This window comes from Notamacropus eugenii, chromosome 3 (assembly GCF_028372415.1).
Source record: "Notamacropus eugenii isolate mMacEug1 chromosome 3, mMacEug1.pri_v2, whole genome shotgun sequence".
Taxonomy (NCBI): domain Eukaryota; kingdom Metazoa; phylum Chordata; class Mammalia; order Diprotodontia; family Macropodidae; genus Notamacropus; species Notamacropus eugenii.
Genome location: NC_092874.1, coordinates 95,455,838 through 95,600,016, shown reverse-complemented (window position 1 = coordinate 95,600,016; position 144,179 = coordinate 95,455,838). Strand labels below are relative to the sequence as shown.

At 37.2% G+C, this 144,179-nt stretch overlaps 1 long non-coding RNA gene and 4 pseudogenes across 1 annotated transcript; 3 read left to right on the top strand and 2 right to left on the bottom strand.

The window, feature by feature from the left end:
- Window positions 1–15,494: 15,494 nt before the first annotated feature.
- LOC140533003 (GTPase IMAP family member 4-like) lies at window positions 15,495–22,617 on the top strand (annotated as a pseudogene).
- A 15,319-nt stretch (window positions 22,618–37,936) lies between these two features.
- On the top strand, window positions 37,937–92,170 carry LOC140531829 (GTPase IMAP family member 8-like; annotated as a pseudogene).
- Window positions 92,171–93,145: 975 nt separating this feature from the next.
- On the bottom strand, window positions 93,146–103,521 carry LOC140533002 (uncharacterized). The gene is made up of 2 exons (XR_011976757.1): window positions 98,421–103,521; window positions 93,146–93,488 (listed from the first exon to the last, which is right to left on the bottom strand). It is a non-coding gene; the product is annotated as an uncharacterized lncRNA (long non-coding RNA).
- An 11,080-nt stretch (window positions 103,522–114,601) lies between these two features.
- LOC140533001 (GTPase IMAP family member 8-like) lies at window positions 114,602–125,152 on the top strand (annotated as a pseudogene).
- Window positions 125,153–133,587: 8,435 nt separating this feature from the next.
- LOC140531828 (thioredoxin domain-containing protein 5 pseudogene) lies at window positions 133,588–142,272 on the bottom strand (annotated as a pseudogene).
- Window positions 142,273–144,179: the final 1,907 nt, after the last annotated feature.

The following is a 144,179-nucleotide window of genomic DNA, read 5'->3' as shown; positions in this document are numbered from 1 at the left end:
GGAGAAAATACTACAGGCAACCAGAAAGAAACCATTCAAATGTCGAGGAGCAACAGGATCACACAGGACACTGCAGCTTCTACATTAAAAGATTGGAGGAACTGAACTATGATATTCCATAAGGCAAAGGTCCTGGGACTGCAACCAAGGATCAATTACCCAGTAAAGTTGAGCATAACATTTTAGGCAAGGAGATGAACATTCAATGAAATAAAGGATTTCTAGACCTTCCTTACGACAAGGCCAGAACTCAATAGAAAATTCGATTTTCAAATGCACGTCTCAAGAGAGGCATAAAAAGGTAAACGGAGAAAATAGATTTGTTACTCAACATTGGCAAACTGTTTACATTCCTATAAGGAAGATGATAATTATTCATCTTGGGAACTGTATATTTATTATGAAATATAAAATGGGTAGATAGATAGATAGATACATAGATACATAGATACATAGATACATAGATAGATGGATGGATGGATGGATGGATGGATGGATGGATGGATGGATGGATGGATGGATGGGTGGATGGATGGATGGATGGAGGGAGGGAGGGAGGGAAGGAAGGAGGGAGGGAGTAGGTACAAAATAAATGATGTGATGATAAAAATGTGATTTAAGCATGAGAAGAGATTATAACAGGAGATGTGAAAAGGAAGAGGCAGAAAATGATAAATTAGATCACAGGCAGAGGAACAAAATTAAATTACAGCAGAAGGAAAGAGGGGAGGGAGACAAGCATTGTTTGATATTTACTCTCATCTGATTTGCTTCAAGGAGGTAACAACAAACTTAATTAGGTATATAAATCTAACTAGCTCTATAGACAGTAGGAGGGGAGGGGGGAAAAGGGAGGGGAGGGAAAAAAGGGATGAAAGGGAGGAAAGAAGTACTAAGGGTAAAGGGGAGTAAAAGGGATGGGAGGTGAAAGAAGGAAGGGAAGACTGTGGAAGATGGTGGTCAAAAATTAACACTATTGTGGAGGGGAAGGGAGAAGAGAGAACAAAAAATACAAACGGCGTGAAAGAGGATGGAGGGAAAGACACAAAGAATAATCATAACTGTGAATGTGAATGACATGAACTCTGCCATAAAATGGAGACAGATAGCAGAATGGATTAAAAATCATAATCCAAAAAAATGTTGTTTACAAGAAACACATTTGAAACGAGGGGATACACACAGGGTAAAGGTAAAAGATTGGAGCAGAATATATTGTGCTTCATCTGATGTAAAAAAAGCAGGGGTAGCAATCTGAATCTCAGATAAAGCAAAAGCAGAAACAGATCTAATCAAAAGATATAAGGAAGGAAAGTATATCCTGCTAAAAAGCATAACAGACAATGAAGCAATATCATTACAAATCATATATACTCCAAGTGGTATAGCATCCAGACTCTTAGAAGAGAAGTTAAGGGGGTTACAGGAAGAAATAGACAGAAAAACTATACCAGTGAGGGACCTCAACCTCCCCCTATCTGGACTTGATATCTAACCTCAAATAAATCTAACCTCAAAATAAACAGGAAAGAAGTTAAGGAGGTGAATAAAACTCTGCATAAGGTAGATATGATAGATCTCTGGAAAAACTGAATGGGGACAGAAAGGAATATACCTTTTTCTCTGTGGTACATGGCAAATATACAAAAATTGACTATATACTAGGCTATAAAAAACTTACAATCCAGTGCAGAAAGGCAGAGATACTGAATACATCCTTCTCAAATCATAATGCAATAAAAATTATATGTAATGAAAGGCCATGGAAAGATAGAACAAAAATTAATTGGAAACTAAATAATCTAATCCTAAAGAATGAGTGGGTTAAACAACAAATCATAGGTACAATCAACAACTTCATTCAAGAGAGTGACAATAATGAGACAACCTACCAAATCCAATGGGATAGTGCAAAAGCAGTTCTTAGGAGAAGTTTTATATCTTTGAATGACTACATTAATAAAAACAGAAAGAGGATGTCAATGAATTGGATATGCAGCTGAAAAAGATAGAAAAAGAACAAATGGAAATCCCCAAGTAAATATCAAATTAGAAATACTTAAAACCAAAGTAGAGATCAATAATACTGAAATTAAGAAAACTATTGAACTAATAAATAAAGCTAAGAGTTGGTTTTATGAAAAAACCAATAAAATTTTTAAACCTTTGGTCAATTTGACTAAAAGAAAAAAATAAGAAAAGCAAATTACCAATATCAAAAATAAAAAGGGTGAACTCACCTCTGAAGAGGGGGAAATTAAAGGAATAATTAGAAATTACTTTGTCCAACTGTATGCCCATAAACTCAACAATCTAAGTGAAATGGATGATTATTTTAAAAATATAAATTGCCCATATTAACAGAAGAGGAAGTTGTAAACTTAAATAACCCCACCTCAGAAAAAGTAATTGAACAAGCCATCAATGAACTCCCTAGGAAAAATTCTCTAGGGCTGGATGAATTTATAAGTGAATTATATCAAACATTTAAAGAACAGTTAATTCCAATTCTATACAGACAGTTTTGGAAAATTGGGGAAAGAGTCCTCCCAAATTCTTTTTATGATACAATCATGGTTTTGCTACCTAAACCAGAAAGAGCCAAAACAGAGAAAGAAAATTATAAAACAATTTCTCTAAATAATACAGATGCAAAAATTTTAAATAAGAGTTTAGCAAAAAGAATACAGCAACTTATCACAAGAATAATACGTTATGATCAGCTAGAATTTATACCAGGAATGGAGGGTTGGTTCAATATTAGGAGAACTATTAGCATTATTGGCCATATCAACAACAAAACTAACAGGAACCACATGATTATCTCAATAGATGCAGAAAAAGCTTTTGACAAAATACAATATCCATTCCTATTAAAAACACTGGAGAGCACCGGAATAAATGGAACTTTCCAAAAAATAATAAGCATTATCTACCTAAAATCTTCAGGGTATCTTACATGCAATAGAGATGATCTGGATGCATTTCCTATACTATCAGAGGTGAAACAAGGATGTCTATTATCACCACTGTTATTCAATATAGTACTAGAAACGTTAGCTATAGCAATAAGAGAAGATAAAGAAATTGAAGGGATTAGAATAGACAAAGAAGATCCTGAGTTATCACTTTTTGCAGATGATATGATATACTTAGAGTATCCCAGAGAATCAAGTAAGAAACTACTTGAAATAATAAACAATTTTGGTAAAGTTACAAGTTACAAAGTAAACCCACACAAATCTTCTGCATTTCTAAATATTACTAACAAAGCCCAACAGCAAAAGATAAAAAGTGAAATTCTATTTAAAGCTATGGTAGACACTATAAAATATTTCGGTGTCTATCTGCCAAAATAAACCCAGGCACTACATGAACACAATTACAAAACACTTTTTGCACAAATAAAGTCAGATCTAAATAAGTGGATAAACGTCAGTTGTTCGTGGGTAGGCCAAGTCATTATAATAAAAATAATAATTCTGTCGTAATTACTTTACTTATTTAGTGCAATACCAATCAAACTATCAGATAATTATTTTCTAGAGCTAGAAAAAATAATATCAGAATTTATTAGGAAGAACAAAATGTCCAGAATATCATGGGAACTGATGAAAAGAAATGCTAGGGAAAGTGGCCTAGCTCTATCAGATCTCAAATTGTATTATAAAGCAGCATTTATGAAGACTACTTGGTACTGGCTAAGAAACAGAGGGGTAGACCAGTGGAATAGGTTAGGTACTGAAGACACAGTAGTCAATGATAGCAATCTACTGTTTGCCAAACCCAAGCACTTCAGCTTTTGTTTGACAAAAATTGCTGGGAAAATTGGATAACATTGTGGCTGAAACTAGGCGTAGACCAGTGTCTGTCACTGTACACAAGAATAAAGTCCAAATGAGTACTTGATCTAGGTATAAAGATTGATACTATAAATAAATCAGTGGAGCAAAGGATAGTTAATCTATCATATTTATGGAGATTTGAAGAATTTTTGACTACACGAGATAGAAAACATTAGGAAGTGCAAAATAGATAATTTTGATTACAATAAACTGAAAAGTTTTTGCACAACCAAATCCAATGCAGCCAAGATTAGGAGGGAAACAGAAAACTGGATAGACTTTTGCATCTAGTTTCTGTGGTAAAGGCCTCGTTTCTAAAACGTATAAAGAATTGAGTCAAATGTACAAGAATACAAGTCATTCACCAATTGATAAATGGTCAAAAGATATGAACAGGCAGTTTTCAGAGGAAGAAATTAAAGCTCTCTAGAGTCATATGAAAAAATGCTCTAAATCACTGTTGGTTAGAGAGATGCAAATCAAAACAACTCTGAGATGTCACATCACACCTATCAGATTGGCTAACATGACAAAACAGGAAGATGATAAATGTTGGAGAAGATGTGGGAGAGTTGGAACACTAATTCATTGCTGGTGGAGCTGTGAGTTGATACAACCATTCTGGAGAGAATGGTTTGAACTATGACCAAAGAGCTAGAAAAATGTGCATACCCTTTGACCCAGGAGTACTGTTTCTACAACTGTATCTGCAAGAGATCAAAAAAATTGGAAAGGGTCCCACATGTACTAAAATATTTATAGCACCTCTCTTTGTGGTGCCCAAAACCTGGAAATCAAGGGGATGTCCATCAGTTGGGGAATGGCTGAAAATATTGTGGTATATGAATGTAATGGAATGCTTTTGTTCTATAAGAAATGATGAACAAGAAGATTTCAGAGAGGCCTGTAAAGACTCATATGAATTGATGCTTAGTGAAAGGAGCAGAACCAGGAGAATTTTGTACACAGCAACAACTACAGTATGTGAGGATGTTTTCTGGTTGACTTAGCACTTCATTGCAAGGCAAGGACTTAAAAAATTCCCAGTGATCTCTTAAGGCAAAATGCCTTCTACATTCAGAGAAAGAACTATGGAATTCAATCACAGAATGAAGCTGGCCATTTTCTTTTATATTATGTTTTGTTTTCTACTTCCTCCCATTCATTTTAATTCTTCTATGCAACATGACTATGGTGAGGGTGTGTTTGATAGAAATGTGTGTGTAGAACCTATATGAAGTTGTATGCCATGTCAGGGAGGGAGTGGGGAGATAGAGGTGAGGAAGGAGAGAGAGGGGGAAAAAATCTAAGATATATGGAAGTAGTTGTAGAGCACTGAAAATAAGCAAAATAATAATTTAAAAAAATAAAGAAGTAAAAGATTTCATTAAAAAAAGTCACATGAACAGTCTGGATTTATAAAACTAGAGTTGGAAATCTGCAGTTCTGTAATGACCAGGATATGTTTTCTCTTACTAGTTTAAGAGCACTGTGTTGGGAGAACAAATTGTTGTCTGCAGAGAAAAGTTTGATTTGAAAGTATTGCTATCCAGTGGACACATCGTTTTATGTCTCAAAGTTGACTGTATAAAGCAGTAGTTAGAAAAGCAAAAAGACAGCTGCAAATTTTACACCTTTGATGTAGCGTATACCACGCTATTTTCTTTTGGAAGCAAATAATATGCTATTGTCACTTAACAATTTCAGCATTGTACAAAACTGTTTTCATGAACAAATGGTTGGACTATGCTAAGTGGCTGATTTGAAATAGTGTTTTCCTTATTCATCCTGAGTCTATATTCTTCTCTTTTTGTTTTCAGTTTCATGTCCAATGTCATCTGGAAATTTCTATTTAAGTCATTTTCATTAATTTTGATGTTAGGAGAAGTGCAGAAACAGTTTGGTTGAAATAGTTTATCCCTTATTTTTAATATTCCTTGGCAAGTTTACACATGCTGAAATGATTCTTCAGGGATTAGAGAGGGACTGTGCACTTAGAGATGTCCTGAAGATCAGAAGTCGTTCACAACTTTTCAGTACAAGTATTTGCTCCTTCCATTCAAAGAAGATCACCTTACCCATTACCACAAGCCCCAGGAATCTGGGTTGTTAAATAGCAGCAAGAACAGATGACAAATTTAGAGGAGTCAACAGCAGGGGGGGGGGTGGTGCCATAAGAAATTCCAACTGCTTTGTGTGCAAAATTCATAAAAATTATAATACTGTGTAATTTCTGTGTGTTTATTTTTCAATTTTTAAAATTTTATTTATTTTCAGTATTTTACAATCACTACCACGTAACTTAGATTTTTTCACCTCTCTCCCCCTCCTTCCCTCATCCATATCCCCTCCCTCCCTGAGAGGGCACACAATTTTATGTTGTTTCTACACATACATTCCTATTAAATACATTTTCACCATAGTCATGTTGCATAGAAGAATTAAAATGAATGGGAGAAATCAGAAAACAAACCAGAACGTAATACAAAAGAAAATGATCTGCTACATTCTGCGATTGAATTCTGTAGTTTTATTTTGTTTGGTTTTTTTTCCGGGTTTGGAAGACATTTTGCCTTAAAAGACCATTGGGAATTTTTTAAGTCCTTGCCTTGCAATGAAGCGCTAAGTCAACCAGAAAAAAATCCTCACACACTGTAGCAGTTGCTGTGTACAAAGTTCTCCTGGCTCTGCTCCTTTCACTAAGCATAAGTTCATATAAGTCTTTCTAGGCTTCTCTGAAATCTTCCGTTTCATCATTTCTTATAGCACAATAGCATTCCAAATTGGTTGAACTTTAACAGGGACAAATGTACAATCTTACTTCTGGGTTCAAACAATCAGTTTCACAAATCTTACATGGGAAAAAGCATGATTACATAGAAGTTCACCTGAAAAAGATTTGGGGTAAGTAATAAATTGCAAATTTAATATGTCAACATTGTCAATTAGCTAACATCTTCTTACACTTCATTAAGAGAAAAATAGATCTAAGGTATATGGATGCAATAGTTGTCTGTCTCTGTATTTTGTTGGTTTAAGCCATGATAATCATGGTTTTATCAAAAGCAAATGAAATCTTTTTCATACTTGCATTTCTTATGGGATAATATGTCCTTAAGACATGAGGAAATGCTACTGTGGAGTAGAGCAGTGCTGTCAAACTCAAATAGAAACAGATCTTTCATCCCTGTGGACTGCTTAATGACTTAGAGAACCACAAATTTACACTATGTATGTGGTATTGTATTTTTGTTTATTTTGTTAATTTTCCCAGTCATATTATAATCTGTTTTAGGCTACACTTGGTAGTTTGGGGCCATGAATTTGACACCTCTGGAGAAGATTAGAAGTGGGAACATTCATAATACTGATTTGTGAGTCATTGAAAAAAAATTTAAAGTCTTTGCTAACTCTACCTGCCTTCTAGGTGGTAGATATATATGGCATGTTTTAAGTTTTGCCTTTTTGTTTAAGTTTCTCTTCCCTAGTGTTTTCCTCCTTTAGTCTCCACGTTTCTGACCAAAGATAGAGATGGTATGTACTACCTTTCCTGACCTTCTAATTCTCCCTTATTTATAGTTTGCTCTAAGCATCCTTGAGAAGGTTTTATTTTAAACTAGTGATAAAGTCCTACGTTCTGAGTAACAGACTGGGCTTCCCTCTTTTACTCTATGGGAACTACCCTTGAGGGGGAAAAACCTGTATTTCAGCACTTTTACACTAAACCCTCCAGGGTATAAGAAGCTATGCCCTGAGGGATAACCTTTGAATCACTCAGAGATACTAGACTCTAGTGGTTCTGACTGCCAAAGTACATTCCTAAGAGCCTACAAAACTCCTAAGAATCAGGAGTCTAGGGTTGAAGGTGACTGTTTGTACTCTTGCTCAGTGGCCTGCGGTAAATTGGATTCTCGGCTTATCGGTTAATACCTGTACTTATTTATGTTGGAATTCAACCTTCGTTTGCTCTATAATTATAAGTGATTAATAGAAGTACATTCTACATGTCTTTATTCAAACTGAAATGCTGATTGGCTTGTCCATCAGGCCACAATAACAAAGGTTTTGTGTTGCGGTGAAAGAAAAATATACTTTTTGATGTTCCTATTAAATAATTGTGATAGATATATCAAATTTGGGGTTGTTCAACATTGTTCAGATCTATATTTCCTTTTCTTTTTGTTGGATTTACCAAGTCCTGAAAGAGGAATGTTAAAAATCACCTATAATTATTGTTTCCCTGTCAAGGTCTTTTTGCATCTTAGGTAGTTTTTTTCCTTGAAGTACTTAAATTCCATATCATTTAGTACATAGATATTTAACAATAATGTTGTTCCACTAATTATGATGATTTAAGCATAATATTGTTTTCCTATTTCTAGTTGCCTTATTTGGAATCATAATTACAATGCCAATTATTGCATATTTATCTGATACAAAATGCATTTTATGCCAGTTCTTCATTCTGATGCTGTCTGTATAGTATTTATGTGTTAAATGTTTTTCTTGTATGTAGCAAATTGCTGAGTTTCTGCTTTCTAATGTATTCACACTTTTTCTTTCATGTTATGGCAAAGTAATCTATTAATATTCAAAGTTATTAAGTTCATGTTCTCCTTCACCATCAAATTCTATTATATTCTTTAATTTTCCTTCAGACCAGCACTAGGTCCCCAAGGTTTATTATGCTTATGTTAAATTTCCCATTCTGTTCAGACTATGCAAAGCCCAGTTTCCTGTTTTACTTTTAATCATGACTGCATTGTTTTTGTCTGTGCAAAAAGTTTTGAATTTAATGTAATCAAAATGATACATTTTACATTTTGTAATATGTTTCATCTCTGGTCCAAAATTCTCCCCTTATCCATAAATTTGACAGGTAAACTATCTCATGCTCCCCTGATTTGTTCATGGTATGACCTTTTATGTCTAAATCATGTATTCATTTTGATCTTATCTTAGCATATTGTGTGAGATATTGGCCTATATCAAGTTTTGACCCAACTGCTTTCCAGGTTTCCCAGAAATTTTTTGTCAGGTCATGAGTTCTTGTCCCCAAAGCTGGTATCTTAGCTTTTGTCAAATACTATATTACTATGGTCTTTACCTGTTGTATATTATGTACCTAATGTATTCCACTGATGCACCACAATTTCTTAGCCAGTACCAGATTGTTTTGATGATTATCAGTTTGTAATATAGACCTGGTATGGCTAGACCACCGTTATTTACATTTTTTCTTTAATTCCCTTGAGAGCTTTTACCTTTTGTTCTTCCAGATGAATTTTGTTATCATTTTTTCTAGTTAGGTAATATAATTTTTCATACTTTGATTGGTATGGCACTGAGTAGGTAAATTGATTTAGGAAGGATTGTCATTTTTGGTTATATTGACTTGGTCTACTCATGAGCAATTAATATTTTTCCAGTTGTTCAGATCTGACTTTATTAGTGTGAAAAAGAGTTTTCTAACTGTGTCCATATAGTTTCTATTTTATTGTCTATAGTTATCTTAAATGGAATTTCTTTTTCTGTCTCTTGCTACTGGAATTTACTGGTAATATATAGAAATGCTGACAATTTATGTGAGCTTATTTCATATCCTACAGCTTTGCTAAAGTTATTAAGTATTTCAATTAGGTTTTTTAGTAGATTCTCTAAGATCCTCAAAGTATACCATCATATCATCTGCAAAAACTGATAGTTTTGTTTTCTCATTGCATATTCTAATTCTTTCAATTTACTCCTGATCTTTTCATCCCAAGTTAGAAGGCTTCATTATAGTAGAATTAATTGATTAAGACAACTTGTGAACTTTCTGAAGTGACAACAACTTTGAGGTTTTGAAGCAAAAGTGAAAGAAACACTTCAGATTGCTTTGTCACCTCAGTGAAGAAAACAGTCTCTACTTCTCTAGCAGAAGGTGTGCCTGTTTAGGGGCTGGGAAATAGCAGATTTAATGGGTTAGAGGAGTTGGGGGACTGAACACAGGAAGAAAAGGAGCAGGGCTTTCAGGTCTTGAGATTGTGAGAAAGTGGGAGTCAGTTTAATGCACGTATTTAGCTAATTTCTCTTCCCTTTAAGGGATTGTCAGTATGCTTGTCTTCCATTTAATAACTTTCTTTCACACAGAACACTAAGAAAGAAATGGTCCTTATTGTAACAATTTTTAGAAAAAAAATATTCTTCCCCCATGATTATCCCACCCCTGAATGATGATCTGAGACTGCATGTATTCACTGGTTCCCTGTACAGATGACAAATATGGATAGAATTTTGGAGTAGGAGGAGGTGGATTCAGATTCTATCCCAGGTATTCACAAGTTGTATGAACTCTTGGTCTCAGTTTCCTCATTTTTAAAACAAAGAATTTGGATTTGATTATCCCCCCAGGCTCCCCACCTTAAATCTATGCTTCCTAGATGCATAATACAGATGAGTAGCATATGAATTCTGGCTTGCCAGCTCTATCTCAGCTACTAAACGGCAGCTTTGTGCACAGAGGAGCCATGAAGCCAGCCTGGGTTGGCCAGGAGAGCAAGCTTGCCTTCTTCTCCATGGGTCAACTTTGCCCCAACCACCTGAGTGCTTCAGGAAGAAGAGCATTAAAAGGAGAAAGGCTCACTGGCTGCCTGACTTTTTAGACTGAGCCTCATAGGGTGCCTAAATGTTGATGGAGTGATAGCTGATTCAGAGCCTGGGGAAAAGCTCAACTTTCCATGTTAAAAACCTGAATTTTATCCATATAAATGAGATGTAATTGGGCCTGGGTATGGGAGTGGAGACTGGTTCTACAAACCAAACTTATAATAGACTAATTGCTAAATTAGAATGATGAAAAATAAGAAATAGAAATCCTCAGAGCCAACAATTCCAGTGAGCAGTCTCACTCAAAAGAGGAAATTATAGCGCAGAACGTGTTTGGTGAGTACAGAATTAAGTGAAAGGAAGCAGGAGATTCTTTTTAAAAAGATGTTTGTATTGATATCTTTGGTGTTTTCGTCACCTAGATTTCTCCTCACCTGCAAGTCTACTTTCTCCTCTTCCCTTCCAGGGAACAAATCCTTAAATTAAATACATTAAAAAAGAAAGAAACAGAGGAAGGAGGAATGAAAATCATCAAAACCAATCGACACATTGGGGAAAAAATGATATGTGTATTCTGACGTCTTTTTTTAAGGCCAAAATTGTTAGTCGATATTTCATATCATTCAGTTTTAATTGCTTTGTGGCAGTTGTTATTTCTATTTATTTTGATGTTGTTTTTATATATATGTTTGATGTGGTCTTTATTCCTATGTATTTTGATGTTGTTTCCCTTTGTGCGTATTTCCTGTTTGTGGCAGCTTGTGTATTTTCATGCTACTCTGGATTCATTATGACCATTGCTTTGTTGTTTTTTTTTTTTAATGAAGTTGAAGTCTAAGCAATTATAAGGAGTTATTTTGCATAATTATATGCTAATACATTTAACAATTTAAGTGAAATAAAAAAATATTTACAGAAATATACATTGCTTAGATCAACAGAAGAGAGACTATCTAAACACACTCATTTTAGAAATCAAATTTGAACAGGCTGTAAATGAGCTTCCTAAGAAAAAAGTGCCAGGACCAGACAGATTTACAAGTGAATTCTATCAAATATTTAAAGATCAGCTAATTCCAATATTAAATACATTATTTGTAATAATAGGCAAAGAAGGGATCCTACCAAACTCCTTGTATGAAAGAAATATAATGCCAGTACCTAACCCAGGAAAGGTAAAAAAAAGAGAAAGAAAATTGTAGGCCAATTTCATTAATGAATATGGATGCAAAAATCCTAAATAAAATACCATCTAAAAGATTATAATAATATATTACAAAGATTATATATTGTGACCTGGTGCGATTTATACCACGATTGCAGGAGATGGTTTAGCATAAGGAAAACTATTAACATAATTGATTATACCAATAATAAAAGAAAAATAAATGGTGATTATATCAATAGATATAGAAAATTGATAGAGTACACTTCTCATTTCTATTAAAAACACTTGAAAGTATTGGTATATATGAATTTTTCCCTTAAATTGATAAAAAGCATTTATCTAAAAATTTCAGCAAGCATTATTTGTAGTGGAGATAAGCTAGAAACCTTCTTAGTAAGATCAGATGTGAAAATAAGATGCCGACTATCACCAGTATTATTCAGTATTGTAATGGACATCCTAGCAAAAGCACTGGGTGAAGAAAAAGAAATTCAAGGAATCAGAATAGGGAATGAGGTAATAAAACTATCTCTTTTTGTTTATGATATGATGACATGTTTGGAAAATCCTAAAGACTGAACTAAAAAGTTAGTTGAAATAATTAATACTTTTAGCAGAGTAACAGGATATAAAATAAATCATCAACATTCCTATATATCACAAACAAAATCCAGCAAGAAGAAATAGTAAGAGATACTCTATTTAAAATAACTTTAGACATTATAAAATACCTGGGACTACATCTGTCAAAACAAACCCAAGAGCTATATGAACAAAATTGTTTTTAAAAATTTATAAAAATATAATCAGATTTAAATAACTCAAAATATTAATTATTCATGCATTGGCAGGGAGAATATAATAAAAATTACAATTTCGCCAAAATTAGTTTACAAATTCAATGCCATATCATTTAAATGACCAAAAAATCATTTCATTGAGTTAGAAAAAAATAACAAAATTCATTTGGAAGAACAGAAAGTCAAGATTTTCAAAGGAAATAAAGAAAAAATTTAAAGGAAGGAGGTTTAGGATTACAAGATTTTAAACTATAAGGCAGTAAATATCCAACTGGTTCTGACTAAGAAATAGAAAGGTAGATCAATGGAAGAGAGTGAAAATGAAATTTATAGTAGCAAATAAATATACTAATCTTGTATTTGACAAATATAAAGACAAGAGTTGGGGATAAGAACTCATTATTTGATTTAAAAATTGGTGGTAAAACTGGAAAGCAGTATGGTGGAAATTGGGCACATACTGATTTCTTATACCATTTATCAAAGTAATGTCAGAATGGATACATAACCATTGCTTTTGAAAGTATAGTTTTATTTCCTTATATTCATGTGCTACAATTTGTTTAGCCATTCCTCAATTAATGGGAATCTCTTTTATTTCTAGTTTTTACTACTGCAAAAAGTAGCAGAATGTTCATTAGGGAAATTTCCCTTTCTGATTGCTGGAGGAATTGTCCTTTGGTCTATGGATATTTCTGTCTAGTAATTGGTATTATTCATTACAATATTAGGTTCATAGAATTTAGAGCTTAGCTCAGGGTCATAAAGCACGTATGCAGTATGCCTGGTTGAACCCAGTTTGCTTGGTTACAAATTCAACTCTTTTCCAATTCTAGCACTTGACATTATGGAACAATAATGAAGAAACAATATATTCTTCTCTTTAGTTTCTCTCTTTTTTTAGATTCCATGTAAACCATCAACTTGCCTTTGATTGTGTTTGTTATTTACAAGTTTCAGTTCCTTTCATTAGTGTAGTAATAGCCCTCAGAACCTGCCCATTTAAATATAATTTCAGGTGAAGTAAGCTAAAGTCACTCAGGCTAACTGCAGAACTAAATTGTTAACTAACTTACAAGTTCTTTGAGGGCAGGAACTGTTTCATTTTGGCATTTGTATCCTCAGCACATAAAGCTTTCTCCTGGACACTCTACATCATCAAGCTGCTTGACACCTTCTCCAAATCTAGCTGTTCATTGTCTCATGTCCCAATAGACTTGGCAGAGCAGAGCAGTGATATTTCCCTGGCTCCTCAGTCATACTTTCAGAGATTTTTTCTGTCGTTATCACTTAGCAAACACCTTTCCTCCATGGTAGTTCCCTTCATCCTCATCTAGCTCTTTGTGGTTGTACTCCATAGACCCTGAATCTTTCCACCACCACCCCTTGTCTCCTTAATACACTCAGTGCCAGACAGGCTTCTTCCCCTACTCAACCTTCAATCCCTTCAAATTCACTGCTCTGCTGGATCCCGAATCCCCTAAGCTCCCATAACTTCTGCTTCCAGTCTACTAAAAACTTTAAGATCACCCCTTTCTCTGCTCTCCACTCCTTCCCCACTCCATTTAACTAAATTGATCCCATGTACCAGAAGTCCTAGTTAGGACTAATGAAATACTTTCATCACTGGAAGAACGCAAAGGCCATCTTACTATTTGGCCCTCCTTTGTCTAGATTCTATGCAAACCATTCAGTAATTATTAAAATGCACTTTACAAATAAATGTAAAAGGTACCTTTTCTTAATGTAGTGGATAAAGATATCATATACCTAGAAAAGGAAAATATCTGAGTCATAGAGCAGTCAGTGATACAAGCAGGTAGGCTTGGGCACTTACTAGCTGTGTGACCCTGGGCAAGTCACTTACCTCTGCCTCAGTTATTCATATATAAAATGAGATGGAGAAGAAAACGGCAAACCACTCTAGTATCTTTGCCAAGAAAATCCCAAATAGGGTCACAAAGAGTCAGATATGACTGAATAAGGCAACTTAAGATGTATATGTGCATGAATGTATTTATGTATCTGTATATTCTGTATTATACATGTGTGTACGTATGTATGTAAATCCCAAAGAAGGTAATGAGAGGCAATGTGCAATAGTGGATGGAGGACTGGCCTCAGAGATAGAGAGACTTGGGACAAGAATTTTAAGACCTGTCTCTGACACACACTGGCTGGGTGATCTTGGGCAACTCACTTAACCTCCCAATGCTCCAGGTAGCTTTCTAAGGCTACAGGTTGAAGAGCAGGTACTGACCTGCATTGGTAGAGGCAACTTTTGCTAGATGATTTTTAATATGAGAGTGAATAACATTTAGAATCTGTTGTAATTTATGTCAAATAGGGAATTTTTCCTGTTTAATTTTTGTTTACTGATTTATCCAACCCTGGAATGTTAAGTCTCATTGTTTCTGAATCTCCCTTATCTAGTCTATTTGATTTTTAAAAATCTGAGAAAACTGGAAAGTAGTCTGGCAGAAATGAGGCATAGTAGTTCCCTACCCCCAGTGAAAGTCATGAATCCTGTTCAAAACTTAGGTTGCTTTTCATATACAAAGACAGTAAGAGTTGTGTCTTCAGTAGTGGGAATGGGTTTGCATTGAAATGTTCATGCTATCACTCAAAACTGATGGCAAAGTGTATAAAATAGCTGGTCTAGATAAAGTGATTCAACCTATGACCACAAACAGGTGCTTTCTTCATTCCCTCTACACCCCCTCCCACTGGGAATGAGCCCATGAATTTGGCCTCAGTTCTAAACACTGGGCAACTTGGCATGAAAAAGGAAACCATAGGTTCCAATAAAATGAGAAGGCTATGTCTGAGTTTCAGGGAATTGAGATCTTTCTGGCTCCTTTCTCATCTCTCCTCTTCCTGTCCCCACAAATCATCCAAAGATACCAATAAACATTCCCCTAGAGAAGCAGGGTGAAGGACCATTCTTCTGTTTATTTATGAAGTCCTAGAACCAGAGGATGTTATAATGACCAGAAAGGAACTCTAGAGTTTCTCTAATCTAAACTCCCCATTTTACAGATGAGGATATAAGCCAAGGAACGGGCAATGTCTTGGCCAGGGTCATAAACAGCAGTTTAAGACAAACCTGGCACCAGAACCCAAATCTTCTGATTCTGAGTTGGAGTCTCTTTTTCACTTCACCACAATTAGCAATGACTTCAGAAATTCTTTGTCTACAGAAGTTGCACAGAAAGGCAGCAGAATATTGTGGAAAGATTCTCAACAAGATGAGCGATGGGTCAAGCCATGATGAGCAGCAGCCCAGGACTCCCGAGGACAGCACTGGAATAGAAGGTGATTGAAGTAGGATAGGGTTCCCATTGCTTTTTTGGCAACTGAGATCGTGTTCCCCTTCTAATGAGACAAAAGCTGCTCTGAATGGCATCTTCCATTTTCCATTGTTCCCTCAGTTTGACATCTTTTCCTTTCCCTCTGGGACAGACAGGGCTTTTCCCTCCATGACAGCATCAAGGAGTACCCTTCTTTCCTGTGGTGATCTGAATAACTTTATGTCAATGCCTCACATCTTGCATTTTTCTATTAGTTCTCATTCCTATGAGAAGACAAAAACCCTGGGAGGTGTATAAAAACTCAGACTGTAAGCCGAAAGAGGTTAGGGGAGAAAGGGAAGGGGATCATCCATTTTCTCCACCCAATCTGACTGCTCTGTGTTCTGCTCTGACATTAACTTCTTTTGCCCTAGAAGAAAAAAGTAATTATATCTGTGTTGGCAACACAGGAAGAGTGTAGCTTACAGGGCAAGAAATATAGACCCCTTCTGAAATTCAAACAACTTTTCATTCCTAGCTGAATTCTTTTTTTAATATTTTATATTCCCAATTATGTATAAAAACAATTTTAATATTATTTTTTTTGTTTTGGGTTGTAAATATTTTGCCTTCCTCCCTGCCCTCCTCCTTTTCTAAGAGGGTGAGCAATATAATGTAGGTTATTCATGTGAAATCATGTAAAAATGTAAAACATTTTGATGTTAGTTATTTTGTACAAGAAGATTTAAAAGGAAGGAAGAAAGAAGAAAGAAAGGATAGAAGATACAGAATGCTTTAGTCTGTATTCAGACAACATTGATTCTGTCTCTGGAGGTGAACAGCATTTTTCGGCATGAATCCCTTGGGATTGTCTTGGATCATTCTATTGGTGAGAACAGCTAAGTCATTCAGAGTTATTCATCATACAATATTGCTGTTACTGTTTACAGTTTTCTCCTGGTTCTGTTCACTTCACTTTGTATCATTTCTTGTAATTCATTCCATGTTTTTCTGAAATCATGCTGCTTGTCATTCTTATAGCACAATAATATTCTATTAAAATCACATAGCATAACTTGTTCAGTCATTCCCCAATTGATGGACATCCTCTCAATTTCCAATTCTTAACTACCACAAAAAGAGCTGCTATAAATATTTTTGTACAAATAGATCCCCGCACACCTTTTAATCCCTTTGGGATATAGACCTAGCAGTGATATTGGTGTATCAAAGGTCATGGCCATTTTTATAGCCTTTGGGGCATAGTTCAAATTGCTCTCCAAAATTGTTGGATCAGTTCACAATCCCACCCACGTTGCATTAATGTTGCAGTTTTCCCACATCCATTTCAACATTTATCATTTTCCTTTTTTTGTCATATTAGCCAATCTGATAGGTGTGGTAGGTGTATATAGTACCTTATAGTTGTTTTAATGTGCATTTCTCTAATCAATGGTGATTTACAGCATTATTATATGACTATAGATAGCTTTGATTTCTTTGTCTGAAAACTGCCAGTTTATATCTTTTGACCATTTATCAATTGAATGACTTGTGTTTTTATAAATTTGACTCAAGTTTCTGTGCATATGAGAAATGAGGTCTTTATCAGAGATCCTTGCTGTAATTTTTTTTCTTCTAGTTTTCTACTTTCCTTCTAATTTCTCTTGCATTGAATTTGCACAAGAACTTCTAAATTTTATGCAATAAAAATTATCCATTTTACATTTTATAATGCTCTCTATATTTTTTGGTCTCAAATTTTTCTCCTGCCCATATATCTGATAGGTAACCAAGTGAATTTTCTCCTAATTTGTTTATATCACTCTTTAAGTATAATTTGGACCCATTATGTTCTGATCTTGGGTCATAGTATGGAAATATTTTTTCCTTTTTTATATGAAATAATTTACCCCATTCTACCTCTTTCTTTCCCTTTCTCCCAGTGCATTCTTTTTTCTCATTCCTTAATTATATTTTTTTAAATATCACCCCATCATATTCAGTTCAGACCTATGCCCTTTGTCTTTATATACTCCTAACTGCTCTAATACTGAGTAAGTTCTTATGAGTTATAAGTATCATCTTCCCATGTAGGAATGTAAACAAGTTTAACCTTATCAAGTCCCTTAAGATTTTTTCTTCCTATTTATCTTTATATGCTTCTCTTGAGCCTGATATTTGAAAATCAAATATTCTATTAAGCTCTGGTCTTCTCATCAGGAACACTTGAAAGTCTTCTATTAAATTGAATGTCCATATTTTCCCCTGGAGGATTATTTTCAGTCTTATTGGGTAGATTACTTTGTCATCCTAGCCCCTTTGGCCTCTGGAACATCATATTCCAAGCCCTCTGGTCTTTTAATGCAGAAGTTGCTAAGTTTTATGCTTTCTTAACTGTGGCTAATTTATATTTTTCTTGAAGGTTTTGGATACAGGAACTTTGACTTAGTTGTCTTCTTCTGGTATGTGTTTCAGTCTTTCCTGTCACCATAGTAACTTTCCATAATCAGGATACTTTTCTGTTGTTTTCTCACTTTCTTGCCTATTTTTTGACTTTTAAACTTTGCTAAAGTGGGGTTCTCCTTCCAGCTTGGAGGGCACACTTTCCCAAGATTCAGGGATTTTGTGCAACTGTTTTCAGAAATACTTCTAGAAAGCTGTAAGTTTTCTGTTTTTCCAAGGTGGTATGATCTAAGGAAAGGTGTACTTACTTCTCCCCTGGCCAGTATGCATCATAAGCATTTTTTTCTGCTTTGGAATTGTGACTAGGGTCCCCATTCCCTGGCAGCAGCAAGCTCTTATGTGCCAGGGCTCCTCCTCATCCTAGGATTGCCACCCAGGACTGTAATCTGGATCTGAGTATGACCAAAGAAACAAAATCCTAGCCCCACTGCCAGCAAAGAGACCCTTGTAATCTTCTAACCAGCTATTCTACCCCCCTACCATCTCTGGGTTGAGAACTCCAGAAACAGCTGCTGGCTTTGCTGATTCACTCACTCCCAGCAACTACTCCTGGTTTGCTGGGGCCTGGACTGCACAGGCACAGCCTACACTGGACTGTACTCCATCTGCAACAGATCTTTCCTGATGACCTTCTAAATTATCTTGGGCTGGAAAATTATTTTACCGTGACCTTTTGCGGGTTCTATTACTCCAGAATTTGATTTCAGGCATTATTTAAAGATGTTCAGAGGGGTTTTAGAGAGAGTTTAGGCAAACTCCTGCCTTTAAGAGACCATTATGATTCAGCCTCCCCCAATTGTAATTATTAAAGATTTTCTGCAGTGAGCTTTCAAACCTCTTTTTCTGTTTGGCCAGTTCTATTTTTTAAGGAGTTATTTTCTTCACTGAATTTTTGGTTAGCTGGATCATAACGTTCCAGAACATATCCAAACCAAGACATACTATGTATATGTGAATGAATGGATAAATGAATGCATGAATACATTATGTAATTGGTCAAGTCTTTGGTGGTAAAGATGTTATATCAGAGCAATAAATGAGAATTAAAAAACATCTAAAATAGCTAACCCCTGAAGATTACACTTATGCTTTGTGATTGATTAGTTTGCTAAGAAGTGGGGCAAATATAATGGAGTAGGAGGGAAAAACACAGCCACCTCCTTGTCACCCACAATTCCTCCATGAAGATCTACAAAGTCTGTTAGACTGTATCCAAATAACACATTCTGGTAATATGCACTGATTCAGGAGAAACCACCTAGGCTTTGTTGTTAGGGCCTTGTGGTCCTGTTATATACAAAATTAAGAGAAGCTCCAGAAGTCTGGTATAAGGGCAACATAACATCAAATTTTGATGATGTTGAGATGATGTAGATGTGTTAACTTTAAAGTTTTACTGACAACTTTGGAATGATCTGGATGTGTTAATGTAAAAGCAAGGACCCCAACATACAGAGGAGGGCCTGCTATCACAGGTTTTTTTATCTGCTTTTCTAAAAGGAAAGCAACTTGAGAGGTCAACAATCACTTTAGTCAAGCATAGAGACCATGCAGTATAGGCTGAAGCAGAGTGCTAGCACCAGATCTTGGAGGCAGTTCACAGCAGCAATAACAATAACTTTAAGAGTTCTCAACCTACAGGTGGTAAGAGGGTTGGACAACTCATCAGGAGATTATAAGGAATCCTTTGTTGGCACTGAGTGCAGGACTCTGTTGCGTTTTGCATACACAGTAGTCAGTTATAGTCCTAGAGCTAAGGGCAGCACTAGCTCACTAGAACTTGTAATCAAAGAATACAAAAGTCCTGGTCACAATTCTAAGATAAAGAAGAGTGCTTGTGGTTGCTCAAAGACCAGAGCACAGGGCAGTAGAAGTTAAAATCCTGCCTCTGACAATTACAAGCTGTGTGACCCTAGGTAAATCATTTAACCCTATTTGGCTCAGTTTCCTCATTTGTAAAGTAAGCTGGAGAAGAAATGGAAAGCCACTCCAGTATCATGCCAACAAAATTCCAAATGGGGTCACAAAGTATGACATAACTGAAAATTGACTGAATAATAACAACATGATAAAAAAAGTAGCTCAACATCTCATTTCAAAAAATCATTGAAGAAAACTGCCTGATATGACAAATGTTAGAGGGAATGTGGAAAAATTGGGCCACTAATGTACTGCTGGTAGAGTTGTGAATTGATCCAACTTATTCTGGAGAGCAATTTGGAACTATGCCCCAAAGGCTATAAAACTGTATATACCCTTTCACACAACAATGTCACTCCTAGTAACCCAAAGATATATAAAAAAGAAATATATATATAAATATTTATAGCAGCTCTTTTTGTGGTGTCAAAGAATTAGAAATTGAGGGGATGCCCATCAGTTGGGGAATGGCTAAACAACTTGTGATACATAATTGTGATGGAATATAATTGTACTATAAGAAATGATAAGCAAGATGCTCTCCTAAAAACCTGGTAATACGTGTAAATGTGCAAAATGAAGTGAGCAGAATAAGAACACTGTACACAGTAACAGCATTGTTATAAGATCATCAACTGTGAATGACTTAGCTTTTCTCAGTAATATGATGATCCAAGAAAATAGTAAAGAACACATAATTTAAAATGCTTCACCTTCAGAGAAAGAACTGTTGGATATAGATTGAATGCAGATTGAATCATACTTTTAAATTTTATTTTTCTTGTATTTTTAACCTGTGTCTTCTTTCATAATGCAGCTAATATGGGAATGTTTTGCAAAATGACACATGTTTTATCTGTATTAAGTTGCTTGCCTTCTCAAGCAGGAAGAATGGGAGGGAGACAGAGAAAGAAACTGGAACTCAAAAATTTTAAAAAACAGTTGAATTGAAATTGAAAACAGTTTTAAAAATTAGAAAACAAACAGATTGGGTCTTTCTTTTAAGTCAAACTAAGAATTTCAGACTTAAATATTGTTAAAAGATTATTTCTTAATATCCCCAGAGGCACAGTTCTATGTATTTTCAAAAGTAATGGGAGGGTATATGGAATAATAACCCCCAAAATAAAAATAATAACTGAAATTTATAGACTACTTTAAGGCTGGTGACATGCTTTATATACAATACCTCATTTATTCCTTATAACTCTGTGAATTAAATTATTAAATGGAAACATGTGAGGTATGCAGGATGGGTAGATCAGCAAAAGACCCAATACTATATGTCCCCAGAAAATTGTAAGGTGAACCTATTGCTGAGCCAGAGTTTTAGCATGCTTCTTGCTAGAGAAGGACCTAAGGTCAGAATGCATGTGATTCTGAGGCTGAAGCTAAGAGCGGATACATGGCTATGAGTGGGAAGAGAGACTGCAAGGATAGCAATTGAAGGTAGAACTTAACCCTCTCACTCTCATTACTCACATCTCAGGTTATGGAATCCAAGACCCCAGCAAAAACCAACTGAGACTTGTCCTGGTGGGTAAAACAGGAGCTGGGAAAAGTTCAACAGGGAACAGCATCCTGGGACAAAGGGTATTTGAGTCAAGAGTAGCAGCAAAGTCAGTGACCAAGAACTGTGAGAAAAGAAGCAGACTGTGGAAGGAGAGAGAAATTGTAGTTGTGGATACTCCTGGGATTTTTGATACGCATCTGATGTGGATACATCAAAGGAGATTAACCACTGCCTCATTACGTCCTCACCTGGGCCTCATGCTATCATCCTGGTGGTGCCACTCAGTCGTTATACTAAGGAGGAGCAAGATGCAGTAAAGAAGATCTTGGAAATTTTTGGTTCCAAAGCCAAGGAACATATGATCCTCTTATTGACCCGGAAGGATGATTTGGAAGATACTGACTTGACACAATACTTATGTGAAACTAGGAATGAAGTGTTGAAAGATCTGATAGGCCAGTTTGATTGCAGATACTGTGCTTTCAACAACCGGACAACTGGAAATGAGCAAGAGGCCCAGCTAACAGAGCTTCTGAGCTTAGTGGACCAAGTAACACAGAAGAATGGAGGCTCTTGCTACACAAACCAGATGTATCAACTGGCAGAAAAGGAGATTCAGAAACAAGTTGAAGCACTGAAAAGATCCCACATGCAAGAGCTGGAAAGAGTGAAAAATAAAATAAGAAAGGAATATGAAGAGGAAATCAAAAACTTAAAAGAGGAACTCGAGAAAAAAGAAAGAAAAGAAAAAATGGATAGAGAACTTGCAGAAAAAGATCAATTCTATGCAAATAAGCAAAGAGCTGCCAGAGAGGAGGTTGTGAGTCAAAATAAATTCATCGAAAGAATCGTGGATATCTTGAAATCAGCAGTTTCTACCATTCAAGACTTATTTGATTTTTAAGGAACTTAGTGAAAACCATCTTATACTCTATACTCTAACTTCTATTAATCCTCATTTAATACTCAGCTATCCTGAATCAGTTGTACAACTCAAGTCTTCAAGAATAAAGATAATTGTCAATCATTTATTGTGAGAAATGACCAGGTTGATCTGAAAATGAAGGAATCGGTCCTCTTTTGTATGAAAATAGAGAAAAACAGTTCTGTTACTGCATTGGGAACTCTTCTACCAAGATTATGAGGAAAGGAAGGAGTACAGAGCAAAGCTTGTACTGGAAATTCAGCATCACTCCCCATTACTTTTCTTTAAAAACTGTGTATCAAAATGGACAATATTGCTTACCTAAAATTTTAAAGTTTTTGTGTAAGCAGAAACAGGGCAACTGACAGAAAAAAAACAGTAAATTAGGGAAAAAATCTTTGCACCACATTTCTCCACTAGAGGTCTCATTTCTAAGATAGTGAACTAATTAAAATATATAAGAATAAGAACAATTTTCCAAGTAATGTATTCAAAGGAAATGGGAATTGCCAGAGGAAAAAAGTCCAAGCTATTAATAACCATTGTTGTGGTGGTGGTAGTGGAGGTGGTGCTTTGGTTATCCTTCATTCTTGAGGAGGACCATGACAACAAGATGACGACATGATTTGCACTTAACTTTGTTTTGAGTGAGGGAAGGCTATGCAAGGTCACCAACCTCACTTTCTTCTCCTGAACCATCTGGATTCAGTTACCCAGTATTCATCAGGATGGCTGGAGATGGCCCAGGATAGGACCCAGGTCCTTTCAGGTTAAGGTCCTAGAGCATTCTCACTTTAAGTGAGATACACATGCCCTAATAATTTTAGAAGTCCAAATTGAAACAACTCTGAAGTTCCATTTCATACCTATCAGACTGCAAAACTGACAAAAAAAGAATGAAAAATGCTGGAAGGACTGTGGGAGAACACGTACATGAATGCACTCTTGAGGAAATTCAGGTCATTCTAGAAAGCAAATTGGAATTATGCCACCAAGCTATGAAAATGTTGATATTCTTTGACTCAGCAATATCATTGCTATATTTATACCCCCAAAGAGATTTATAAAAAGGAGAAAGACCCGGATTTACTAAAAACATTATAGCAGTTCTTTTTGTGGTGCCAGGGAATTAGAAACTGAGAAAGTTCACATCATTTAGGAAATGACTAAGGAAATTATTGTATATGAATATGAAGGAATACTATTGTACATGGTACTATAAGAAATTATGAAGGGGATAGTTTCCTAGAAAACTGGGAAGACTTGTAGGAATTGCTTCAAACTGAAATGATTAGTCCTAGGAGAACAATTTATACAATGGCAGCACTATTGTAAAAAGCAAACATCTCTGAAAGATTTAAGAACTCTAAACAACACAATGATTAACCACACTTCAAAAAGTGATAAAGCATGTTGCGCACCTCCTAATCACAGATGTGATAAATTCAGAGCACACATTGAGATGAGTCTCACTTTTTAAAATTTGGGCAATGTGCAAATAAGTTTCACTTAACTATGTATGATTATAATAGGATTTGTTTTTCTTTATTTCTCAGTGGAGATGAAAAGGAGAAGAGGTGGGAAAGAGATTCCATTGAAAGGAATAAGTTTTCTAATTAAAGAGAATAAGATTCCAAATGGATGCTGGACCTCTTTCACATTTCTATTACTGTTGACATCAAAAAACATCCATATTAGCTATTCTCATTCACTTTTGACATTTATATCCTTGTCTTAACAAAGTGATATTCAAAGGGTGAGGAGATGAAATAATATTCACTTATATTCATAATGAGCCAGCCTAAGATTGGAGTTGCTCAGAGAGTTCCTGCATTATAATGAGATGACGCGTCTTATTATTCCTTTTCTGAAGTTTACACAATCTCTCATTGTTTGTTAATGATACTAAGAATAACAACAATGATGATGATAACTCATTTATATAGCTTTTTAAAATTTACAAAGTATTTCCTCCCAGAAATCTTTTGAGAATATGGCAGGTGTCATTCTCATTTCAATGAGGAAACTGAGGCTCAGAAGACTAAATGAGCTACTCATTATCATGTGGTTAGTAAGTACACCAATTGGTATTGAAATATGCATCTCTTCTCACTACAAGTCCAACACTTTTTCTATTATAGTGTCACCTTTCCTGCTAAATTACTGTTGGCTAAATGACTCAGAATTCGATCTACTTAGTACAGATGATTTTCAATATATAATGATGGGATAAATGGAGTAACCAAACTGCAATGACCAGAGATGGTAAAAGAAAGACATTGACTCAGAAGATAAGACAATGTAGATCAATGTATTAATTCTCATGCTACTACATTATGTGCATTAAAATAATAAAAGTTCGCATTTCTTATTTTCCAGGGGTTATTTCTGTGGGGTGTTGGCATGAGAAGAATTAGGGAAAAGAACATTGTCATATTATCTAGCCAAATGTAGAAAGATCCCTTCCAGGTAAAATTTCAGGTTTTCTTATGGGCAAGAGTTGGTTTATTCCTCATGGTAATGAACATTGCTTTGCAGTTCTTCATGGTCAGTGCCCATGGACCTTCTTTGGAACCATTCTCTGCTGACCATACCCATTCCCAAGGGTTCTTCTCTCTGGTTTCAGGAGGTTGATTTTTTTAAAAGGTATTTATTAATTTTCACTCACACTGCTTAGGTCCTTGCTTTGGATCAGAGCTCCAGTTATCTGCAATATCATGGTCTCCTGATGTCACATCATCATATTTGAAGGACAGAACCTCTTAATTCAGAACAACATCCTGGAGAAAATTTCCTCAGATCCTTTTGTCCTCCCAAGATCATTTTCCCAACTTCTACTTGATATCAAGATTTAGGGATCTGATAGCATGTCTCTTTACAAATCCTAAAAATACTTCAGATCAAAACCTTGGTCATTATAACATGCATTTATAGAAACATGGTGCCTGTATGATGATGGGAAATTATCCTCACTCTTTCATCTACAATTCTTCTCATTCTGGCAAGTATATATTATGTTTGCCAACCAGTGGAATTCTGATTTGCATTGGGCCTGAACTTCATGTTTCTCCCTCCCCTTCACCTTGTTTTGGTGCTTCCATAGCCCAATAACCATATAAGTAACAATTTGGGATAAACTAGATGATCTCAAAGCCTTGCCTGCTGGTTTTTCAAGCCAACTGTTGATGGCATGATTGTGAATGACTTCAAGATCATGCTATAAGATGATCATCAGTTGGTGGACCAGAGGTTATTTGGTCTGAAGAACAAAAGGTTTGGGGTTGGATTGGATTGGACCTAATAAGTATCTCCAGGTTTTTGAAGGTCTATAATATGGAAGACAGATTAGACATGTAGTTGTTCTTGGCACCAGATGGCAGAATTAGAAATAATGAGCGCATGTTCCAGAAGTAGATTCTGGTTCAATGTAAAGAAATGTTAAAAATTCGTTCTAAGAGTAGAATGGGCTGCCTCTGGAGCTGACAGGCTTCTCTTCATTTGAGGCCTTCTAAATGACTACTGGAGAAGTATTTTGATGGGATGATATAAAGATATTGTTGGTCAGGCATGGATAAGTTGTGCCCCCTCCCTGCATCCCTAGGAGCTCAAAACCACATCCCAAGAAGAATCCTTGAAGTCAAAACTTATTTTCATAACAATTCTGACATTTTCATTGCCAATATGTTAAATATTGCTAGATAAAACCAACAAAAACAAAAGCTTATTGAAGTCTTCAATAATCTTTAGAATGTAAAGCAGTCCTGAGGCCCAAACGTTTGACAACTCCAGTTATGTTACATTATAAACCATAGCCACAGCTGGCACCAAGTTGGATGTCTCCTCCCCTTGTCACACTTCCAGGAACTACCTAGAACACTCCAGCAAGATCTGGTGCCCAGGATATGGAGCCAAGATGACTGAGTAAAATCAGGGACTCACATGTACTCATCCACAAGTTCCTTCAGACACCTCTAAGAAGTGAATCTGAATGAATTTTAGAGTGGCAGAAAATCCACTGGAGGCAGACTGTGGTAGATATCCAGCCCAGAACAGCCCAAAAGATCAGTGATAAAGATCTGTTACACTGGGCTAAGGAAACACAGAGATACAGGAAGTACCAGCACAGATGTGGCCTAGAGGAGTAGGATTGGCCCCAGGTATGCTGAATCACCAGCAACAGTTTGGGTTCTCAAACCACTCAGTATGGGATGGGAGTGCAGCAGAACTGGATAAGAGAGAAGTGCAGGGCCCATAGCAACTGCAGCAGCTATTCCTGGTGCTATCACTCCACAGACTAAATGTTTGAAAGTCATCCACTTGAACTTCTAGTAGGGAAAATGTGAAATAAGCTGTAAATGTGCTCACCCTACTTGGTTAACCTTGAAAAACCCAGAGAATATTGAACCAGGAAAAATCTTGGAATAGTGGAGCCAGAAAAATGGGTACAACAGTTTTTTAGCTTGCCAGGCTACAGAGACCACCAGGAAGAGTCCCTCTTGCTGTGGCTGAAGGGGACCAGTGCAGGAAGGGAAACATCCCAGAAAGATGAACCTCAGAAGATGAGTAGGAGATCCTAAGTCCAAGGGGTGTGGAGCAGGTAAGCACCAACATCAGGATCCCAGGTGTGCCTTAGCACAGGAAGGGGAATTGGACAGACACCAGTGCAGATGGGGTCAGTGCAGTTCTAGGAGAGGGGGAGACCTCCAGTGGTCAGACTACCCCTCCCCAACACTTCATGCCATGAGTTTAAGTGCAATGCCAGGGAAACTCAGATTTCACCTTGTCTCAATCTTGGCACACACCAGCCAGCTCAGCACAAATAAGATGCAGCATTATATAGATATTAGCTGAAAGAACCAGAGGTCACAGAACAGAAAGTCATTAACCATGACTCAAGCTCACAGCACAAGAAATGTAGGACAGAGCCCCCTGTGTCCCAGAAGGAGAGCTCCACTCTAAAAGCCAGGAAAAAGGCAATAACCATTAGCAGGAAGCAAATTAGAAAACCAAAGACCATAGAATCTTACTACAGGGACAGAGAAGAACGAAATATTGATTCAAACGAGGACAGCATTGACATTGTACCCACATCTGCAACCTCAAAAAGGAATATAAACTGTGCTCAAACCCAAGGAGCATTCTTGGAAGAGCTCAAGAAGGATTTTAAAAGTCAAATTAAAAGAGGTAGAAGGGAAAATGATCAATTATTTTAAAAATACAATCAATTCCTTAAAAGTAAAATTGGTCAAATGGATAAGGAGATATAAAAGCTAAATGGAGAAAATAGCTCTTTAAAAAAGGAGGTACAAAAGTTAATTGAAGAAAGCAATTCATCAAATATTAGAATTGAGCAAGTAGAAACTAATCACCCTATGAGGCATCAAGAGTCAGTCAAACAAAATGTATAGAATGAAAAAACAAAAGAAAATGTAAAATACCACATTGGAAAAACAACTGACCTGGAAAAGAGATCCAGGACAGAAAATATAAGAATTATTGGTTTACTGGAAAGCCGTGATGAAAAAAAGAGCCTAGATATTATCTTCCAAAAAATCATACAGGAAAACTGCCAGGAGGTTGTAGATCCAGAGGGCAGAATAGTCATCAAACAATCCACCAATTACCTCCTGAAAGAGATCACAAATTGAAAACACCAAGGAATATTGTTGTCAAATTCCAGAATTATCAGGTCACAGAGAAAATACTGCAGGCAGCTGGAAAGAAATAATTCAAATATCAAAGAACTACAGTCAGGATCACACAGAACCTTGTAGCTTCTACATTAAAAGAAGGGAGGAATTGGAATATGATATTCCATAAGGCAAAGGAACTTGGACTACAACCAAGGATGAACTACCTGGTGACATTGAGGATAATCTTTCAGCAAGGACATGGACATTCAGTGAAATAAGGGATTTCCAGACTTTCCTGATGAAAAGGCCAGAACTCAAAAGAAAATTTGATAATCAAATACAAGACCCACGAGAGGCATAAAACAGTAAACTGGGGGAAAAAAAGAAACTTGTTATTCATTATGGGCAAACTGTTTATATCTCTATATGAGAGGATGATATTTGTTAATTTTGAGAATTGTATATTTATTACAACATTTAAAAGGGATGTGCATATATCTATGCATATGGAGAGTGTGAGTATAAATTAATTGATGTGATTATAAAAAATGCAATTAGGGGAGCAGCCAAGATGGAGGAGTAGAAAGATACACATATGCTACCTCCTACTCCACAGCCCAAAAAATACCTGTAAAGAAGAACTCTCAACAAATTCTGGAGCAGCAGAAGCCACAGAACAACGAAGTGGAGGAGATTTCTATCCCAGAGAGATCTAAAAGACCAACGGGAAAGGTCTGTCACTCAGGGGATGTGGAGCAGAGCCCAGCCCTGCCTTGGTGAAGCAGCACTGAGAGGAGCAGATCCGAGCAGGCTTCAGAGACAGAATCTCTAGCAGCAGCGCAGATCCCTCAACCCACAGGCACCAAAGGTCAGTGAGAGGGTCTTTTTGGCTGGCCGAGAGGGGAGTTGGGTGTCCCCCTAACTCAGACCTCCTCAGGAGGCAGCAGTAGAGACAGCAGCAGACAAGGCTCCCAAAGCAGGCAGTAGTCCGCATCCATTGTTGAAGGTCTCATCAGAAAGTCCCTGGGGGAACTGAGCCCTGTGTGTCAGCCCTGCCCCAACCTCAGCAGCTGAACTTAATCTCACACTGAATAGCAGCCCTGCCCCTGCCAAAAGCCCCTGAGGCATAGGAGCAGCTCATTTGAATCTCAGTCCCCAGTGCTGATTTGGTGGAACTGGAGGCCAGGGGGTTGTGGAGAGGAAACTCTGAAGTCAAGCAACTGGTTGGGAAAATGCCCAAAAAAGGGGAAAAAAGATAAAATCTTAGAAGGTTACTTTCTTGGGTAACAAGTGTCTCCCCTCATCCTTTCAGATGAGGAAGAACAAGGCATACTGTCAGAGGAAGTCAAGGCCTCTGCCTCCAAAGGGAATTTAAACTGGGTTCAGGCAATAGAAGACCTTAAAAAACAAGTTAGCAGCTTACTAAAGGAGAACCAAAAAAATGCTGAGGAAAATAACAGCTTTAAAAAGAGGTTAACTCAATTGGAAAAGGAGGTCCAAAAAGCCAACAAGGAGAAAGAGGTTTTAAAAAGCAGAATTACCCACATGGAGGAGAAGGTTAAAAAGCTCACTAAACAAAATAATAGGTTGAAAGAGAGAATTCAGTTCAAGAAAATGAATGACTATGAGTTAAACCCAACAGTTAGTAAACAAAACCAAAAATTTGAAAAAATAGAAGATCATGTGAAACAACTCATTGGAAAAACAACTGACCTGGAAAATAGATCCAGGAGAAATAATTTAAAAATTATTGGACTACCTGAAAGCCATGATCAAAAAAAGAGCCTAGACATTCTCTTCCATGAAATTATCAAAGAAAATTGCCCTGATATTATAGAAGCAGAGGGCAAAATGGATATTGAAAGACTTCACTGATCACCTTCTGAAAGAAACTCGAAGAAAGAAACTCCTAGGAATATTGTGGCCAAATTTCAGAGTTCCCAGATCAAGGAGAAAATACTGCAAGCAGTTAGAAAGAAACAATTTGAGTACTATGGAAATACAATCAGGATAACACAGGATCTGGCAGCTTCAACATTAAGGAATCAAAGAGCTTGGACAGGGATATTTTGGAAGTCAAAGGAATTGGGACTGAAACCAAGAATCATCTACCCAGCAAATCTGAATATAATATTTCAAGGAAAAAAATGGTCATTCAATGATATGGATGACTTTCAAGAATTTTTCTTGAGGAAAAGACCAGATCTGTATTTAAAAATTTGACTTCCTAAGACAAGAATCCAGAGAAGCATGAAAAGGTAAACAGAAAAGAAAAATCATAAAAGACTCTCTAAAGCTGAACTGTTTAGATTACTACATGGAAAGAAAATATTTTTATCTCTTGAATCTTTTCTCAGTATTTGGGTAGTTGGAGAGATTGTACATACACACACACACGCATCACACATACACATAGGTAGATAGAGAGTACAGGGTGTGTTATATCAGAAGAGATGAAATCCACACGCAACAAATAAAATAAAATAAAAATTAAGGGATGAAGGAGGAAAATTCTGGGAAGAGAAAGGGAGTAAAGGAACAGGGCAGGCTATAACTCATGAAAGAGATAAGAAAAATATTATTCAATGGAGGACATAAGGGAGAAGGGGAGAGGGGGAAAAAATAAAGCTACTCTCCCCACATGTGGCTGAAGGAGAGAATAACATACTCACTAAATTTGATATCAAAATTTATACCACACCACAGAAAAGTAGGAGAGGAGACGACAAGTGGAGCAAGGGGAATGTTAGAAAGGAGGGCAAATGGGAGAAGAGAGTCACTAGAAATAAACACTTTTGAGAAGGGACAAGGTCAATTGTAGGAGGGAAAAATAAGGGGGGGATAGGGTAGGACAGAGGGCAATATAATTAGTATTACACAACATAATTATTATGGAAGTCTTTTACAAAAGAACACATATTTAGTCTCTACTGAATTGCTTCCCTTCTCAGTGGGGCTGGGGAGGGGGAGAGGAGGGAGAGAAGCTGGAATTCAAAGTATTAGAAACAAATACTGAGAATTGTTATTCCATATAATTGGGAAACAAGAACTACAGGGAATGGGGTATGGAAATTTATCTTGCCCTGCAAGAAAAAAGAGAAGATGGGGATAGCAGAGGGATGGGGTGTGATGGAGGGGAGGGTATATTGAGGGAAGGAGTAATCAGAATGCAAGGTATTAGGAAGCTGGGGGAGGGGAGTGATGGGGAGAAAAATTGGACATGTTACAAAGTGAGGTAACAGCAATTAGTATTAAAACAATAGACTGAATTGATTACTGAGAATAAATCAATGACATCTTTAGTTTGGAGAAAAGAATTTCAGTCTAAATTTCCTAGAGGAAGGTAACCTCGGGTAAAATTTGGCATTGATGGAAAAGTCAAGGTTTTAATGGTAAATTTTATTTTATGATTGCCATTAAATCAGGAACTAGAACATATATAGAAAGGCATGTAAGCCACTTAAGCCTTGCCTCAAAAGATGTTCCTTAGCCAAAGTGCAACTATAATCATATTTGAAACCTGGTTATTGAAACTTGCTATTTTTAGATGCTATGGGACTATTAAGTGACTGTTCTTCTGAGTCTAACTCCAGGTATGGGTAGCAAAAAAGGGGATCTGAGCCTCCAATCCATAATGCCAATAAGCTGATGAGATGCTAGTACGAACTGCATAAGGTGATCTCAAGGGAACGGTGGGAGAGTGGCTGTTCAGCATGGCCTGAGGTGGGATTCTCCTGACTCAATTTCCCCACTGACACATGGCAGACTTTAAGCCTGACTGAATGCAAGTGGATAACCTAATCCTGCCTGGAATTGACATGAAACTGGGGAGCTATTGTATCCCTGTAATGTCTCTACTCTTGATGGCAATTTCCTATGGTCAAAAGGTTTGTAAGCTTAATACCAGATCTATTCAATTATAGATTATTGGTAGGGGAACATCCAAGGTTGTCTAAAATTAAGCTATTAGGCATAGGACTATAGACCAACAACAAGTTAGGGTCCTTTAATTCTTAGTAATGCTGTGGAGACAATTAGGTCAAGAGCTTGTGCAGTTAACAACATAGATATTATTTCTGTCTCAGTTGGTTAATGTTTAAAAAAAAAAATTTGTGCTCCATATTATAAATGCTTTAAAAAGAAGTATCACATGACCAAAACTTTGAATTACTTTATCTGTTATAAACTGTATTAAAAATAAATAATAAAAAAGATAATTAAAGGGTTTAAAGGGAGAAGAGGAAAGGAGTAGGAAAAAAGGATAAAGTACATCACATAAAGAGACACAAAAGCATATTGTAGTAGAGGGCCAGAAGGGAGGGAGATGAGAATTGTTTGAGCTTTACTCTCATCACATTTGATTCAAGGAGGGAATAACATTCTAAGTTAAGTACAGAAATCTAACTTGCCCTGCAGGAAGTAGGAGGGGAAAGAGGTGGTTAGAGGGAAGAAGGTTGGGGCATGGGTGGGGGAGGGGAGGTTTGAAGAGATAGAAGATGTGGTAAGGAAAAAGGGAAAGTAAAAGAAAAGGGAAGGGGCTGAGAGAAGGGAGAGAAGAATGAGGGAGGTGGTGGTTAAAAGTAAAACCCTTTTGAGGACGGGAAGGGAGAAGGGAGAAATGCAAGCATGAACAGGGATGGGGTTAGAATAGGATGGAGAAAAAGACACAGATAGTAATAACTATGAGTGTGAATGGGATGAACTCCCCCCATAAAATGGTGGGGGATAGAAGAATGGTTTAAAAACCATAATCCTACAATACATTGTTTACAAGAAACGTATTTTAAAAAGGTGATACACACAGAGTAAAGGTAAAAGATTGGAGCAGAATATATTATGCTTCAGCTGAAGTTAAAATAAAAACAGGGGTAGCAATCCTAATCTCAGACAAAGCAAGAGCAAAAATAAATCTAATTAAAAGAGACCAGGAAGGAAACTATATCCTGCTAAAAGACACCACCAAAAATGAAATAACATCATGACTAAACATATTTGCACCAAGTGGTATAGCATCCAAATTTTTAGAGGAGAAGTTAATGAAATTGTAGGAAGAAATAGAGAGCAAAACTATACTAGTGAAGGGTCTCATCATCCCCCTCTCTGAATTTGATAAATCTAACCTCAAAATAAACAAGAAAGAAGTTAAGGGGTGAATAGAATTCTGGAAAAGGCAGATATGATGCACTCTGGAGAAAACTGAATGGGATAGAAAGGAATACATCTTTTTCTCAATGGCACATGGCTCGTACAGAAACACTGACCATGTACTATGGCATAAAAACCTCATAATCCAGTGTAGAAAGGCAGAAATAGTCAATGCATCCCTTTCAGTTCATGATGAAATAAAAATTATGTGTAATAAAGGGTCATGGAAAGATAGACCAAAAATTAATTGGAAATTATATAATCTAATCCTAAAGAATGAGTGGATCAAAAAACAAACAAATCATAGTAACAATCTATAGCTTCATTCAGGAGAATGACAATAATGAGAAAAGCTACCAAAACTTATGGGATGCAGCAAAGGGGAACTTAGATAGATAGATAGATAGATAGATAGATAGATAGATAGATAGATAGATAGATAAATAGATAGATAGATATAGATATACATGAATACTCACATGAATAAAATAGAGAAAGAGGAGATCAATGAATTGGGCAGGCAACTGAAGAAATCTAGAAAAAGAACAAATTTTAAATCCTCAATTAAATACCAAATTAGAAATATTGAAAGCCAAAGAAGAGATTTATAAAATTGAAATTAAGAAAACTATTGAACTAATGAATATAACTAAGAATTGTTTTATGAAAAAAAACAATAAAATTGATAGACCCTTGGTCAATCTGATTTTTAAAAAGAAAGAAGAAAACCAAATAACCAATACCAAAAATGAAAAGGGTCAATTCACCTCCAATGAAGAGAAAATTGAAACAATAATTAGAAATTATTTTGCCCACCTGTATGACCATAACTTTGACAATCTTAGTGAAATGGATGAATATTTATGTAAATATAGATTGACCAGATAACAGAAGAGGAAGCAAAATCCTTAAATAACCCCATCTCAGAAAAAGAAAATGAACAAGTCAGCAATGAATTCCCTAGGAAAAAGTCTCCAGGGCCAGATGGAATTGCAAGCGAATTCTATCAAACATTCAAAGAACACTTAACTCCAATGCTGTATAGATTTTTGGGGAAAATTGTCAAAAAAGGAGTCTTGCCAAATTCTTTTTATGACACAAATATGGTGCTGATAACTAAACTGGGAAGAGCTAAAAAAGAAAGCTGTAGATCAATTTCCCTAATGAATATAAATGCAAAAATTTTAAATAAGATATTATCAGAAAGATTACAGCAACTTATCACACCAATAATATACTTTGATCAGGTGGGATTTGTATAAGGAATGCAGAGCTGATTCAATATTAGGAAAACTACCAGCATAATTGATCATATCCACAACAAAACTCATAGAAACCATATGATCATCTCAATAGATTCAGAAAAAGCTTTTGACAATATACAACATCCATTCCTATGAAAACACTGGAGAGCAGAGGAATAAATCTAGTCTTCCTAAAAATAAGAAGTAGCATCGACCTAAAACCATCATCAGCATTATGTGTAATGGAGATAAGCTAGATGTATTTCCAATAACATCTGTGATGAAACAAGGATTCCATTATCACCACTGTTACTTAATATGATACTGGAAATGCCAGCTTTAGTAATAAGAGAAGAAAAAGAAATAGAAGAAATTAGAATAGGCAAAGAAGAAACTAAGTCTTCACTCCTTGCAGATGATATGATGATATATTTAAAGAATACCGGAGAATCAAGAAAAAAAAGAACTTGAAATAATACATGACTTTAGCAAAGTTGCAGGATACAAAATAAACTTACATAAATCATCTTCATTTCTATGTATTACTAACAAAGCCCAACCACAAGCTATAGAAAGAGATATTCCTTTTAAAGCTACTGCAGAAACTATAAAATATTTGGGTGTCTACACGCCAAAACAAACCCAAGGAGTATACGAACACAATTACAAAACACTTTTCACACAAATAGAGATCTAAGTACCTGGAAAAATATCAGTTGCTTGTGGGTAGGTTGAGCTAATATAATAAAAATGGCAATTCTACCTAAGTGAATTTACTTATTCTGTCATACCAATGAAACTACCAAAGAATTATTTTATAGAGCTAGAAAAAATAATATCAAAATTCATCTGGAGGAACAAAAGGTCCAGAATATCAAGGGAATTAATGCAAAGAAATGCTGGGGCGTGTGACCTAGGCATACTAGATCTTAAATTGTATTATAAAGCAGTAATCATCAATATCACTTGGTACTGGCTAAGAAATAGAGGGGTATATCAGTGGAATAGGTTGGGTACACATGATACCATCCACTGTTTGATAAACACAGGGACTCCAGCTTCTGGAATAAGAACTCACTGTTTAACAAAATCTACTGGGAAAACTGAAAAATAGTGTGGCAGAAACAGCATAGACCAACATCTGACACCATATACCAGAATAAAATACAAATGGGTACACAATGGAGGCATAAAAGCTGATACTGAAAACAAACTGAGGGAGCACGGAATAGTTCCTTTGTCAGATTTGTGGAGAACAGAGGAATTTATGACCAAACAAAAGATAGAGAACATTATGAAATGCAAAATGGATAATTTCAATTACATTAAATGGAAAAGGGCTTGCACAAACAAAGCAAATGCAACGAAGATTAGGAAGGAAGCAGAAAACTGAGAAAGAATTTTTATGACTAGTGTCTCTGAAAAAGGCCTCATTTCTAAAATATATAGAGAAGTGAGTCAAATTTACAAAAAGTACAAGTCATTCCTCAATTGACAAATGGTCAAAGGATATGAACAGGCAGTTTTCAGAGGAAGAAAGTAAAGTTCTCTCTAATCATATTAAAAAAATGCTCTAAATCACTATTCAACAGAAAGATGCACATTAAAATAACCCTGAGGTAACCACATCACATCTATCAGATTAGCCAACATGACAAAACAGAAAAATGATCAACACTGGAGAAGATGCGGGAGAGTTGGAACGCTAAGTCATTGTTGGTGAAGCTGTGAGCTTCATTCTGGAGAGCAATTTGGAACTATACTCAAAGAATTATAAAAATGTGCATTCCCTTTGATCCAGCAATACCACTTCTAAGGTTGTATACCAAAGAGATAATAAAAATTGGAAAAGGACCCACATGTACAAAATTATTTATAGCAGCTCTTTTAGTGGTAGCCAAGAACAGGAAATCAAGGGAATACCCATCAACTGGGGAATGGCTGAGCAAACTGTGGTATATGAATGTAATGGAATACTACTGTTCTATAAGGAATAATGAACAGGTGGACTTCAGAAATACCTGGATAGACTTATGTGAACTGATACTGAGTGAGATGTGCAGAACGCAGGAGAATATCATACACAATAACAGCTACATTATTTGACAATACTTTGTGATAGACTTAGTCCTTCACAGCAATGCAAGAACCTAAAAGATTTCCAAAGGACTCATGATGCAAAATGCCATCCACATCCAGAGAAAGAACTATGGAGTCAGAATGCAGAATGAAACAGACTATTTTGTCTTTTGTTATATTTGTTTTTGTTTAATTTTACTCATGCTTTCTCCCATTCATTTTAATTCTTCTCTGCAACATGACTAATGTGAAAATGTGTTTAATAAAAGTGCATGTGTAGAGCCCATATAAGATTATAGCCATCTTGGGAAGGCAAAGGAGAGGAAGGGGAACAAAATGTAAAACTTATGAAAGTGATTGTTGAAAATTGAAAACAAATAAATAAATTTAGAGGAAAAAAACAAAAGAAACAGTGCCCAGAAAAACTGCCCTGCCCGTTATCTACTCCTACCTCCCATCTTCCTTCCAATGCCTCCCTTTCCTCTTCTGGTGATATATTGACATACCATAAATGCTTCAGTACATTGTACAATTTTCAATGGTGGTAGGTCAATTATGGAATTGCCCTGAAATGTTAGTTAAAAAGAGGCAGCAGTGTGGCTTCGTGGATATGGAGCTGGCCTTGGAAGCAGGAAGATCTAGTTTCAATACCTACTTCTGTCACATCTTATCTAGTTTAAGTAAGTTCCCAATGCTATAGGCAACTCAGTAAGACTGTGCATTGCAGAGAAAATGATAACCACACAATTCAAATCTAAGGGCAGCACCAATGTAGCACTTGGAGAACAACAGACAGATCCATCAATACCCCAGCTGGAGTCTTCAAAACAGCCTGGAGGAGAAATGCATCTGCCTCTGCAACCCAGCCCTCCTTTTTTTAGGGTAAGATGAACATGTTAAATACTGAGAGATGCGGATGTTGGAACTAATGCCAGAACAAGAATGTCCATGAATCCTGCCTCCATGCCAGCCACCCCAGAACTCCCTGATCCACCACACCTCTCTGAAAAAGATCTGGATTATCAGACAGAAAACTAGTATGTGCCCACACTTAGGTCTTCGTTGACCGACCCTCATACTGGAGTGAAGGCTGCTTCATTGCATCTCCTTGCTCAACATTGGACCCAGGATGATCCCAAGGTGAGAATGAATATGGATAATTAAGCAAGCAACACTTATTTTCCAAGTTGAGACTACAAGGATTATTTTGAATCCTCTTCTTTCACTTATGTTACTGATGATTTAGGAAGTGGATATGTTCCAGCCCTAGAAAAATGAAACTTCGTTACAAATTCAGATATACAGTCTTTGGAGACCTACAGTTTGACTTCATCTCATTCTAGAAGCTGTTTCAACTGCCTGTCTTTTCAGAGTTCTTCTCCAGCTTGGTAACTGGGTTTGGAGAAGATTATCTCAACACTGCTTCTGTTGTTTAGTGGAGGTAAGAACCATAGATTTGAGCATAGTCATAGCCTAATTGCATTCTGGCCAATAGCAGTGACCCTGGCATGGGGCCTGACAACACTCATTCTTTACCAGTCAAGATACACAACTCCAACTCTGGGGGCAATCTGCAGGAAAGACAAATGGGCTCTGCCCTTCTGTACAGACAGATTTAGTCTTCCCTGTCCAGGGCCTTGGCTATTCCCAAGGGCACAAGGGACACATTAGCACATTTACCAGCAGATGGTGAGGAAGAGGGTTGCCCTACTGAGAAGCTATTTTTCCTCAGGCATATCATTTTTTTATCTGGAAATAAAAAGCTTTTCTTAGCTGCAGTGTTAGGCAACAGTACAACAGCCTTAAATAATGTTAATTCAACAAGAGCTTTATTTTTTATGTGGAAAAGGGTCTTATATAGGATAGTTTAAAAAAAACAAAACAACCTCACACACACACAAAAAAACCCACCTTGGCTTAAATTCATGCTGTTCTGAAAACTAGATCTCCTGACTCAATAACTTCAGATTCTGAACAGTTTTATTTTGCATTTTTGCAGTTATTTATTTAAACTTGGGGACAAAAACATTTTATGACCATAGTGCAGATCTTCTGAACTATGAACATTTATATTTTTATTTTGTAAGTTTGGACCAACTTGTACATAAAAGCAAAGTTTGCCCAGAATAAGAAAGGGCACTTACTTATTGGCAAGCTTTCTTTTTATAAAACTGCATTTACCCCAATGTGTCTGTCAGTCTTTGCTCCTTTTTTCAGTGTGATTGTGAAGGGTGGATTTTGTACTCATTTCATAAAATAGAACACAATCTTTCTCTTGATGCAACAATTTTGTAAAAAAAAAAAAAAAAAGTCCATGCTCTTTTTCTTTTGAATTTCCACATTACTGCATAACCTAGCAAAATGTTAAAATGACACAATGAGCTTTATATACAAACTATGCTGGAGCGGGGAGGAAAGTAAGTGCCTTAACAGGTAAGCTTAAAGTTTGAAAAAATAGTCTTTACAACCCATTTTTTTAAAAGGAGATCTGTGCACTGAATGAAGAGAGCACAGTCTCAATTCACCTAATTCCCACCCTCTCCTGCCTATCACCTCTCATTCTTCTCTCCATTCTCCACCTACCTACTTCCCCTTGGGTTGGGTCACTAGTCATTATCACCTTTATTAACAAAGGGTGTGACTAAGAACAGAGAGGAGAATTGAAGCTCCTCTCAGTACATTTTGCTGCTTGTCAGATATTTTGCTCAAAGGGTTTTGTGAGGGATCTGCTAAAAGTTTTAAGGAGAATTTTTGTTTTATTTCTCCATTCCCATGGATAATTCAGAGTTGACCATAAAAACCAACATCAATAACGGAATGGTAACAGTCCTGTTAGAACAGATAAGGGATAGAAAGAGCACTGTGAATTTATCTTATTGCCATTTATTCATTCCCTATCAGCCTGCTGCATGTATTTCATTGGTTGAATGAGATCCGTTGCCCAGAATGATTGCAGAGGTGGCAAAAGAGGGAAACATTATGAAAACATTCCATTGACTTCCACTTCTTCTAGATAAATTTGATATGATGTCCTGAATTCTTCTGTCAAGTGTTTATAAAGTTTTAGTTCATTTTAACATTTTTCATTTGTGAATAGAAGAGAATGATGGAATAATCCTTATTTAAGCTGAACGTGCTGTCAGTTTTAACTCTTTGCTCACAAATAATCATTTAAAAGGGTAGCTAAAGGAAAATAGCTAAGTGTTCAATTATAACTAAATAGAAGATGTCATCCCTGGACATTAGAATGGTGCCATTTACATATTCTGGTGATAATTCAGCGCTTGATATGGAGTTTTCAATTGGAAAGATTATTGAATCCAAACCACTCCTGGTGTACATTAATTTCCATTTCCAAATATATTTTCTTCACTCTTATAATTTTAGGACTTTTCCCTCAGGAAAAATCTTTCATTTCATGGAAAAGGATTTCAGAGTAATATGTGGAAATTATCTGATAAATTAATATAACTGTTAAATTGCCCAGATTAACAGAAGAGGAAGTAAAACATCTATATAACCCCATCTCAGAAAAGGAAATTGAACAAGCCATCAATGAACCCCCCAGGACAAATATCTCCAGGGGCAGGTGGATTTACAAGTGAAATCTATCAAACTTTTAAAGAACAATTAAATACAATACTATATAGACTATTTGGGAAAATTGACAAAGAAGGAATCCTACCAAATTCTTTTTATGACAAAAATACGGTGCTGATACCTAAACCAGGAGGAGCCCAGACAGAGAAAGAAAATTATGGACCAATTTCTCTAATGAATATAGATGCAAAAAATTTAAACAAAATATTAGGAAAAAGATTACAGTAACTTATCATGAGAGTAATACACTTTAATCAGTTAGGATTTATACTAGGAATGCAGGGCTGGCTCAATATTAGGAAAACTATGAACATAATTGATCATATCGACAAAAAAACTAAAAGAAACCATATGACTATATCAATAGATGCAGAAAAAGCTTTTGGCAAAATACAATACCCACTCCTATTAAAAAAAAAACTAATAGAGAACACGAGATGCTAGGTAGTGCAGTGAATAGAGCACCAGTGCAGGAGTCAGGAGGACCTGAGTTCAAATCTCACCTCAGACACTTGACATTCACTAGCTGTGTGACCTTGGGCAAGGCATTTAACCCCAATTGGCTCATCCTGGGTCATCTCCAGTCATCCTGATGAATATCTAGTCACTGGATTCAGATGGCTCTAGAGGAGAAGTGAGGCTGGTGACCTGCGCAGCCCTCCTTCACTCAAAACAAAGTCAAGTGCAAGTCATGTCATCATTTCTCTGATAGTATGGCCTTCTTCAGCAATGAAGGACTAACACACACTAGTGAGCACAGGAATAAGTGGAGGCTTCCTTAAAATGATAAGTAGCATCTACTAAAACCTGCAGCAAGCATTATATGTAATGGGGATAAGCTAAATGCATTTCCAGTAAGACCGGAGTGAAACAAGGATGTCCATTATCAGCACTGTTATTCAATATGGTACTAGAAATGTTAGCTTTAGCAATAAGAAAAGAAAAAGAAATTGAAGACATTAAAATAGGTAAGGAAGAAACAAAGCTATATCACTCTTTGCAGAGGACATGATGATATACTTAGAGAATCCTACAGAATCGAGTGAAAACTACTTGAAATAATAAATAACTTTAGTAAAGTTGCAGTGCGTGTGTAAAATATGCCCATTAAATGCCATCACTGGCATTTCTGTATCACTAACAAAGCCCAACCACATATATAGAGAGAGCAATCTCTTTTAAAGTTACTGTAGACCTTATAAAATATTTGGGAGTCTACCTACCAAAACAAACTCAGGAACTATACGAGTACAATTACAAAACACTTTTCACACAAATAATTGGAAAGATATCAGTTGCCCATGGGTAGGCTAAGCTAATATAATAAAAATGACAATTCTATCTAAATTAATTTACTTATTCATTGCCATACTAATCAATCTACCTGTTGAGAGCCAGGATGCAGTGCAATTGACAAGTTCAGGATAGACCTTCAGGGAAACTGTTCTTTGAGACTATGTTCATTATCATCCAGAATGGCTCTCCATGGCCCCCAGATGTTGCTGTCTCCATGAGATAGACAAGAGAACTACAGAATACAAGGGATATGCAAAATAGATGCTCTCTAGGTTTTAAGACAATAAGACTGGCCAGATCACTAGGACAGGAGACAAGCAGTATGTCATGTAGACTTGCAGTTTCTGTCTATAAATACTCTGACCCTCAGATCAATAAACAGAGTTGGCCTATCTACACTCGCCTGCCCGTGTATCTTTCTTCTTCACTGCTGTCACTGAGCCATGTGGGGACACAGGCTGTCCACCACATCTACCAAAAAATTATTTTATAGAGCTAGCAAAAACAATATCAAAATTCATCTGGAAGATTAAAAGATCCAAAATATCAAGGGAATTAATTTTTGATATGTTAGGGAGTATGGCCTAGCCATATCAGACCTTAAATTTTATTATAAAGCAGCAATCATTAAACCTACTTGGTAATGAGTAAGAACTAGAGTACTGGGTCAGTGGAATAGGTTAGGTACAGAAGACATAGTAGTTTGTGATTATAGCAATCTACTGTTTGATAAACCCAGAGACCCCAGCTTCTGGGATAAGAACTCACTATTTGGCAAAAATTGCTGAGAAAACTGGAAAATAGTGTGGCAGAAACTGGGCATACATTGTCTGACACTACGTATCAAAATAAAGTCCAAGTAAGTACATGATTTTGTTTAAAAGGTTGATGTTATAAGCAATTTAGGGGAACAAGAAATAGTTTGTCTGTCAGATTTATGGAGAATGGAGGAATTTATGACCAAACAAGAGATAAAGAACATTATGAAATAAAAGATGGATAATCTGGTTACATTATATTGAAAAGGTTTTGCACAAACAAAGTCAATGCAACCGAGAATAGGAAGGAAGCAGAAAACTGAGAATTTTTATAACTAATATCTCTGGAAAAAGCCTCATTTCTAAAACCTATAGAGAATTGAGTCAAATTTACAAGAATACAAGTCATTCCCCAATTGATAAATGGTCAAAGGATATGAACAGATAGTTTTCAGAGGAATCCTTAACCCTTCTCAGCAATGCAAGCACCTAAAATAATTCCAAAGGATTCATGATGGAAAATTCAATCCACATCCAGAGAAAGAGCTATGGAGTCTGAATGCTGAGTGAAGCAGACTCTTTTCTTTTGTTGTTGCTCTTGTTTTTGTTCTTTCTCATGATTTCATTATTCCTTCTTTATAATTCTTCCATGGAACATGACTAATGTGAAAATGTGTTTAATAGGAATGAATGTGTAGAGAGTATATCAGATTGCATGCCATCTTGGGGAAGGAGGAAGGAGGGTGGGAAAGAAAATTTAAAACTTATGGAAGTGAATCTTGAAAACTATAAATAAATTAACTAATACAAAAAGCTGTGATCTGTTGGAAACAGAAAAGCAAATCTTTTGTAGTGGGGCCACTGAGGGTATCATATTTCCAGACTGCCCCAAGAAAGATGCATCCAGGAACCAGACAAGTGCATGGAAACCTAGGGCTCAAGATGAAATATGCTTCTTAACTGAGCATTGGGAGTGGGTTACTGGGTAACATTGTTATTTGATCATTATTATATTGCCTTGGTCTTTGTTTCAGGCTATTTTGTCATATGTGCATCTCCCCCTTGCTTATGTTTCTTCTTCTCTTCCTGAGAAGAGACCCTGTTCCTCCCTGACTTTATGTCCCATAGTCTTACAGCCACCAAACTTTTTGTTGTGTCCCTGGTGCCTTTAGGATACCAGCCCACAAACAGGAATGCTTTTATTTGTCTTCAGGTGAGTCTAATGACCCCTTGGGCCAAAAGGAGAGATTGTTAACAAGGACTCTGTAATAATAATATGTATCAGAAATTCCCTTTTTCACAGGGGAGAAAGACAATGGAGTTACACAACAACTAGCCAATCAGAAAGGCTTCAGAAGCCCAGAGTGCTTGACATACCATGGATTCTTTGCAAGTGAATTTTAGCCAACTATTTAGAGACACCTGTAACTGTCAGAAACCACAAAACCAGCCTTGATCAGCTCAGGGACAACTTTGAGTAGCAGCTGCAGATCCAAAATATTTCTTGAGACTTTGTAAACACCCTGGTTTATTGTGTGTACAGACTTCCCCTTCCCCTTAAACTCTGATTTATATTTGAAAGCCTATAGAAACTATATCAGTCTTTTCCAGTCCCCTTTGAGCAGCTGAGAACTCTCTCGCTCTCTGCCCTCTTATAGAATCTTCTCTTCCCTGCTAGCCTTTCCTCAGAAAATAAATGCTTCATAATATGTGCTCAGTTTGTCTCATAATGATTTCCTGTTTTTATTTTGTCCTCTCCTTCACCCCAACCACACAGCCAGTTTCACTTTTCATTCTGATTTTGAATAGTTCTTAGGAGAAGAAGTTTAGTTTCCATTATGGGCCACACCTAGTAAAAAAATACAATCCTTTCCTACTCATAAGGAAGGCAGAAAAAAGGCAAGAAAATATTTCAGTTAGGACTGATGGTGACCTTAAGTGGGAGTATACAACTATCTCTGTTATATGACCAGAACCAGCACACGCAAACTTCCTTGCCTGCTTAAAGACATCTCTCTCACTGCCTGGCCATGAACCACCCTTTTCTCATACAGAAAATCTCAAAGATTAAATTTTTAGATTTGTCTCAAGTAAACCATATAAAAATGGATTCTGTCCTATGTCTTCTCTTCTTACACTCTGTTTCTATTAATGATATATCAGGCTCTCCTGGGTTCAACTGTCATCCCTGTGCAGATGACTCAACAAGATACATAGCCAACTTTCATTGCTCTCCTGAGCAAATGCCCTTTACCTCCACCTACCTGGAGTACATCTCCATTTGGACATTCCAGAGGTACTTCAAACCCAACAAAGTCCTGAACATGAATTTAGATCAGTAACAGAGATCATCATCTTAAAACATGTCCCTCTTCCTACCTTCCCGATTTCTGTCAAGGGTACTACCATCTTTCTAGTTACCCAAGTCTGCAACCTTGAAGTAATGCTCACTTTGACACTCACCCTCCCCAAACCATATAATCTTTTGCCAAGTCTTGATAACTCTACCTGGACAACATCTCTGCATTTTTTCCTTATCTTCACTCATGTAGCAAGTGACCTTAACTCAGTCTCTCATCACCTCTTGCTTGGACTTTTCTCATATTCTACTAAGTCAACTGCCAACTTCCACACCCTCTCTCTTCTCTCATCTACACAGCTTCCAAATAGATATTTCTGAAAGCACAATTCTGATCATGTCACTCTCTTCCTCAAAAAGTATAGTGGATACCTATTGTATCCAGATTTACTATGAACTCCTCCATTTGCCTTTTAAAGGCCTTCCAAGTCTGGCTCCAACTTATCTTTTCAGGTTTTCCAAACTGTCTTTTTTTTTCACATACTCTACTTGCTGATCCTATATCTATGTCTTTACACAGGTTGTCCCTCATGTCTGGAATGCCTGACTTCTGCCTCTTGAAATTTCTAGCTTCATCTAAGTTTCAGCTAAAATGACCCTCATTTTCCATCTCACCTCAAATGCCACACAAGACCTTTTCTGATTCAACCAGATGCCAGTCTTCCTAACCTTGGAAATTAATTTACCTCTGCTTTAAAACACTACTAGCAAACACATACAATATTTGCTACCTTACAAAGTGCTTTAAAATTATTCCAATATTTGATATTCACAACATTCCTGTAAATTAGGTGCTATTGTTATGTCCATTTTAATGATGAAGAAATTAAATCTCCACTGTTATTTACCGAGGGTTACCCATCTAGTGTCAAAGGTAGAATTCATACTCAAATCCTTTTAACCCTTTCCATTCATACGCTATCTTTGTATGAATTTTAGATTTACTTATTTGTGCGATGTTTTTAGAAATTAAGAGCCTTGAAGGTATGGGCTGCTTTCATTCATGTTCTCATATGCACAACACCAAGTACATTTCCTGGCATACAGAATGTAGAACACAAGTGCCTGTCAAATTTAACATAGCCAAATACTGACCTTCTCTTATTAACTATCTGTTTTAACTTTTGCATTTGAATAATGTCAATATCCCTTTCTTTTTATAAAACTAACATGAATTTGTTATCATATTATCTGATTACCACTTTGTTGATCTGTCTTGTTGTTTGTTTATTTTTTTTGAGCCAGATGTGCTTTTAAGTGGCAATTAGCTGAAAGCAAAATGAGCAAACAATACAAATCCAGAAGAAGACAATAAAATCAAAACTGCTACATTCAAGGTCTCAAATAAAACAATGTGATGTTCTCAGGCCCAAAAATAATTTCTAGAAAAGTCCAGAAAGGTTTTTAAAAAGTAAACACGAGGGGTAGAAGTAAAATTTGGAAAATGAATGACAGTGATGTAAGAAAATAATGAAAAATGGGTCAGCAGCTTCGCCAAGGAGGCACACACAACAACTGAAGAAAACAATTCCTTAAAAAGACTGAATAGGTCAAATGGTAAAAGATGCACAAAAATCATATAAAGAAAAGAATACCTTAGAGAAAAACAGAATTGGCCAAATGGAAGAGGAAGTACAAAGGCTTACTAGAGAAAATAATACTTTAATAATTGAAAATGGGCAAGTGGAAGCCAGTAACTCCATGGGACAACAAGAAGCAGTAAAATAAAATTTAAAAAATGAAAAAAATGGAAGAAAACATAAAATATCTCTTTGAAAAAAGACCTAAACTGGAAAATAGATCAAGCAGAGTTAATCTAAGATGTATTGGACTAACTGAAAGCCATGTTCAAAAATAGAGACTAGACATCATCTTTCAAGAAACTGTCAAGGAAAGTGACAGCTAGGTGGTTCAGTGGATAGAGCACTGAACCTGCAGTGTGACGTGAGTTCAAATTTGTCCTCAGACACTTACTAGCTGTGTGACCCTGGGCATTCACTTTACCTTAATTCCCTTTAAAAATAAATAAAATAAACTATTAAGGAAAACTTCTCTGATATTTTAGAGCCATTGAAATAGAAAGACTCTACCTATCATCTCTAGAAAGAGATCCCAAAATCAAAACTCCTAGGGATATTATAACCAAACTCCAGAGCTCCCAGGACAAGGAGAAAAAAACATTGTAAGCTGCCAGAAGAAGCAATTCAAATCCATGGAAACACAATCTGGATGACACAAAATTTAGCAGCTTCTACTTTATAAAATTATAGAGCTTAAAATATGATATTGATGCCTACAACCAAGAATTACCTATCTAACAAAACTAGTATAAATCTTCCATGGAAACCATGGAAAATGTGAACATTCAATAAAATGGAGGACTTTCATGAAAAGTTCCTGATGAAAAGACAAGAAAATTAGATATGAAAGTAGAAGACTCAAAAGAAGCAATAAAAGGTAACCAGAAAAGAGAAATCATAAGGGATCTGAAGCAGTTAAAGTGTTTACATTCTTGCATAAGAAGAAGATACTTGTAACTTTTAAAAATCTTCTCATAATTAAGGTAAGTAGAAGGAATATACATAACAAAGGTGTAAGTTGAATAAAATTAAAGGGATAGAAAGAGAGATGCACTGGGAGAAGGAGGCAGAAAGAGCTAGAAGATGATAAATTATCTAGATAAACAAGGCATGAAAGAGCCTCTACAGTTCAGGGATAAGTGGGGTAGGTAGCGGTGAGGGACAGAGCATGAACCTGACTCTCATTGCGAATTATTCCAAGAGAAAGTAATATAAAACTCAGTTGGGTATAGAACTACAAGAAAGCAGGAGGAGAGGAGATAAGATAAAAGGTGAACTGATAGAAGGGAGGGCAGATTAGTGGAGGGAATAGTCAGAAGCAAAATCCTTTTGAGGATGGACAGGGTGAAAGGTAAGAGAAAGAGTAGGATAAATGTGGAGGAGGTGAATAGGATGGAGGAAAGTAGTAATCATAACTGTGAAAAAATGACAGCAAGTTTCTCTGGTAAAGGTCTCATTTCTCAAATATATAGAGAACTAAATCAAGTTTATAAAAATAAAAGTCATTCTGCAGTTGATAAATGGTCAAGGGATATGAATAAGCAGTTGTCACATAAAGTGATCAAAGCTATCTATAGTCACATAGAAATGCTCTAAATAACTATTGATTAGAGAAATGCAAATTAAAATAACTGTACAATACCACCCTACTCCTCTTAGATCAGCTAATATTAGAGAAATAACAAAATTTGGAGGGGATTTGGAAAAATGAGATACTAATGCACTGTTGGTGGAGTTGTGAATTGATTCAACCATTCTGAAGAGAAATTCGGAATTATACCCAAAGGCGTATAAAGCTAGGCATGTCCTTTAATATAGCACTACCAGTACTAGCTCTATATACCAAAAACATAAAAAACAAAAAAGGAAGATGACCCATATTTACAAAAATATAAATTGAGGACATGCCCATCCAGTGTGGAATGACTGAACAAGTTGTGGAATATGATTGTGAATGGAATACTATGTGATATAAGAAATGATAAAAATGCTGTCAGAAAACCTTGGAAAGCCTTACATGAACTGATGCAAAATGAAATGAGTGAGACCAGGAGAACATTATACATTAACAGCAATGTTGCACAAAGATCAACTGTGAATGATGTAGATGGAAAGCAAGCAGCTAGGGACAACAAGAAAGGCCTCCTGCAGAAAATGATATGCAAGCTTGGTCTAGAAGGAAAGTAAGAGTCAGAGATAAGGAAAGGTTCTGTAAATGGGGAGAGTAGCCAAGTATGGGGCACAGACAGTACAAAGACCTGTAGATGGGAAGTGGAATATTTTGTTTAGGGAATAGCATGTACTCCAGTGCAGTTGGATCTTTGAGTGCATGGAGTGGAATAAAGCATGAGAAGATTCAAAAAAGTAGGAATGGGGTGAGGTGATGAGGAGTAGAGTTTAGTAGAGTTCCCAATAGAGTTTAGATTTGATTCTAGAGGTAGCAGGGAGCCCTTGAGTTCATTGAGAGGTCAAGATCTGGGGAGCAGTGATATGATCAGATTTACTATTGAGAACAATTGCCTTGGAAGCTGAATGGAGGGTGCATTGAAATGAGGAGAAAGTTTAGACAGAGACTCCAGTCAGATGGCTGTAGTCCAAGGAAAAGATGATGAGTGCCTTAACTTGAGTGGTGGCTATGAGAGTAGGGAGTAGGGTATATATACAAGAGAGAAATTTTGAAGGTAGAAACGGCAGCATTTGGAAAAAGATTGGATATACGAGGTGAGGGAAAGGGAGGAGCCCAGAAAAACGCTAAGGTGTGAGTCTGGGTGACCAGAGCAATGGTGGTGCCTTCAAGAGTATTAGGGAAGTTCATGAGAGAGGAGAGTTGGGGTAGTGGTGAAGGAATAGAACGAGTTATTTTCACCATGTTAAATCTGTAATGTTTACAAGATGTCCAGTTTGAGAAGATGAAGAGGCAGTAGGTGATTCATGACTAGAGGTCAGGAGAGAAACTAGAGCTGAATATATGACTCTTGGTATAATCTACATAGAGATGATAATTGACCAATAATTAAACACCAGGTGAGATAGTATAAAGTAAAAAGAGATGAGGACCTAAGAGCCTTAGTGGACACTCATAGTTATTGGATATGACATAAAATGCTTGTTCAGTCATTTCAGACTCTCCATGACTCCATTTGGAGTTTTCTTGGCAAAGATTTTGGAGGGTTTTGTCATTTCCTTCTCCAGCTCAATTTACAGATGATGCAACTGAGGCAAGCCAGGATAAGTGATTTGCTCAAGGTCACAGAGTTAGTAAGTATCTGAGGCCAGATTTTAACTCACAAAGATGAGTCTTCTTGACTCTAGACTGGACACTCTATCTACTGTGCTACCTAGCTGCCCAATGATGTAAATGAAGAACTAACAAAGGAAATTAAAAAGAAGCGGGGAGGGGGGCAGAGCCAAGATGGCAGAGTAACAGCACAGACTTTCTAGAGCATTCTCCCCAAGCCCAACCAAATACCTGTAAAAAAAAAAAATCCATCTGAACAAATGCACAGACTGACGGAGTGAAACAAATATTCAGCCTAAGACACCCTGGAAGGTTGCTGAGAAATGTCTATCACACATGCTGGAAGCAGATCACAGTCCAGCGTGGGCCACGCCAACACAGACAGGACCTGAGCAGGCTTGGGAGGGAATGAATCTCTGGCACCTGTGGCAGTTTCCAGGCTTCCTGACACCAAAGCACAGAGGACAAATAGGAAGGTCAGTGGAAAAAGCCTGTGGGACCACTGTGAGAGAGTAGAGTGGTCCAGCTCCAGGCACAGCGTGGCAAAGGGAGGAGGAGGTAGAGGTACCTGCCACAGCCACAGCAGCAGCAAGGCAGCAGCAGCCACTGTTTCTGGAGCTCCAGGCCCACAGATTGTGGAGGCATCAAGTGGAAGATAGTACACTCCTCACCCCCACTGGAAGCAGAAAACTACCTTAACAAAGAGTTTAAAAGTCAAGTAAATGGCTGGGGAAATGAGGAAAAACTGGAAAAAGAATCAGACTGTAGAATCTTACTTTGGTGACAAGGAAGACCAAAATATGCAAACAGAAGTCAACAAAGTCAAAGCTCCTCCATCCAAAATCTCCAAGAAAAATATGAATTGGTCTCAGGCCATGGAAGAGCTCAAAAAGGATGTTGAAAATTAAGTAAGAGAAGTAGAGCAAAAATTGGGAAGAGAAATGAGAGTGATGCAAGAAAATCATGAAAAATGAGTCAACTGCTTGCTAGAGGAGACCCCAAAAATGCTAAAGAAAATAGCACAGTTATGGTTTCTTTTAGCAAGATGTAGTTTATTTCCTTATTTCTTTTATTTAAGTCTATTTTTGCTTTTACTTTGTCTAAGATCAGGATTGCTACCCCCACTTTTTTTTTTACTTTACCTAAAGCATAATAGATTTTGCTACAGCCCCTTACCTTTCCTCCGTCTGTGTGTGTGTGTCTCTATTTTAAATGCATTTCTAATAAGCAACATATTGTAGGATTCTGGGTTTTTTATCCACTCTGCTATGTGCTTCCATTTTTATGGGAGAGTTCATCCTATTCACAGTTGTGATTACTACCCGTATATTTATCTCCATACTGTTCTTCCTCCTATTTGTCCTCTCTCTCTCTCTGTCCTTTTTTTTACCCTTTCCTACTGTACCAGTGTTTTCCTTCTCTCTGCTGCCTCCCCTGATCTGCCTTCCCTTCTGTCAGTCCCTGATGGGGCACCTGGGTACATGTACTTGGGCCCCAATTCTAAAATCACATTTCCCTTTAAAAATTACATTTTTCCTAGCCTCAAATACTGTCTCAGGCAGTTTCTCCTGAGCCCAAGGACACAGGCTGCCCTAGCAACAATAGTTATCTCCCTTCCTGCCATAGTAGCCAGCTGCACCTATAGAACTCATTAGGCTTAACCAGCTGTGTACTGGCTTAATGGGCTGTGCACTGAGTCATAATGACATTTACTACTCACTGACCAATCATATGTATCCTAGACTTATACATACCTATACTCCCTTATGTTAATCTTGTCTAACAAGACACTGAGGAGAGAAGCCTGGTTTTTCCTGGTCAGCCCTGACCGTTGGTTGACTTAGTGATATTTCAGGCCTAAAATCACACCTCCAGGTAGCCCCCCTTGGGTTATTTCCCGATAAATTAGGGTAAAATATCCGCACAGTAGATACCAAAAGTGCATGTTCCTTTAAGAACTGACCACTCCTTAACCGCTCCCTAATTCCATCCCAAAATACCAAGTTAGCATATTTGGCACAAGTGATACTATAGAATACCCTATATAAACTTTCCCTGTACCCCTTTAACTTTGCAGATTCTCTAAGAACTCTTGCCCACTGAAAAGCATAATAATCTTTATCTTGACTTTAATAATGCTTGAGTTGTGAATTCTTCTCCAGACAACCTGCCCCTAGTACCCTGGTCTTTGTGAGGGTCTTGCACCCCCTTTCCAGCCCTCATTCTACCACCCACCTTTCTTTAATGTTCTCCCCTCCTAATTCCCTGTCAAGTAAAATTGATTTCTGTATCCAACTGACTATATTATTCCCTCTTTGAGCCCATGCTGATGAGAGTAAGGTTCAAGCAATGCCCATCTGCCCCACTCCCATCTTTCCCTCCACTCCAATTGGTCTTTCTCATCTCTTTATGTGAGACAATTTAGCCCATTCTATCTCTGCAATCCTTCTGTATCCATTGTACTCCTCTTTCTTATCCATTATTTTTTTTAATGTCATTCTCTAAAATTCACCTTATACCCTTGCCCTCTGTCTATGTATGTACTCCTTCTATGTATGCTGTTAGTGATACAATATTTAAGTTACAGGTATCATCTTCCCATGTAAGGATGTAAACAGTTTAGCTCTATTGAATGCCTTGTTTTCTTTTCCCTTTTTACCTGTTTATGCCTTTCTTGGATCTTGATATTGGAGGTTAATCTTTTGCTTTACTTCTGGTCTTCTCCTTATGAAGACTTGCAATCCTTCTATTTCACTGAATGACCATTTTTTCCTTTTATGTACTATGCTTAATTTTTCCAGTAAGTGAACCTTGGATCCATTTCCTCTGGAATATCAGGATACATGACCTCCAATCCTTTAACACTGCAGCTGTTAAGTCCCATCTGATCCCACTTGTGACTCCCCATATTTGAATTATTTCTTTCTGGCTACTTGCAGTATTTTTTCCTTGACCTGATAGTTCTGAAATTTGGCTATAATATTCTTTGGGGTTTTTATTTTCCAATGTCTTTGAGGTGATTGGTGGATTTTTTCAATGCCTATTTTTGTCCTCTCATTCCAGGATGTCAGGCCAATTTGCCTTGATAACTTCTTGAAAGATGCTGTCCAGTTCCTCCTTCTGATTATGACTTTCAAGGAGTCCTATGATTCTGATGATATCTCCTGGATCTATTTTTCAGGTCAGTTATTTTTCCCATGAGGCATTTTACATTTTCTTCATTTTTTTCATTCTTTTGAATTTGATTGATTGATTCATGATGTCCCATAGAGGCATTAGCTTCCACATATCCAATTATTCCTTTTAAAGATTGTTTTCCTCAATTAGCTTTTGTACTTTCTTTTCCATTTTGCCAATTTTACTCTTTAAGGAGTTTTCTTCAATGGATTTCTGTATCTCCATTTGGTCAATCTTACTTTTTAGCAGTTTTCCAAGTTGTTGAGCCTTGAGCTGTTGATTTATAATTCTCTTGCATCACCCCCATTTCTTTTCCAAATTTTTCTTCTACCTCTTATATGATATTTAAGCTGCTTTTTGAGCTCTTACATTTCTGAGCTTGAGATTACTTCCCAGTTTTCTTTGGGGGGTTTTCCATACGTATTTTGACATTGTTGTTCTCTTCCTAGTTTGTTCCTAGATTTTCCCTGTCACTATAAGAAGTTTCTATGGTCAGATTCTCTTTCTTTTGTTGGTTTTTTTTTTTTTTTTGTCTCTTTTCCTTCTTTTAAATTTGATCTGTGTTCCCTGGGTGGAAGGGACTCTGTCTAAGGTTTCTTGTGCCAGCGGCTACAGGCCCTGATTATTTACCTGGTGGTGTGCTGATGTTGCCTTGAGGACCATGGGGGATCCTTATGTCTGATGTTGCAATGAAGGAGTGTGACAGGGGTAGTGCCTGATTCTGGAGGAGGCCATAGGGGCCTGACAGCTTACCCAGTGCTAAGCTGGAGTGTCAGTGGTGGTCTCTGATATTTGCTGAGGCCACATGGGGTTTTTCTGTATTTTTCTGGGACTGTGCTGAATCAAGTGGAGGTCTGACTGGGGCAGGAAGCCTGCCTGCCTGGGGCTAGACTGAAGTGCATGGTGTATCTGGGTGCTAAGGCAAGTGGAGGGAGGAGGGCATCCCGATGTTAGCATTTGCCTGCTGCACCAAACTGGAACTCGGGATCTCCTGCTGGTTTGTTGAGGTTGTGTGGGATGGCTCAGGTCCCTACATAAATCAATTACTCAGAGGCCTCTCAAAGTGATGACAGAAAAGTGATTTATTCGATTCTCGAGAAGCAGGGCTTACCTGTAGGAGTTGGAAAGCCGAAGACAAAGAAAAGGGCAGTGATTTATATAGACCCTAACACAAGTCCCTCCTCCCCCCACTGACCATTATCCTCATTAGCTGAGAATATGGTCTTACGTTCTAGACATGAAATCTAACCAATCCCTTTTGAAATGAAGACATCGAGGAATTATGTAAGTTTTGTCCAGTCATTGAGATCCTAATACACTACACAGTTTTATATCCTTATATGGAACTATTCTATTCTAAAAATATTGTAACCTTGAGCCTTTAGGCCTTACCTCACCCCTGGGAGAAAAATTACAATCTGAGGAGTCTTCACTAAGTCTATCCCACTCAGTCCCTCCTCTTATTTATCAACCTGAAGACTTCTCACGGATGTTTCAACCAAAGTTCTGTAACATGATCTCACACTGTCTATTAATCTCCTCATCCCAATCAGGATCATTCCTGTCTCTTGTCTCCACAGGTGCCCAACCTTTCTTCTTTAATATCATCAGTCAAATGGCTCCTTAGGTCCTTTCTTCCACTCTAGCAAGTTTTAGTAAAGAATTTCTAACTATTTTAGTAATTAGTGAAATCAAACAAGGTAAACAAATAGGAAGTAATATAATACCACTAATTGCTATGATGCCAAACCACAGTAATCTCTTCCACCAGCTCCCTTCAAACCAGGACCGCCAAGACGTATTGAAAAGGGAGTTCCAAGTTTGTACAGGAACATGAGCAACCTTCCTGATATTTTTGGTGAGCTCTTTCACTATTCTCCCATTATCATCAAGTTTTCAAGCAACGTGTGGACAAATTGAGCTTTCCACAAACTCCCCCTTCTTCTGCAAGTAAATAATCTAAGATCAACCTATGTTGCAGTACTGCTTCCCCAGTTTGCATGGCTTGATTGGCCAATAAGTCCAAATCTTCTGCTGTTTGATTGGTAATACTTTCAACTACTGCTTGGAGTCTGATTAATCTATTTAATAGATATATCCAGGCCTAATAGTCCCCCTTTCATGATCTCTGACTTACCCTTCCATAGTTGTTGTTTCCTCTTCCATATACAATGTTGGTAATTCTCCCCAGTTCTATTGATTACACTCCAGAAAGTATCAAACATCATCCTATGTGTTCCATTTTCCCACTTCCATACCCATTCTTTATATTCTGTGTTATTCTTAGTACTATTCATACATATATATATATATATATATAACTCCACAAATAGTCATGATCGTGACCCCCTTTGCATGGTTTTCTGGGATCAGAGGGGTTGTAAAATTTATACCCACAACTTTTGTGATGTTCCCCTTTTGCTCTCTTCGTATGAAGAGGATGGGAAAAATGAATGGGTACAGGGAATCACCCTACCATCAGAACAGGTAATACCATTCTGATCCCATCTGTTTGCATACTGGGCACAATCAATACGAGCCAGGGTTTCTGGCCTTCGTGTGAATGTCCATTTACAATTACTTCCTCCCAGCCATGTCTCCTGCAATTCAGGTCCTGTTTGGTTTAAACAATTTTCACCTGGAACTGATTCGGACAAAGACCATTGATGTTTCTCTTGGCTTGTCCAGAATCTTGTTCCGTCATGTACTACAGATCTGTTACTTAAAATCCAGACTGGACTCAGCGGTACTGTTACCCATGGCCATTGGCTTAACTGCTGAGGTCCCCCCACAAATTCAACAGTCGGATACCTCAAAGGTGTCCTCAACGGTCTGGATTAGGGCCAGGAAACTATTTTCAAGAGTGGGGTTGATAACTGGGGCCTGGTGTCCCAGCAGTGGGAACAGGATCATGCCTAAAAGGGACATTCCCAGGGTATTATATTTTGGTTGCATTGTTCCCACGGTTTGTCAAGTCCACACGGTCTTAATAGAAGAGTCCTGTTTAGATATTGTGATTAATGGCTTAGGACAATTGCTGAACAGAGAATCCTGTTAAGAACAAACAATAATAATCCTAGTACAGTTCCCCAAATAACAAAACTTATAATGAATATATATATATATATATATATATATATATATATATCATTGGCTATCCCTTTCCAAATTCTGTGTGTTCTCACACACGCTTCAAACGGAGCTTTTAATACCGACAAAGTGTGTCTCCAAGCTTGAAGCCTGAGAGTTTAATAACTAATAGCAATAATTATAAATGACAGTAAACAACTTTAAAATTTTTAAATGCAATAACCTTCCATAACTTTGTCTATTGGCTTCCCAATCATGCTAAACATTTTCTGAAGTGGGATGGGGGAATAGATAGTTCAAGGTTCAGTCTTACCCATATTCTTCCCCTCCTCTTATTTATTCCTGTTTCCACACCTAAATCCAATCAATAAATACCTCTTCACATTCTTTCCCTTATGAATCCTTCCTTTCATCTATCTTCCTTTCATATGAATATGGGAAGGAAGCAAAGTTGACTGACACATTAGCAAATTACAGGGGGCAGTCCCCTTTTCATAAGTACAGATACAGAGATTTAAATTAATGAACTGTCCATTTAGAGGTTCCATCTCATACAGCAGTCTGGGGAAAAATATTATCTTATGCAATTTTCTGATCTGGATGCTCCTTCAAACAATCTTCAGCACAGCATCTCAGCATCTTCTTCTCTTCATCTTCTTGTAGAAATCCAGATGTCCACTCTCCTACAGAACTGAACTTAATACCATCTTAGATTACCACTCCTATTATTCTTACAAAAATCAAAATTGAAACTTTGACAAATTGTCATCTTTTAAAAAAAAAAAAAAAGAAAATTCACATTAAAATGCAGCTTCTACATTTCAGAGTAAGTCATCATTCATTCCCTCATTAGGAAGCTGAGATTTCACTAAGGAGTCAATACCAGGCTCCAGTACTTATATAAATACAATAAATAATCATTTTTAACACAGTGCATATCACATCATAAAACAATCCCAACTTCTGATCATGCGATGCTTCTTTTAAAGCATTTACAATATAGTCCACAAACCATTTTTCATTTAGCATTAACCAGCTAGGACAAAATAATAACTATGCATGCTAGCCTCACAAGTCCTTGACCTGATTGTCTTCACACTATTACTAAGAATTAAAGGACCCTAACTTATTGTTGTTGAACTAAAGTCCTAAACCTATTAGCTTAATTTTAGACTTAACCTCAGATGTTCCCCTACCAACAATCTATTATTCGATAGATCTGGTATTATTACTTACAAAACTTCTGATTTTAGGAATTTGCCACTAAGAGTAGGGACATTGCAGGGAAACAACATCTCCCTCACTTCATGTCAATTCCAGGCAGGAGTAGATTGTCAACTGGCTTTCAGCCAGGCTTCAAGTCTGCCAGGTGTCAGTGGGGAAATTGAGTCAGAAGAATCCTACCTCAGCTCAGACTGAACAGCCGCTCTCCCTACCTTCCCATGAGATCACCTTTTTGCAGTTCATACCAGCATCTCACAGGCTTACTGGCATCATGGATCAGTGGCTCAGACTGCCTCTCTTGCTATCCACACCTGGAGTTAGACTCAGAAGAACAGTCAGTTAATAGTCCCACAAAAATCTTAAAACAGCAAGCTCCAATAATCAGTTTCAGACATGACTAATTTCACATTGGCCAAGGAACATCTTTGAAGCAGGTCTAAGTAGCCTACATGCCTTTCTATACATGTTCTAATTCCTGATTGAATAACAATCATAAGTCATTGCTCTAATAGATTTATATGTTTCCCAAACTACTTTATCCCTTTCTAATCCTGCTCAATCTAAAAGAATGAGCTACACATGTGATAAGTTCAAACACTAACTTGAATTTTTATGTTCATGTAATGAATTCAAATCAAAACAATCATTTAACTTTCAATGCCAAATATTACCAAAGGCTACCTACCTCTAAGAAAATTAGACTGAAATTCTTCTTCCCAAACTGAAGATGTCTCTGATTTAGTCTCAGTAATTAATTCAGTTAATTGTTTTAATACTAATTGCTTTTACATCATTTTGTAACATGTAAAGATCTCATTCCAAGTTGGGACCTTTGTCCATTACCCCAAAAGAATTTTAGTCCCATTTGTCTAAAGGCCTTGGAAAACCTCACCTTGAAAACTCCTTGTTGTTTTTTTTTTCCCACGTGAACCAGCTCTCCTAAGGTCCACTCTATCACTGTGCCCAAGTCTATTCTACTTCCCACTCTTAATTCTATCAGTCCAAATCTCCAGTTTACTGGCCACTCCCATCAAGACCATTCCTGGAGCTCCCAGACCACCTGGGCCCCCCCCCTTTTTTTGTAAGGGATTCCTTTCCCTGAATCCCCCTGTAAATAAAATACAATTACAATTAACTTTAAATCCCAGTCTTGTTCTATGTAACAATGATACAATATCTACTTATTCCCATTAGATTGAGAAAGAATGTTCCCAGAGATTTTATTTACCTCTTAGATCTTAAATTTGCCCTAAAGAGCCAATCACCGAAGATCATTTCTTGTACATTTTCAAATTCTCACCAGCCGCTGAGGCTGTACTTGTTACTAGCCTGAGGACTGCTTCTTTTCCCACATATACACACAGTGTACCAACTTTAGGTTTTAGCATTAGAATTACAAATGGCAAACATAATTTTCATAAGTGATAACAAATTGTTTTAGCTATGAACCCGAACAATAAATTTCAGATGACATCAATTGCATTTTCATATCCTATTAGAGAAACTAAATTCTTCCCACTTTTGTAACTTACCAATACAAATTGGATAGGTAGGCCTTCCAAAAACCCATATGAAAGATTTTACAAAGTATTTCTTAATACAGCAAATATTTGCTCTCTTACGAACAGTTTACAATTTATCACAATCTCCTTGAAACTAATTGACAGAAATCACAAGAAAAGACCTAAACCCTTTTTACATTTGCCCATAAACTTTCTTTTACAAAAATAACTTTAGAGTAAATGCTTGATTCATGGCAAAAACAATTTTAGCTAAAATTTCCTTTTCAACAACAGAAATAAACTTTTAACATAATACATGCTCAGATGAAACAGGCTTGAAAAATCACACCTATATATATATATATATATGTACATATATATATATATACATGTACATTTTTAAAGCGTTCTCATTTTCTTAATAAGAATGCTACAAGGAAACTCATAAAAAAATTCATAACAGCTCTTTTTAACCAATTCATTAATTAGCTTAACAATGCAATTTCTAATGCAATATTTAGATGGACTACCTAAAAATTTAAACTTATTTAAGTTTACTTAAAACTTAAAAGAAGCCATTAACCTATTCAGCTCTTTTTTATAACCAAATGTAAGTTTCAAATTATCAAATTTCTATCACATCTTTTTAAAATCCCAATCTATATGTAATAAATTACAAAATTTAAAATCAGGTAACAGTTACATTAGATTAATGTTGCATCTAACAAATACCTATCCTTTTGTTAATGGATCTAACATTTTTGGCAGAAATGCTCCTGGGTGTCTCTGCCCTCCTCTTATTTGTGCCAGGATTCCCAAGGCCACCCCTTTCTGGCCCTCCCACTCTGCAAAGAAAAAAGAAAAACCTAAACTTATTATCTTTTTACTTTAAATACATTGTCTGGCATCAAATATATATTGATCTAATTAAACCTAAATCCAAAACTCTCAGCTCTAAGTTGCTTACTTGAGATTTTTTTACTTTCTAATCTTCTGCTTACTTCCACCAAACTTTAATAAATTCTAACCTATCTGAAACATTAAATTAAGAATGACACATTTCACCTATTCACAATTCCAAATACGACCAGAATGAATTCACTTAACTTTCTGTTATTTCCCATTACACTAAAATTTCTTCTTTTGGGTGAGGCAGGAAATGGTTAAATGGTTGCCAGCATGCCTCTTAGGTCTGAGGGAAAAAGATTTTTTTTCTTTTTTTTTTTCCTTTCTCTCCCTCCTTGTCCCTCCGCCCCTCTGAAACTAGTTTGGAGGGGTTAAAGAAAGGGAGTAACAGGAATTTCAAGGACAGTTCAGCTCAGCCTTTCTACTCCTGCTGGCTGGCTGGCTGGCTAAATTTACAACCTTATCAGATGAAAACAGAGACACACAGACTTTCATACACACAGAAATACCAACACAACATATACAGACAAAACATTTAACAGAATAGGATAGTACATATAGGTTTAAATTTTTGGCAAACCCAGTCCTCGGAGGAACCATATTTGGGCCAAATTGTGCCTCCTCCTCCGATGTCTTTTCACCCCATACGAAACAACAGTACTTAATCATCTTCTTCTACATTCTTTTCTCTATAATTTTGGTAATTCATGCCAATTTTGTAATCAGTTTCCCAAGGGACTATTTATCGGTATTTCTTCCTGACTCCACTCCTAAGCTCTATTCTTGGACTGCTTCTGTCCCATTTTGGTCGAGGGTTGTCACCAACACCTCCGAGTCTGAGACTCAACGAATTGTGCTAGCTCTCTTGCCAGCTCTCAAATGAGGGTCTCCCGTCACCAGCAATCACCCAGCAAACGTTTTTGGGGGGGGCCCTTCACCCTGGGGTCCCACAGTCCACTAATTTGGTTGGGAGTCATCACCTTCTCCCCGAGTCAGTCTAAGACTCAACGAATTGACCCCCAGGCTCCCCCCTCCCCCCCCCCACCCCCGCCGCGCTTACCGCTGGGTTGTACGTGTACAATTTGCCTGACTGCAAACTTCAACACCAACCGGTTGGCATTTTCACACACTTCACAGCTTCAGAGTCTTTGGAGTCCCTATCTCTATTCTTTTCTGTCTTCACTGAGTTCCTCTGCTTCGGGTCATTACCTTGCAGAGAGGGAGGCCCGGCAGCTCTTTTCAAGGACATGGGGAAATCTCCCCATGGGCGCCCAGTCTTTGAACTGAGCTGTCAGCCGTCTCTCAGAAAGGTCACAGATCCCGGACAAGCCCCCAAACTGTGTGGGATGCCTCGGGTCCCTACATAAATCAATTACTCAGAGGCCTCTCAAAGTGATGACAGAAAAGTGATTTATCCGATTCTCGAGAAGCAGGGCTTACCTGTAGGAGTTGGAAAGCCGAAGACAAAGAACAGGGCAGTGATTTATATAGACCCTAACGCAAGTCCCTCCTCCCCCCACTGACCATATTATCCTCATTAGCTGAGAATATGGTCTTACATTCTAGACACGAAATCTAACCAATCCCTTTTGAAATGAAGACATCGAGGAATTATGTAAGTTTTGTCCAATCATTGAGACCCTAATACACTACACAGTTTTATATCCTTATATGGAACTATTCTATTCTAAAAATATTGTAACCTTGAGCCTTTAGGCCTTACCTCACCCCTGGGAGAAAAATTACAATCTGAGGAGTCTTCACTAAGTCTATCCCACTCAATGTGAGGCTTGCTGCTGGCTTACTGGGGTGCTTCCAGTCCTGGAATGCATTCCTTTTTTACCTAAGTGATATGGACCTTTCTTGTGGATCTTCCAAGTCTCTGGGCTAAAACACTGCTCTACCCCTTCTTTGCACTAGCTCCCCTGTGCTAGCATTTATTCTAGGGTGCTATTTTATGACTGTTTGGATGTGGATATGGGAGAGCTGCAGTGATTTACTGCTCACTCCACCATCTTGGCTCCCAGAAGTCCCAAGGGAGGATTTGCAGTCTTTGTATTTATGCCCTAATTCATTTTTTGTCCAAAGCTGTTCAAATTCCATCTGAAAGCTATGTTCCTTTGTATGTATTCAATGAAGGACTGGTCAATAAGGCCAGCTCCTATGAGCCTTAACAGAATCCACCTGAGGCAGTTCCTCATGTGGAAGAGGCAGGGGGGTCTGCTTTGGGAAAGTTGTGATTTTGTGTAATGGAAATGCCTTGGAAAGACTTTGGAGTGTGCATAGGCATTCTTTCACTCATTCCCCAGTCTATTAATCACGGTCAATAGCAGTTTTTTAAATGACTGCATTTGGACATGAATTTGGTGGAAATTTTGTTTCTAGAAATTTTATTAGGTGTGTGAACCTACTGTCTCCCCAGAGGCTAAGGAATTATAAGGTAGAGTATGTCTCTGAGGTGATGGGGAATGTGTTTCTATTTATTCTTTTCATATCTTCAAAGTAAATATTCCCTTGTTTAAACTTCATTTCCTTGAGAAGTTCAATAGAACTGTGGCTCCAGTCACCAGAGAAAGGACACCCCAGCCCTGAGGGTTACCACTAGGGAGGTACAGAAGCCCAGTGCTGAGAAAGTGGGCCTAGAATACTTGTTACCTATCTATTTTACTAGTTTCTGTTTTTGTAGTCAGACGTCCTTTTCTTACCCATTTTAGAAATCCAAAAGTGTGTTTGCAACAATGCCAAAATCTTACATCCCTAAGTTGTTTTAAATCTTTTCTTTCTACAAAAATACCTTTTTTCACCTTTTCTTCGCAAAACTGTTCCTTGTGAAGAAGGCCTTAAAAGGACTGTTGAAAGGTACATGGCTCACAGCCCTGATTATCAATCTGGGTTGGAGGAGGCTCTCGTAGGGAAGGAGACACTAAGTCTGTAGCTTTTTGTATCACTTACCATTTGTTGCATACCCCTTCCTGCAAATTGTCCAGTTCTTCCTGTCCTGGGGAGGAGCTGAGATGCAAAGGCCCAATCTCTTCTGCTGAGGTGGACTTACCTGATTTGCCTTAAAGTTACCTATAAAAGCCCTTGCAGATGTTCAGTGATCAATGGCTTCAAATGGCTGTTACCTTGACATACTAATAATATAATCCATTTAATTCTCTTTATCCTGAGTTTTGCCTTATTAATCAGGATGAAAGCCCAAAAGATTTTTTTCCCTTTCAACAAGACAGTATGGCTTACAGGACAAGAGAAGGACAAAGCTCACTTATCAGAAGATTTTAATAGGAGGGGAAGGAGGAGCTTGAAAACAATTGGCAGGTGAGCAAGCAGGAAAATGTTTCAAACTTACCAAAGGAAAGAGAGAAGGAGAGGGAGTGAGCAAGGGTTTAGTTAATGCAGAGATCAAATAATTAAGAGTTGGTTACATGTTGGTCCAAAGGAGTGTTTTGTGCCCATCTCATTCTCCTGGTTCCTCAGTTCAGGGACCATTTTGCCTCAAGCAAATGGGGCTCAGCACACCAAATAAGAATAATTTTTCAAGTCTCTTTCTCTTTATCTCTTCATTTCCAGGAAATGGGAGGTCCTTATGTAAGAAAGGTTTCATTTTCCATTTGCTTTCTACTGCTCACACACACCCAGCTTCCAGGCACAATCTACACCAATACCAATCCCAAAGCTCAGCTCTGTGAGGAGGAGGGAGAAGGCTGTTCAATTCGATAAAGCCACAGTGCCCGGACTGGTCAGGTGAGGAACTGATGGTACCTCGTCCTGGAGGGTAGGGGCCCTGCTCTATCTATGGGGCAGACCTGCCACTTTTCTGTAGCCTGCTTTGTTTCTCTAATTGCTTAAAACCTTAGCTTTGACTCCTACTGAGTCTGGGCACAATACATGTGTGTTACCTGAATCCCCACTCCCTCCAAGTGCCCCAGGGTTGGCTCCTAGAGGACCATGCTTTCTCAGGTCAATGATTGTCCTTTCACATTTTGCTAATTGGTGAAAGAGGGTTTTTCTTGAGGGGAAGTGGGTGAGAGAAGATGAAATCAGAACTGGATCAGCAAATCTCAAGGAAGGAACAAAGCAATCTCCTGCCTAAAGAGTGAGGTCAGGGTCAGATTGAGATTTGTGTCACTAATAAGGGAACAGGGACCCAAAGGCAGTCATGATGCCAAAATGGGAAGCCAGCATCACTCTTAGTATGAGAAGGGGTGTCCTGAGTGTTGCAGCTGAAAGACAAATTTCACTTTCCCAAAAATGTCCCCCTGTCTTTTCCATGTCTCATACGCCTATTCTGAATAGCTGTTTCATACTTTGACATTAATTTCTTTGGGATAAGCATTGCTTTCTCCAGGTTCTCTGGTTACATTCTCTTCCTAGAGGGAGATTTACTTTAGCTAAGTAACTAAGGGAAGGGAAGAAAGCCAGCTGAGGCTACCCTTCCTTCTCTGAACTTCCTGGTAGATGCTTTGTCCATTCCTTTCCTTTCCTGGATATTTGCAGCAGTGCCTTGGAAAAAAAGAAAGGAGGAGAAAAAGGATCTACAATATCTGCACCTTTTCAACTCCCTAGTACTTTGGACCTACAATGGTGCCCAGAAATGAAATTCCTTTGCCTAGTTTTTGATACTCTGGTATTCCTTTCTATTTTATTTATTTTTATTTCAAGTTTTTTTTTACTTATTAGTTTATTTATGTATTATTTTCATATTTTATTATTATTTTGCATATTTTATTATTATCATTACTATTAAGTTTATTTCAAGTTGACAGGAAAACCCTCGGTTTGGGCCTTGCCCTGGTGAATAAGGCAAGCTTGGGAAATAAGGCAAAAGCCACTTATTGACAAACTGCAATAACTTCTACAGGAGTAAACAACTACTGTATAAGGGCAAAAAAATGCTGATTGATGGAGGAAATGGGTTTTATGTCATGTCATCTTTTCCCCATGTCTATGCATGCATGCCCAAGACTTATTTCCAGACTGCCATTTCCCATAGACTGGTTGCCCAAATAACCAATGGGCAAGCAAGGTTCAATATGGAGTCACTTAGGGTAACTTGGCATCCTCCTAAAACTTTACTCCCCCAAAAGTCAAAGTAAAAATACGGGAATTGCAAGACTACTCTTAAATTCCCAAAGTTATAATAGGATTTTTATGTGTTATGGGAGAATTATCTCCTCTTTCAGCTCCCATTGTGGGTTACTTCTGCCAAATATATATTTACCGCATTGCAGAAATTATAGAGATAAAAATCTCAGTTTTATTATTATGTTCAAGCCTAGGTTCAGTCCTCAAAGAAGACATGAAAACCAGTCAGGATTCTGAGAAGGCTTCTTGTATAAATGCAGTTATGTTAGAGTGACAGAGAAAAAATTCTTTCATGTATTGTAATTCTGCACATTCATCGTAGGTCAGAAAAGTTAAAGAGAAGATCGATTCCTAGTCCTATACTTCTTTCAGTGTTATGAAAGTTGTATAAACTTAGTCACTTGTCACAAATTTGTGTTTTGGCCTTAGAACACTGCATTGTCTATAAGCAATGATTGTCATTTTATAGTTAGCCTTACCCAAAAGAGGGAAATGAAAGGCAGTTTAGAATATTAGTTAGAGAGCTGGCCTCAGAGATAGGATACATGAAAACAAGGAGATGAGGAATTCTGGCAGGACACAAGAGCCATCTCTGACACATACTGATCATGTGACCCTGGGCAAGTCACTTAACTTCTCAGGGCCTCAGAAAAATATCTAAAGCTTGCACCTTGCAGAGCAGGTAAAAGGAGTTTCCTCACCAGGAAACCTAACCCCATGAAACCTAACCCCATGAAAATCACTAATTCTGTTCCAAAAAATAAAGGGAAGGTGCCAAACAAATTAAAACCAGAACTCTTTCCTCTGACAGAGAGTTCAACAAAGAGTTAAAGTACTGGGGGTTTTAAAATCTCAGTTAACCCCTTTAATATTTGCAGCAGGATGAACCAGAGACCGGGCACTCAGGGCTGGCTAGAGGTTCAGAAGTAACTCTGGGTAGGCAAACTCTGACTCTTAGGCAGGTAAAGATGAGAGAAGTGGATAAGGCCAGGACATGGCCATGAGGAAGTGGCTAAATGTCAGCTGGTAGCTACATCCCACTATGCCATAAAGGACGAGACCAGATAGGTCATGACTAGTGAAGAAGTTATGGTCATTTTTAGAAATGGCTGCCCTTGGTTGGCATCATCAGAACAGTGATGAGAAAAAGCAAGAAGCAAGTGATTCCCCTGGAAATACTTGGACCCACACCTCCAAACTCTGCATCTACTCTGCGACTTGGTCTCCCTTCTTTTAGTCTCTCTCTCTTCTCCACACCATCCTCCACACAGTTGTCAAATTGGTTTTTCTGAAGCACAGTTTGAGCAGGTCACTCCCTTACTCAGTAATCTCTGTTGGCTCCCTACTGACTCTGCAATCAAATATAAAAGCATCTATTTGACATAGAAAGCCCTTTGCCCCCTGGTCCCAAGCAATCTCTCCTATGACATATATAGAACTCCCCTTAATGCATTTTCCAGTTCAGTCAAACTTGTCTTATTGCTATTCATCACCCATGCTACACTGTCTCCAGTTGACAATCCCAGGAAGGCAAGTAATTTAGCCAAGTCCACCAAGCCAGTTAAAGGCAGAGATGTGGACCAGAACCTAGGTCTCCTGACCCTGGTCAGAGTCTCTTTTCATTTCAGCACAATTGACAATGACTTCAGTCCTCATTCTTTTTCTACAGAAGTTGCACCCTGTAATGGCAGAAGGCTATCCTGACAACATGAGGGAGGAGACAAGGAATGGTGAGTACACACATGAGACCCCTGGATGGGGTTGGAGTGGGAGGTGATTGAGATCACATAAGGTTCTCATACTTTTTTTGACAACTAGGATTTTGGCCCTGTTCTAAGGTGGCCAAAGCTTCTCTGAGCAGCATTCTCCTTTTGCTGAGCCTTCACTCAGTTTCTCTTCTTTCTTCATTTTCCTCTTTCCTTTATATTCTCTCATTCTTTGTTTAATTCATTCCCTCTTCTTTCATCCTGTATGTTTGACTAGTCCCCTAGATGTCACAATAAACACAGTCGGGGGAAAAGTGGGTAAGAATCTGTTGATTTCCGCCATCACTAAAATGGGCTCTACTAGATACAGGACATGTGCAGGTTACCACTCTGTGTCTAACCTATCCATTCATTCTGATAGGATGTTGTGCTTGCGTAGTGTGAAATGGGGAGAAGAAATGAAAAGGTGGCTGATACAGTGATTAATATATCCTTTTTGGGAAAATGATCCCTGTTGTTTGAAGGCATGGTTATAACTGTACTGGGGCAGCTGCTAACATTCAGGGGACACCCTTCCTTCTTTCGTATAACTCCATGCCTCAGTCCTTCACTAGTTTCCATCCCTGAGGGGAAAGAAGGGCAATGGAAATGTCAACAGTGTTAGACTGAGAGCTAACAGAGAGAGAGAGAGAGAAGGGGACAATGGGGTCAGTTATCCCCTCCACCTAATTAGAATGTCCACACTCCAATTTTCAACTATCACCCATTAGCTGTTTTTGTCCTATGGGGGAAATTTCTAATTTTTTCTTTTCTGATGGCTGAATTATTTAATTTTCAAAACATTGAGAGGTTTACCAATAAAGGTTACTATTATGTGTAAATTTTACACTCCTCTGCCAACTGCAGCAGCCCTTCATCCCTGGCTCTATCCTTTGAATATTCACTGCTCACTGACCCTAACCCTCTCTTCTTTCTTTTCTTCCATTTTTCTCCTGATATTAACCAACTAATCAAAGCACTCATTAATACCTGGTCATTGAACCAATGTCGGGTGTGACATTATAGTATTTGACTTTTTCATATTTTTGTTATGGTTACTCAGATACGCTTAGATATGTCTTCTCTATGAAAGTCTATTTTTCAATCATGCATCCAACTATTCATGCATACATACATAATTGTTAACATTTATACAAGGGGTTTGGGGTTTACAAAGCACTTTTTGTAGGTTTTCTCAGTTGGCCACACAACTCCTATGTGGTAGGTAATTGTATTATTGCCATTTGACCAAGGAAACCGAGATCAAAGAGGTCTAGGACCACATCTGAGGAAAGATTCAGATTTTGGTGTCTCCAGGTGTAGAATTCTATCTATCATGTCACCTAGCTGCCCCTCTATACAAACTATTTCTGCATCTAGATCTGTTCCAATTAACAATGCATTCGCATATGTATAAAATTATAACTGCTGGCATAAAGCAGGTAAGATAAAAATCTAAAGAATGGCAGAGAGAAAGAGCACTATATAAGTTTTGAGTATGAAAAGTTTACCATGGACTGAGGTCATTAGGGAAAATTTCAAGAAAAGGTTAAGCCCTGAAAGAGGTCTAGGTTCTAGAGGAGTAAAGAATAATCTGAGTTTCCTTACGTGGAGAATGGAGTGAACAGAGTCTTAGCAATAAGAATTTTGGCAGTGAGTCTTAGAAACAGTAAAGAGAGGCTGATATACAAAGGAGTGGATTATTAGATTAGAGAAGCAGACCAGGGCTCTATTGTGGAGAGCTTGGAATGTCATCCTGAAATACTGAGGTTTTTATCCCATATAATAAAGTACCACAAGAAGCCACTAAATGTTGTAGAAGATGAAAGTGACATAATGAAAATGGTATTTTAGAAAGATGAATCTGATTCTAGTATACGGAAACACAGATTAGAGCTAGAAGAGGTCCAAGCTATCTAATACAACCTCTTCATTTTACATGTGAGGGAACTAGTGCATTCCCAGGTAAGGTGACTTCCTCAAGATCCCACAGGTAATAAGCAAAGCCAGCATTAGAACTCAGGTCTTCTGATTCTGAATCCAGAACTTTTTCCATGGCACCATTCTGCCTCTATGGATTGAGGAGGAGAGATTAGACACCATTGATTGGAATGCTGTGGTAATCCTGATCTGAAGTAGGGTGTTAGGAATAGGAATAAAAAATTAAGGACAGAAGAAACATGTAAATTCATTGACAACACAGTCTGTAGATTATTTACTTTTATAACTCCAGGCTCAGCACAGTGCCTTGCACATAGCAATCACTCAATAAATGTTTTGTTAAATTGAATTAAAAACAAAAAGTTTTGTGAAGATAAATAAGGTTAGTTCTAGAAGTATTTCAAGGCTACAGGATGGGCACACCAACGAAAGGGTCAATATTTGGTGCCAGCCTTCAGTAAGGTGAACCTGTTTCTGAGCCAGAGTTACATGCTTCTTACTACGGAAGGGTAGTGTGCATGTGACTCCAAGTCTGAAGCTAAAAGCAGAGGCATGGCTGTCCTGGGTGGGAAGAGGGACTGAAAGGATGACAGTTCAGGATGGAGCTTAACCTTGTCACTCTCATTATCCACATCTCAGGTTATGGAAATCAAAGCTCCAGCAAAAAGCAACTGAGACTTGTCCTGGTGGGTAAAACAGGAGCTGGGAAAAGTGCAACAGGGAACAGCATCCTGGGACAAAGAGTATTTGAGTCAAAAGTAGCAGCAAAGTCAGTGACCAAGAAATGTGTGAAAAGAAGCAGATTGTGGAATGAGAGAGAAATTGTAGTTGTGGATACTCCTGGGATTTTTGACACTAATGTGTCTGATGTGGATACATCAAAAGAGATAAGTCGCTGCCTCATTATGTCATCCCCTGGACCTCATGCTATCATCCTGGTGGTGCCACTCAGTCGTTATACCAAGGAGGAGCAAGAAGCAGTAAACAAGATTTTGGGAATTTTTGGTTCCAAAGCCAAGAAATATACGATCCTTTTATTGACCCGAAAGGATGATTTAGAAGATACTGATTTAAAGCAATACTTAGATGAAACTGGGAATGAAGTTTTGAAAGACCTGGTTGGCCAGTTTGATAGAAGATACTGTGCTTTCAACAACCGGGCAACTGAAAATGAGCAAGAGGCCCAGCTAACAGAGCTTCTGAGCTTGGTTGAGCAAGTAGTACAGAAGAATGGAGGCTCTTGCTACACAAACCAGATGTATCAACTGGCAGAAAAGAATATTCGGAAAGAAACTGAAGTATTGCAAAGATCCTACATGCAGGATCTGGAAAGAGTAAAACAGAAAATAAGGCAGGAATATGAAGAGGAAATCAGAAACTTAAAGGATGAACTGGACCAAAAAGAAAGAGAAAAAATCATGTATAAGAAACTTGCAGAAAAAGAGGCTCTCTATGAAAATAAGCAAAGAGATGCTAGATCTGAAGTTGTGAGCCAAAATATGTTCTTGGAAAGCATCATGACAATCTTGGGAATAGCTCTTGACATCATTAAAATATTTAAGGATTAAGGAACTTAGCAAAATTATTTTATGCTTCTTTCTATTTTTCCAACTTCTTCTTTCTCTGTTAGTTATTGATGAATACTCAGGCATCACAAGGCACTTGTCTCTTCAAGAATAAAGACACTTGCAAACCTTTGATCGTTAAAAACTACCCTGATATTTAATATATAACATTTTGGTCTGAAAATAAAGGGGAACAATATTTTCCTGTGAAAATTCAGAAAAGAAAATTCTAACTCATTCTGAACTGGATATTTTTCATCCAAGATCCAGAGGAGGATGAAAGGAACAAGACCCCTGCTTGTAGTAGAATTTCTCCATCCCATCCTCTCTAGAAATGGAATGGATTCTCTGTGTGGTGACTCTTACATTTCAATTGTGTCATTATCAAGGAACATATGTAACTAATATTTGAGGAGGAATCTAAGGTTTACAGAACATTTTACATAATGTTTACTTACAAACACATAGTTACATACAATTCAAGTGTTATTTGATTTGATCATCACAACAACTCTATAACAATACTATTGTTATCCACATTTTATCAGTAAGGAAATTAAATCTCAGAATCCAAGTGACTTGCTCATGACAACAGAGTAAGTTCCTAAGGCAGAATTTAAATTCAAGACTTTCTTTTTCTAAGTCCAACACTCTACCCACAACACCACCTATTTGACAGTTTCTCATTGGCCATTGTGTCCTTGATATTCATATCAGCCAAATAGTATTTGTAGAGGGAAGAGAAAAAATCCTGTTATATTCATGGTTCTTAACACTAAACTAGAATTGCCCAGAGCTTTTCTCCTTCAAAATGATCCATTCTCTCTCATTACTTAGTCATTAAAATTGCCAGAATTCTATATCGACTGTCAAGTTACTAGTCATTGTGATAACAGTTCATTGATGTAGCTTTTAAGATTTACAGAAGCTTTCATCATAACAAACCTCTGAAATAATATTGCAAATACTGCTCTTATTTTACAGGTAAGAAAGCTGCAACTCAGAAAAGAACTAGTTTTTCCCATTGTCATAAAAGTTGTTAGTGTTAGAACAGAAGCCTAAATCTCTTTTGATTTTAAATACAGTGCCCTTTTTACTATATCACATCACCTCTTTCATTAAGCAACTGTTTACCGAACATCTCAGAACTCAATCTCTCCTGTGCCAGTTATATTCAGAGTATAATTATGGGGCAAGTGGTACTTTAATCCCTATAAATTCATCAGTGAAATACTCTGACCCAACAGATGAGACAATGTGGTTTAATGTGTTAATTTCACTCTGCTAGCTGAACTGCATGATTTTAATAAAATTTGATATTTTTGATTTTTTCTGTTCTGTATTCACATGGGGAAAGGAAGAGGGAACCTGCAGCACCATAATACCTGAGCAAATAAAGACAGCTTTCTTTCTTTTGCAAAAAAAAATTAGGCGTGTCCCTGTGTTTGTGTGCATTGGTTTCTGCTCCACTGTAGACACTGGTTCAATGAAGTTCTTCACAATTTGTTCTCAGATCTTCTTTAGATCCATTCTCAACTGATCACTTCACATCTCAAGCACTCTACTCTCTCATATCAGGATAACCCAGATACTTTGCCAAATAAGTAGCTGGATATGTGCAGATTGAGGCCAAAGGGGTCACCTTTGCAATTCCCCGCCTTGCTCCACATAGACACTCCTTTCTTGTCCTTGAATCAGCAATACACATGAGTATAGAAATAGCTGGGCTTGTTTGTATAATGATATTTATCACTTTCATAAAATCAATCAAGTTAGTCCTTGCCTCACAAAAGTGCTTTGTTTGTCTGCAAAAGTCTCTGTAGTTGAGAAAGAAAACTTTTAAGATCAGAGATAATGCTCTGCAAATTTTTCTCAAAGCCTTGATGTCTCTTCAAGTTCTCAACTGACCTCTGTGGGACATTGCTAACTTCTACTGATGATAAGAAGTTTTAGGGATCTGATAATGTAGCCCCTTACACCTCCTAAAATGTGTTGAACCAAGTACTTGGTGTTACTTAGAAAATGCTACCCATGTTATAATTATAGACGATTCCCTCTTTGGGTGAGCTACATACAACTCTTGGCTCAATATAGTCACAATATGTATGCCTATCCACTATATCGTGCTGCAGACATGAAGAGCATGTCCCTCAAAGACACCACCAACACTTTAGGTTACTCCTAGGTGGTGAGAGGATAAGTAGCAGCCTTGCTCCAGGATCCCATTTTACTAGCACCAGTAAGAGGGTTGGGAGAATAGCTCCAGATTCTATATGTGTACTACATATGCCACCATGTCTTAGGTTAACATGGGGCCCTTTGACTTTGTGGGGACCAGCAAAAAAGACTCTTTACTCAGGACTTATTATTGTACACCCTCCTTTCTAGGATTTTCCCCCTCTCTTCTTTTGGACCATAATTGCACAGATGAGTTTATAGTGTTTTCTTATATAAGACTAATTTCTTTGTCATGACTTTTGCTTGTTTGAACACTTATTAGCAATATATATGTATATGTATATAAGGATCATAACTAATATAAGTAGAATGAATTTAAATCTCTAAAATACTAATGCCTAGAAGTTCACCTCAACCATGCTATGATAGCTCACAAATGCTTATATTTTTCTAAGTTTTATGGTAGTGATTGTAGAACATTAAAAATAAATAAAATTAATAAAATAATCTTTATACAAATAAAGTCAGATTTAAATAATTGGGAAAATAATTTTAAAAAAAGAACATATTATAGGATTCTAATTTTTTTGATCCACACTGCTGCCTGCTTCCATGTTATGGGAGAGTTCAATCCATTCACATTCACAGTTATGATTCTAACTGTGTATTTGTCTCCATCCTATTTTTCCTCTTGTTTTTCATCTCTTTTCACACTTTTTCTCCTCACCAGTTTTTTGCTTCAGTCTACCACTTCATCCAAACTGCTGTCTCTTCTGTCAGGGGCCTCTCCCCACCCCTCACTTAATCTCCTTCCCTCTTACTTCCCTTTTGGGTCAGATAGATTTCTATATTCAACTAACTGTGCACATTGTTCCCTCTTTGAGGCAATACTGATGAGAGTAATGTTCAAGGGATGACCATTGCCCACCCTCCTATTTTCCCCTCCACTGTAATAGGTTTTTGTGTCTCTTCATGTAAAATAATTTAGCCCATTTTACCTCTCCCTTCCTTCTACACCCAGTGTGCTCCTCTTTCTCATCCCTTGATTATTTTTTGTCATTCCCTCAAATGCACCTTATACCCGTACCTTCTGTCTAGGTATATTCTTTCTAGTCATACTATAAGTGGTACAATTTTTAAGAATTACTAGTATCATCTTCCCATGTAAGTATGTAAAGAGTAGAGTTCCATTAAATCCCTCGTGTTTTCGTTCTCCTTTGGGTGCTTCCCATGACTCTTGATACTGGAGATCAATTTTTTTGTTCAATTCTGGTCTTCTGTTTTGTCGAATGACGATTTTGCCCTTGAAGTATTATGCTTGATTTTACCTGGTAGGTGATTCTTGATTATGGTCCCAGGTCCTTTGCCTTTCTGAATATCATACCCATGATCTCAGATTCTTTAATGTTGCTGCTGCTAAGTCCTGTGTTATCCTGACTGTGGCTCCCCAACATTTGAATTGTTTCTTTCTGGCCACTTACAATAATTTTTCACTGACCAGATAGTTTTGTAATTCAGCTATAATGTTCCTTGAAGTTTTTATTTTGAGATCTCTTTCCTGAGGTAATAAGTGAATTTTTCTTTATTTTAAAATATTTTATTTAATTTTTATTTTCCCCAATTACATGTGAAAATAATTTTGAACATTTGCTTTTAAAACTTAGAGTTCCAAATTCTTTTACTCCACCCTCCACCAGCCCTCTTCAACAAGGCAAGTAATTCGATATAGGCTATACATGTGCAATCATGCCAAATATTTCCATATTAGTCATGCTGTGAACAAAACACTAGATAAAAAACTCAAGAAAAATAAGTAAAGAAAGTATGCTTCTATCTGTACTCAGACATCATCAATTCTTTCTTTGGAGACAGATAGCATTTTTCATGATAAGACAGCTTCAGAGCTTTCTTCGATCATTGTACTGCTGAGAACAGCTAAATTATTCACAGATGATCATCTTACAATATTGCTGGTACTTTGTACACAGTATATTTCACTTTGCATCAGCTCATGTAAGTCTTTACAGGTTTTTCAGAAAGCATTCTGCTCCTCATTTCTTATAGCACAATACTATTTCATCAAAATCATATGCCACAATTTGTTGAGCCATTTTCCAGTTCATGGGCATCCCCTCAATTTTCAACTCTTTGTCATCAGGAAAGAGCTACTGTAAACATTCTTATACATATAGGGCCTTTTCATTTTTGTTTTTTTTATTTCTTGTGGGATATGAACCTAGGAATGGCATTGCTAGGTCAAAGGTTTTTAAAGACCACCATGGCATGATTTTAATAGCCTTTTGGGCATGGTTCCAAATTGCTCTGGTTGAATCAGTTCACAACTCCAAAACAATACATTAATAACTCATTTTTTCCCCATCCCCTTCAATATTTGTCATTTTCTTTTTCTTTCATATTGGCAAACCTCATCAGTATGTAGTAGTACCTCAGAATTGTCTTAATTTTCATTTCTATAATCAATAGGAAGTTAGAGCATTTTTTCATATGGCTATAGATAGCTTTGATCACTTCATCTGAAAACTGTTCATATCTTTTGAGTATTTATCAATTGGGGAATGGGTTACTTTTATAAATTTGTTGCAGTTCTCTATAGTTTTGATAAATGAGGCCTTTATCAGAGAAACTTGCTTCAAAATTTTTTTCACAGTTACTATTGCTAACTCTTTTTCCCTCTATCCTATTTCCCCCCATTCATTCTATTCTCTCTCTCTCTCTCTCTCTCCTTTCATCCTGTCCCTCCTCAAAAGTGTTTTGCTTCTGATTACCTTCTCCCTCAATCTGCTCCTCCTTCTATCCCCACCTCCTTCTTTTACCACTTTCCTTTACTTTCCTGTAGGGTAAGGTAGATTTCTATACCCAATTGAGTGTGTATGTTATTCCCAATATGAAACAATTCTGATGAGAGTAACATACATTCACACCCTCCCAACCTCAATCCTTCTCTCATTCACTGTAAAAGCTTTCTCTTGCCTCTTTTATGTGAGATAATTTATCCCACAATATCTTTCCATTTCTCTGTCTTCTAGTATTATATTTTTAGATATTATCTCATCATATTCAATTCACATCTGTGCCTTGTCTATAAATACTCCTTCTAACTGTCCTAATAAGAAAGTACTTATAATTACAAATATCATCTTTCCATGTGGTATTGTAAACAGTTTAACCTTATTAAGACTCTTGTGGAGTCCCTTTCCTGTGTACTTTTTATATTTCTCTTGAGTCTTGTATTTGAATATCAAATTTTCTATTCAGCTCTGGTCTTTTCTTCAATAATGTTGAATGACTTCTATTTCATTGAATGTACATTATTCCCTTGAAGGATTTTACTCAGTTTTGCTAGGTAGTTGATTCTTGGTTGTAATCCTACCTCCTTCTCCCTCTGTAATGTCATATTCTAAGTCCTCTGATCTTTTAATGTAGAAGCTGCTATGTGTCGTGTCATTCTGACTGTGGCTCCATGACACTTGAACTCTTTCTTTCTGGATGCTTGCAATATTTTCTCCTTGACTTGGGAGCTCTGAGATTTGTCTATAATGTTCCTGGGAGTTTTCATTTGGGAATCCTTTTCAGGAGGTGATTGGTGAATTCTTTCTATTTCATTTACCCTCTTGTTCTAGAATATTGGGAGAGTTTTCTTTGATAATTTCTTGAAAGATGATGTCTAGGCTCTTTTTTTGATCATGGTGTCTGGGTAATCCAGTAGCTCTTAACTTAGCTCTCCTGGATCTATTTTCCAGGTCAACTGTTTTTCCAATAAGATATTTTACAATATTTTCTATTTTTTAATTTTCTAGATTTTGTTTGACTGATTCTTGATGCCTCATAGAGTCGTTAGTTTCTACTTGCTCAATTCTAATTTTTAATGAATTTTTTCCTCAGTGACCTTTTATATCTCCCTTTCCATTTGACCAATTCTACTTTTTAAGGAGTTTTTTCCTTCAATGAATTTTTGTGCCTCTTTTTTTCCATTTGACCAATTCTGCTTTTTAAGTCATTCTTCTCTTCATTAGCTTTTTGTACCTCTTTTACCATTTGGACTAGTCTTTTTTCTAAGGTGTTATCTTCTTCAGTATATTTTTTTCTGCTGTACCAAGCTACTGGCTCCTTTTTCATGGTTTTCTTGTATCACTCTCATTGTCTCTTTCCAATTTTTCTTCTACATCCTCTTACTTGATTTTCAAAATTCTAATTTGAAATGATACCCAAAGGGATTTTAAAATGTGCTTACCCTTTGACCCAGCAATATTATGCCCAGGGCTTCATCCCAAAGAGATCATAAAAATGGGCAAAGGACCCACATGTACAAAAATATAGCAGCTCTTTTTGTGGTGGCCAAGAACTAGAAATTGAGGAGGTGGCCATCAGTTGGAGAATGGCTGAACAAGTTGTGGTATATGAATGTGATGGAATACAATTATACTGTAAGAAATGATGAACAGGCAGACTTCAGAAAAACCTGGAAAGACTTATACGAACTCCTGCTGAGTGAAGTGAGCAGAGCCTGGAGAACATTGTATACAGTAACAGCTACAGTGTTCCATGAATTATTTCGATAGATTTAGCCCTTCTCAGCAATGCAAGGACCCAAAACAATTCCAAAGCACTCATGATGGAAAATGTCATCCACATCCAGAGAAACAATTATGGAGTCAGAATGCTGAGCAAAGCAACTATTTTAGTTTTTGCTTTGCTTTGCTTTGTTTTTTTTTTTCTGTCATGGTTTCTCCCATTCATTATAATTCTTCTATGCAACATTAATAATGTGAAAATGTGGTTAATGGGAATGTATGTGTAGCACCTATATCAGACAGCATGCCCTCTTGGGGAGGGGGAGAAAATTTAAAACATATGAAAGTGAATGTTGAAAACCAGAAAAGAAAATATAAATTAGCTAATAAAAAAATCTTTTTGAGCTCTTCCATGGCCTGTAACCAATTCATATTTTTCCTGGAGGCTTTGGATGTAGGAGCTTTGACTTTGTTATCTTCTTCTAAGTGTGTGTTTTGATATTCCTTATCACGATAGTAAGTTTCTATAGTCAGATTTTTTCCATTGTTTCCTCATTTTCCCAGCCTTTTTCTTCACATATAACTCTTTGTTAAAGTAGAGCTCTGCTTTCAGGGTGAAGAGTACACTGTCCCAAGCAGTTGTTTTCAGAGATACTCCTAGGGACATTTAAGTTTTCACTTCTTCCAAGGTGATATGATCTAAGGAGAGGTGTGTTTACTATAGCCCATCTTTTTGCTGATTCTGCTAGGATTTCTTTTGGAGTGCTATTTTGTGGTTGCTTGGAGAAGGATATGAGAAAGTTACAGTGATTTACTGCTTACTCCACTATCTTGCCTCCCAGCAATCCCAAGATATACATTTTTGAAAAGGGACAATGTAAGAATTTGATTATCTTGACTATGAGTATTTTTTATAATGATTATTTTCAAAACATTTAAGAAAGGGAGAAGGTAGAAGAGAAAAGAAATGTTTCTTAGTTGAAAAATTAAAAATTTTAAAACTATTAAAAAAGGAAGGTGAAAATATCATTTGTCCAAGCCCAACCTTGTGAGACAGGAAAGATTAAGGATTATCACTTTCAGAATAAACCACACAGTTTTGTTTCTTTTGCTTTCCCTATGTTGAACCCATTTCTTCTCTTGTTTCTTTAAACATATATAAACTTAAGGACTATAGAGTTGTTTTTTAAGACTCAGTCTTGTTTTTTCACTTAGTCTAGAAGGAGGAGTATGACTGCTCTGCACTAAAAGATAATACTACTGGATAGATTTAGAACTATCTAAATATAAGGATATATTGATGAATGTTCAACAATTGGCTCTCTAGGGGGTGAAATATATTTATGATACAATCTTAAATTTAGTCTGCATGACTAACATTTTCTCTATCACTTTTAAAGTCTAGGCCATCAACAAAGCAATAAATCAAGCCTTGATTTGTAGCATTTACCAGTTTCCAAGGTGCAAAATCCTACAATGAAAATTTAAAAATTAGTTCTCAAAACTCAATTCAAGCTATCTCCAGCACATTCCTGGAAAACTGATTCAGTAAATCTTCAATGAAACATGATCTGTGCTATTTAGAAGTTTCTATTACTGACTTAGATTGGAGCCAAGATAACAGAGAAAACCATATGGATTCTCCTGAGCTCTCCCCAAAACTCCTCCAAATACTTTTAAATAATGCCTCAAAACAAATTCTAAAATAGTAGAACCCACAAAAGGATAGAGTGAAACAATTATCCAACCCAAGACAAATTAGAAGATCAACAAGAAAAGTCTCTTGCAACAAGAGGAGAGTAGAATGCAGTCTAGCACAGGCTATGCCCCATCCAACCAGCAATAGACCTTGGGGGAAACTCAAACAGTGGTGGCAGAGTACTTTAACCAAGAGATAAAAGTAAAGAAATAAGCTGAGAAAATGAGAAAACCACAGAAAGACATTCTGATCATAGAAAGTTACTACAGTGACAAAGAAGATCAAAACATAAAGTAAAAGCTCCTACATTCAATGCCTCCAAGAAAAATATGTATTGGTGCCAGGTCAAGGAAGAACTCAAAAATGCTTTTGAAAATTAAGTAATAGAAGCAGAGGAAAAACTGGGAAGAGAAATGAGAGGGATGCAAGAAAATCATGAAAAATGAGTCAATAACTTGATAAAGTACACACAAAAATATACTGAAGAAAATAACATATTAGAGAACAAACTAGTCCAAATGGCAAAAGAGGTCCAAAAAGTCAGTGAGGAGAGGAATGCCTTAAAAAGGAGAATTGGTCAAATGGGGGAAAGAAGCTCAAAAACTCACAGAAGAAAATAATTCCTGAAAAATTAGACTTGGGCAAGTAGAAGCTAAGGACTTTATGAGACATCATGAAACAATAAAATAAATCAAAAGAATAAAAAAAGAAAATATGAAATATCTCATTGGAAAAACAACTGACCTGTAAAATAGATCCAGGAGAGCTAATTTAAGAGTTATTGACCTACCTGAACACCATGATCAAAAAAAGACCTTAGAAATTATCTTTCAAGAAATGATAGTATAGAATAGGGATGGGGAACCTGCAGCCTCGAGGCCACATGTGGCCTTCTAGGTCCTTGGATTTGTCCTTCTGAATGAGTCCATGTTTTACAAAATAAATCCTTTTATTAAAAGGATGTGTTAAGTTCAGATTTAGTCAAAAGGTCACACTTGAGGACCTAGAGGACTACATGTGACCTCAAAGCCACAGGTTTCCCACCTTTGGTCTAGAATCAAAGGGTGAAAAAGAAATTTAAAGAATCCACTGATTGATCACCTCCTGAAAGAGATTCTCAAATGAAAACACCAGGGAATATTATAGTAAAATTCCAGAGCTCCTAAATAAAGGAGAATTACTGTAAGCAATCAAAAAGAAATAATTCAAATACTGTGAAGCCATAGTCAGAATAGCAAAAGATTTATGAGTTTCTATATTAGGTTCAGAGCACTTAGAATAAGATATTCTGGAGGGCAAAAGTTTGCAACCAAGGAATACAACCAAAAAATCACTTACTCAGCAAACGTGAATATAATTTTTGGGGGAAAGTATGAAAATTCAATGAAATAGAGGACTTTCAAGTATTCCTAATGAAAAGACTAGAACTGAATACAAAATTTGATTTTCAAATGCAAGGCTCAAGAGAATCATGAACAGGTAACCAGGAAAGAGAAGTCATAATGGATTCAAAAAGTCTAAACTATTTACATTCTCATATGGGAAAATGATACTTGTTACTCTTTAAATTTTTCTTATTTTAGAACAGCTAAAAGGAACATGCATAGAAAGAAGATATAGGGGGAGGAGTCAAGATGGTGGAGTAGAAAAACACACATATGCTAGCTCTGAACCCACAGCCCATAAAATATCTGTAAAGAAGAACTCCCAACAAATTCTGGAGCAGCAGAAGCCACAGAACAATGGAGTGGAGGAGATTTCTGTTCCAGAGAGACCTGAAAACCTCACTCGAAAGGTCTGTCACGCACCAGACCTGGAGCAGAGCCCAGCCCTGCCTTGGCCACGCAGCACCGAGAAGAGCAGATCCAAGTGGGCTTCAGGGACAGAATCTCCAGTGGCCGTGCAGGTCCCTCCACCCACAGGTGATAAGGGTCGGTGAGAGGGTCTCTTTGGCTGGTTGATAGGGGAGTGGAGTGTCCCCATAACTCAGGGCCCCTGGGGAGGCAACAGCAGGCGCGGTGGCAGACAGGGGCTCCCCAAGCAGGCAGGAGCCAGGATCCATTGTTGAAGGTCTCTGCATAAACCCCCTGAGGGAACTAAGCCCTGTGTGGCAGCCCTGCCCCCACCTGAGCGCCTGAACTTAATCTCACACTGAATAGCAGCCCTGCCCCAACCCAAAGCCCTGAGGCTGGGAAGCAGCATTTGAATCTCAGACCCCAAGAGCTGGCTGGGTGGATCTGGAGGCGAGGTGGGGGTGGAAAGAAAACTCAGAAGTCAAGTCACTGGCTGGGAAAATGCCCAGAAAAGGGGGAAAAAATAAGACTATAGAAGGTTACTTTCTTGGTGAACAGATAATTCCTCCCTTCCTTTCAGATGAGGAAGAACAATGCTTACCATCAGGGAAAGACACAGAAGCCAAGGCTTCTGTATCCCACACATCCAAAATAAATATACCATGGGCTCAGGCCATGGAAGTGCTCAAAAAGGATTTTGAAAATCAAGTTAGAGAGGTGGAGGAAAAACTGGGAAGAGAAATGACAGACATGCAAGCAAAGCATGAAAAGCAAGTCAGCCCCCTGCTAAAGGACACCCAAAAAAATGCTGAAGAAAATAACACCTTGAAAAATAGGCTAACTCAATTGGCAAAAGAGGTTCAAAATCCCAATGAGGAGAAGAATGCTTTAAAAAGAAGAATTAGCCAAATGGAAAAGGAGGTTCAAAAGCTCACTGAAGAAAATAGTTCTTTCAAAATTAGAATGGAACAGATGGAGGCCAATGACTTTATGAGAAACCAAGAAATCACAAAACAAAACCAAAAGAATGAAAAAATGGAAGATAATGTGAAATATCTCATTGGAAAAACAACTGACCTGGAAAATAGATTCAGGAGAGACAATTTAAAAATTATGGGACTACCTGAAAGCCATGATCAAAAAAAGAACCTAGACATCATCTTTCATGAAATTATCAAGGAAAATTGCCCTGATTCTAGAACCAGAGGGCAAAATAAGTATTCAAGGAATCCACAGATCACCGCCTGAAAGAGATCCAAAAAGAGAAACTCCTAGGAACATTGTGGCCAAATTCCAGAGTTCCCTGGTCAAGGGAAAATATTGCAAGCAGCTAGAAAGAAACAATTCAAGTATTGTGGAAATACAATCAGGATAACACAAGACCTAGCAGCTTCTACATTAAGGGATCAAAGGTCATGGAATAGGATATTCAAGAAGTCAAAGGAACTAGAAGTAAAACCAAGAATCACCTACCCAGCAAAACTGAGTATAATACTTCAGGGGAAAAAATGGTCTTTCAATGAAATAGAGGACTTTCAAGCATTCTTGATGAAAAGACCAGAGCTGAAAAGAAAATTTGACTTTCAAACACAAGAATGAAGAGAAGCATGAAAAGGTAAACAGCAAAGAGGAGTCATAAGGGACTTACTAAAGTTGAACTATTTACTTTCCTACATGGAAAGACAATATTTGTAACTCTTGAAACATTTCAGTATCTGGGCACTGGGTGGGATTACACACACACATGCACATGCACACGCACACACACATAGACAGAGAGTGCACAGAGTGAATTGAAGAGGATGGGATCATATCTTTGAAAAATGATATCAAGCAGTGAGAGAGAAATATGTTGGGAGGAGAAAGGGAGAAATGGAATGGGGCAAATTATCTCTCATAAAAGAGGCAAGCAAAAGACTTTTTAGTGGAGGGAAAAAGAAGGGAGGTGAGAGAAAGACATGAAGTTTACTCTCATCACATTCCACTAAAGGAAGGAGTAAAATACACACTCATTTTGGTATGAAAACCTATCTTACAATACAGGAAAGTAGGGGATAAGGGTATAAGCAGGGTGGGGGGGATGATGGAAGGGAGGGCATGGGGAGGATGGAGCAATTTGAGGTCAGCACCCATGGGGAAGGACAGGATAAAAAGAGAGAATAGAAGGAGTGGGGGGCAGGATAGGATGGAGGGAAATATAGTTAGTCTTATACAACACGACTATTATGGAAGTCATTTGCAAAACTACACAGATATGGCCTATATTGAATCGCTTGCCTTCCAAAGGGAAGGGGTGGGGAGGGAGGGAAGAAGAGAAGTTGGAACTGAAAGTTTTAGGAACAACTGTCAAGTACTGTTCTTGCTACTAGGAAAAAAGAAACACAGGTAAAGGGGTATAGAAAGATATTTGGCCCTACAGGACAAAAGAGAAGATGGAGACAAGGGCAGAGAGGGATGATAGAAGAGAGAGCAGATTGGTGATAGTGGCAATTAGAATTCTTGGTGTTTTGGGGTGGAGGGAGGGGACAAAAGGGGAGAAAATTTGGAACCCAAAATTTTGTGAAAATGAATGTTAAAAGTTAAACAAATAAAAAAAATAAAAAATAATAAAATTAAATTCCAAAAACCTTCAAAAGGTTACATGATTTTCTTTTAAAACAAAATTAATGTTGCCAACACAAAAATTCTATATTATGACAATTTTGAGATCTGTTCTTCCTGTGATAGTAGGGTGCAACTACACCTGAAGTTTCTGTTTTGACCATGATGAAGTGAAGCTCCCTGGGTCAAATTCCAAGTCCTGTCTAAATCCTAAAAAACCTGGTTGCCATTTGTATGAAGAAAAGGCTATTAATTAACATGTCTTTTATCCCTAGAGGGTCTGGGCACATGACAGAGCTCAAGAAGGACAAAGAGATAGAAGAATTGAGGATTCTTCTTGTGGGGAAACATGGTTCAAGGAAAAGTGTGGCAGGAAACAGCATCCTCGCCAAGTATGTGTTTGAGTCCAGATTCAATGAGCAGCCAATAACCCAAGTGTGTAGGAAAGAACAGAGGATCTGGAAACACAAAAATGTTGTGCTCATTGACACTCCAGATAACTTTTCTCAAAGAGATTCCCAGAAAGAGCTCTGCCACCTCTCCTCTCTGTGCTCCCCAGATCTGCATGCCCTCCTCCTAGTGATCCCTCTGGGCTTCTACACAGAGGAAGATGAGACAGTGGTGAGGAACATCAAGAAAGTTTTTGGACAGGAAGCTCTGAGGAGACATGTGATCATTCTGTTCACTCAGAAAGAAGACTTGGCAGGCAGGGACCTGATGGACTTCATAAAGAACATGACTAACATCTTCAGAATCTCATTTCAGAATGTGGATTTCAGTACTATGCTTTCAATTACCAAGTTACAGGAGAGGAAGAACAACTCCAAGTGGATGGGCTTCTGGAGAAGATCGACAAAATGACATGACAATGGAGGCCAGTTTTGTATCTTTAGGAATTCTGCTACTAGACCTGGGAAGAAAATAAAATGTAAAAACTCTAAAGTTAAGGGGCTGAGGGAAGAAGGAGGACTAGAAACAATGAACACATAGGAGGGAAATCTTTCCAATTAGAGCCTTCATTTTGCTTCTAACTGTTCACCAGTCTCTTCTCTGCCATCCACCTCTTATAGTCTGGCTCCTACAGCTTAACATTTCATGATGTCTTCTCCTCTATTGTTTTCTAGTCATTTTATGCAGGTCAATCTCATGTCTTTTTTGAACTTTTATTTTGTGGAATAAAACAAGCATTTCCATAACATAGTATAATAAAAATTTAATTGCATGTGAAACTGCAAATCTGCTATGCTCATCTTGCTATTCCTTTCAAATGTATAATAAAATTATCACGTGAATTGTTTTTTTCTCTTATGTCTCTATCCACACCCTAAAGATATCTATCATTAGATGCAAATATGTGTGTATATATGTGTGTATGTATATATGTATGTAAAATTATTCCATACTTCAATTATCAATTCATTCTCTGGATGAGATAACACCTTTCCTCATTTGTCTCTTAAGATTAATTTGTGCATTTATAATGGTCAAAATAACTTATTCCCTCAAAGTTATTCCAGAACAAGATTGCTCTTATTGTTCTCTTGGGTTTGCTCATTTCACTCTTCATTATTTCATGCAAGTCTTGCCATGATTTTCAGAAATCACTGAGCTCATCCTTTCTTATAACACAGTAGTATTCCATCACCACTATATACCACAACTTGTTTAGCTATTCTGCATTTGACAGGCATCCCTACAATAGCTGCTATAAACATTTTAGAACATATAGGCTCTTTGCCTTTTTCCCCTAATCATCTTTGGACATAAGCCAAGTAGTGGGATTGTTGGGTCCAAAGATATAAGTAGTTCAATAAATCTTTGGGCATAATTTCAGATTTTTCTCCAAAATTGTTGGATAGTTTTACAATTCTACCAACATTGAATTAGGGCCCCAAATTTTTCACATTCTCTCCAACATTTTTCTCTTTGTATTTCTATCACTTTAGCCAATGTGGTAGATATAAAAATGATATCTCAATACCATTTTATTCTGCTTTTCTCTAATCAATAATGATTTAGAGCATTTTTATATGTTTGAACTGTTTTGTTTTCTTCATTTAAAAACTACCTGTTCATATTCTTTTACCACTTAACAACTGAGGACTGACTCATTCCTATAGATTCAATAAATTTCTTTATATGCTTTAAATGAGAGTTTTATCTGATAAACTGTCTATAAAAGTTTCCTTCCAATTTTCTGCTTTTCTTCTCATCTTGGCTGTATTTGTTTTATTTGAACAAAACGTTTTTAATTTAATGAAATCAAAATTATTCATTTTACACCTTATTTTGCTCCCTTTCTCTTCTGTATTCATAAATTATTCACCTATCCATAAGTCTGATAATGAATATGTTCCATGTTCTTCTAATTTTCTTGCAAAAATCTATCTTTACATTTAGGTCGTGTACCCATTTTGACCTTATCTTTGTAAATAGTGTGAGATATTGGTCCGTGCACAGTTTATACTGTTTTGCTTTCCAATATTCTCAACAATTCTTGCAAATAATGAATTCCTGTCCCAAACAAAACCTTAAGTTTTTAGGCTTGTCAAGCACAAAGTTATAAGGTTATTGTGTTTATTTGCTCCTGTAAATTGTATGTATACACTATTCCTTTGATCTGTCTTTCTGTTTCTTAGCCAATACCAGATACTTTTGATAATGATTGCAATATAATACAGTGTAATATCTGGCACAAAAAAAAATTCCTTTTCTTTTCATTTTTTTCATTATTTTCTTTCATACTCTTGACTTTTGTTTTTCCAAATGAATTTTATTTTTTTCTAATTCAGTAAAACAATTTCTTGGTAATTTTATAGGGATGGTATTGAATATGTAAATTAAGTTGGGAAAAAGTCATTTTATTATTATCACCTGCCTACCCATGAACAATTAATATTTCTCTAATTGTTTGAATTTGCTTTTAGTTGTATACAACCTTTTTTAATAGTTTGATTTAGTTCCTGGGTTTGTTTTGGCAGTTGTACTCCCAGATATTTCATAGAGTCTAGATTATTTTAAATGGAGTATTTTTTACTCTCTTCTCACAGAATTTTGTTTGCAATGATTTATTTTATATCCTTCTATTTTGCTAAAATTATTCATTGGTTCAGCTCACTTTTTAGTTGAGTCTTTGGGATTTTCTAAGAATACCATTATATCACCTGCAAAAAGAGATAGCTTGATAACCCCTTTCTCTATTCTGATCACTTTGATTTCTTTTTCTTCTCTTAATGCTATTGCTAGAATTTCCAATACAATACTGTATAATGTTAGTGGCAATGGTCATCTTTCTTTCACACCTGATCTTACTGGGAAGGCTTCTTTTTTATCCCCATTATAAATAATGCTTGCTGATGGTTTTAGGTAAATGCTTTTTATCAGTTTAAGGGGAAAAAATTTGTTTACCTCAATACTTTCAAATGTTTTTCATAGAAATGAATGCTAAAGTTTATCCAAAAACTTTTCAGCATTTATTGATATAATCATAGAATTTTTTTTAACTTTTATTATTGAGGTACTTGTTTATGTTATGTTCTTTGTGATAAACCATCTCTGCATTGATAATATAAATCCAATTTGATCATAATGTCTAATCTTTGGTGCAACCTTTTAGCTAGTATTTTGTCTAGGATTTTTGTATCCATATTCATTATTGAAATTGGTCTATAATTTTCTTTTCCTATTTTTGTTCTTCCTGGTTTAGATAACAGTATCATTTTGTTTTATAAAAGGAGTTTGCCTAAATCCCTTATTATTCCAAATAACTTACTTAATATTGGGATTAGTTGATCTCTAAATGTTTCATAGAATTCACTTGTAAATCCATTTAGTCCTGGTGCTTTTCTCTTAGGAAGACCATAAATGACTTGTTTGGTTGCTTTTTTTATAAAACTGCTCTATTTAGATATTCCATTTCCTCTTTTGCTAGTTGAGTCAATTTATATTTTTGTAAATATTCATCCACGTTCCTTAAATTGTTAAATTTTATTGGCAAATGATCGGGCAAAATAACTACTTATTGTTACTTTAATTTTATCTTTGTTGGTGACATATTCACTCTTTTAATTTTTAATATGAGTGATGTTTTTCTTTTAAAATCAAATTAGCCAATGGTTCATCTATTTTATTTGTTTTTTCACAAAAACAACTGCTAATTTTATTTATTAATTTGATGTGTTTTTTACTTCCAGTTTCATTAATTTTACATTTAATTTTTAGGATTTTTAATTTAATATTTAATTGGGGATTTTAAATTTATTCCTTTTCTAATTTTTAAAAATGTCATACCCAATTCATTTGACTCCTCTTTATTTACTGATGTAAGCATTTAGACATAAAATTTCCTCTCTCCTTGCTTTTGCTGTATCCCATAGCTTTTTTCCATCTTTTTTAAATTTTGTTTTTAATTTATGGAATCAAACAAACATTTTCATAGTGTAGTACACTAAAAAAAGGTGATTGCCCACCAAACTGCAAATCTGCTATGCACAACTTGATATTCCTTTCAAATATACAATGAAATTGTCAGACAAATTTCTCTTTTTTTCTTCTCTCCTCCCCTGTTCCAGCCCTAGAGATGGCTACTCTTAGAAACAAATATACATATGTAAAATTATTTTATACTCTTCTGTTTAGCAGTTCTTTCTCTCAAAGCAGATAGCATCTTTTTTCCTATGTCCTCTACAGTTAATTTGACAAAGTACTTTATATATTTAAAATATGAGACCTTTGCCTCATAAACTGTCAATAAAAAATTTCCCCCAGTTTTCTGCTTTTCTTCTGATCTTGGCTACATTGATTTTATTTGCACAAAACCTTTTTAATTTAATGCAATATAATCAAAAATATCCATTTTACACCTAATTTTGTTCTCTATCTCTTCTGTATTCATGAATTGCTCACCTATCTATAAATCTGATAGGTAATACATTCTATGTCTAATGTTCATGTAAAAGTTCTCTCTTTTATCTAGGTCATGTATTCATTTTGTCTTTATCTTGGTAAATGATATAAGATATTGCTCTATACCCAATTTCTACCATCCTGTTTTCCAATGTTTGCATCAATGTTTACCAAATAATGAATTCTTAGTCCAAAATCGTAAGTGTTTACACTTGTCAAATACAAGATTGTTGTGTTTATTTGCTGCTATAAATCATCTATCTTCACTATTCCATTGATCTGCCTTTCCTTTTTTAGACAGTGCCAGGTAGTGATAATTACTGTCTTCTAATACAGTTTAAGATCTATTACTGCTAAACCTCCTTCTTTGCACTTTTTTATTTCATTATTTCTTTGTTATTCTTTATTTTTTTGTTTTGCCAAATGAATGTTATTTTTTCTAATTCACAATCAAATTTATAGTTACTATTTGCAAATTTCCACCCAATGTAGTTTTACTCACTATTTTCCTCCTCAGCCTCTCTTTTCACCCTATGCCTGTAGTCTTATCTTCTACCCTTACCCTCTTATTCCAATTCTACCCACCCTCTTAAAGTCCCTCCTTTTCCTATTCAATCCAATGTCCTAATCTTAATCTATATAACTTTCTTTAAGTCCCTCCCACACCTTATCCCCCAGTTTTTTCATCTCTCTAGAAGTGTAGATTTCTAAACTTTTTCAGATATATGCACTGTTTCACATTCACCCCACATGAGAATCAGCATCCAGTATTGACACCTCTTCACTCCCACATGCTTCCTCTGCATTAGTTCTTCATTTCATAGCCTGTTTTATTGAGATAATTTCTCCTTTTAAACTTTTCTTACCCAATTTTGTTTTTTAGAATCATCTCATCATATACAACTCAGCTCCAATCTTTCTTTCAAACTACCTTAGTAATGATAACAGCTTTAAGAACACTATTACCAATCATTAATTGCGTTTTCACATATCATAAGTAAACAGGTTGACCTTAGTAAATGCCTTATAATTAATCTTTAGTGATTTCCTCATACTCCTTCTGGATCTTTCAAACTGAATTTTGTACTCTTTTACAATTTGCCTAGTCCATTTTCTAAATTGGTATTTTCTTCAGTAATTTTATTCTGTGTCTCCCTTACCAATATGTTGACTCATTTTTCATGATTTTCTTCTATCACTCTCATTGCCTCTTTCCAATTTTTCCACTTGATTTTCCTTGATTTTCAACATTCTTTTGGTGCTCTTTCATGGTCTGAGACCAATTCATATTTGTCTTGGATGTTATGGATGTAGGAGCTTTGACTTTGCTCTCTTCTTCTGATTGTGTGTTTTGATCTTTCTTGTCACCATAATAACTTGCTGTAGTCAGAGTTTTTTTTTTCCTCTGAGTTTGCCTGCTCATTATCCTGCCTATTACTTGACTTTTTACTTTTTACTAAAGTAAGGCTCTGCTTCCAGGGTGGAGGGTGCACTGTCCCAAGCTTTTGGGGGTTTTGTGCAGCTATTTTCAGAGATGTGTCTGGGGACCTGTGAGTATTCAGAGGGATTTTGGGGACAGCTCAGGCAAGTATCTGCTTTTTTCCCACTGTCTTGGCTCCACCCCCTTAATGCCAATAATCCTTACAGAATATAGTAACCATGTAATGCTGCCCCTCCTGACTACACTGGGTCAGTCAGTCAGTCAATAAGCATTTATTAAGTGGCTCCTATGGTCAGCACTGTGCTAAGCACTGGACATAAATAAAGATGCAGAAGACATCCCTTGCCTTCAAGGAGTTAAAAATCTAATAGCTTACATTCAGTGATCTATAAGACAGATAAGAGAGTCTGTGTGTGTGTGTGTGTATGTCTCTCTCTCTCTCTCTCTCTCTCTCTCTCTCTCTCTCTCTTTCTCTCTCTCTCTATCTCTCTCTCCCCCCATACACACACAAGCAGTTGTACACTAGAAAATATTTAACAATTCTTTCTGTCTACATGAAGCATTTTAAAATTTTAATCTGCGTTACTAACATTTTCACCATCGTTTCTCACATCTAGACAACCAAAACAATAAATAAAGCCCTTATTTATAGCATTTACATATACTTAAGACATATGCTGATTTTAGAGTTATAAATACATTGAAAATTTTAAAATTGATTTTATTGATATTTTCTGTTTTTGCTCCATCAAAATTATGCCCGGTATCCTTCCTACTCTGCCTTCCAATGAGCATTCTCATTTAACAAATATTTTAATATTTTCCATATAACAATATTTTACTATAACAATCTTTTCCCATATAGTGAAACTTTTAAAAAGGAAGAAAATCATCACAAGTGAAAATCACCAAAAGAAAACATGAAATGTTAAACATTTGTCGACTCCCCTGACCCCTCTATTACCCTTCTATGAAGGGGCAATTTTGGAATATCCTTTCATATCTCCTTATTCAGGTCATGCTTGATCTTAATAATTTTATTGCATTGATTTTCCATTTTGTTTCCTCTGTGGCTGTTCTTTATATTTACATTTTTTCAGTCATTACGCACACTGTTTTCTTGGTTCTACTTACTTCATTCTGCATCGGTTCATATAGATCTTTCCTTTCTTCTCTTTATTCATCACACATATTATTTTTATATGACAGTAATATTCCATTACATTTATGTTCCTCAATGTGTTTAGCTATTCCCCAATCAATAGGCATCTCTTCTGTTTCTAATGTTTTGTGACCACTAAAAGGGCCTCTATAAATGTTTTGGTGTATATGGGGACTTCCTTCTTACCAACAGCTTTCTTAGGGCATAAGGCAAGTAATAGACTCTCTGGTTCAACGGGCATGAATATTTTAATCACTTTAATGACATAATTCCAGAAATGGTTGAACTCTCACACGTCGACCGCAACTATGTATTATTCACACTAAAAATTTGACAATTAAATCTGTATGATTGAAACGGGCATTAGCGCATCCCAAGAATGTATGTATGTACACATAAATAAATATATACATGTGAGTCCATATACATGTACCCATGTAGGTGCACATATGAACATAGAAAAATAAATGTGTATATATGAGTATATTCATATATATATATATATATATACACTGTATATATACTCATATATACACATAGAAATACATATATTATATGCATATATATGTATATATACATACTGTAGACAAATAAGGAAAATACAAGATAATCTGAGGAAAAAAAGACATCTAAATCCAAGGGAATTCAGAAAGGGTTGACAGAGGAGATAATGATTGAAGTGAGCTTTAAATTAAAATCTACTGGAGATCATATCCAATAGTGACTGCCTATTCAGGCTTCATTTTTGCTTATCAGCTGAAGCATCAAAAATGTAGTATGTGTTTAAATTCCATACCCTAAGGATAAATAGCATTTTCTAGATGACTGTTCCAAGGAATATCTTCACTCTATGTAAGGAAGGGTGGCACAGCAGATAGAGCAGAGGAATCAGGAAGACCTCTGTGCAATCCTCCTTCAGACACTTATTAGCTGTGTGATCTTAGACAAGGAAATAAGGTGAGGAAAATAGATGAGGCACCCATCTATGTCTCAGTTTCTTCTCCAGGAAAATGAGAACAATAATAACAACACTTACCTCTCAGATCTGTTGTGACAATCATATGAGATAACATATGTAAAGAACTTTGCAAACTTTAAGGTCCTGTGTAAAGAGCAGTATTATTTTTTAAGTAGATTCCCCGGATATGTGTGTGTATGCATATACATGTACACACACATACATATGCATATATACATATATAAGTATACATACATATACACATATGCATGAATAGAAACAATTTCTCTTTGTGTCTGCCACTCTTTTTCTCCATCTCTGCTCTCTGTCACAGACATATATATAGAAAGTGGTTCTGTAGGAAAGAGGTTAAAAGTGACAAAACTGGCATTGTGCATCTAAGAGAACATTGGAAATGGGGAATAAAATGGGTGCTATTCTAAAGGATTATCTTTCGTTTTTCTTCATGTCCTCAGTGCTTAGCATGTCTGATGCATAATAGACACTCAATTAATGTTTATTGACTAACATTGGCATTCCATGCTAGGTTATAATTGTGAATCTTCTTTTTTTTCCCATAGATATATTGAGCCTCATCATAGTAGGAAAATGTGGAGCTGGGACGAGCTCCACAGGGAATACTATTCTTGGAAGGAAAGAATTTTTAAGCCATGTTAGAAGACAGCCAGTCATCGAAACCTGTAGAAAACATGTTAAGGACATGGAGACTACTATTGTGGTTGTTGATACCCCATCATTTTATCTTCCACCAGAGAGTCAAGAAAATCTCTGTAAAGAAAGAGAAGAGATGATTCACATCCTTACTTTGCTTCAAGGACCAAAAATTTTTATTTTGATGACTCTGATGGGACAGTTTAATCAAGATGAGAAGACCATTGAAGAATTAGAAGCCATATTTGGAACAGAGGTCACCAAACACATGATTGTGCCTTTCACTAGGAAGAATGATCTAGAGCCTTATACAGCGAAAGATTACATCAAGGATTTTGCTAACAAACCTCTTAAAAAAAGAATTGAACAATGTGGATACAGATTTTGTGCTTTTAACAATAAAGAAAGTGGCCGGGCCCAGGAAAAGCAGGCAAATGAGCTTTTGGAAATGGTTGATGAACTGGTCCGGTATTATGGAGGTCAAGGCTTCACATGCAGTACTGTTAACCTTGAGTCTTATGCCCAAAGAATCAAAAATCATGATTAAAAGGCAGTGGAATACACTGTCATAGAAGTAAAATTTGTAATACTTTCATTTATTTTTCAGGAGCTTGAGTGGCTGTGAATCTGCTTAAAAAATAATACTGCTCTTTACACAGCACCTTAAAGTTTGCAAAGTTCTTTACATATGTTATCTCATATGATCTTCACAACAACTCTAGGACATAGGTGCTTTTATTATTTTTCCGAAGATAAAACTTGAGACATATATAGGTGCTTCACCTATCTTTATCTTCCTATAATTTACTTGTTAAAGATCACACAGCTAATAAGTATCTGAAGAAGGATTGCACAGAGGTCTTCCCAATTCCTCTGCTCTATCTGCTGTGCCACCCTTCCTTACATATAGTGAAGATATTCCTTGGAAAAGTCACCTAGAAAATGCTATTTATCCCAAAGGCATGGAATGGAAGCATATACTACATTTTTTGATGCTTTAGTTCATAAATGAAAATGAAGACTGAGTAGGCAGTCACTGTTGGATGTGATCTCCAGTAGACTGTAATTCAAGGCTCAACTCAGTCATTATCCCCATTGTCAATCATTTCTCAATTCCCTTGGATTTGGCAGTCTTTTTCTCCTCAAATTATCATGTATTTTACTTACTTGTCTACAGGGCATATTTCCGTGTGTAGAATATAATCTGCCTTAGGGTAGAGGATATGTCATCTCTGTCTTTGTTTCAAGGACTGAGACTTAATTGACTAACTCCATTCTTTCCAGATTATTTTATTTATTTCTCCTCTAACAGTGATCCCTCTGGCCCTCACTGACTGAAGGCCAAACATATTGCATTTCATCACTCTCGCAGGAAACTTTTAAGGTAACTTCCCTTTAGTATCTTTAAGGAGGTTTGGAGTTTCTAGGCTCTAGACCATTGACTCCAGGCCCCATTGAAGGTGTTCCCTCTGTTTTAACAGTCCCCTGCATTCCTGTTCAATTTAACCATTCAACAGTCAGATTAACTTTTACAAAGGAATATTTATTTTAAAAGAATGCAAGAGTGAGTGTATAAATCCCCATACCTGAAAGAATACATCAAATACACACACACACACACACACACACACACACACACACACACACACACACACACACACACATGCTGGAGAGGGAAAGTGGGTTAAGTTCACTGTTTAGCTTCATTCCTATATAGTACATTCCCAAGTTCCAAGTCCGAAGCTCCCCATTAGACTAGAGTCTCAGGCACCCTGATTTCTCAAGGCTTCCTTACTGGACTGACCAGTTGTATCTCTGGCCTGGAATGCTGCCTCCAGTGTTGCCATGGCTTGAGCTTCTGTGTCCTGTTGCAGAGGGGAGGGGAGGGGAGGAAAAAGTAAAAATGAATTCAGCCTGTGTCCAGCTAAGTACTGACATCTCTGCTCTGATGGCCAGATTGAAAATGTGCCCTGTTAGGAACAGTGAGGGCATGGGTAAAGGTGTCTAAAGCATAATTCCATTCAGCTGAAGGAATATCTTGGCACAAGTGAGCCCTTGCATGGCCTACCCTGGGACAGTTATCTGATTCAGAAACATTTTGCAATTGTTTCTGCCCCAACAGAGAAAGCCCTGAAGAGTCTGGTCTTTGAGCTTCCAGGCTCCAGACTAGTTAGTGAGGCCCAAAGCAACATGTACTCTTGCATCCAAGGATACAGGCCTCCTTGCTGTTCCTCTGTCTCTTGGCTCTCTTTTCACTGACTTTTTCCCATTCCTAGAATACTTTGTCTTCATCTCTTCCTCCTGCCTTCCCAGAATCAGAAGAGCTATACTTCTCAATGTATATCCTTCCTGAACATTCCTTGTCTATAGTAATATTGCCTCTTTGTTTCAAAGTGTTTGCTTTATTGACTCAATTTCTTTCAGTTCTGGCCTTGTATTTCAGACCAACATGTACCTGGATTAAAAATATTCCCATTTTGGTCCATGTGTCAAGGAATTTATGGTATGGGTTAAATTTCACTGGAGGATGAGCCTAGAAGGGAATAGGAGAATGAATTTACGTTGCTTCATAGAAATGTTCTCTGACCTAAAGAACATACTTCAAGACTATCGATGGCATGATAGGAAAATCTTTGGCTCTAACGTCTGATTATTTGGTATTCACCATCCTTCTCATTAATATTAACTATCTGCATGACTTTTGGCAAGGCATTTAATTCCCCGGGTCTCAATTTCTTCATTTCTAAGATGAGAAGGTTGAAGTCCCTTCTGACTCTAAATCCATGACGCTATGTTCATTGCAGCTAGTCAAGCCTAAAACATTTTAGGCTCCTTTGATTATTTTGCTTTTTGTTCACCTATGAAATTTATCTTAGTTTTGCCATTTTTGACCTACATACATAAACTGAAGATCTCTTTCTGTTTCTAAAATTGCATTAATCAAAGTAAAATGGCTTTTTGGTAGCATTTTACCTCCCATAAATTTTACATTCTAAGCAGAAATTTTTAAAAGGGGAGCTTTCTGATCTTACACTGGACATTACATTCAATCACTGTCCTAGAAACATAGGGAACTGGAATATTGAAACAACTCTAGTGTACATCCCGGATGGGACATTTGTGTACAGAAAAGAAGCTTGTCAACCATCATTGGTGGTGAACTGCTACTTTCTCCCCTGTGCCCAATAGCCATTAGTGGAAGTAAAATCTAGGGGTTCTAACACATAGAACTATAATGAATGTCAGTGTCTTCTTATTTCAACTTGCTGATTTGAGACTATTGGCCTCTGTGCTGCCCAGCTAGCACGTGAAAAAAGCATCTTTGGTGCTGCAACTCTCCCAAGAATCGAGAAAGTTGCTCCCTAACTCCACACTAGCCATTTGGCAACTATCACCTTCCCCCTCCCTGCCCTCAATCCCTTTTCCCCACTAAATGACCTGAGACTCCAGAATGCTATGTCTCTCAGATAGTTGGAAGGAGGAAGTGGAGTGGAATACACCTTGACACATAGGTTTAAAGAGTCTCCCATTTTATTTCCAGCTTTCCTCAGTCTTCAATTGGTTACAAAGAATATCATTTAATAAACATCTTAGCATAGTCAGTTCTGTGCCTGTGTCTTATTTTTTTCCCTTAGGTCACTTAATCATAAAATCACTCATTTAGAAGGCAATTGCCACTAAATGGGGAAAAAATATTAATAGAATCAGACCAACTTCTCTTTTCAATTACTTTCCACAAACTTCAAGTACTGGACTAATAAGGAAAAAGGAACAGAGTCTTAAAACATCCTTGTCTTTATTAGCCACACCAACAGTTCATGAAAATCACCAGTCTGTGATTCTCATTTCTCTGGATGTTCCTGCCATTTTAGAGAGAAGGTTAGAGTAGAGCCAACAATATGAGAGATACATCCACAATGATAGAGCTTAGATATTTCATATTTGCGTAACTTAAATGTATGGAGGCAGTGCTAATATCAATACTGCAGGAGGTTGAAAAATGAATTTACATTGCTCAGAGGAACTCACACCTTTAGCAGGCTGTGATGTCGTTGGCCCATTTAGTAATGTCTAGACACAAAGAAACAGCTCCTCTGCTCACCTGTTTATCTTTGCCACTCTTCAGCCAAGCACATTTTCTTTTCTTCTATATTCAGACATAATATTTACAATCTCCTTCAATTCAAAGCCTCCATTAAAAGTGCATTTAGCATGTGCAACTTCTTAATTTAAATAGCAATTTCCTTTATTCCCAAGAACTATGATATAGAAGAGCTCAGTATGGTCTTTCTTTATGAGAATATTGCATCATCTAAAAGAATGGAGCTCACAGCAAAGAGCTGAGGTAGACTAGACTAACCTGTTCTTCTTCTACAATAAATCTGTAGCAGTGCCTATGTTTTCCCACTCAAATCAGAAGGAGCAGAAAGGGAAACATACACTTCTGAGAACCCTCACATCTCTTCAGCTGTAGGTGGCACAGAGGGCAGCTTGGTAGCATGGTGGATACAGTGCTGGGCCAGGAGTGAGGAGGATCTGAGAAAAAATCTGGCTTCAGACATTTACTAACTCTGTGACCCTGGGTACACACATTTCACCCTGTTTGCCTCAGTTTCTCATCTGTAAAATGAGCTGGAGAAGGAAGAATGCAAACCACTCTAGTACCTTTGCCAAAAAAAAATTATAGGGTCATAAAAAGTTGGACAAGTCTGACAAACAGCAAAAATCAATAATCAGAACTGCAATTTCATTCAGCTATTCAGAAAAAAGTATCCAAAGCCTGGTACACTGTTCTTTCCCTTTTTGACAAGTTCTTAAGTTTTCAACCACATCCTCATCTCCTGGCTGCTACATAATTTAAAAGCTTAATTCATATCTTCCTCACTCTCTATGAATCATTTTTGATATAATTTCCCTAAGAACCCAATAGTCCTTAAAAAAACTATTAATCTTCAAAAAGTGATTTTTTTTGCTTTTTTCTTTGTTTTCTTTATTTGTAAAAAAAAAAAAAAATCATATTCCCCAAGGCTCTGCAACTATTAAGTTTTCAACACAGTTCTTTTTTTCATTTTGTGACTCTGAGCTGTATTTATTTCTTCATACTCATGCTCTTCTAATTTTTAATAAGGAAAGTAAAGTCTCTGCTTCTTTAAGCCATCCAACCATTCACATATAAATGTAGCACCATACTACATTATTTATAGGTTGGTTTAATTATTTATATTTATATTAGAGCTAATTTTCTGCACCAAATTTTCCAAATCTCACCTAAATTGTTTCTTCAGTCACATTTTACTAGTTGTTTTTTCATTGTTATTATTAAACCAAAGTACTTTTTCTACTACATTTAGGCATCAAAATGGTCATATAAAATACTTCAAGATAAAAGGAAGAAAAATGTTTTTGATCCTTTTGAGCCCTACCCTACACGATGTGTAAAAGGGGATAGTAACATGCATTTTGTGTATGGTTATATCATTTATCCTTCATTCTCAGAGAGGACCATGACATCAGGGAGTTGATGACATGATTTGCAATTGACTTCAATTTCAGTGAGAGAAGGCTGTGCAAAGTCACCATCCTCAATTTCTCCACTGAAGTTATCTCAGTCCAGTGACCAGAGATCAGGAGATGGCCCAAAATGCAGTGAGAGATCTTGCTTTTTCTTAAGATAAGATCTTTGTGAATTCTCAATTTGGTTCAAGTGGTATATACAATATTCTAGGGTGGTTCAGCAGAAAAAGAAATCACTTATAACCAAAATGACTTGTGGGTTGTGGTTTGTCCTTCATTCTTGATGAGGGCCATGATATCAGAAAGGTGATGCCATGACTGGTAAGTTAATTAATTTTAAGCAAAGTAAGATCTGTGTGAGTTCCCATTTTGACTGTGGCAAGGCACACTGAGTGATTAGGGCTGCTTAAGAAGTAAACCAAAGGATGACCCCTTTAGTTAAAAAATATCAGACAAGGAGGAGAAGACTCTCAGCGTTTCTGGCCAAAGGACAAACAATGGTCTTTAGGAAAGAAAACTATCCAGGAAACCCCAAGATATTTAGCTAGGTTTCAGCCTTCAAAATTGACCTTTCTTTGGGCAGATCTCCCTCAGAGTAGGGCACAATGTGAGAGGAGAGGAGCGAAGAGGAGAGAAGAGAAGATGAAAGGAGAGGAGAGGAGAGCAGAGGAGCTGGCCAACTGAAACTAGCCAGTTGGGTTCCCAGTAGGACATCTCAGATTACTCATAAGTTGGCATTTGTCCTTAATTCCCCTTTTGATATGGCCCATTTTACTTTTTAAGGAGTTGTTGTCTTCAGTGTACTCTTTTCTGTCTTTGACCAATTTAATTTTTTAAACAATTGTTTTCTGTAGTCAGTTTCTTTTTCAAGCTATTGAATCTTTCTCTTTCATACCTCTCATTTATTTTCCCAATTTTCCTTCTGTCTCTCTTATTTTACATTTTAAATCCTTCTTGGGCTCCTCCAAGAAGGTTTTTAGGGCTTGAGACCAGTTCATATTCCCCTATGAGGTTTTGGATATGTGTGTATACTGATGATGTCACCTTCTGAACTTGTGTTTTGACCTTTCCTATCCCCATAAATACTCTGGTCATTGTTAATTTCTGCTTTTTGTTCATAGTGTTTGCTTATTTCCTGACTTTTAAAGTTGAGCTCTCCTGCAGGAGCACAGGGGTCACTGTCCTAAGCTTCTTATGCTGGGAAGCAGGAACCTGTTCACTGGCTTTGTGTGCTAAGGCTTCAGGTGCTGGTAGCTAGAGGCTGTGGGGGTCTGGAAGCTTACCTGATGCTGAGTTGGGATCAGCAACACTGAAGCTCTCAGGATGAGGCAGGGAGTCTAGTCTCTGGAGGATGACTGCTCACCCAGGCTGCTCTGAAGCATCAGAAGATTTGACTGCTGGAGGACACCTGTCACCCTGAAGTTGTGCTTCCTGGAGTTGTACTGAAGCATGGATAGTTTTGGTTGCTAAGGGATGATTGGTGGTTTTCCAAGCTAGAGTCCACTGGTTCCCTGCCTGTGCCAAAGCAAAGGGGTGGTGGTTCCCTAGTGTTGGCACTTGCCTGCTCCACCACTCTGAAACTTGAAATGTCCCACTGGTTTGCTGAGGTGGGGTTTGCCACTGGCTTCCTTGGATGCTTCTCATCCTGTGCTGTCCCCCTTCCAGGAGAGTGTGAGGGACCTTTTCCATCAATCCCCCAAGACTCTCAGACTAAAAGACATCTTTGCACCACATCTTTGTGCTGGTTCAGCTGTTCCAGGCATTTTCCTGGGGAGATATTTTCTGAGTTTTTAGAGGTCAATAAGGGACAGTGAAAGTGACTTACTCCTTACTCCACCATCTCGTCTCCCAGAAGGCCTTTTGTCTTTTTTTCTTGAAGAGGACCAGGATATCTGGAAGATGATGCCATGACTTATAAGTGAATTGTTTTAAGTGAGGAAGGGCTATACAAAGTCACCCAGCCTCACTTTCTCCTCTGGAGCCATGTAGGTCCAGTGGTCAGATATAGATCAGGACAACTGGAAATGACCCAGCTGCCAAGATGACTAGGGATGGCCTCAAGGAAAAACTGACATGTAAGCTAAGCTTTAAAGAGCGGGTAGGACTCTGATAGATGAACGATGGGGACAATATTGTCTGGGTGTAAAGAATGACAGGAGCAAAGGATCAGAGTCAGGAAAGAAAAAATAATTTGGGGCAGTAGTATATAATTCACATTATGTGGAATATTGTTTATCATTCTTTTTGAAGACTAATGACATCATGATGTTAAAGATGAATGATGTCTTGACCTGCCTTTGAGTTGGATTTAAGTGAGGCCCAGTTGCATAAAATCATCAGCCTTACTCTCCCTTCCAGAGTCATGGAAGTTCAGTAGAAAGACAAAACTCAGGACAACTGGTGATGGGCCAGGATGCAGTAGCTGACCTTGGCATTTTGATGTCTTGCCCGAATCTGAGTCCTCAACAGCACTTGCTTCAGCTGCCTTCAGACCTGTTGGAACAAATTGTTCTAGTTTGCCCATTTCACCCAGAGAAGTCTTTGCATACTGAGGACAGGCATACTCCTAACTTGTCAATGAATTTGAGGTCTGTCTGCTACCTTTTATCTGCCTGAGCTCATCTGCCAAGATGGGGGTTTAGCTGCTATGAATGCTACAATTTCTTGGAACCTTAGGTAAGAGGTGGGTGAGCAGCCCTGAAAGGGGCTCTGCAAACTTTCTCCCCAAAGATTCTAGTCCTCCTTGAACATTCTATTTGCCCTTTATGGACTATATATATGGCAATCGAGCCTATCAGTCAGTAAGCATTTATAGGCATAGGTGCTATATGTCAGGCACTGTGCCAAGCTCTGGGGGTAAAAAGAAACTGTCTCTCAACTCCAAAAGACTCACAATGGAAAATGCATGTCCAGAGAAAGAACTTTGGAGTCTGGATGCAAATGTAAGCATACTATTTGCTCTTCTTTTCTTTATTACTTTGTTTTATTTTTTTGTGTGTATTTTCTCCCATTAATTCTTTTTATTTTAGTTTAGTTTACAATATTCAGTTCCACAAGTTTTTGAGTTCCAAATTTTCCTCCTCTCCCTGCCTTCTCCCCTACTGCCTCCCCTAGATGGCATACGATCTGATATAGTCTCTCTATATATACACACTCATGTTAAATATATTTTTGCATTAGTTATATTGCAACAAAAAATTAGAACCTCTTGAACAGACTACAAGAAAGAAGAAAAATAAATATTGAGAGCAAATAGCATTTTGTAATGTTCTCTATCTCTTATTTGGTCATAAATTCCTCCATTTTCCATAAATCTGACATGTAAACCATTCCTTTCTCTCCCAGATTTATATCTAAATTATGAACCTGTTTTGATTAATTTTGGTATACAGTGTAAGATATTGGTCTATACCCAGTTTCTGCCATACTATTTTCCAGTTTTCCCAGCAGTTTTTGACAAAGAGCAACTTCTGTCTCAGAACCCAGAGTCTTTGGGTTTATCAAAGAGTAAATTACAATAGTCATTGATTACTGTGTCTTGTGTAGTTAACCTATTCCACTGGTCTATCCCTCTACTTCCTAGCCAGTACCAAAAAGTTTTGATGATTGCTACTATGTAATACAATTTAAGATCTGGTACAGCCAGGCCACCTTACCTAGTATTTCTTTTCATTAATTCCCTTGATATTCTGGACCTCTTGTTCTTCTAGGTGAATTTTGTTATTATTTTTTCCAGCTCTATAAAATAATTTTAGGTAGTTGGATTGGTATGGCACTAAATAAGTACATTTATTTAGTGCAAATTGTCATTCTCATTGTATTAACTCAGCCTACCTATGAGCAAGTGATGTTTTTCCAATTATTTAGATCCAATTTAATTTGTGTGAAAAGTGTTTTGTAATTGTGTTCATACAGTTCCTGGGTTTGTTTTGGCAGATGGACTTCCAAATATTTTATAAAGTCTACAGTAACTTTAAATGGAATTTCCTTTTCTATCTCTTGCTATTATTTTTTGTCAACAGTATATATGAATGCCTAGAATTTATGTAGGTATATTACATATCCTGCAACTTTGCTGAAGTTATTTGTTATTTAAAGAAGTTTTTTTACTTGATTCTCTATGATTCTTTAATTATATCATCCTATCTTCTGCAAAGAGTGATAACTTTGTTTCTTCTTTACCTATTCTAATTCCTCCCATTTTTTTTCTTCTTTTATTACTGAAGCTAACATTTCTAGTACCATAATGAATAACAGGTGTGATAATGGACATCCTTGTTTCACCCCTGGTTTTATTGGAGATGCTTCTAGCTTATCCACATGACATTTAATACTTCCTGATGGTTTAGGTAGATACTACTTATCATTTTAAGGAAGACTCATTCCAGTACTGTCTAGTGTTTTTAATAGAAATGGGTGTTCCATTTTGTCTAAAGCTTTTTCTACATCTATTGAGATAGTTAAATGATTTTGTCAGTTTTTGTCTTGATATGGCAAATTATGCTGATAGTTTTCATTATATTGAACCAACCTTGCATTCCTGAAATAAATCCTACCTGGTCATAATGTGTTATTTTCATGATAAGTTGAAGTAATCTTTTTACTAATATTTTATTTAAAAATTTTGCACTTATATTCCCTAGGGAAATTGGTCTATAACATTCTTTCTCTCCTTTGACTTTTCCAAGTGTATAAGTATCCACACACCATTTGTATCATAAACAGAATTTGGTAGGACTTCTTCTTCATCTGTTTTCCCAAATAGTCTGAATAGCATTGGAATTAATGGTTCTTTAATCTTTTGATAGAATTTACTTGTAAATTCATCTGACCCTGGAGATTTATTCCTAGGGAGTTCATTGATGGTTTTTTCAATTTCTTTTTCTGAGATGTGGCTATTTAAGTACTTTACTTCCTCTGCAAATCTGTGCAATTAATAGTTTCATGAATATGCATCCATTTCATTAAAATTGTCAAATTTATGGGTGTATAGCTAGGCAAAATAGATCCTAATTATTGCTTTGATTTCCTATTCATTAGTGGTAAATTTATCCTTTTCATTTTTTATACTGATAATTTGGTTTTCTTTTTTTAATCAAATTAACCAAAGTTTTATCTATTTTATTGGTATTTTCATGAAGCCAGCACTTAGTTTTATTTGTTAGCTCAAAAGTTTTCTTAATTTCAATTTTATTAATCTCTCCTTTGGTGTTCAGAATTTCTAATTTGGTACTTAGTCAGAAATGTTTCATTTGTTCTTTCTCTAGCTTTTTTAGTTGCATACCAAATTCATTGATCTCTTCTTTCTCAATTTTATTCATGTAAGTATTTAGAGATACAAAACTTCCCCTAAGAACTGTTTTTGTGCATCCCATAAGCTTTGGTATGTTGTCTCATTATTGTTATTTTCTTGGATGAAGTTATTGATTGCTTCTATGATTTGTTGTTTAACCTGTTCATTCTTTAGGACTAGATTATTTAGTTTCCAATTTATTTTTAATCTATCTTTCCATGGTCCTTTATTACATATAATTTTAGTTGCATCATGATCTGAAAAGATTGCATTTAATATTTCTTCCTTTCTGCATTGGATTGTGTGGTTTTCATGCCCTAGTACATGGTCAATTTTTGTGCGGGTGCCAGGTACCCCTGAGAAAAAGATATATTCCTTTCTATCCCCATTCAATTTTCTCCTGAGATCTACCATATCTAACTCTTCTAAAATTCTATTTACCTCCTTAAGTTCTTTCTTGTTTATTTTGTGGTTAGATTTGTCTAATTCAGAAAAGGGGAGGTCGAGGTCCTCCACTAGCATAGTTGTTGCACTCAATTCCTTCCTGTAACTCCGTCAACCTTGCCTCTAAATATTCGCATGCTATACCACTTCATGCACCTATGCTAAGTAATGATATTGCTTCATTGTCTATGGTCCTTTTGTAGCATATAGTTTCCTTCTTTACCTCTTTTAACTAGACCTGTTTTTGTTTTGTCTGAGAGCAGGATTGCTATCCCTGCTTTTTGCTTTACTTCAGCTGAAGCACAATATATTCTACTCTAGCCTTTTACCTTTACCCTGTGTGTATACCTCTGTGTCACATGGGTTTCTTATACACAACATATTGGAGGATTCTTGGTTTTGATCCAATTAGCTATCCATTTCCATTTTATAGGAGAGTTTGTGCTACCCACTTTCATCCTTATGTACACTATATGTGTCTTTCTCTCCATCCTATCCCCCTTCCCATTTATACATTTCTTTCTCCTTTCTCCCTTTCTATCCTCACTAGAGTTTTGCTTTTGACCACTGTATTGGCAACCACACTAGCACACAAGGTGGGCTGCTAACACAGGTTCTTTAATCTGCTTTTCTAAAGAAAAGACAGATTCAAAGGGGTCAACAATTACTTTAATTAAACAATGCAGACAGACAAGTAGAAAGAAGACAGTATCCAAGAAGGAATTAAATAGACAAGGTTTCAATTGTCTAAACAGAAAACAGATACCTAATCACCACAATAAGGAGCATCAAGATTTAGGTTCTTAAAGACAGGTAGCTCCTTAAGAACAGCTACCCAAAGTCTCATCTCTCCAAATCACACAGAAACATTCTTCCCATGAGTGAGCCCCAAAGCAAAATGCCAACCTCAAGGCACAAAACCTACGTGATTCAGCACAACTGTGAATTATCAGTTTTCAAAGGAGATTAATCCTTTGAATGTTTAGAATTTAACTTGAGTCTAGAAAACTAAACTCCAAGAAAAAATTCTCACTTTGCTTATACTTATACTCACCTCATTCCTCCATCTGTCCTCCCTTCTAACAACTATTCTACCTTTTCTTTTCCTTTTTCCTTACTACTTCTTCCATACCATTTCCTTTCCCCTTTTCTTTCCCCTTTCTCCTTTCTCCTCCAACTGCCTATTTGGCAAGTTAGATTTCTGCACCCATATATGTTATTCCCTCCTTGAACCAATTCAATGAGAGCAAGTTCAAACAATGCTCACCATCCTCCCTTCTTTCCCTTTACTCTAATATATCTTTATGCCTCTTCATGTGATGGAATTTATCCTTTTCTGCCTCCTCCTATTCTCTTCTCTCACTACAATCTTTTTTCACCAGCACATAAAAATCAACATAAATGCAGCCCCTCTGTCTTTATATTCCCTTCCTATATGGTATAATAAAGATACAATTCTGAAGAGTTGTTAAGTATCATCTTCCCATGTAGTCATGTAAACAGTTTGTCCTTATTGAATAACATGACTTTCCCCCTTTCTGTTTATCTTTTTATGTGACTCGAGTCTTGTATTTGAAGATCAAATTTTCCACTGAACTCAGGTTTTTACATCAGGAAAGTCCCTATTTTATTGAATGCCCATCTCCTCCCCTGAAAGATTATGCTCACTTTCTCTGGGTAATTGATCCTTGTCTACAATTCAAGCTCCTTTATCTTATGGAATCTCATATTCCAAGCCATTTGATCTTATAATGTAGAAGCTGTAAGGTCCTGTGTAATCCTGACTGTGGTTCCAAATATTTGAGTTATTTCTTTCTGGCTGCTTGCAGTATTTTCTCCTTAATCTGATAATTCTAGAATTTGGCTATAATATTCATTGGGGTTTTCAATTTGGGATCTCTTTCAGGAGATGATGGGTGGATTCTTTCAATGAGTATTTTACCCTCTGGTTCTAGGACCTCAGGGTACTTTTCCTTGATGATTTCTTGAGAAAAGCTGTCCAGGCTCTTTTTGTTCATTCATCAGATAGACCAATAATTCTTAAATTATTTCTCCTAGATTGATTTTCCAGGTCAGTTGTTTTTCCAAGGAAGTACTTTACATCTTCTACTATTTTTTCATTCTTTTGATTTGGTTTGACTGATTCTTGATGTCTCATAGAGTCATTAGCTTCCAATTGCCCAATTCTAATCTTTAACAAATTATTTCCTTTAGTTAGCTTATGAATCTCCTTTTCTATTTTACTAACTGTACTTTTTAAGTTGTTTTCTTCAATGTAAATTTTTTCCATTTTGTCAACTGAATTTTTACTTTTTTCGTCTACCTCTGTTATTTGACTTTTAAAATCTTTTTTGAGGTTTCAGATGTGGGTATATTGACCATGTTATCCTCTCCTGAATTTGTGTTTTGATCTTCCTTGTCACCAAGATATTTCTCTATAGTCACTGATTCTCTTTATTCTTCTTGTTCATGTTGTTTGCCCTGTTCTCTGCCTTTTTACATTTGATCTCTGCTTCTGGGACCCAGGGATCACTGTCCCAGACTTTTTACTGGGGACTAGGGGCCTGGTTACTGGTTTTCTGTGCTGGGGCCTCAGTTCTTTGAAGTTGGGTGGTGTAGCGGTCTGGTATTTTACCTGGTATGCAGATGTAAGTGGTGTGTGCCTGGTGTTGGTGTTTGCTTTCTTTTCTCACCCTGGGACTCAAGATCTCCTCCTGGTCCCCTTAGGTGGGGCTTATTGCTGGCTTACTAGGACACCTCCCATCCTGTAATGATCCCCTTTAATCACAGCAAGAGGGAACGTTCCTGTTAATCCCTTAAGCCTCCTGAGCTAGAGTTAAAAGACTGCCTTACCCCATCTTCCTGCTGGCTCCACTATTCCAGGATTTTTCTTGAGGCAGTATTTTCTGAGTTTTTCAAGCCAACAAGAGACAGTGAGAGAGACTTGAGGTTTACCCAATCATCTTGACTCCTGTAAGTTTAAATAGATGATTTTCATACATTCAGTGTGTGGGCTGATAGCTGCAGGAGTAGCTGTTTTCACTGCCACAGGCCCTGCACAGGACTGGGATTCTCTTTCACCCAGTTACCCCACCCTATCCTATGCTGGGAGGTTTGGGAAGTACCACTACCTACAGTGATACAGTCTGCTGTGGCCTGCTCTGGCCTGCTATGGTTGAGTCAATGCTGGTGCAGTTCACATATTCTGTACTTCTATCCCAGTTCAGAGCAACAGACCCCCTCCTGTCCTACCTGAGGCTTTCCCAGACTGGAAATCTGCCACACTCTATCTCTTTATGCATTCTATTGTTCTATAATTTGTTCATATTCACTCCATAGAGGTATTTGGAGGAATTTGAGGGAGATCTTGGGTCAGTCCCTGCTTTCACTCTGTCATTTTGGGTCCACCCCTGCCTCCCATTAATTCTAGATCTTCATTACATCATAAATAATGTGAAAATATGTTTAATAAGAATGTATAAGTAGAGTCTAAGTCAGATTGAAAGACATTCAGAGAAGAAGGGAGGAAAGAGAAGGGGAGAAAATTCAAAACTCAAAATCTTATGGAAGTGAAAGTTGAAAACTAAAAATAAATTGATTAATATTCCAAAATAAAAACACTACCTCTGCCTTCAAGGTTCAACGGAAGTTAATTTCTGTAAAATCTCAAAACGAATGACCAAAAAGTCACAGAGGTTATGCAATACCTCTTAATGCTGAAAAGACCAAAGAGCTCTTTATCACACTTTATCACAACCACAGATAAATCTAAGAAATAAAAGAGAGGGAAGCCAAAATAAAACTAAAGACCTGACAGTGGTCATAAGTAAAAAAAACTTTCTTTATTCTGTTGGAGGAGTGAAAATAGACAAATGTGTCAGGGCCTTCCCTAGGAGAACATATACTTTAGTGAGGCCAAATCTTCATAAATATAGCAATGAATACACAGTGAGCTACAGCCCTAACAAGGAGAGGTAACAGAAACAATGAGACAACTTTGATTCATAGCAGGGTTTCATGACCAGAACATGGCTCCTGCAGGGATTTGTCCAAGCTCAAGTACAACCTGCTGCTAGAGCAAAACAGTTATGTGACAGAGTTCTTCCAGAGATTGAGCAACAAGCATTGTTGGTATGCCAAGGTCAGGGCACTGCTTGCTTGCTGGGCCTTAGCTCTGGAAAAGAGTGTCTCCTAACAGTAAAAAAAGAGAAATATAATCTCAGCCTAGGAATCATGACATCTCAGAGGAAAGGCACTGAGATTGGGAGATCAGGAGTTGGGAAAGGTCTCTGACAAAGACAGAATCTCACCTGAGTCTTGAAAAAAGCCAGGGAAGCCAGAAGACTTTCATGAAGAAGGAGATCATTCCAACCTTGGTGGACAGGCAGTGAAAAGGCAAAGGAGACAGGAGAAACAGCTAGAAAAGAGTCCAGTGTCACTGAGTCACAGAGCCCATCTGGTAGAGAAGTGTTACAAGGTGTGGTCAGGTTGCAAAGCACTTTCAATGGCAAACAGGGAGTATTAGAGTTGATTCTCAAGGTGAGAGGGAGTCATTGCAGCTTGTTGAGTAGGAGAAAAATATAGTTAAACCTGCAATTTAGGGAAATCACTTGGGCAGTGTAGTGGAAGAGGGATTAGAGTTTAGGAAAAATTAAAGTTGGAAGAGACTTTAAACCAGGAGACTCGTTAGAAAACAACTACAGTAGCCCAGATCTGGATGAGAGAAGAGAGCCCACCAGGCATTGATAGCTATGTGAGTATAGAGAAGCTGACATTTAGGAGATGTTGTAGTCTTGGTACAAAGAGTCTTGGTAACAGATAGGATACAGGGAGTGATAGAAAGTAAGGAGTCAAAAGTCACACCTAGCTTGTGAGCCCAGTGGCCTGAAAGAATGTTATTGTATGGTTCTTTAGGGAATTGTGTAAAAGTCCATTGGGGTCAGACTAAGGAGGACATAGAATTTGAGACATTTCTACAGGCAATGGCTTACACTGGTTGATTTTTAACCACTGAAGGCCTTACCTTCTTCATAACAATTAATGCCCTCCCTACTTCACAATGGGTAGCTGGTGACACAGAGGATAGAGCACTAAGCCTAGAATCAGAATTGTTGTCTATTGTCCTTCATTCTAGAAGAAGACCAATGACATCACAAGGATGATGTTCTCACTTTCAGGTGTATTGGATTTAAGTGAGACACAGATGCACAAAATTATCAATCTCAGAATCAGGAAGGTCTGAGTTCAAATTGAACTTCAGACATTAGCTTTGTGACTCTGACCAGCTTAACCCTCTTTGCATCAGTTTCTCCTTAAGTAAAATGAGCTGAGAAGGAAATGGCATTCCCCTCAAGTATCTTTGCCAAGAAAATCCTAAAGGGGATCACAAGGAATCTAAATGACAAAAAAACCACAAGAAAAATCCTCTCCTCTTATTTTAAAATTGAAGTTAAGGGTCTTGCACAAGGTCATGTACATGCTAAGTGATGCAACTGAAATTTGAACTCAGATCTTCTAAATCAAGCACTATTTCACTTTTTTTTGTGGAGAGTGTGGCCTGAGAGGTAAATTTTGATGGGTTAAAGAATGGAAAGATCCAGAATTTGGGATAATATCCTTGAAGGGAAGTGCCTGGTAGCCTGTCACTCTATAGGATTCTCCCTTCCCTCTTTCATAGATCCCTCACCTCTTCCTTCTCTCATTTATACTAGTCCAACCCCTGAGTCTGCTTTGTACCTTTACAGCAGGCCTGCAAAACATTGGGGATGGGCATTGCTTACAGCCCACCAAAGGACTTCCAGGGGCCCTTGAAAAAAATAGGAGATGTATAACAATCCTGCACAACATACCATGGGCAGTATGTTCTGCAGACCTACTTTGGAGTGTAAGAACTGTTCCTTTTCCCTTTCACACCCACCTTAGCCACCATTCTTTCCCTGATTTTTCTTCCCTGCAGCTAGTGAGAATTCCTACCCCCTCAATCCCCAGTAGAACAGGCAACACAGAAGTAACAGCAGGAGGGGCTTGGGTGTGTGTCTGTGTTCTCTACTTACATAAAGGTTCTGCATCCTCCCTCTTCCTGAATTACTCCTAGCACAAAGTAGCTTTCATTTTCTCCTCAGTCACAAGATTTTTTGTATAACAGAATATTAAGCAACAATCCCTGAGAGAGGAAAAAGAAGACTGCTGATGCAGGTGAGACAGGCAAAGAACAGCAAGTCTTTCTCCTAATCCTCCTCCCACCAAGAGCCTCTTCCTTCTGGCAGACTCTATGGTAACTGCATTGGGGGAAAAGTGGGTGCCTAGCAGTATATAGAAGACATCCAGCCTTCTCAGGAAACTAGGAGATGCAGGGTGGAGTCAGAACAGTTTGAAAGTGAAGAACTTGATAGTGTCCAGAACTAAAAGGACTCCACTGAGCTATTGTCTCTCAGTATGTCCAACTACACATGTGTGTTTGAAACATGGACTGTATTTGAAAGTCACAATTCTTTCAGAAAAAACTCCAGATCAGGCCAGTTATATACAGAATGGGAAGATGGCTGCCTTGTCAGGGACTTTGAGACAGGTCAAACATCTCTCTCAGTGCATGCCTAGAATCCCTTAAATGAGTCAGAGCACTTCATTCTACAGAGAAAGCTTGATATCAGATCTTTTCCAAAGAGGGGTCTTTGTTTACCCTAAAGTGTCCGGGGCTACCTGAGACTTCCCTGAGAGCAACTTCTGCTTCTGTGGAAGGGCAGAGATTAGGCATTTAGTTTTGGAAGGAGGGTGTATGTGTGTGAGTGTGTGTAGCTGCTTGCATGCATGCATGTAGAATATGATTTTCTGAGAATAAGAAAAGGTAAGACCCTATAAGTTGCAAGTGTTTAAACGCAAACTTCTCTGAATTCTTTACAGCCCTTTCTGGAGATCTTGGGTTGTAGGGTGTGGTAGGGATGGAGGATTCTAAAGGATCACAAAGAAAGTCTTCCACCTGGTGTCTCCTTTGGCCACCATTCTGACTAGACCACCATATCACCTGTGACCAGGAGTTGAAGACTTGTATCTTTCAACAGACAAGTTCTATTCTGGGCTCAGTATGTAACCCCAAGGCACTGACTTTGCAGCCAGCTTCCAGCACTGTGGCCGGCAAGCCTGCTCAAGATGGGGGTGGGAGTGGGTCTATGGGTGTAAGAAGAAGGAATAGAGGGCCTTTTGTTGCCCATTTGAATCCTGTGGGACCCTCTAGCGCACACCTGTAAGAGAGATTGGAATTCACTGGAAGGTTATAGGTTTTATTGCCTAAAGGATAGAGTTAAAGAGAATTGCAACATTTGAAGAAAAGTAGCAAGTAAAATATTAAAGGTGTTTTGTCAGGAATATATTATAATTTGTCTTCTTACCTCTTCCAAGGTTCTCTCTAAAGTTCAGCAAGTTATTTAACCACTTATAGTTCACTTTTCAGTAGGAAAAGGGGGAAAAATTCATAGATTCCTTCACTACACAACTCACAAAAAAAGGAAAGCAGGGAAGTGGTGTGGCCCACCTATTTCTTGGGCATTATGTGCTGAAGTTGGGACCTCTCTGAAGGGAAATAGGGCATTTCCCCAGGGTCTTTGGGTAACACATTTTTTTAACTTTTCTTGGATAATGGAGAGAAGGGGATTGGAGGGAACAAAAGTAGCCTGAGAGTCTGCCAACTCCAAGGAAGGGGCTGGCGGCTTGTACATCTTCATAGTCTGCTCATAAAAGCTGTTCCCCATAGTCGTCGCTGTATCACCTACATCTCTAACCAGACAGAAACTGAAGTAGCTTCTCTGTTTGTGTATTACCACACCTAAAACATGTCCCCAACACATCCTTCTATCTCACCTAAAGCCTTCCTGCTGCTGTGTGTTTCCCTCCCCATCTTATCATCATTAACTGAATGACCTTAGACAACTCATTTCTGCTCAGTGAAGGGACTCAAGTTGCTTCCCAGCATACTGACAGGGTTGGATTAGAAGGTCTTAAAGTTCTTCCAGTTGTAAAGTTTCTGACCCTAATATTCAGGAGGTTATTTCAGGGGGATTTAAAGGCAACCAAAAGACACATACTACCGTGGTGAAATGAGGTTAAGTTTTGTGCCCTGGAGCATCTATGTAAAAATTTCAGGAAGGAGCCCCTTTGCCCATCCTTGGATAGCTGCAAAACCACAACATGAAGCTTACTACTTAGGGTTACCTGTGTGTTTGTATTTATGAGAAGACAAAAATTACAGGACTTCCTGTTTAGAAATTTGGTGGTTTAGAGCTACACGTTTTATTTATATTATGTGTAGGTGCATCTATGATAAAGATTTTCCACTCCTTTGGAGAAATTCCCTTTCAGGTACTGCATTTTAACTGCTGTCCTAATTTTGCTTTCAAAACCATCATGGAAAGTTTTTAGTTCTGCACTGAAATCTCTAGTTTGGCCTAAATTTATACCTTCTTTCTTATTTTCTACATTGTCTTTTACTTTTGAATCATTTGGGGAATGTTTACTTTTGCCCTATCTCTTGGTAATCTACGGGATTCTGTCATTTGTCAGATAATACCACAAAAATCAGAATCACAGAATGTGAGAATTGCTGGGGACCTCTTCAGCCAGTGAATCCAACTGTTATCTGAGGGGAATACTGACCCTTGCATAGCTAGACAAGTGGTCCTCCTTCCTCTGATAGGTCTCCAAGGAGAGGTAGCCACTGCCTCTCAAGGGAGTGCATTCCACTTCAGGAGAGTTCTCATTGTTGGGAATTTTTACTGACCCAGAGCCTTAGTTGGTCTCTTCGCAACTTCTTTTAAATCTTCACTCTGGGGTAAAACAGAACCACACACACGACTCTTACAGCAACTTTGAAACACTAGAATATAGCTATTATAGCTGTTGAAGAAAAATATTAATACTAATGGTGGATTCTGCAATTTTAGCTCAAGTCTGGCAGAAGCTGTTTTATTCAATATGTCAACAAACTCTATCCAAGTTAAGTTACGGTAGGGTGGAGGGTTTGAGCGGGGAGACAGAGTTATGAGAGAGAGAGATAACAGACAGTTTCCCATGCCATCTAACATGACTCTACCTTAAGGTAATTTTAGGTAACATTTAAAGGAATTATGAAAAAGGAAAAGATACCTTAAAATACAATTCCAGAATGGTTAGAGTAACCAAGTTGCCATGCTATTCCCTTTAGGACCACTTCCCACACTCAGAGTTAAAACAAAAAGACCTCCTCATTGTCAGTGATATCTTAATCCTTTCTACACTGAGAATACACCTATCAGTACAGGTGGCCAAGTAAAGAAAAAACAGTTCTCACATGGATAAATAACCAAAACACTTCAGTGAGAGGGAAGGCCTCCTCCCTGAAGAGACATCCATCCTACTCCATGTATTATCTAGTGTGTGTTCTTCCTTCATTGCTGAAGAAGACCATGCCATCAGAGATATAATGACATGACTAGTACTTGACTTTTATTTTGAGCGAGGGGTGGTTGTGCAGGTTACCAGCCTCACTTCTCCACCAGAGTCATCTGAATCCAGTGACCAGATACTGATCAGGATGACTGGAGATGACCCAGAATGAGGCAATTGGGGTTAAGTGACTTGCCCAAGGTCACACAGCTAGTAAGTGTCAAATGTCTGAGGTGAGATTTGAACTCAAGTCCTCCTGACTCCTGCTGTGGTACTCTATCCACTGCACCACCTAGTTGCCCATGTATTTATTTGAGGCCTCTTCCAAGCACTTCTCTTGTCTCCCTACCCTCCATGAACACCCATACTGTCATGCTCTAAGCACCTTCTATGGCTTCTTATAACTCCAAGCAAGCTTACAAACTCTACAACTTGCTCCCCTGGGCCACTTGTCTCCCTACCTCCTTCCAGCTAGCTATAGCTAGCTGAGGCCTTGGGTACACAGCCTGAGGCTAAATCCCTCTGGGAAACCATAACCTACCTGAATTCATCCCTCAAACCTGATCCCACTCTATTATTCCCTTCTCAACCCAATGATTCTGAACCCCTGTTGCTATTGTCCAAGACCTATTCTCTGTCCCCTAGAGACTACTTCCTTATTCCCATCTCTCTCAATCCCTGTTTCTCCACCTCCTGCTCTAAAGCTAAGCAATCCATTCCACTGTGCACTTTGGAATCCCTGATCCATAGGCTGAAAAAAACATATTTCATCTTCAATACTTTCCTTTTCTGATACTTCTATCTTGTACTCACTGGACCTGACTCCCACATGGTGACACAACATCTCTAGCCATGCTTTCTCTCTCTCAATGCACATTTGCTCATAACTCCAGACTAAACAGTCAGGAGTTCAAATACTCTTTGCTACCCATTGCCACCTCCAGGTTCTTCCTCTACCACCATGACCCTAAGGTTTCTAACTTTTATATTCATTCAATCCATATTCCTAACTCACTCAAAGTGACAATGTGATAAGACCTCAGCCTAAAATGATCAATGTCTCACATTGCATCCTAGGCCATCTCCAGTCATCCTGATGAATATCAGGTCACTGAACCCAGATGACTCAGAAGAAGAAAGTGAGGCTGGTGACCTTGTATAGCCCTCCCTCACTCAAATCAAAGTCAACTGCAAGTCATGTCATCATCTTGATGTCATGGTCATCTTCAAGAAGGAAAGACAAACAAAACACCTAAATGTCAAATTGATCATCCTAAAGCCCAGACTTTACCATGTTGCTACCCTTTTCAATAAACTGCTGTGGCTCCCTATTACTTCCTGAATCAATTATAAAATCCTGTACTTTCTGTTCAAAGATCCACATAAACTGGCACCTTGCTATCTTTCCAATCTTCTTATACTTTATTTCCCTTCATGTACTTTGTTATCCAGCATCACTGTTCTTCTTACTGCACGTATCACATGACCATCCCCTTCCTGACTGACCATTTCACTGACTGTCCTCTATGCCTGGAATCATCTCTCTCCCCATCTTAGCCTCCTGAATTCCTTGGCTTTCCTCAAACCTAAGCTAAAATCTGACCTTCTGTAAGAAGTTTTTCCCAGTCCTCCATAACTGTAGTGCCTTCCCTCTGTGAATAAGTGTATATCTTGTTTGTATATAGTTATCTACATGATCCTCCTGCCTTTGAGAGTAGAGACTATTTTTTAAAATTTTTGGCCTCTCTTTGTTTCTTGAGAGTTTAGCACAGAGATTGGCACATAGTAAAAACTTAATAAATGCTTGTCAATGTAACAAGAGTAAAGAGTTGTTAGAATCCTCAATCCATTTCCTTCAGAAATGTTTTTTTGTCCTCTACTTAACACCCAACTTTACAGTAGGTTTTCTCTAGAACTATGGAAAGGGCTTTAGAGGGAAATATTATTTCCTAATATTTCTAGGGTTATTAAAAAAGAGGTTTTAAAAAATGTTTCTAAAAATTCCTTCTGAGCCTCCCCTTCTTCAAACTAACCATTCCCATTTCCTTCAACTTCATGTTATTCAATACCTCTCCTGAACACCCTCAGACTTATTAATATTCTTCTTAAATGCTGGCAACTAGAATTTGAAACAATAATAAAATGCCTTTAGCATGTATACATATATTCTAGAAAAGATCGGTTGGTTCATGTTGAACTAAAACGATACCAAAATTTTAATATTAAAATACACCAAAATGCTCCACAAATGACTAAAAGTTTTATGTTTTGGGACAAGAGGCCTTTGGGATCTTTTGGGATCCTTTAATCAAAAAAGTCTGTGAATTACTTTGTCACTTCCATTTGTTGATAGAATAGTAAAATGAAATTTTGTAAACCCTGAATTTTCCCCTAGATGCTTCAGGAAGTGACAGACATGGATCATCCAGAAAGACTCCAAGAACAACCACTGGGTAAGGAAAGGATTAGTGGGGAAGAATTCTTTTTCCACACATCATAAGCCATCTCTATAATGGTGGTCCTGTGGAATCTGTACATTTTTCTGTACCTTTTCTCCCATCTCTAAGATTTTACTCCAAAAATCACACTCTCCCTTTTAGACTTCTCAGCTTTCCTGTGTTGAAATGAGGTCCTTTGGTCAAGTTCCGTGTCATGCCTAATTCCTGGTAATAATCATTGCCATTTGTAGTAGAAGGCTATTAATGAATGTGTCTTTTTTTCCAACAGGTTTGGGGTACATGATAGTGCCAGAGCAGAACAGTGAGATAGATGAATTTCGGATTCTTCTTGTGGGGAAACATGGTTCAGGGAAAAGTGCTGTAGGAAACAGAATCCTGGGCAGGTGCATGTTTGAGTCCAGATTCAGTGAGCAGCCAGTAACCCAAGTATGTAGGAAAGAGCAGAGAATCTGGAGACAAAGAAAAGTTGTACTCCTTGACACTCCAGATATCTTTTCCCAGATGGACTCTCAGAAAAAGCTCTGCCACCTCTCCTCTCTATGCTCCCCAGGCCTGCATGCCCTCCTCCTAGTGATCCATCTAGGCTCCTACACAGAGGAAGATGAGACAGTGGTGAGGAACATCAAGAAGGTTTTTGGAGAAGACGCTCTGAGGAAACATGTGATCATTCTGTTCACCCGGAAAGAAGACTTGGCAGGCAGGGACCTGATGGACTTCATAAAGAATGCAGATAAACCTCTTCAGAAACTCATTTGGGACTGGATTTCAGTACTATGTTTTCAATTACCAAGTTACAGGAGAGGAGCAACAACTTGAAGTGAATGGGCTTCTGGAGGAGATCGACAAAATGGTAGACAGGAATGGAGGTCAGCATTTAATCTTTGGGAAGTCTATCATTAGACCTGGTAGGAAAATAAAATGTAGAAACTCTTAAGAATGGAGGCTAAGGGAAGAAGGAGATATGAAAAATGTATACATTGGCAGGAAATGAGCCCAAATGAAGTCATTTTGGATACTTCTAACTTTTTACCAATCTCTTTTCTGATATCATCCCTTAATAATTGGGTTCCATTCATTATTTTCTGCCCTATATTATTTTCTAGTCATTTTATTTGGGTCAATATCATTTCATCAACTTCACTGTGATAGAAATCTGTGAATAAGAGAAACTTAGGCACAAAATTCCAAGCATAATCAATTTTTTAGGAAAGATAGCAATTGCCAGTAAATGAGTTCAGTGATTCCTCAGCAGTGTAAGACAACCTTGGGGTATACATAGAGTAATTTTATAATCATAAAAGAGGAATTAGAAAATTGCAGGATCACTAAGAAACTTTTTTTGATTGTATTTTCATTGGCTGGGACATGACAAAAGACATACATTTAAGCAAGATACATCTTGAATGATTCTGGGATTCTAAGAAAGAATCTATTGCCCAATTTAGAAAGGGATTGGAAGCATAAAAGAAATCTGTTTGCTGCCCTGCTGCACAGATGCGCAGCTCAGAAAAAATGAGAAATGTAATCTCTTACAGTGGAAACACACACTATCTCTCTCTCTCTCTGTCTCTCTCTCTGTCTCTCTCTCTCTCTCTCTCTCTCTCTCTCTCTGTCTCTCTCTCTCTCTCTCTCTCTCACACACACACACACACACACACACACAAACACAGCAACACACACATACATGGAATGGTATGCTGGCAAATATTTAACAACTGTCTCTTCTAAAGTTTAATTTTCAGTATTAACATTTTCTCCATCATTTTTTAAGTCTAGATAATCAACAAAACAAATGAAGCCCTGATTTACCACATTTGTTGATTCCAGAGGTGTAAATACCCACATTCATAATATTTTAAACAAGTTTTTGTTGATTTCTTCTGTTTTTATACCACCATGGCTATCCCCAATATCTCTCCTCCTCTCATTATGAGAATGCTATCCCATATAACAAACAGTATTTTTGTAAAGAGGAAAAATTCCTCACAAGTAATTGATAAATTAAAAAAGTGCAAGAAAACATATGCCATGTTTAACATTTGTGAAGCCCCACCCCCACTTCCATCAAGGGCGAATTTAAGGGTCTGTTTTCATATTTCTCCATCCAAATCATCCTTGATCTTAGTTTTATTGCATTCATCTTCGATTTTATTCATGTGTGGTTGTTCTTTTCCACTTATATTGTTACAGTCGTTATGCACAGTTTTTTCTTCACTCTGCATCAGTTCATAGACATCTTTCCATTCTTCTCTTTACTGATCACAATACTATTTCTTAAATGTCAATAATATTCCAGTACATTTGTGTAACAAATTTATTTTACTGTTCCCCAACTGACAGGCATCTCTTCTGTTTCCGATTCTTTGCTATCATAAAATGTGCTGCTAGAAATGTTTTTGTGTGCAAGAGGACTGTCTTTTTACTGATAACTTCTTTAGGGTATAAGGCAAATAATGGGGCCTCTGGTTCAAAGGGTTTGGGCATTTTAGTCACTTTGTATAATTCCAGATAACTTTCCTAAATGATCAAATCCTTTCGTGCTTCCATCAAGAATGTATTATTCCCACTGAAAATTTAACAACTGGATCAGCTTTATTCAAACTGGCTCTAGCACATCCTAGAATGTATGTATGTAATATATATATATATGAGTTCATATATATGATTTACATGTTCATATATGAACATTAAAAAATGCATGCATAGTATGTAGAGACACACATATATAGAAACAGAAACAAATTCTCTCTCCCTCCCTCTTTTCCTCCCCCCTGTGTGTGTATCTTCCTCTCTCCATTCCTAGACACATACACACACACACACACACACACACACAATCTCAGTCAAATTCCAAAAGCCTTCAACATGTTACATGATTTTCTTTAAAGATAAAATTACTGTAGTGGAGCCAATACAAATGGAATATCTCTTACTGCAATTTTGAGATCCTTTCTGACTCTGTGATTGTAGGATACAACTACTCCCATAACCTCTGTTTTGACCATGATGAAGTGTGGCCCCTTGGTCAGATCCCAAACCCTGCCTAAGTCCTAATGAAACTAGTTGCCATTTGTAGGAAAAGGTTATTAATTAACGTGTCTTTTATCCCAACCGGGTCTGAGTATGTGATAGAGCCCAAGAAGGACAAAGAGATAAAAGAATTGAGAATTCTTCTTGTGGGGAAACATGGCTCAGGGAAAAGTGCTGCAGGAAACAGCATCCTAGGCAGGTGAGTGTTTGAGTCCAGATTCAGTGAGCAGCCAGTAACCCAAGTGTGTAGGAAAGAGCAGAGGATCTGGAAACACAAAAAAGTTGTGCTCATTGACACTCCAGACATCTTTACCCAAAGAGATTCCCAGAAAGAATTCTGCCCCCTCTCCTCTCTATGCTCCCCAGGCCTGTATGCCCTCCTACTCGTGATCCCTCTGGGTTCCTACAGAGAGGAAGATGAGACAGTGGTGAGGAATATCAAGAAGGTTTTTGGAGAAGAAGCTCTAAGGAGACATGTGATCATTCTGTTCACCCGGAAAGAAGACTTGGCAGGCAGGGACCTGATGGACTTCATAAAGAACATGGATAAATGTCTTCGGAATCTCATTTCAGAATGTGGATTTCAGTACTATGCTTTCAATTACCGAGTCACAGGAGAGGAGGAACAGCTCCAAGGGAATGGGCTTCTGGAGAAGATCGACAAAATGATGTGTGACAATGGAGGCCAGTTTTGTATCTTTAGGAATTCTGCTACTAGACCTGGTAAGAAAATAAAATGTAGAAACTCTAAAGAAAAAGGGCTGAGGGAAGGAGGACTACAAAGAATGGACACATGGGAGGAAAATCTTTCCAAATGCCTTCACTTTTTTTCTAATTTTTCACCAATTTCTTCTCTGCCATCAACCTCTTATAATCTGTCTCCTACAATTTACCATTTCACTATGTCTTCTCCTCTATTTTTTTCTGGTCATTTTACGTAGGTCAATCCCATGTCTTTTTTAAAATTTTTAATTTATGGAGTAAAACAAGGATTTCCATAACATAGTACAATAAAAAAAGTGATTGGATGTGAAACTGAAAATCTACTACGCACAACTTACTATTTCTTTCAAATGTACAATAAAATTATCATGTGAATTGCTTTTTTTCTCTTATCTCTCTACTCCTGCCCTTCATACAGCTAGCATTAAACACAAATATGTGTGTATATATGTATGTGTACATGTGCAAAATTATTCCATATTTCTATTTATCAGTTCTTTCTCTGGATGCAGATAGCATCTTTCTTCATATGTCTCAAAATTAATTTGGGCATTTATAATAGTCAAAATAATTTATTCATTCAAAGTCATTCTTAAGACAATATTTTTGTTACCATATACAATATTCTCTTATTTGTACTCATTTGTACTTATTTGTACTTTTCATTATTTCATGTTGTCCCATGTTTTTCTAAAATCATTGAGCTCATCATTTCTTATAAGACAGCGGTATTCTATCACAACCATATGCCACAACTTCTATGGGCCTTTGCTAATTGATAGGCAATAGCTACTATAAATATCTTAGCACATATAGGTGCTTTTCCTTTTGCCCCTAATCATCTTCGGAAATAATCCAAGTAGTGGTATCGTTGGGTCAAAAGATATAAGTAGCTTAATAAACCTTTGGGAATAATTCCAGATTGCTCTCCCAAATGATTAAGTCATTTTACAATTCCAACAGTGAATTAGGGTCCTAATTTTTCCACATCCTCCTTGCCCCTTTCCTCTCCTATCATTTTATTCATCCTGGTAAGTATAAAAATAATATCTCAATATTGTTTTACTCTGCATTTCTCTAATCAACAAAAATTTAGAGCATTTTATATGTTTAAATTATTTTGATTTCATGATTTAAAAACTGCCTGTTCATATCCTTTTATAACTTAACAATTGGGGACTGACTCATATTCCTATGGATGTGATAAATAAAGATCTTTATATATTTTAGATATGAGATCTTTATCTGATAAACTGTCTATAAAAATTTCCCTCCAGTTTTCTACTTTTCTTCCCATCTTCACTATATTTGTTTCCTTTGTATAAAAGCTTTTTAATTTAATGTAATCAAAATTATCCACTTTACACTTAACTTTGCTCTTTATCTCTTGTTTATTCATAAAATTCATCTATCCATAAATCTGATAACTATTATATTCTGTGTTCCTCTCATTTTCTTGTAAAATCTATCTTTATTTCTAAGTCATGTATCCATTTTGACCTTATCTTTGTAAATAGTATGAGATATTGATCCATGCACAGTTTCTGCCATACTGCTTTGCAATATTCTCAAAAATTTTTACCACATGATGAGTTCTGATCCCAAAATCTTAAGTTTTCAGACTTGTCAAACACAAAGTTATTATGTTTATTTGCTGCTGTAAATTGTATGTCTATTCTAGTCCTTTGATCTACATTTTTATTTCTTAGCCAGTGCAAATAGTTTTGATCATCACTGCTTTATAAGACAGTGTAAGATCTAGCACTACAAAAGCCCCTTCCCTTATAATTTTTTTCATTATTTCCCTTGCTACTCTTGACTTTGTGTTTTTCCAAATGACTTTTATTATTTTTCTAATTCATTAAAATATTTTTTGCTAATTAAGTTGTGATGTCATTGAATATATAAATTAGGTTGGGTAAAAATGTCATTTTATTATATTCATGCTGCCTATCCATGAGCAGTTAATATTTCTTCAATTATTCAAATCTTATTTTATTTATTTATAAAAACTTGTTTACTACTCTTGTTCATATAATTCCTGGGTTTGTTTTGATAATTGTACTCCCAGATACTTTACATGTCTGCAATTATTTTGAGTAGAATACTTTATTACTGTGTTCTCATGGAGTTTTCTTTGTGATGATTTATGTGAATTTTCTTTTTATTCTGCTATTTTGTTAAAATTATTAATTTATTCAGCTAACTTTTAAGATGAGCCTTTGGGATTTTCCAAGAATATCACCAAATCATCTGCAAAACGACATAGCTTAATTACCACATTCCCTATTCTGATTACTTCAACTTCTTCTTCTCTTATTGCTGTTGCTGGATTTCTAATACAATATTGAATAATATTGATAACAATGGGAATCCTTGTTTCACACCTGTTATTACTGGGAAGGCTTCCAGTTTGTCCCCATTGCAAATAATGGTTGCTGTTACTTTCAGATAAATGCTTTTTATCAATTTAAGGAACAACCTATTTATACAAATACTTTCAAATGTTTTTCATAAAAATGAATGATAAAGTGTGTCAAAATATTTTCTACATTTATTGTTATAATCATGTTTTATTTTACTTTTATTATTGATGTACTTAATTATGTTAATAATTTTCCTTATGTTAAACCATTCCTGCATTCCTAATTCTCATTTCATCATAATATATAATCTTTGTAATATGTTGGTGTAATTTTTTAGTTAGCAATATCCCTATAATACTGGAGGATAGTGGGGTTTAGAACATCAGTTATCCTTTAGGGTGGCACTGGGAACTCCTGCCACAGCTAAGAGCCTTTCATAGAGAATCAAATGAGAAAAATCAATGTGGAAGAAATTCCAAGAAACATGTCAGATGGGAGGCAGATTTGGGGAGCCTTCACATGTCTTTGCATCTATGGTAAGGCAATGTGATATCACAGAAAGAAATGTAGACTTAGCAAAGGACCAAAGATGAAACATAGCACCAACCTCTTCCCATTCCCATTCTCTGCACCAGTGGGGCCAGCAGAAACATTTTTGAAGGTCTAGCTGGGCTGTCCTTAGGATCTGAAGCTTTGGGTGGACAGGTTGTTACTATCTGTAGGATCCAGTATGGCCTCATGTTCTTTGGGATCCTCACATACTGATCTTGGAACTTGATCTTGATTTTTTTATGTCCATTATCATTCTTCAAAGGCAAAGGGATTTGCCAATTTCCATGGGCTGTTTTTTCTCTTCATTTTTCATAAATGTATAAATGTGAATGAAATCTATCAAAAGAAAGCATGCCTACTCAGTAAGATCATGTCTAAATTTCCAGCTCTAACAGGTTGCATTTTTTAAGTTAGTTTATTTTTATTTCATGTGTATTATCTCTCCCGCTTATTGCCCCACAAATTTAAAACAACTTAAATGAACATATTTTTTAAATAAGAAAAGTCTCATAACAGAAATGAATATTTCAACAAAATAAATTGCCACATTGGCCATGTCCAACAATGTATGTCTCATTCTGCATTTTTAACTCATCTGGCAAGAGGTAGGTGCTGTGTTTCACCTTTGGTTCTTTGGTAAATCTACATTTCTTTAGGTGATATCACATTGCTTTACCATCAATGCTGAGTCCTTCAATTTCCCTATAATGCAGCAATATAAAATAGGATTTGCAATTGTAAATTTCTACTGGTATAGGGACTCTCAAAGAGAAAGGAAATAATAGTCACCTTCTAAAGCCAGACTGGAAGTCATGGGGGTGGTAACATGAGAGTTCTCTACCAGGAGATAGTGGGAAAAATTCTTTCCAGTTGCCTTCAGGGTAAATTATAATGATTTTATGAAGACTTTACAAAATTAATGAATTTTGAGAAAGAATTTAATGGATGAGAAACAGATGCTGCCTAGTAGCTAGGCATAAGGAAAAACAAAAGAATACATGAATTGGAAATGTTTTTTTCCTGTAATTTCAATAACTACTGAGCTCAAACAATTCCATTTTCTTTTGTCATCTATAGTACAAAATGATAGCTGATATTTTCTACCATGTCTTTAAGTGAATCATTAATTGTAGTATATCTTGGTGCATTCTAATTTTTTAAAAACTGGTAATACACAGATGGCATATCAATGATCACTCCCAGGTAACCAAAATATAGGCACACCAGATATTGTTATTTCAAAAAAACATTTTGCAGTAACATAATTAATGGATTATAACAAAGCCCCACTATAAATTCTCAGAAACCTAATGTAACATTCCAGTGTGTCAACTGCTCCTTTGGAACTCCCTTGAAATGTTGCTTTGCCTATGTTAGATAGGGCATAGCAGTATTGTGTCCTCTAGATCATCTCATTTTTTGAATTACATTGAATAATAAGGAATTTTTTATTGTTCATGTAACATGGAACTGAGCAACAAGGGCCCAGTCCCTGTAGCATGCACATTTGGTGAGCCCATTTTTAGAAGTGCATAATGTAGAATGCAGGGGTCCAGCTCTCCACTTAAGATCATGTACAGCTATATTCTGGAACTCTTTCCTGCCTGCTTACTGCTTAGTGGGACAGAAGTCCTTTCGGTTGGCTACTGAGCCTGAAGTGAGAGTACATGCAAAAGGCCCCAGTGGAGAAACTCATTTTCTCTCCTTCCTGCTAGATATGAAGTATAATGACTCTCTGAGCTTCAGAGGACCCCGAGATATAAACTTGCCACCAGACTCATATATATGGTCCCAGGACTGGTCGTTCATCAAGTGTTCCCATTACAATGAAAATAGCAGAGTGTATCTTTAGACAAAGAAGAAGGAGAAAGAGATGAGAGGAGACAGGTGAACTGGAGCAGCAAAGTAGCATAGGAGAAATAGAGAACACAGGACATGGTTGTTGATCTTTCCTATGTTTCTTCTCACAGATAATCTGAGCCTCATCCTTGTAGGCAGAAGTAGAACTGGGAAGAGCTCAACTGGGAACACCATTATTGGGGAGCATAGTTTTGCAGCAAAACATGCAGAAAAAACAGTCACTAAAACCTGTCAGAACAAGGACAGGACCTGGAAAGGGAAGACTATTACAGTTGTCGATACTCCATCCTTTGACCTTACCTTGGCCAGTAAAGGTGTTCTTTCTAAACAAGGGGAGGAAGTCTTTCGTAGCCTTTGCCTATCTCCAGGAGCCAAAGTATTTATTCTGGTGACTCAGTTGGGCCAGTTCACTCAAGAAGATGAGAAGAATGTTAGAGAATTAGAAGTCATATTTGGAAAAGAAGTATTTGAGTACATGATTGTGTTCTTCACCAGGAAAGAAGATCTAGGTACTGGGACACTGGAGAATTACATCAAAACTTCAGATAACCAGTTTCTTAAGAAGCTCATTAAACACTGTGGAGGAAGATTCTGTGCTTTTAACAACAAAGAATTTGGTCCAGCCCAGGAAAAACAGGTTAATGAGCTTTTGAAAATGGTGGATAAACTGGTCCAGAGCTGTGAAGCCCAAGGCTATCCTGCCAGTGATAAACCTGAGACTTATACCAGAAGGATTAAAGATTTCCAGGAGAAAAGTTTTTTCAGGACAATCGAGAAATGGGTAAACAAGAAAGATTTCCTTTTTGCATAAAAATTCAATTAGTTCTCATGACTTCAGGACATATGGTGAAGATATTTTAGGAGACAGTCAGCTAGATAGATGTTTCAGTTAATTATAATTTCAGGGTATCACCAGCAGCAGATTGTAAATAGAGGGTGAGAAACTGAAGTAGGTTTTGAGGAAGCAGGCCAAGGGTCAAAACAAGATTGTGAGTTGTAGTCAGGTTAATTTGAAAAAAGTCTGGGCATGCATGAAGTTACAAGAGGCAAGGCAGTAGCCATTTGAAAAGGACTCAGGTTATCAGACAGCCAACCAAGGAGGGAGCAATATGAAGTCCAGGAAGACAATCAAGAAGGAAGAGACATGCAGGTGTTTTCAAGGCAAAGGAAAGCGAGCAGAGGGACAGATCTGAGGCATCAGTAATGAAGAAATACTTTGATTATAGAGGCTATTTTTTCTTCTTCAAATTGAGAATTGTGCTATGGAGCCTGGAAATGATGACAATATGACTGGCTTAGACCAAGAAGATCATGGGGAACACTTCAACAATGTGGCAAGTATGTGGATACAGAAGAGCATCACCTTCTGGAAGGAACATTTTAATATAAATAGATATTTTGATTCTTCCTTTGTTTTGGGTTATGATCTATATTAGCATAACCTGTGACTCGAATTCTATTCGCATAAGACTCTCTTCTTTGGTTCAGATTGATGGCTTAATGCTCCACACTTTGTGTGAGTTGGTGAAAGCTTAGGAGAAGAGAAAGTGTATCCAGTTTCAGTGGAAGAAGACACAGGATTCAAGACTCTTTTTAGGTCTCTGAAGGGAGAGAAAGACTGGGAAGGAGCTAGCATGAAGAGGACCTGGTAACTTTGATCATGTTCATGTTCCCAGTTTGCTACAATAGAAACTTTGGGGAATTTTCCACTGGGTGAGGTCTGAGACTTTCTCTGACTCTCTATCTCTCTGTCTCTGTCTCTGTCTCTGTCTCTCTTTCTCCATCTCTCTCTCTCTCTCTCTCTCTCTCTCTCTCTCTCTCTCTCTCTCTCTCTCTCTCACACACACACACACACACACACACACACACACTATCTCACTATAAGTAATGTGGTTTTTAGTATGTATAAAGTGGATTTTTTGGTTATTATTTTCTAGAGTTCAGTGTCCAAAGATCCAAAGCCATAACAATCTTTTTTTCCTAGGTATTAGATATGAGTTCTCATGATTATGGTTCAAAACATCTCCACCTTGCTTGTGCAGCATTATATAATAAATAATATAAGCATTTGTGCCTAAACTGTAAACATCCACTGCAACTGTGCAGTGAGATACAGGAATGAGGTAATGTAAACTTGTGAGGCTATTGCTGGCCATATGCATTCTTTGTCTGTTGCCCTATAAAGCAGATGGGCACTAGTCAAGGAGTGGAGAACCCTTAGGGTTGAATGCACAAACTAGAATGTTGTGTGTGTGCCTTGACTGGTTTGGGGGGATCTTTGTTTGCTTCAACTGGCCCTCATTGAGGCTTGAAGGTGTTTAGGGGAGTGCACAAGCTATGCCTGTCTCAGTTGGTCCCATTGAGAGGGAGGAATAGTTCTCCACCCTTCTCACTGGCACCTGCGAGAAGAGTGATTATGGAATGCTATAGAAGTTGCATCTCCCATTATCAGTAACCTCTTTGAGGAGACTAGACTAGAATAAAGTAAGATTATTAACACTTTTGAAGCTGTCTTAGGGTATTTCCTGCACTAGTAGCCCTCCTGTGTGCTGTATCTATCTCTTTTACACTTGCTCAAAATGTTAGAGCTGAGTGTCTTCTATGTTTTCAGATGTATACTCATATGGTTAACAGTTTAGCTAGCCATCTTTGTGTGTTCTTTGTGGAACAGATATTTGGTGGGAAACAAGTCAAGCTTCTAGATATAGAATTGAGAAAATTCATTCTCTGTTAAATGATACCAACAAGGAGCTTAGCTTGAAACTAAAAATAATTTTCCAGAGAAGAAAAATGTTTTAAAGGGGATAAATACAGTTCTACCCAGTAATATTTTTCTGAGAGGAGCAGAGTGGTGAGCCTCTGGTCCCAAATCTCCTGCTCCTCCCCTGGTAGGAATCAAAGAGATATTGTTTAGAGATATCTATTCCACTTTGTGATAGATAACAAGAACAAGATTTACTGGTAGAGTCCACCAAAATGTACCTTTCCCCTCCCTTTCTCTAGTATTTTCTTGAGGCTCATCAACAATTCAAGAAAATTGTCGTAGCTGGATCACGAGAAGAATTAAAGGGGGAAATGAGGAGGGACATGTGTTTGTCCCTCTAGTCTCAGTAGAAGGTTCTGTGTAGTGGGGGGGGCACTATGTCAGTACCCCAAGGCAGGGGAAAGGTTGATTGAATTCAGTATGACCCAGCCAACAGTAATGGTTAGGGACCTTTTAATTAAAGGAGCAATTAATGGACCATAGCCACCTGAGCAACATCACCTAAGAGGTGATGCTAGGTAAAGTGAAACCAAGTAAGCAAAGACTGAGATGAAAGTGTATTGACCAATCTCAAGGATCATGACCTGGGTGGTCTCACTCTGGAAGCAAAGACAACTTTCCAGACCTAGATAACAGCAGGAACACCAAGAAGCTCTTAGGGCTTAGGTCTTATCTTAATCTTAATTCAGTGAAAGGTATTGAAGAAGCCAGAGAAAGGGCAGAATGGAAGGGATGTGGTGGATGGCAGTAGCAGTGTAGTAGAGAAGCACAAGAAGACAGCTGTGAAGTTAGAGGGTAAAAATAAGATGCAGCTTCAGTAAACAATAGCTGCAGATGGAGAGCTCCAGAAGAGGACATCTGTAGGGCACAACGTTGCAGGAGCTAGCAATGGTAAAGGTGATGAGCAGTAGCTCAGGGTGGAGCTTCAGTCAATGACAAAGGCACAGTTGAGCAGCAAGAGGAAGGAAGTTCTGGAACCACAGGAAGCAGCATTAGCCCCAGAAGGGAGGCATCTCCAAATGTTGGGAATATGGAGTCATCTGAACTCAAGTGGTAGAGATTTTCTTCTGTGAAACAAGGTAAATGGCATTGAGACCCTAAATCTCAGACCATGAGTTTTTCTGAAGATTTTTTTCCCTTCTCCACACCAGCATCCCTGTGGGTCTGTAGAATATCGAGTTCATTTGTGTATAGGGACTGATACTCATTTGTGTATGAAACCTGAGCAAATCAATGCATGATTTTTTTTCCTGTTATTTCTTTTGTTCCCCTAGATAACAGCTATGGGTGTGAGACTAGAAGCAGGGTCTGAGGGACCAATGCTAGTTTCCTGGTTTGTAGGCTTTCCCTGAGAAGAAACCACACTATGACCTCCCAGCTTCCCAGAGTTCAGAAATAATTAAATGAAGTCTCACTAGAAACCAAACCAAGTAGGATGCAACCCCAATTATCTCTGCCCAAAGCCACTTGTTCTGATTGCCAACATCCACCTCCTTTGCCTCTACCCATTGGCTTCTAATCTACCATTTCTGTTCCTGCTTTCCTGAGGAGGTTAACATAATTTAGGTTTGGCCTGAATGAGATTTTGGACTGAGTATTCCATATTATTCAAGGAACTTAAGGTGTTTTCAATGTGTGGTGTAGAAATCAGAATAGGGACTGTCCCCTTCTCTTTGAAATAAATTGAGTGAAGTAACTAAGTGTATATATTTTTTGAGAAAAGAATGTAATTTAATTGATCAAATACTGAGTGTCTTTCTATTCCTTAGAAAGTATATGTTAGTTTTGAACACATCTTCATATAACTAAGTACTTGAAGTCAAGAATTCAATAAAAGAACCCTTGATAATCTCAATAGTGTCATGCATCATTTCCTGAACTCAATACAATAAAAAATGTGAAGAATAAGGCAAGCATGCACAAAAGACTCAGAAAAAAATAGAAACTAAATAAAATTATCTTAGAGAATAAGAGGGTCAAAAAGCTACACAGAATCAATAATTATATTAAAGAAAGTAAAATAAAACTGTTTACCAAAACTTATGAAATGAAGCTAAAGATGTTCTTAGGAAGAGATTTATCTTTATATTTCTGTACACAGAGAGGGGGCAGGGTTCAATGAATTGATTCTATACTCAGAAAACTTAGAAAAGAAACAAATTAATATCCAAAGCAGGAAAATAAAAATAATGGGATCATGAAAATGAAAAGATTTAATTTGAAAACAAAAGACTACTGATGAATAAACCTACATTGCCCAATAAAATAGATAAACCATCATTTATGAAACGGGGGGGGGGAGGAGAGAGAGAGAGAGAGAGAGAGAGAGAGAGAGAGAGAGAGAGAGAGAGAGAGACCCATACTGCCAAAATAATGCAAGGAGGGGAACTCAAAATAAAGAAGAATAAGGAAATTATTAGAAACCGGTGTACTCATTACATGCCAACAAAATTGAAAACAAACTAATTGAATATTTGTGGTTGTGCTTGTGTGTTGTTTGTCCTTCATTTTCATTTCAAACATCAGGGAGATGATAAGATACCCAGGTTAACAAAATATGAAACATAGAACTTAATTTCAAAAAAGGAGTTTGAGTAAGCCACAAATAAGCTCCTAGAAAACAAAGTCCTAGACCAGATAGATTCACACATGAATTCAACAAAATATTTAAAGAACAAATACCCACTTCACCATATTCTGTAAGCTTTTCACAAAAATCAAGAAAGACAGTAACTTATCAAACTTCTTCTTTCAGCCTATGCCTCCTGATCACCACTTCAGGGAGCAAGTGGATTAAATAGTGGATAGTGTATTGAACCTAAAGTTAAGAAAATTTGAGTTCAAATTCTGCCTTCAGTCACTTACTAGTTATGTGACCCTGGTCAAGTCAGTTGATCTCTCTCAGCCTCAGTTTCCTCAACTATAAAACAGGGATCACAAGATAAATAAATGGGATAATATGTGTGAAGTACTTTACAAACCTTCAAGACTTATATTTTTTATTGTTAGCTATACTGATAACTATCATTATAATAAAGCAGAGAAAGAAAACTATTCTACAATATCACTAATAAGCACAGATGCAAAATTGTTAAATGCAACATTAATGAAAAGGTTATAGTGGTATAAGTAATAATAAGTCAGTTATATCAAGAATATAAGGATTGTTTGAACATTAGGAAAACTATAAACACAATAAATTAATGAAAACAATAAAAATCCCATTATTTCAATGGACATAGAAAAAAGCCTCCAACAAAATAAAATGTTCATTGGTGTTTGAAAAAAAAAATTTGGTAAAATAAGTAGGAATAAGAGGACATTTTCATAGCATAATAAAACACGTTTAAAATCAAGAGCTATGGAGGCAGAGCCAAGATGGTAGAGGAGAAAGACACATATGTACTACCTCTTCCCCCACCGCCCATGAAATACCTGTAAAGAAAGACTCTCAACAAATTCTAGAGCAGCAGAAGCCACAGAACAATGGAGTGGAGGAGATTTCCAGCCCAGGGTGACACGAAAGACAGACTGGAAAGGTCTGTTGCTTTGGACGTGTAGCAGAGCCCAGTCCAGTCTTGGCCGCATGGCCTGGCACAGGGAGGAGGACCAGAGCAGGCCTTGGGGGTGAAATCCCCAGTGGCAATAGCAGCAGTTTGCAGATCCCTAAACCCAAAGGTGCCAAAGATCAGTGAGAGGGTTTTTTCAGCTGTCAGAGAAGAGAGCAGGGTCTTCCCATAGCTCCAACCCTAGGCAGCACCACATGGGACAGCAGCAGTTCCCACAGCAGCCTGCATCCACTGTTGAATCATAAAACCCCTGGGAGAACTGAGCAGCTGATCCTTACCTCAGTCCTGTGTGGTGGCCCTGCCCCCACCTAACACTCCAGGAGGAATTGAGCAGCTGATCTTTATCTCACACTGAATGGCAGTTCTTCCCTTGCCAAAAACCCCTGGGGGAATTGAGCAGCTTTTCTGAATCTCAGCCCCCAGTGCTGGCCTGGCCAAACTGGAGGCCAGGTGGTTGTGGAGACGAAATTTTACCACTCACAGACTCTAAGCACAAAAGTTTCTTGTTGCTCCCAGACCAGTGTACATGCTTGATTGTGCCACCTTAGAGGAACTGAGATCTTACAGATACCCAGATTACATACTACTTTTGACAAAGGACCCAAAAGTCAACTAACTGGTTAGGAAAATGCCCAAAAGGGGGAAAAAGTAAGACTAGAGAAGATTATTTTCTTGGTAAGCAGTTATTTTCTTCTATCCTCGCGGATGAAGAGGAACAATTTAGGTATTCAGAGGAAGACTAAAAGTCAAGGCTTCTACATGCAAAACCTCCAAAATAAATATGAAATGGTCACAGGCCATGAAAGAGCTCAAAAGGAATTTTGAAAATCAAATAAGAGAGTGGAGGAAAAATTGGGAAGAGAAAAGAGAGAGAGATGCAAGAAAATCATGAAAATCAAATCAACAACTTGCTAAAGGAGACCTAAAGAAATGCTGAAGAAAATAAAACCTTTAAAAATAGGCTTACTCAATTGGCAAAAGAGGTTCAAAAAGCCAATGAGGAGAAAAATGCTTTAAAAAGCAGAATTAGCCAAATGGAAAAGGAGTTTCAAAAACTCACTGAAGAAAATAGTTCTTTAAAAATTAGAATGGAACAGATGGAGGCTAATGACTTTACGAGAAACCAGGAAATTACAAAAGAATGAAAACATACAATGTAATGTGAAATATCTCATTGGAAAAACAACTGACCTGGAAAATAGATTCAGGAGAGACAATTTAAAAACTATGGGACTACTTGAAAGCCATGACCAAAAAAAGAGTCTAGACATCATCTTTCCTGAAATTATCAAGGAAAACTACTCTGATATTCTAGAACTAGAGGGCAAAATAAATATTGTAAAGAATCCACCAGTCACCTCCTGAAAGAGATCTAAAAACAGAAACTCCTAGGAATATTGTAGCCAAATTCCAGAGTTACTAGGTCAAGAAGAAAATATTGCAAGTAGCTAGAAAGACACAATTTGAGTATTGGGAAATACAATCAGGATAATACAAGATCTAGCAGCTTCTACTTTAAGGGATCAAAGGGCTTGGAATATGATATTCCAGAAGTCAAAGGAACTAGGACTACAACTAAAATCACCTACCCAGCAAAACTGAGTATAATACTTCAGGGGAAAAATGGTCTTTCAATGAAATGGAGGACTTTCAGGCATTCTTGATGAAAAGACCAGAGCTGAAAAGAAAATTTGACTTTGAAACACAAGAATCAAGAGAAGCATGAAAAGGTAAACAGCAAAGAGAAATAATAAAGGACTTACTAAAGTTGAACTGTTTACATTCCTACATGGAAAGACAATATTTGTAACTCTTGAAACTTTTTTCAGTATCTGGGAAGTTGGTGGGATTATACACATACATACACACACACAGACACACACAGACACACACATATATATGTGTGTGTATATATGTATGTATATATATATATATATATATATATAGAGAGAGAGAGAGAGAGAGAGAGAGAGAGAGAGAGAGAGAGCACAGGGTGAGTTGAATAGGAAGGAATCATATCTAAAAAAATAAAATTAAGGGATGAGAGAGGAATATATTGGGATGAGAAAGGGAGAAATGGAATGGAGCAACCTATCTCTCATAAAAGAGGCAAGAAAAAGACTTTTCAATGAAAGGGAAAGGGGGGAGGTGAAAGGGAAAACATGAAGCTTACTTTCATCACATTTGACTCAAGGAAGGAATAAAATGCACACTCATTTTGGTATGAAATCCTATGTTACAATACAGGAAAGTGGGAGAGAAGGGGATAAGCAGGGTGGGGTGATGATGGAAGGGAGGGCAATGAGAGGAGGGAGCAATTAGAAGTCAACACTCTTGGAGAGGGACAGGGTCAAAAGAGAGAATAGAAGAAATGGGGGGCAGGATAGGATGGAGGAAAATATAGTTAGTATTATACAACATGACTATTATGGAAGTCACTTGCAAAACTACACATATGTAGCCTATATCGAATTGCTTGCCATCTCAATGGGGATGGGTGGGGAGGGGAGGAAGGAAGAGAAGTTGGAACTCAAAGTTTTAGGAACAGCTGTTGAGTATTGTTCTTGCATACAGCTGGGAAATAAGAAATACAGGTAAAGGGGTATAGAAATTTATCTTGCCCTACAGGACAAAAGAGAAGATGGGAAAAAGGGAAGGAGGGATGTTAAAAGGGAGGGAAGATTGGTGGTAGGGGTAATTAGAATGCTCAGCGTTTTGGGGTGGGGGGAGGGGAGAGATGGGGAGAAAATTTGGAACTCAAAATTTTTTGGAAATGAACGTTGAAAACTTAAAATTAATAAATAAATTTTGAAAAAAGAAAGAAAATAAATAAATAACTATTCGATGCAAAAAGAAAAAAATCAAGAGCTACGATATTTCTAATGGAAAAATACTGGAAACAGTGTCAATAAGGCAAAGGTAAAGAAATCACATGCTTTAGTTCTGGAAATTTTAGCTGTAACAATATGATAGATATAGGAACTGAACCTGTGATTTCATTGTTTTAGAGAATTCCTGAATGAGGAAACTCACCCTAAAAATATGGATCAACACCTTCTCAGCACTTTGTAGTCTCAGGTTACCTAGAGCCCTGAGAGGTTGAGTGCTTTTCTCAGGGTTATTCAGTTATTGTATGCTGAACCCAGATTCTCTTGTCTTTGAGATCAGAACTCTATCTGATATATTACATTATTGCAATAAGAAAAATTAATTGAAAGAATTAGAATAGGCAAAAAAGGAGGAAAAATTACTTTTATACGTAGAGAAGTTGATGGTTTATTTAGAGAACTCCAGAGAATCAACAGAAAGTTAATCAAGGTATTAATTGCTTCAGCAAAGTAGCAATATACAAAATAAATCCATAAAAATCATTAACCAATAAATATTATTACCAATAAAACCCAACAAAGGAAGATAAATTCCATTCTGATTTTTAAAATGCACTAAATGTCATAACAACTAATACATATAAGATTTATACAAATGCAATTATAAAACTTTTTTATAGGAAAGAAAAGATTAATAATTTCTAACAATATTCCGTGTCCATGGCTAGCTCATGCCAATACGGCAAAAGTGTAAATAATATTAAAATAATAGATTTACCTCTATGTCAACAAGATAACCAAAGGGATATGTTTTAGAGTTAGATGAAATAACAATGAAATTCATATGGGTCAATAAAAGGTCAAGAATATCGAGGGACATCATAAATATGTGGGGAATGAATGTAAATTGGCTCTAACAGATCTGAGACTACACCAAAAAATAGTATTTTTCAAAATTATCTGATCCTGGATAAAAATCAGAAAAGTTAAATAAACTAGAGAAGCAATACATAGAGATTAATACACGTACCAGTCACCATCTCAGATTAAGGCAGGAATATACATTATTGGAAGACTCTTTACTTGAAAAGAAGTGTTAGGAAAACTGGAACATTTTTGCTGAAAAAGATTTAGACCAGCATCATATATCCTTTTTAAAAAAAAAAAGAGTTTATTTAGAAAGTTTCAGTGTAAACAAAGTGTACCGCTTTGACTTTTTTTTATTACAAGATACTCATGATGCAAAGCTCCAACCATTCATGAGGATTGTTAGACAGTTTTTAAAAACCATCTGTGAACCAACTGTGTGTGATTAATAAAGACTTTCTTAGGCAGAGATGGGTAAGATGGTCTGCTTAATTCTCTGCTTTAAAGTGCCAGAAAAAAATATGTATACAATATGGATGTGTATACATACATATGTAAATATATATGCTAATGGGTAAGGCTTCTTGCCATCTGTTACCTTGTGCTAAATGAGGTATCTTGAGTTGGAACAAAGAAAGGGAAAAATTGGGAAATGGGGGGAAGTTAGGATGATGGGGATGAAGAATTTCTAGAAGGGGATTGGAAACAAGGTGGCTAATCAAAATGTAATTAATTTCATGGTGAATAACACAAGAGAAACAACTTCAATGAATTTAGCTATGGAGCTGCTTAACTCCACAAAGACTTAGACACATTCCACCAGTTCTTTGGTTTTGGTCACAAAGGGTTGGGGAGGAGGGGCATGGAGAAATGCATGCTTAAAAACCATAGAGTCATCTTTCAAGGCAATACAAAGTGTCCATATTCAAAATAAATTTCTTAAGGGATCACTTACATTGTTAGGAAATTTTTGGAGAGGTTACAGGTAGAGCCATAACTAGGAATTTTTTAGTCCACAGGGCAAGAAGAACAATATGTGTGTTTAGGATAAAATGAGCCCTCAAATCAACTTTGCAAATTGACAGTGTGAAAAATAATACATATAATTAAATGAATGCAATTGAGCAGGAGGAAGCAATTATTACAGCAGCATCTAGCTTAAGTAGATGTGTTAAATTTTTAAATTTGCCCTTTGACTTTCAGTGTGCTGTGACAAAGCCCTGGTCGACTTACCCTAGTTATGGTTCTGCATTTAGAACACTGCAGAAGTATTTCATATCTTTATGATCACACTTAGTTAAATGATCAAACAAAAGATCACCCTATTTCTTACTTTTTTTCAGGTGAGGAGTATAATCTGAATCTTCATTAAGGAATTTAAAAATTTATTAAGAGAATATACTCAGGGCTACTTTCAAAGGTTCCTAAAATAGCCCTTTTCCAAGTCTAGGAGAGCTTTGAAAATACATTTCAAAAGGCTCTTTGGTACCTTTCCTACTCCTCTATAAGTAGAATAATCAAACTTCAACGTTTGAAAAGTAAAGAGAAATGAAGCACTGTGATTTTTACCCCATAAGGAACAAACAAGAGAATTTCAAGTGACAATTCACCTGACATGCAGAGAGACACATACACACATATAATTATGGCATCGCATAATCTTACTGAGGCACAGGTTAAAAGTGCCATCACTTTCATTCTGACAAACCTCCCAGGATGAAACAGGAACAGAAACAAGAATCCCATGGTGGTGGCATTTCAGGATCTTCCAAAAGTGGGAGTTTGATCTTTAAACTCTTTTTTTAAACAAGTTACCGAAAGTCTAATTAATAAGTGGTGAGTTTTACTTTTAAAGGCAACAACAGGAGTTCTACAGGTTCACACCTTTCTAGCAACTGGAGCAATTCACAAACTATACTTTGGCAGCTGCTTCTGACCAAGATGATCCTAATGCCAAAAATAGTGTGCCAATTCCCTTAATGTGATTTTCCTCACCTAGATTTATGTCTTAAAGGAAAACATTTGAATTTTATCAAAGGAAAGTCAATGGGCAGTTATTGCTCTAGTGCAGCCGAAAATAATCAGCTTGCCCAGTGACTATTTGTTAGATATTTACCCAGACAAACCTAATAAAGAATCAGTACAGAGTACTGCCTTAAAAAACATGAACACACATAAGATATCACAAATTTAGCACATTCAGTTTCCCAAATAATCACCATTGGAGACCCAGTAACACTAATATTGGATTAACTCCTAAAGTTGGGCATAGGAGAACAGTCAGGGAAATGACTCCCAAATGACATTCTACAGTTCATCTTTTGCCTGTCACAAAACAAAGTTGTGTAATGTTTCAAGGTCCCTAGCTCCATTGTGTTCAGTGATTTTTTTTCTCCTGCACAGAAGAACGGCAGTGGGGGTAACCTCATACCGAATATTTGCTGCAAATAGCTCCTTCAACAGTACAATCTACTTTTGCTGTCTTGACCCCTGTCAAGCCTGGGAATTCCTTTTTGAAGAGGTTCTCCCACGCAGGAGCCAGATTCTTACAGTGACCACAGTATGGAGCACAAAACTTGACTCTATAGTTTCTGAGGCTTTCCCTACAACACTCCATAGCTACAACTCCACATATCCTTTTAGAGAATCCAAATCCCTCTTTCCTTTGTACTGGTCAATCTTTTTGCCATTCCTAAACCATAGCCACGTACTTGATTTCCAGAGCAAAGTTCATAACGTTGTATACAGTCAGCCTTGCCAATCTTGACAGCTTCTGAATGTTCAAGACTTGAAGCCAGCTGCTTCCAGGTTGAAGCCAAAGCCTTACAATGTCATATTCCAAGCCCTCTGATCCCTTCATGTAGAAGCTGCTAGGTATTGTGTAATATCGATTGCATTTCCACTATACTAGAATTGTTTCTTTCTGGCTACCTGCAATATTTTCTCCTTGACCTGGAAGCTCTGGAATTTGGCTACAATATTCCTAGGAGTTTGCCTTTCGGAATATCTTTCAGGAGGCAATTGGTGGATTCTTTCAATATCTCTTTTACCCTCTGGTTCTGTTCTGGTTCAACACAGTTTTCCTTGATAATTTCTTGAAAGATGACAGCTAGGCTCTTTTTTTGATCATGGCTTTCAGGTAGTCCAATAATTTTTAAATTGTCTTTCTTGGATCTATTTTCCTGGTCAGTTGTTTTACCAATGAGATGTTTCACAAAGTCTGCTATTTTTTTATTCCTTTGACTTTGTTTTACAATTGATTTTTTTCATAAAGTCATTAGCTTCCATCTGCTCCATTCTCATCTTTAAGGAATTATTTTCTTCAGTGAGCTTTTGGACCTCCTTTCTGCTTTTTAGGGCATTATTCTTTTCATTGGCCTTTTGGATCTCTTTTGCCACTTGGGTTTGTTTATTTTTTAAAGTGTTACTTTCTTCAGCTTTTGTGGGGTTTCCTTTAGCAAGCAGTTGACTCATTTTTCATGATTTTCTTGCATCACTCTCATTTCTCTTCCCAATTTTTCCTCTGCTTCTTTTACTTGATTTTCAACATCCTTTTTCAGCTCTTCCATGGTCTGAGACCAATTCATATTTTTCATGGAAGTTTTGGATGCCTTCATCTTTGATTCAGCTTTGGTTTTGTTGTCTTCAGTTTGTATAATTTGATCTTCCTTGTCACCAAAGTAACATTCTATAGTTTGATTCTTTTTCCAGTTTTTGCTCATTTTCCCTGCTCTTTACTTGACTTTCGAGCTCTTTGTAAGGTAATTCTCTACTTCTGGTGGGAGTGGGAGGTATACTGTCAGCCATTCAATTCCCCCACAATCTACGGGCCTAGAACTCCAGAATCAGCCATGGCCCCTGCCCCTGCTGTGACCACCATGGTCTCCTTCATGGACTCCTCCACTCCCTCTGCTACCCTGAGGATAGGCCCCAATCACTCTACTCTCTCACATAGGTCTCACTGTTTTTTTCCACAGACCTTCCAATTTTTCCTTGGTGTTTTGGGGTTGTGAAGTCTGGAAACCACCACAGGTGCCAGTGATTCTGTTCCCCCCACCCCAGGTCTGCTCAGGTCCCATCTGTGCCAGCATGGCCCACACTGGACTGCACTCTGCTTTCAGCATGGTGTGATAGACACTTCACATCAATGTCCTAGGCTGTTGTGGGCTGGAGATTTGCCTCACTCTGTCATTCTGTGGGTTTTGCAGCTCCAGAATTTGTTTAGCATCATTTTTTATAGGTATTTGGCTGTGTTTGTGGGGAGAGTGCTAGCAAGTCCATGCTGTTACTCTGTCATCTTGGTTTCACCTCCCATCTTGGCACTCTTGATATAAATTCAGTTTGATATAAGGTGTAATCTTTGTAACATATTGGTGTAATCTTTTAGCTAGTATTTTGTTTAGGATTTTTGTATCCATATTATTAATGAAATTGATCTATAATTTTCTTTTTCTGTTTTTACTCTTCCTGGTTTAGGTATCAGTATCATATTTGTTTCATAAAAAGGAACTTAGTGGAATCCCTTCTTTACTTATTCCAAATAATTTACTTAATATTGGAATTAATTGACCTCTAAATGTTTGATAGAATTCACTTGCAAATCCATCTAGTCCTGGTGTTTTTCTCTTAGTAAGCTCATTCAAAGACCTGTTCAATTTCTTTTTCCAAAACAGGTCTATTTAGATATTCTATTTCCTCTTCTGCTAACTGAGTGAATCTATACTTTTGTTAATATTCTTCCATTCTCCTTAAATGGTTAAATTTTATTGGCATATAATTAAGCCAAATAACTCCTTATTATTACTTTAATTTCATATTTGTTAGTGATATCTAAGTAATACCAGATCTTGTTTTACACCAAAGAAGCTATCAATGGTCAGATTATTTTTCCTTTGCTTACTCATTTTTATTTTTAATTTGTGCTATTCTATTTTAGTTGTTTATTATTATTATTATTATTAAGTTTTAATCCCAAGTTGTGGGTAATGTTGCCCTAGGCCTCAAATCCTCTTTGCTGTTATTTTCTGAATTCTGTCTGGAGGCTCAACCTCAGGGACTACTCTCCTCCTCTCAAAAGTCAAAGTTAGGTGCTCCAACGGCACTGACCCCAAAATGTTCTGGCTCCCTGTGGTGCCACATTCATCCATAGGATTTTATATGTTACCTCAGTATTGCTATTTTTAATGAAATTATTGTTTCTTTGCTTGTTCTTTAACACACTCATTTTTTAAGATTAGGTTGTTTAATCTCCAATTAGTTTTTAATATGTGTTTCCTTGGTCTCTAATTAAATATAACTTATTCCACTATGATCTGAAAAGAACACTTTTGATATTTCTGTTTTTCTGCTTTTAACTATAAAATGTTTACATATGGACAAAAGTTAAAGTTTTTGTTAAAGTACCACCAACTACTGAGAAAACAGTACATTCCTTTCTACTTCCCTTTAGTTCTCTTCAGATATCTACATATAGTTTATCTAGAATTTCATTCATTTCCTTAACTTCTTTCTTATTTATTTTATGGTTGTATTTATCTAGTTTGAGAGGGGAAGATTAAAGACCTCTACTATAATATTACCCAAGAGAAATATCTAGAAAGCATTTTGGACTAGGGAAAATATCATTCTTTCATATTTTCAATTGATTTTAAAAGGAGGTTTTAAAACTTCTTGTACAAGATGAACCAGGGTACTAACTTACCCTAGATACTGTTGTCCCATCTATTTTCTCACATAGCATCATTAACAGATAACCAAGCACCATCATGATGGTATCAAACACTATCAAAATCTTATCAACCATACTGTTTCAGAATATGCTCCAAAGCTGTTTAGTCAACTGTCCAAGATGGCAATTATCTTTTCCCCTCAATTTTTAATTTATTATTTTATTGTTCCCCAGGTACATGTAAAAAACAATTTTTAAAATTTCTTTTTAAAACTTTGAGTTTGAAATTCTCTCCCTTCCTCTCTCCTCATCCTCCTTTCACTGAGAAGACAAGCAATATGAAATAGGTTATACATGAGCAGTCACATGAAACACTTCCATATTAGTCATGTTATGAAAGAAAACATATACAAAAAAACTGAAGAAAAACAAAGTATGCTTCAATCTGTATTCAGACACCACCAGTTCATTCCCTAGGGATAGATAACATTTTTCATTATAAGTCCTTCAGAGTTCTCTTAGATCATTGTATTGCTTAGACTAACTAAACCATTCACAGATAATCATCTTATATTTCTGATACTTCATACACAGTACAATTCACATACAGTACAATATCAGTTCATGTATTTCCAGGTTTTTCTGAGAGCATCCTGCTCATCATTTCTTGTAGTATAATTCCATCATAATCACATGCCATAACTTGTTCAGCCATTCCCCCAATTGATGGGCAACCCCTCAATTTCCACTTCCTTGCCATCAGAAAAGAGATGCTATAAATATTTTTGTGCAAATAGGTCCTTTTCCTTTTTTTTGAATCTTTTTTGGGGTACAGACCAAAATACAGTGGTATTGTTAGGTCAAAGGGAATGCATGGTTTTGTAGCCCTTTGGGCATAGCTTCAAATTGCTCTCCAGAATAGTTGAATTAGGTCACAACTCCACCAACAATGTACAAATGTCTTGTTTTTCTGACATCCCCTCTATTTGTCATTTGTCCTTTTCTGTCAAATTAGCCAATCTAATAAGTGTGATGTAGTACCTTAGAATTGTTTTAATTTGCATTTCTCCAATAAAAAGTGAACTAGACAATTTTTCAGATACCTTTGATTATTTCATCTGAAAACTGTTCAGATCTTTTGATTATTTATCAATTGAGGAATGACTAACTTTTATAAATTTGACTCAATGCTTTATATATTTGAGAAATGAGGACTTTATCAGAGAAACTTGTTTCAAAAATTTTTTCACAGTTACTATTGTTTACTTTATTTCCCTCCATCCTATTTTCCCCTTCTTTATTCTATTCTCTCTCTCCTTTCACCCTAACCCCCTCAAAAGTGACCCCCTAAATGATGAAATGGGTAAACCTGTCTATAGCATAATTCCATTCAGCTGAAGCAATATCTTGGCACCAGTGAGCTCTTGCATGGCCCACCCTAAAACAAACAGCCCACTCAGAAACATTTTGTAGTTGTTTTTGCCCCAACAAAGAAAGCCCTGAAGAGTCTGGTCTTTGAGCTTCCAGGCTCCAGACTACTTAGTGAGGTCCACAGCAACATATACTCTTGCATTCACTGATATTGGACTCCTTACTGTTCTTCTGTCTATTGGTTCTGAGTGTTTTCACTGGCATTTTCCCGTTCCTGGAATGGTTTCTCCTCATCTCTATGGCAATGCTGCCATAATTCAAGATACTCCATCTGGTTCCAAGGGTTAAGTTAGTTATTGGGAAAGATAGACTCTTACTGCTTCCCGTTTAAGCTATTGAGTCTCCTCAAGTGTCCCCTCCTGGTCCTCTTCTAGGCTCTCAGACTTCTAAACCATGTTATCTTGCCTTGAACTTCTTGAATTAATCACTTAGGCCCTCTTTTACCTGAAATATCCAATCATACCTGTGACCTTCTCCATCTGAGATCTCCCCGTTTAGAGTAGGTTCCTTTTCTCACACTGAATCCCCCCTGGAGCCTAAATTTTGTGAATGGATCCAAGCTAGTCTTGAATCTCCTCCCAACCATGTTCCTGGCTCTCAGATTTCCAAAATATGTTGTCCTGCTCCAGAATTTCCTTTGGTGCCCAGAATCTTCTTGCCATGGAACATCCAATAACCCCTACAATTTTCTCAACTTAAGAATATTCCTACCCTCCTTGTTCCATTGATGATTTCCTTCTGTAGCCTCCCCTTTTCTATGGAGAGCCCTGGCCAGCCTTCATTCTCCTCCCAGACCTAATCCTGGTGGGCAGAGTACCATTGTCTTCCTGTTTCAAAATGTAATCTTCGTGAGGGAAGGGACTATTTTCTTTTTGCTTGTGAGTGTCTGGCACATAGTAAATGTTTAATAAATGCTTGTTTCCTTCATTCATTCTTTTGTTCATTTATCCTTTCCTCCCTTCCTTTCTTCTTTTCTTCTTTCCACTTAAATATAAGCAGTAAACATGATGTCATGCATTCTTGCACATATATTTACTTTAAAAAATAAAGCAGAACTAGGAGTTATTGATGAGAAAGCAAAAACAGGAATAATCCAAAACTAGTTACTCAGTCAAAGGCAAAAGCAAGGATAACCAGAACATCTGAGACTATACTATGAATGCATGCAATCTCTGTAGAGAAGATTGAGGACAGCTTTAGAGAAACCTGGCAGAGCGGCACATAATTTGGGGAAATCATGTGCCAGGGGAACTCATACTGGACTACAGGTCTTGATATCCCTGGTATCTTCAAGAAGTGTCTGTGCCACACAAAGGCTCTCTTCCCTGGAAAGGGACCATAATGAGGAGCCCTGGGCTATCAGGAGGATGTCAGTAAGGAACTTGGAGTGGGGATAGGAGGAGAAGGGGACTAAAGGAGGACGCAAAAATGCAAAAGGCAAACATTGCTGATCTCACTGTGTTTTGTGTTTACCTTTAACACAGTTGAGATCCATAATGATTTTCATCAGGTCATTCAATTGACTTTGCTTCTCCTTCTCTTCAGTAGTTTTGTTATTGAAAGCATAGTATGGAATCTTATGCTTTTTAATGACCTTCTTAAGAAACTTATTGGTTGAATTTTTCACATAATCACTCAGACTCCCACCCTCTAAATCTTCTTTCCTTGTAAAAAGGAGGACCATTTTCTTATAGGGCTTATCAAAAACCTTTTTGACATATCTGTAGACTTCCTTGTCCTCTTCTGTGTACCGGCCCAATTGGACCACCATAATTAGAATGCAGCGATCTTTTTTCCACTTGTTTATCCATTCATTCTTCAAAACAGGAGGAGTATCCACAATGACCAGACTCTTTCTTTCCCACATCATGTGAAATTCCTGTACTGTCTCAGTTACAGGTTGTGCTGACAGTTTGGAAGGAAATACATTTTTCTGGAGGATACTGTTTCCTGTTGCACTCTTTCCAACTCCACTCTTCCCCACAAGAATAACAGTCAGATGATCTGTTAAAGAAATTTTTTTAGAGTTTTCAATAATGATGGATTATTGACTGATAATATTGCCCTGCAAAATATACCTTAGAATAATATATAATCCCTTCTATGAATTGGCCTTCTTCTACATTAATGTAAAGTCTGAAAAGCACTTCTCTCATTTCTACCTTTCCCCTTATTCTGCTGCTCAAGATTCAGGTGAAGTAATCCAGGCAAACCAGAATGGTTTCATGACTTTCAGTGTCTCCAAAAAGAGAGACTTTCAAACACAGGAGACTTGTTGAGAATGAGAAGGGGTTAGGGCAAGAAGAAAAAGAGGGAGGGATACCTTGTCAGAGGACGATTTATTTTACTTTTATATGTATGTGTACATGTACATACACATACATATATACATATACATATGTGTGTATGACATTAGCAATTGGTGTTTGCTGGTAGACATGTTAGTTAATATCTATTTGAGCCCCTGGGGTCTATGTGTCTGAAAGGGCAGTCTCCTTCACCTTCACCCTCATCTAAAATGAAAGGGAGATCACAAACCTCATGAGAAGCAAGAAATGAGCAAGTGTTCTGAAGGTAGGAAATGAGACGCTACAACAGCACTGACTTAATAAAATTTAGTGCTACTGCATTGGAGAAGCATGGGGATACAGTAGGGGTAGATAGGGCATGCATGATAGTGTGAACAAGAGTTGTTTGCTTTAAGCCATAGCCTGCCAACTGGCTTCAACTTTGATGCTATGGTGAGTGAGGAAAGGGAGATGCAGTGGCTCTGATAGACTCTAATCAGCCCTGAGTATAAGATGGAGATACAGGGTATTGCATCAATTGAGCTAAAGAGACAGAACCCAGTGGATCCTATACTCCCATGCTCAGTCTCTGTTCCTATCCCCACCTCCCTCCCCCACAAACAATCCTGGCTCTGACCATCTGTCTCTCTTTTTACCATTCACTTTTTGATCTTTCTCTCTTTGAATTTGCTTTACCAATTCTTTTTCATCAACAAATTATTTGCTGTTTTGCCACTTGTTGTAAAGGTACTGCTTTCTCAAACACCAAGAGGTTATTATAAATGTTTAATACCTTTTTATGTCCTTGTTTGAAGCCTCTAGTTTATACAGTGAACAGAGGAGAGAGAAAGTTGAAAATGATTTTTGATTTATATTTTATGACTTTTCAAATAGAGAAAGACCTTCAAAAGAAACCAAGGCATAACTAAGTTTTACAGCAATGCTTGGGGGAGGAAAGGATGGAGTTAGTTCTGCTAAGGACAATTGCTTCAGGCATCTTCTGGTCCTTTTCTATTCCTACACAAATTGAAGAAATTCATACCCCTAAAGGATAGATCTTAGGGTATTACTAAAGAGAAAGTCACAACTGAAAGGAGTTGGAAACCAGTGGCACTACCCACAAGGCACTGGTTTTGTTATATGATGATCTTAGAAGAAGTACAAAAGAGAGGGGAGAAGGAATGCTCTGAAGTGGGGGAAGAGGGAGGGAAATCATCTCATGAAATTAGGGCACACAAATAAAAGCCTTTGTATACTTTTGCATAGAAGGAAAGACTGGTGAGATTGGGCGATACTTGAAATTCACTTTAATCTGAATTTCTCAGAGGAGAGAAAAATACACATGTACAAAAAGTGTAGAAATGCATTTCACTAAATTTAGAAGCAGGAAAGAAAGTAAAGACGGGAGGGAGGGGAAGGAGCGGGAGAGTAAACTAAGGAAGGGACTAATCCTTATCAAAACAAGCCTTAATCATGGAGAATGGAT